This window comes from Phyllostomus hastatus, unplaced genomic scaffold (assembly GCF_019186645.2).
Source record: "Phyllostomus hastatus isolate PE091 unplaced genomic scaffold, TTU_PhHast_1.1 phas_contig_210, whole genome shotgun sequence".
Taxonomy (NCBI): domain Eukaryota; kingdom Metazoa; phylum Chordata; class Mammalia; order Chiroptera; family Phyllostomidae; genus Phyllostomus; species Phyllostomus hastatus.
In genome coordinates this window covers 5,646,955-5,791,133 of record NW_025333737.1, presented here as the reverse complement: position 1 = coordinate 5,791,133, position 144,179 = coordinate 5,646,955, and the positions used below count along the sequence as shown (strand labels likewise).

At 40.9% G+C, this 144,179-nt stretch overlaps 4 protein-coding genes and 1 pseudogene across 5 annotated transcripts in view; 2 read left to right on the top strand and 3 right to left on the bottom strand.

Moving 5' to 3' along the window:
- ADAP2 (ArfGAP with dual PH domains 2) overlaps positions 1-22,012 on the bottom strand; it is a 25,139-nt gene extending 3,127 nt beyond the window's left edge. The window contains exons 1-8 of the mRNA XM_045837316.1: positions 21,806-22,012; positions 20,868-20,998; positions 18,864-18,955; positions 14,658-14,737; positions 13,655-13,767; positions 5,485-5,631; positions 3,688-3,771; positions 822-884 (exon numbers count right to left, since the gene is read on the bottom strand). Of these exons, the coding sequence (XP_045693272.1) occupies positions 822-884; positions 3,688-3,771; positions 5,485-5,631; positions 13,655-13,767; positions 14,658-14,737; positions 18,864-18,955; positions 20,868-20,998; positions 21,806-21,899 (804 nt within the window). The 5' untranslated portion in view covers positions 21,900-22,012. The remainder of the gene's footprint in view (positions 1-821; positions 885-3,687; positions 3,772-5,484; positions 5,632-13,654; positions 13,768-14,657; positions 14,738-18,863; positions 18,956-20,867; positions 20,999-21,805) is intronic.
- Positions 22,013-36,083: 14,071 nt separating this feature from the next.
- TEFM (transcription elongation factor, mitochondrial) lies at positions 36,084-42,721 on the top strand. 2 transcript variants are annotated; one of them, XM_045837071.1, is made up of 4 exons: positions 36,084-36,212; positions 38,470-38,930; positions 41,181-41,330; positions 42,169-42,721. In XM_045837071.1, exons 1-4 carry the CDS (start codon positions 36,146-36,148, stop codon positions 42,604-42,606), a joined length of 1,116 nt encoding a protein of 371 aa, XP_045693027.1. In that variant the 5' UTR covers positions 36,084-36,145; the 3' UTR covers positions 42,607-42,721. The 2 variants fall into 2 exon arrangements, with proteins under 2 accessions (XP_045693027.1, XP_045693028.1); XM_045837072.1 differs by lacking the exon at positions 36,084-36,212 and adding an exon at positions 36,746-36,818.
- A 1,880-nt stretch (positions 42,722-44,601) lies between these two features.
- On the bottom strand, positions 44,602-94,538 carry ATAD5 (ATPase family AAA domain containing 5). The gene is made up of 23 exons (XM_045837605.1): positions 94,106-94,538; positions 88,286-90,186; positions 85,526-85,634; positions 78,189-78,353; positions 77,596-77,719; positions 76,938-77,019; positions 70,752-70,936; positions 68,916-69,076; positions 68,262-68,421; positions 67,504-67,833; positions 65,236-65,332; positions 64,171-64,247; positions 63,828-63,967; positions 63,576-63,726; positions 59,305-59,481; positions 58,899-59,032; positions 58,336-58,429; positions 56,575-56,639; positions 49,976-50,156; positions 47,669-47,850; positions 46,318-47,174; positions 45,479-45,637; positions 44,602-45,379 (listed from the first exon to the last, which is right to left on the bottom strand). Exons 1-23 carry the CDS (start codon positions 94,169-94,171, stop codon positions 45,301-45,303), a joined length of 5,676 nt encoding a protein of 1,891 aa, XP_045693561.1. The 5' UTR covers positions 94,172-94,538; the 3' UTR covers positions 44,602-45,300.
- Positions 94,539-97,176: 2,638 nt separating this feature from the next.
- LOC123816835 lies at positions 97,177-99,099 on the bottom strand (annotated as a pseudogene).
- Positions 99,100-104,156: 5,057 nt separating this feature from the next.
- CRLF3 (cytokine receptor like factor 3) lies at positions 104,157-135,737 on the top strand. The gene is made up of 8 exons (XM_045837586.1): positions 104,157-104,389; positions 115,475-115,682; positions 119,150-119,237; positions 119,738-119,915; positions 121,353-121,575; positions 122,236-122,368; positions 133,179-133,291; positions 134,310-135,737. The coding sequence occupies exons 1-8, from the start codon at positions 104,273-104,275 to the stop codon at positions 134,564-134,566; spliced, it is 1,317 nt and encodes a 438-aa protein (XP_045693542.1). The 5' UTR covers positions 104,157-104,272; the 3' UTR covers positions 134,567-135,737.
- Positions 135,738-144,179: the final 8,442 nt, after the last annotated feature.

Below are 144,179 nucleotides of genomic sequence, written 5' to 3'. Positions count from 1 at the left end.
CTGATTGCTGATACTGATTGTTCCCTTTCCCAGCAGTCTTAACCACCATCCTGGCAACATGTTACACCTTCAACAAAAACGCACTGGGATGCTGCCGCTTTGTGTGTGTTTTTAGGGAGCTCCCTCTGCTTTTCCCTTCCTTTTCTCTTCTCCTCCTCCTTCCTCCCCTTCCTCTCCTCACAACTATGGTACCCTCTCCAGCCAGACTTCTGACTTGGAGCCTCGCCCCCCAACCCCCAATACCCGGCTGGGTGTGAGATGCCCTCTGGCAGCAGGAGCCTCCACCCCCCCGCCCCACATCCTCCATGGGAGACACAGAAGCATCTAGGCTCCCTTTCCTTCACAGACAAGTGGGAATAGCAGCCCCTGAGGGCCGAGGATGGGTTTAGCAAATGAGAGCAGAGACTGAGTTTGTGCTGGGGAGGGGCATGCCCACGTGGACACCCAAGATGGGGGTACAGGTGTGTTTTTGCAGACTAATCTCTAGTCCCTGACTCGTGTGGATGGTCCCAGTGGAACCCCAGACCAGTGCACACAGTTCTGGAAAAGGCAAAAGCCAATCTCCAAGGAGTCCCTTTCTGCTAGGCTTTCCCGGGAGGTAGGAGGAAAGAAGCAGGCGGTGGCATGGATAAGGAGGGAGGACGCCAGCGAGAGGGAGGAGCACCTGCAGCCACAGCAACCAGCTAACCACAGGGTCCTGGACCCCAGGACCTCACACATTGGTTTACTTCCCGTTCCTCATTGTCCCACCTCCCAAGCCCTGCCCTATTGCCCATTGGGACAGGGGTCATGGAAGTGCCCCGGAGACCAGTAGAATGTACCTTTGGACCAGTCTTTTCCATGAAGCCTTGTTTGAGGTAGTTCCTGGTGATGAGGGGCACGAGCTGGGGGAAGAGAGACATACACTGAGCCCCTGACTCACACCCCAGGGGTTCAGGGTTCCCCACTGAACCTGGCTTCCCCCAGAAGGGGAAGTGTGGAATAGGGAAGGATGTGTACTCATGGTTCACAAGGTTATATTTGGAATGTGGTATGGATGCAATTTAATATTTCAACAGAGGCAGACAACAGCACCCAGATGTTTGCAGGGTTTCCTAGCACAGCTGAGTCTTGCTTTAAGGACTTAGTTTAAGGAATGCTTCGATGAGCCCAGGAGGTGGACACAGACAAGGCACTGAGGAGACCCTCCGGCTTCCAGGTCTCCCGTAGGTCTAGTGTGTATCAGGCTCTGGGAGTAACTCTCAGCCACCCCGTGAGGTGGTGGCTATTACCATCCTCACTGAATGGTATAGTGTCGAGGATATTCCCAAGGTCACACTGCTGGTGGGACGGAGCTCTGGGATTCACACCTAGGGCTGGTGGACACTGGACAGACACTGGTGGTCCTCCTATCACTACACGCTAACGTATAAACACGCCTCTCATTAGGCCCCAGGCAAGACCTGGTCATTGGTGGGGATGCTGACACAGGGCCCCAAGGAGGAGACAGCAGAGGAAAGTAGAGAAAGCTCTGGACCAGGAGTTCTAGCACCAGTTCTGACCTGAACTAACTATATTCCCTTGATCACACCTTATGCCTCTCTGAGCCTGTTTCCATGGATGGCTTGACCTCCAGGGTCCCTCCCAGCTCGCCATCCTATTCCCAGAGAAACTTCCAGGGACTGGTGCCAGCCTTCTGTGCTCCAGGGGGTCAACCGTCCAAGCCTAGAGCTGCCAACGACAGCCCAGCCGTGTGAGCGCAGAGGGCGAGCTCCAGGGCCCTGGGGCCCAGGGCAGAGGCAAAGGGGAAGTGAGGTCTGGGAAATAGCAGTGGGAAGTCTGAAAGGGGGACAGTGGTGAGCCAAAGCCGAAAATGCAAACTGTGCTGCTCCCCTTGCCCTAAAGCATGTTCTGTAAGCTTGAATGCCGTCATCTGGAGGGAAAAGAGTCCCCTACTGCTCAACAGTCAGAACTGAGCCAAGGCAGGGCTGGTCCAGGCCTAGGGAAACAACTGGGAGAAGGAAAAACACGAGGGTGGAGCCCTGCTTACTGTGCCTTAGCTGCCTCGGCTCACTCGATTCCCACAGTAGCCCTGGAAGGTACGCATTGTCACCTTGGTGGCAGATGAGCAAACTGAGGCTCAGAGAGGTAAGGTGACTTGCCCTAGGTAACACATCAGCTTCGCTGGCTACAGAGTCCCTACGTTCCTTAGCTCAGGAACACTGCACCTCCCTCTCCCGCCGCCACCAGGGCTCCCTGGGTTTCTGGCATCTGGACCCCTAAGCTTGAACCAGACCTGGGTAATTGCCCAGGACCTCACATGGACATAAAGGAGGAAAGACGGGGGAGAGGGGCCGGCAGGGAGGAGACTGGGGGTAGAGGAGGGGTAACGATGGCAGATGAGGGAGGCAGGAGGACAGTGAGGATGTTGGCCAAAGACCAGCTTCCTCTGCAGGGGTCAGCAAGTTGGAGAGCCAGCCCAGATAACGTGGCTGAGCATCTGCACTTTGCCCTCCTGTCCTCTCCAGTCAGCAGTCAGCACTCCCCACCCCCTGCCCCCTGGAACGCGCCTTCACCAGCTCTGGGTGCTGACTCTGCAGCACCCTGCTCCAGGCCGGCTGGGACCACGTTCGCAGAGGTGCCATCTCGGGGCACCACTGGCCTGTGGGGGCCTCATTCAGGCATTTGGCTGCCTGCAAACTTCGGAATGAAGGAGCATGCAGGCTTCTGAGGGGGACCTAACAGTCTGGAATAAGACAGTCCCAGGATTAACTGGTCTCTCCACCCCCATCACTTACAAAATCCTCTTAGAGTAGGGCCTAAAACAGTCACCAGATCATAGCACCTCAAAGCTGTAAGGGACCCTGAGGATGACCCAGATCAACCACCACCTTACAGATCTGGAAACATGTGCAGAGACATGATGTGACCTGAACAGGTCACACGGCAAGTTAACAACAGAGCATCCACAAGGGCCCAGGCCTCCTGGCTCGGGGCAGCATCCTCTGCCCAACTCTGTTGGCTTCCCCAGCCAAGCCAGAGAGATGTATGTAGATGCCCCCACCATCTGACAATGAACATGACAATGAACATGACGTTCCCAGGCTCAGCACTACCGGGGCCATGAAAGGCAGGCTGTTCCTGCTAGAATTGCAAGGCGGGAGGGCCCACTGCCTTCACGAGACCAGAATCCTAAAGGGCAAAGGGGGGTGGGGTGTGGGAGCAGGAAAACTGATGGTTATCCACTTGATCATCCTGGGACTCAGTTTCTCATCAGCAAAATGGGAATAATCACTCCACCTAACTGCCTGCTACAGGATTGTGAGCTAAAAGGAATCACGAGATAAAATGGGCTCTAAAGCACTTTGTAAGCAGCGTGGTGAGAATCATTTGTACCTTTTAGAGGGGGCATGGGTCAGGAAGAAATGCCCAAATCCTGAGCCCTTTGATATGGTGGGTGATGCCAGGCACCCCGAAGGAGAGAGCCTCACCCGCCTTTTGGGGGTCACCTTGCCGTGTGTGAGGCCACAATCCCCCAGCCTCCCCAGTAGGAAACCTTTGGTTTCCCTCTGAAGTACCCAACCCCCAGTTTCAAGGTCTTGCCTACAAACCAACCTAGCCTGGCCTCTGAGTGTCTTCGAGGTCAGCAGACAAGGAGAGGAGGTGGCAGAGAGGAGACTCGGAAGCTGGAGTCCACTTTTAGCTCACCTCAGGCTCTGGGAGCTCAGGAAAGGCCATCTTTAGGTATTGCAGACGGGCTGCGCGGAGGGCGTTGAACCAGTCCACTATCTCCTGCAGAGACAAACATGAAGGACACACAGACAGCCAGTCAGATGGAGCGGGGTGGGGGAACTGAGAGCGAGACAGGAAGCCGACTGTGTCTTTATGTCTGGGCACACACACTCAGCACACGCACACGTCCCAGAGCCACTCGGGGGCCTGTGGGCTGACCACAGGCATCTGGGGGGCCAAGGCAAGAGCCTGGGAGTAGGGGGAGGCCCACCTGAGCAGGTGGGAAGCCACTGGCAGGGAGACCCCGAGAGTCATGGGGAAAGACCAAGGCAAACTGCATGAGACTTACGCAGTGGCCTAGGACAGCCCTTGACCTTTTCTCCCAGGTGCATGAACCGCCCGAGGATCTCGTTACAATGCGGATATGGATTCAGTGGGTGTGGGGTGGAGCCTGAGATTCTGCATTCCTAGCAATCTCTCAGAAGATGATGCTGGTCAGCAGGACACACTTGATGTCAAAGACTGGTTTTCAAGTGGGGGCACAGGCACCTCAGGATGCTTCTCCAGTGGGGCTGCTCCTTGCCTGGGGTGCAACCCAGGCCACAGCCGACTGGCACCTTCTGCTGTGGGGAGAATGCACCCCTGACAGTGTGGGCACCACCACCTCTTGGCAGGTGAACAGCTGCTCTAGCTGGCTGTGCCTCCATTTGTCTGTCCAGGCGGTCCCCACGTCCCCGCCCCTCCTAGGGCCTGAGTGATCTTTTACTTGCAAATGAGAGAATCTAAGCTCTTCAGTAGGACTTACCCTGTCCTCTGAGCTCCTTCCATACAAGACTATTTGCTGTCCCAGCGCAAGCTCCCTCCTCCTGGAGCTGTGCCTCACCCACCTTGCTCCCCTCGCACCCCACACACCTGTTACCTAGAACATCCTCCTCCTCCTGAAGGTAGTTAGATGTTGTCATAGATTTTTGTAGCCCAAGCTCTGCTTCTGTGAGAACTGCCCCCATGTATTCTCACCCACCCACTCGCACCCACAGCTGCAGACACATGGGCTGCAATTATCCCGCCCCTTCTTGGCCACAGCAACTGGACCGGGGCTGAACCCATGCAGAGGCTGGACTGGGCTTATCCGATTCTTTCGCTCAGGAATTTGGAGGAAGAAAGACTTGTTCAAATAGCTACAGTGTTGCACTTTGATGCAACCTGGTGATTGAGAAGCTCATTTGGATGTGGTTTGGAAAGAATGGAATGTAATTACCCGTTGTCTCTAACAGGCTGGGCACGCAGGCCTGGTGTTCCGAGTGGCGAGCTCTCCCATCCTGGGAGGTAAGAACCTCGTGTCCCAGGTGCTAAGGGAATGGGGCCATCCCAGGGAGACCCGGGGAAGGCCCTCACTTTGGAGGTCTCTCCAGTCACAAGCCGGTGACCTTGGGACCAAGTCCAAACTGCATTCATGTCTGGCTCCTAAAGTTTTGTTTGTTTGTTTTATCCTCTATACAGGTTTTCCTTTTTGCCACAGCCTTACAGCTGTCTACTTTGAAATTACCTACCCTAGTGAATGCGCACTGTCTAGACACACCCATAAGTATGTGCCAGGTTCCTCTCTCTGATCTCACTCTGACTTCCTCACACCTTTGTCTCTGACCACAAAGTGACAGTAGATTTGGGCGAACCGTAGCTGCACATCTCAAGCAGCAGGGACTGGTGACCTGGGCCTGTGGAGCCCGGGGTGCTGAGCTGGGGCCGACGTGGCAAGCAAGGCCCCTGTCTCACCTTGCCGTTCTCATGATACACAAACAGGTTCCTAATGTGGCCCTCTCTCCGGTAGGTGATCTGCAGCCCATGGGGGTTCCCTATCTTCTCCGTCTGGAAGGTGGCATTCAAGTCCTTGATGTAGATGACAGCTTTGGGGCCTTTACCCTGGAAGAGAGGAAATGGATACTCAAGATGCCAGGGTGAGTTCTCATCACCGTCACCAAGGTCTTAGTGCAGACAGAAAACCAGTTTGTAACTTTTCGTGTGTTTTAAATGCTCTTGCTTTGATATGGAGACACACAGATGCCTGACCCGGTGTGGCCCAGTGGGCTGGGCATTGTCCTGCAAACTGAAAGGTCATCGGTTCGGTTCCCAGTCAGGGCAGGTACCTGGGTTACAGGGCAGGTCCCCGGTTGGGGGCATGAAAGAAGCAACTGATCAATATTTCTCTTGCACATAGATGTTTCTCTCTCTCTCTTTTTCCCTCCCTTCCCCTATCTCTAAAACTACATAAATAAAATCTACATTTTTAAAAAAGACACACAGATATTATACTGCTGCCCTGTATTCAGCCATCCCGCCATTCCTTGCTTAATCAGATTGGCCTCTCTGAGCTGGAATAGGGTTCAGGAAGCCTTAACTCAGGACTTTGCAAGTTTTTTTAGCCATAGCACTTTTTCTGAACCAAATCATCAGTGGAAGCCAAACAAAATAAAGCAGATAAAAGCAGATGCGGGGTGCTCTCTGTTCTCAGGGGTCTGAAACACAGTTCAATCACTGATTAATGCTGAGAAGAGAAAAATATGTTTCCCTTCATAATTGATGGGAGAGAAAAATTATACAAGCACTGTAGAGCTGTGTTAGCCATTAACCCATGGGGCTATTAAAATTAAAATTCAGTAAAGATAAAACTTCAGTTCCTTACTCAGCCCCATTTCAAATGCTGAAGGAGCACCTTGAGGCGGGTGGCTAGGGTGGAACGGGGCAGACAAAGGACATTTTCACCACTGAAGAAAGTTCTGTTGGGCTGTCTTTTCTAGAGGGGAATTTGGTCATATTTATGAAAACATTCCGTATTTTGCTGTGACTCACAACTTTGCATCTAAGAATCCAAGGAAGTAACTGTATTACTTCGCAAATGTGTATGTCAAAAGACGCTTATTGCCATGTTGCTTATAATAGTAAAAAAAAGAAATTATTTAAATTTCCATTGGTGATAATGAGTTAAATAAATAAATCATGTTACACCCATACAATGAAATACAACAAAATCTTTAAAAGAATTTTACATCAAATATTACTAATATGGAAAAATGTCCATGATATCCATGAAAAATACCAAGTCTCAAAAAGGATGTATAATAGGAACCTACTAAAACAAAAATATACACACGCACAGAGAAAAATATGTATTTGTACAGTGTATAATGTATATGTGATATACAGTCATACACAGTATATATTATATATAGTATATATATATTACACACATATATTTATATATACTACCTATATATATGAATATGCCTAAAAAGTTTAGACAGATTTATACTAATGCTTTTTCTTCAATTTTTATTTATTGATTTGAGAGAAAGAGAGAGAGAAACATCAGTTTGTTGTCCCACTGATCGATGCAGTCACTGGTTGACTGCTGTAAGTGCCCTGACTGGAGATCGAACCCCCAACCTCGGAGCATCAGGAGGACTCTCCAACCAACTGAGCAACTTGGCTAGGGCCCTACACTAGCACCCTTAACAATGGGCTTCTTGAGAGATTACTGCAAGACTTTTCTTTTAAAATATTTAATATGAAAAATACTAAAAAATGTAAAATTCATCTAATTTTGTCAGTATTGTTCCTTTTATTAAAAGGAATATGACACCACCCTGGCCAGCGTGGCTCAGCTGGCTGGGCTCCGTCCTGCAGACTGAAATGTCGCAGGTTTCATTCCTGGTCAGGACACCTGCCTAGGTTGCGGGTTTGGTCCCTGGTTGGAGCTCATAAAAAAGGCAACTGATCAGTGTTTCTCTCTCTCTTTCTTCCTCCCTCCCCCTTGCTCTAAAAGTAAAAATAAAAAAATCCATATTTAAAAAAGAAATATGGTATTGCTAATAAAACCAAATCTCTCTACTATTACTCATCCTGTCCCTTTCTTGTCCTCCACTCCCCACAGCCAATCGTTGTCCTGAGTTTGATGTTTGTTCTTCCAGTTCACTTTCTCTGCTTCTACACACACATCCCCACATCTGCAAACAACACGTAGTGCTGTTTTATGAGGCTCTAATTCACATAAATGGTATCGTACTAAAGGATCATTCTATGTCTTGCATTTATCACTCAACATAATATATTTTAGTTCTATTCATGTTTTGATATTTTCTCTTTTCTTTTTTTTATTGTTGTGCAAATACAGTTGTCTCCATTAATCAAGTTGAGATAGACCAACTTAGTTTTAGTTTACTCTTGTAAATGACTACACCAGAAGTCATGGACTTTTGCTGTTGACAGATATCGAGATTGCTTTTTATTTCTTGCTGCAGCCAGCATGTGTCCCTTGCACACATATGTGAGTGTTTTTCTAGGTCATAGTGTATACTTAGGAACAGAATTGCTAGGTCACAAGTGCATATACCTTTGACTTACTGGAAATTGCCAAGTGATTTTGCTGAATGGCTCTCCACAGTAGCTGTGCCAATATTTATATCCATAGCCTTGACCCCTGTGGCTCAGCTGGTTGGAGCATCATCCTGTGCACCCAAAGGTCACAAGTTTGATTCTTGGTCAGGACACATGCCTAGGCTTGGTGTTTGGTCTCTGGTCAGGGTGCATATGGGAGGCAGCCAATTGATGCTTCTCTCTCTCTCTTTCTCTTCCGCCTCCCTAAGATCAATGAATGTCTCCTCAAGCAAGGATTTTCAAATTTTTTTATCCATAAATGACACTGAAGCATTCCCCTTGTCCCCTCTCCTCACCAACAGTTGACATAGCAAATTTTTAACATTTTTACCAATATGGTGGGTTTGAAATTGGATCTCACTGTTTTCATTTAGTCAACTATGTTGAGGTATAATTGATAAACAGTAAGTGGTACTCATTTTAAGAGTAGAGTTTGATTTGTGACAAGCATATATGACCATGTAACCAACACCCCAATCAAGGTATGGAACATCACTCTCACCCCAAAAGAGTTCCCTCCTGGCCCTTTGCAGCCAAGCCCATCCACCCGCCCCACCCAGGCAGCCACCCACCTCCTTTCTGTTGGCACAGAGCAGTCGTTCAGTGCGGAATGTCACACACATGAAATTACATGGCACACAGTCTTGTGTAAGGCTTCTTTTGCTCAGAGTGATATTTTCAGATTAATCCACATCACTGCATTTTTAGTAGTTTCTCCCTTTTTATTGCTGAGTAATATTACATTTAATGGATGTGTTACATATGATTTGTTTATTCATTTAGCTGTGGATGGACATTGGATTCTTTCCGGGTTTTGACTATTACAAATAAAGCTTCTGTGAACATTTGTGTAAAGATCTGTTTTAAAAATTTTATTTACTGACTTTTAGAAAGAGAGAGAGAAGGAGGGAGGGAGAGATCTGTTGTTCCCCCTATCAGTGACTGACCCTTGAGTGGGCCCTGACGGGGGATGGGACCCACAGCCTCAGTGTGGCGGAGCGACGCACTGACCAGCTGAGCACCTGGCCGGGGCCACATCGCTTGTGGACGTGTTTCTGTTCCTCTCCAGTAAGTACTTAGGAGAGGAGTGGCTGGGTTATATGGTTGTGTGTATATTTAACTTTATTAAAACTTGCCAAATTGTGCCCTGGCTGGTGTGGCTCAGTGGACTGAGTACCGGCCCTCACCGAAAGGTCACCAGTTCCATTCCCTCTCAGGGCACATGCCTGGGTGGAGGGCCAGGTCCCTGGTTGGGGGCGTGTGACAGGCAACGGATCGAAGCTTCTCCCCTTTCTCACTCCCTTCCCCTCTCTCTAAAAATAAATAAATTAAATCTTTAAACAATATTCCAGATAGTTTTCCAAAGAAGTTGTATTATTTCTTGGTCCCACCAGCAGTGTGTGAGAGTTTCAGTTTCCCCACACCCTTGCCGATAGCTGGCGGTGTCAGCCTGCGTAATTGTAGCCATTACGCCGAGTGCCCAGCGCCCAGCGCCTCTCGGTGTGGTTTTAAGCTGCACCCCCGACTGCCAGAGACACTGAGCATCCCTTCTTTTACTCAGCAGGCCTTTCGGTTTTCTTTTCTCTGAACTGCCAGTCCATTTCCTTTGCCGTTTTTTTCTAATGGATGTTTTTTCTTTCTTGATTTGTAGGGGTTTTTGTGTGTTTTTTTTCTTCATTTTCTGGGTATTAACATTTTGTTATGCTGAGATATCTTCTGAGTTTCACTTTCTTTATACTTCACTTTTTTGTATTACCCCATATTTTTATATAAAAATGAGTTACTTTCATAATTTAAAAAATTTCCCTTTTAGGCCCCGGCAGGGTGGCTCAGTTGGCTGGAGCGCCGGCCGGTACACTAAAAGGTTGCAGGTTCGATCCTGGGTCGAACCACAGTTGGGGTGCGTATGGGAGGCAACCAATGGATGTTTCTCTCTCACATCGGTATTTCTCTCTTTCTCCCTCTCTTCCTCTCTTTTGCTCTAAAATCAATAAACGTGTCCTTGGGTGAGGATTTTTTTTTAATTTCCCTTTTGGGAAAGAAATAAAAAAGTACAAAGGCAACTCATGTTATTTTTAGATTGTTTTAGACTGAACTGGCTTAGGAATGAGAGACAAATCAACTTTTCCCAACCAAGGATGAGATGCTCTTAGGGACCCGCTCGCAGCGGCCGCTGGGGCTCGGTGGCCCCTCCTGACTCGCAGCACTACTTTCTCTTCCCGCCTCCAGTGCTCTGAACTGCGGAGGGAGAAGAAATCCCTACCCTCACTCGGAGGATTAATACTCTTCATCCTCCGTGGTCATTCACTCGGCCCCAGACGGCAGCCACGGGGGACAGACCGTCTGGCACTGCACTGGTCTATCCACGGAAGCAACAGGGGAAATGTACAACGACTTCCACACGCAGGAAGCGGCGTGACGTGAAGACTCAAGTGGTCAGGGCTTGTGCTGCTCTTACTCTGTTGGCCACTCCTTCACATTCTTCCTGCTGGAAATGTCTCCTCTCTCTGTCCTCTAAATTCTGGGTTGTCCCAGGGCTTGGGGTGGTAAATAACCTCCGAACATGACCCTCACCAACTCCTTCCTTCCCAGGGTGCCCATGCCACTCTCCCCATCAAGAGGGGGATCAATATCCCCTCCCCTTGAACTGGGGCTGGCTGCATGACTTGCTTTGACCAACAGAAGCCAGTTCCTGGACCAGTCTATAAGTGACCAGGAGCACCCCCATTTGCTACAGGGAAGACAGACACCAGGCTGTAAAGAAGCTCAAGCTGGACTCCTGAGTGAGAAACAACCACACAGAGACAGAGGCCCCATGGGGCAACCAAAGCACCAGGCGAGTGGGTGCCGGCTTCCTGGGCCTGGTAGCCCAGCCCAACCACCAGCTAAATGCAGCAGGGCAGGGCAGGGCAGGGCCCCAGCGGACGCCCCGGGGAGGGCACCCGGGCAGCCACTGCCTGCCCTAGTTCCTGACCCATAGATCTGTGGGAAATAATAAATGGATACTTTAAGCCTCTAAGCTGTACAGTGGCTTGTCACTCAGCAACAAATAACTAACATGCTCAGCCCTCAGACATCTTTCCCCATCTACCCGCACGCCCTGCCTGGGTGATCCTGGCCTGGAGCCTGGCTCCACCAGGCTCCAGGATGCTGACTCCAGTTTCACACTCTCCCCAAAGCTCGGACTCTTCTGTCCATCTCCTCTCTCAGCATCTCCACTGGGATGACGAGCAGGCAGCTCAAATGGAGAAGGGCTCTTAGTCATCCCCTCAGGGAGCTAAGTCTTTGCCATCGAGTCGAGCGGCAAATCTGTCCTTGTAAGGGTACGGGGTACAAATCTGGGAATCATCCTTGATGCCTCTTACTTCCACATCCCACATCCAGTCCAGTAATTCCTACTGGCTCTACTTCCAAAATATACGCAGAATGTGACCATTGCTAACCTCCTCCTTCCTCACCATCCGGGTCTAACCTGTCATTCCTCCCTTGGGTTACTGCAGTAGCTTCCTCATTGGTTTTCTGCATTTGCTCTTGCCTCCTTCCCGCCCCAACCTCACCCAGCAGCGGCTAAAGTGCCCCTTTCAAAAAGTTTAAGTCAGATTATATCACTTCTTTGCTCAAAACCCTCCTGTGGCTTCCCCCTCAGAGTAAAATACAAAAGCCTAAATTTCTGGTAAATCACACATCCAATAAAGGCCTTATATCTAGAATAAAGAACTATTACAACTCAATACTAAAAAGACAAATGACCTAATTAAAATAGGTGGAAAGGATCTGAATAGACATTTCTACAAAGAAGAAATGGCCAACAAGCAGATGAAAAAAAATGCTCAACATCATTAGTCATCAAGTAAATGTAAATCAAAATCGCAATGAGATCTTACGTTACACCCACTAAAAAGACACAGTAACAAGTGTTGGTGAAGACGTGGAGAAATTGGAACCTTCATACCTTGCTGGTGGGAACATATGAAGCAGTCACTTTGGAAAACTGTGTGGCAATTCCTCAAAAAATTAAACACAGTTCCCACAGGACCCAGCAAGTCTACTCCTAAGTATATACCTAAGAAAAATGAAAAGATGTGTCCACATGAACACTTATACGTGAGTGTTCATGACAGCATTATTTGTACTCGTCAAAAAGTGGAAGTAGCCCAAATGTCCACCAGCGGATGAACGCACAGAGGAAATGTGGGCACCCGCGCAGTGGGACTGGGACGGAAAGGAACGAGGCATGGACACGTGCTGCAGAGGAACGGACCTCAGAAATGTAACGCTGAAGGAAAGAAGTGTGTTACAAAAGACCACAAATTGTGTGATTCCATTTTTATGAAATGTCCAGAAGAGGCAAATCTACAGGGACAGAAAGTAGATTAGTGGTTGCCTAGCGCTGAGGGGTGGGGTGAAGTGAAGGACTGCAGTTAACTGGTGTGAGGTTTCTTTTTGTGGTTACAAGAATGTTCTAAAATAGATTGTAGTGATAGTTGCACAGTTCTGTAAATTACTAAAAGCCACTAACTGTACACTTTAAATGGGTCAATTGTATGGTATGTGAATTTATGTCTCAATAAACTGTTCCAGAAAAAAAAATCGAGTCTTCCCGTGGCCCACTTGGTCCTCCACTGGGTGAGCTCACCTCTCCCCACCCTTTCCTTGCCCAGCGACTCTGCACGACTTGGTGCCCCGAACACCCACCAAACCCTCGTAGCTCAGGCCGGGGCTGTGGCACAGGGTGAGCAGTGTGCACAGAACAAAAACACCGCCACTGAGCATGTGTGTGAGAACTAGAATCCATGCTTCTGCTTGTCTAGACAGGGGTCCTGAGGGCTGTGCCCCCTCCAAAAGGTCACCTTTTCTAATCAGCACATAGGTGGATGTGCCCGTCAGGACCTGCTCAGGGCTTCTGTACCTACTGCTCCCGCTACCTCCTTTCCCCACGAAGTTGCACAACTTGCTCATGCTTCCCAGTCATCTGCTCCGACGTCATCAGGGAGGCCTTCCCTGACCACTGTGTGTTCGTACCCAGCCACCACACTCCCAGCACCCTCCGACCCTGCACCCTTTCATTTTACTTCTCAGAACTCACTGATACCTGATATATTACCTATGGAGGCAGGTTTTGATGACCACTGGTCTCCTGCCACTAGCATGAAAGCTCCAAGAGAACAGGAGCTTGGTTTAGTACACTGCTGCATGCCCAGCGCCTACAATAATGTCTGGCATGTAGTAGGTGCTCAATAAATATGTCTTGAGGGTATGAAGAAATGAAGTAAAATCAAGTGATCACCAAAGGCTTCATCACAACCAGTCTAACCCCATTCTCAGTGAACAGAGGGTGTGTTTTTTAGTGGATTGGGCTGATTGTACAACCAAGGAAAAGTAAGATGTGGTGCCTGACCTTCAGGAGCTGAGATCATCCACAAGACAAGGCACTATTGATTGAAATGCAGACCTCAGCGGGGTGAGAGCCTGGCGCCCAGGGAGGAAACCCCTCACCGGTCAGGCCTCTTACCTCTTCTCTAGTGTAGTACTTCAGAAGGCCGTCTCTGGCCAGGAGGACGAATCTCCTTCTCAGGAACTGTGCGTTGTCCTTCCCCCGCTTCCACAGGAACCCTTCTCGGTTACCTTTGCCACCAAGGAACGAGAAAGAGTGAACACCCACAGCCTTGAGACAAACAAGCAGCTCACAGGCTTTGTAGGGTCTCAGAGTAAAAATAACCTCCCACCTGCTGCTCAAATGTCTCGAATCTAACTTAGCTATTTCAGGTGCAGGGCACGGGGGTCCTATCTGGGGCTAAATTTGCAACATATTATGATTTTAGTTGGACTCCTCCCAACTTTTTTTCCTTGGCTATTTCTTAAGAAAACACAGTAAATGCCTAAGTAGGCTAAGTACTAAGAAACTGTACTGGTGACTTCACACTGACCCCAGCCTAGTGACACTCTCCAGAGGGCCGGATTAATGAGTGGCTTTCAGACATGTGCTCCTGGTAGGTAGGGGAGTCGAGCACTGCCTGCCTTTGGTCCCCAAGGAGGGGTTTTGTGCACTTGGCTCTGTGGGTCAGTGTCAGCTTAGACTCAGAGAGCAGCAGGGCAGACAATGCCACAGGCCCAGAGCCCCCCATGAAGCCACGCCTCACACAAAGGCACACCGGAGGCTGAACTCCAGCCCAGGAGCCTTCCTGAGCCTGCAGCCACACCAGAGGCTACATGAGCTGGGAACAGGGGTGTGGTCCTGGTGGGTGAGTCTTCCTGCAACTTATACTAAGACTCTACACACGTGGGGCCCTGTGAAGGGTCTGAGACAAATATGCTTCTTGTCCACTCAGCCCATAAAACCCCACCAACTAAGGTGCTGTCACTTCAGAGGCAGAGAAACTCATGCCCGGGCGTCTGGGGCCGGAGTGAGAGCAGCATCTACCTCTCAGTGGGATCTTGGTCCTAGTAGTCAGGCGCTGCATTTCCTAGGATGCAGTGGAACACAGAGCTCAGAAGATGATGAAAATGAACTGTACCTGAGGGCGAGACGGTTTTCCCATCAGCCATAAACTCCTGTCTCTCATACTTAGCTCGAATCCATTGCTCCTTTAAGACCCTAAAAAGAGAGAGGCTCTGGTCAGCTGGGTCTGTTGCACTCTTGCTGCCAGGCATTCAGGGGCCCTGCAGTGGAGGGTGGGGGCAGCACAGCAGCAGTCCTGCTGCCTGCTCAGGCTCCCCAGCAGCTCTCAGCCTTGGCACTGTTAATATTTGGGGCTGGGAAACCCTGTTGTGGGGGCCATGCTGTGCTTTGTAGGATGTTTGGCAGCACCTCTGGCCTCTGTCTCCTGGATACCAGTAGCCTTCCCTTTCTAGTGATACCTAAAAATGCCTTCAGACTTTGCCAGTGTGTCCTGGGGAGAAGTACATCCCCCAGTGGTCTATGCAAAAACCACTGGGCGATCCTTACCCCGGCCTCGGCCCTCTAGGTCAGTGAGATAGACACCTGCTCCTCTGGGTCATCTACTGCTACCTCTGCCTGCGTCCTCCTAGCTTAAGCCAGGACAGCCCAGCAGCCTCTTCCTGTGACCTGCCCAGGAACTCTGGGCATGCTACACTGTACAGAGCGGTGGTCTTGGGGTCCAACCATCTGGGACCTAGTCCCACTCTACCCTTTATCTATTGTGTGACCAAGAACAAGTTACTTAACTCCTCTGAACTTGGGGAATAGGCCAAGTACTCCATAGGGTAGGTTTAAATGTATTTAAAGGTCCTAGTACCATGCTCGACACATAGTAGGTAGTTAATGTTAGTCCAAACAAGTATTGTCTTCCATGACCCTGCAGAAAAACCATGGACTTCAATTGTTTGCTACTCTCTCGAAATTTCAAGGTAAATGCTCCAAGGTTTATATGACCTCAGCCCCACAACCACAGGAAGTGACCTAGAGCTGGGCACTGGGCCAAACTGGTCAGTCAGAGCCCTGCCTGGGGCTGTGTGGACCAAAAGGAGCAAAACTTAAAGAGGCAGGAATTAGAAGCCCTCTTTGGAGGTAAGCTGGGAGCTGGAGCCAGGGCCTAGAGGTGGCCTTGCTCCCAGCTGCATGAAGGAAGCCCAGTGGAGGGAAAGAAGCGAGATGAAGAGCCAGGCGGGTCTGCGAGGCCTGACAGTGTCTGTCCTGGCTTGCCCTTCCAAGGGCAACTTCACCTCTGTCCTTCCTGCGGTCTGATCCCCAGAACCCATAACATCCTGTTCCGTAGCCAGTTTTAACTGGGTTTCTGTCACTTCCCATCAAGAGTCCTATCTAGCTCTTTGGCTTTTGGCTTCAAGGAGGCTTAGGTGCAACTTCCTTTGGTCATTTTGACCCCCGGTTCATCCGACACCAGTAGCCTCCCCTGTGCCGCCAAAGCTCGGCCCCAACAAGGTCAAAGTCATGCACCTGAGATGCACCGGTGGGGAAGTCAGTGCCACGTCTGCCCTGGCCCCCAAGCTCAGCCCCCTGGGTCTGTCTCCAAAACAGGTTGGTGATGACATCGCCCAAGGAACCAGCCATGGGAAGGGTCTGAGGATCACAGTGAAACTGACCATCAGGACAGATGGGCCCAGACTGAGGCAGTGCCTCCTGCCTCTGCCCTGATCATCGAAGCCCTCAGAGAACCACCCGAGACAGAAAAAAACACTAAGCACAGTGGAAATACTGCTTGTGAGAAGGTTGTTGACACTGCCCAACAGATGCAGCACCGATCTTTAGCTAGAGAACTCTCTGGAACCACTACAGAGGTCCTGGGGGCTGCCCAGTCCATGGGCTGAGCTGCGGATGGCCACCCCCTTGTGACATCAGAGGTGACGTCAGCAGTGGTGCCGTGGAATGCCTGGCCAGTTAAGAATCACAAAGGGAAATACTTCAACTACAGATCATTTGACAACCAAAACAAACAAACAAAAACAAAGAGTCCTACCTAATGCACAGTCCTCACCCATGACATCGAGGAAAGTCACCAAGCCCACCATGGAGCCCCGAGCCACAGGGTCAGAACTGTGAGAGAATGGAGGCTGAGGCCTCCTCAGAGGTCAGAAATGTGGAGGACTTTTATTTTTATTTTATTTAAAAAATTTTTTAAAGATTCTATTTATTTATTTTTCAGACAGAGGGGAAGGGAAGGAGAAAGAGAGGGAGAGAAACAACAATGTGTGGTTGCCTCTCATGTGCCCCCCACTGGGGAACTGGGGCTGCAACCCAGGCATGTGCCCTAGACTGGGATTTGAACTGGCAATCTTTTGATTTGCAGGCTGGCACTCAACCCACTGAGCCACACCAGCCAGGACTGGATCTGGAGGACTTTTAGATCTGGAGGGTGGAGGCCATTAATATTCAGCTAAAAGGGGTTGCAGTGCAAGGCTGTTGTTGGCATCATGACGCGTCGTCTGTGTAGCATGGGCAAAGCCCAGGCCACAGTAGGTGCTCACCAAGTGCTTGTTCCCTTCCCCTTGGAGCAAAGGGCTGAGTGGCAAAGGAGAGGCAAGATGATCAGGTCCTAGGTCCTGGCTGGGGAGCTCAGTTGGTTAGAGCATTGTCCTGATACACCAAGGTTGCATGTCCAATCTCTGGTCAGGGCACCACATATAAGAATCAACCAATGAATGCATAAATAAGTGGAACAACAAATTGATTTTTTTCTCTCTCTTCCTCTTGTTCTCTCTCTAAATCAATAAACACATTTTAAAATTTAAAAAAATAAAGACGACCAGGCCCTCTGGAGTTGAGCCTGGTACATCCCTCAGCTGGGCCAGGGAGGCAGAATTCTGAAGCCGGCACTGAGAAATGGATTAAAACTAGCATTTCCTGTGGCTTATGGGATTTTCACATAAATCATCTCCTCTAATCCACTGCCAAGCTCTGATGTCAGAGGCATCATTACCGTGATTTCAGAGGTGAGGATGCCACAAGTCACAGAGGTTTAGTACCTTGTCTGCCTCCTCACAGCTAGGTCACGGTCGACTGGGGGAACAAAATTGAGGTATTTTGAGTCAAAAGCTGTGCCTCCACTGCCACTCGGGGGCCACCAGGTATGGCTGTTAGTTTGTGCACTGTGCAAGAGCATCCTGCTGAGGCCAGAGGACATGGGAGCTGAGATGCGCCTGCTTCCTGCAAGCCACGCCCTGGTCTGCCCAGAGGGCGACAGGCGCTGTCTAGCAGCCTTGGCCGTGAGGCTGAGTCCCTGGGGCAGAGATTCAGGCTGAGGCAATCTGCGGAGGTCTGGAGTCACCAGGTACCAATGTCACACTGACCCTTCACCTCCAGGTGAACTGAACCCTCCTTCTGCTTCACAGATGTGCCCCCCAACTCCAACCTCTCCCTACCCCCAATATATTGGATTTTCCCAATGCCTTGATTCAGTCACGCAGGCCCCGGTGTCAGATGGGCTAGCTCCAGCTTTGCCTCTGTAAGCCTCAGGTTTTGGACCTATATCATGGGGGATAATGGCAGCATTTATCTCATAGGGTGGTTGAGAGAATTAAAAAAATTAATGTACATAATTATGTAGCACAGGGCCTGGTATATAGGAAAAGCTCAAGAAATATTAGCAGCCTATTTTCTCATGGTTATTATTTATGAATCTTGGGCCCAGGCAGCTGCTTTGGGACATCCCTAAGCATAACACTCTGCAGGGAGTAGCTGGAATCTATTTGTATTGCCAAAACACCAGCATTTCTCTTCTCTATCAAGTTAGCCACCACCTGTGAGAACAACAGAGGCAAATCGGGCAGATAATAGAAAAAATGCCCCATTTCATAGATACGAAAGCTGAGTCCCACCCTAGCTAGTTTGGCTCAATTGGCTGGAGTGTCATCCCATAACCAAAAGGTTACAGGTTTGATTCCCAGTCAGGACACAAGCCTAGGCTGCAGGTTTGTCCCCTGTCCAGCCACATGCAGTCCCCAGTCTGGGCGTACAGGAGACAACCAATCGATGCTTCTCCCTTGCATCAATGTTTCTCTCTCCCTTCCTGTCTCTGAAAAACAATGAAAAAAAAAAATGTCCTCAGGTGAGAAAAGAAAAGAAGAGGAAACTGAGTCCCAGAGGGTGGTAATGGTAGCCCATGCAATGAACACAGAGAAGGCCTTAAACTAGGTCTTGTGTTCTCCATGACAGTACCAAGCTCTTTCCCGGATCTAGCTGCTGACCAGGTCGATGGCCGAGAGCACCACAGACAAAGGTTGGGACCCGGAAATCAAGCACTCACAGGCAGTCGCTGGCCTGGGGGATGTAATAGAAAGCAGGGACTCTGGCTTCATACTTGGCCTTCACACGGAGGTTCCCGTTGTGGGACATAAACTGCAAAACAACAGCAACTTGATGGTAATATTAGAACTTAAAAAATGTGAAATGAAACCACGGTCTTCCCAGAAGGCCACTGTTTTCACTGGCTCCTATGCTGAGTCAGGAGACAGCCCTGGAGGAGCCTGATACTTCCCTTCAGGCTGTCAGCAGGCTGCCGGAAAGCCCCAGCCTGGGGCGATGAGGTGCTGTAACAACTGTGCCTCGCAGAGGCAAGCACATTACAGTTCCCTTGACCCCCTTAACTTGACCCCCTCAACCATTTCAATCTGACATTCCCCATTTTAGAGACAAGGACACTGAGGCTCAGAGAGGTTAAGTGACTTACCCAAGGTGACACAGCCAGTAAGTGGAGAGTTGGGATTTGAACCCAGGCCTGTCTAACTCCAAAGCTCATGCTCTTCCTCCCACCCCCTTCACAGATGGCCAGGACCCCCAGCAACAGCCCTGCAAGTGTGCAGGTGATACATGTAGGCGAAGGATGGAAGCCGACGTTGGCCCCATAGAGTACTAGTTTGGGATTACCACTGGAGCCTTTGACACCTGAGAGACCCAGAGGCACATGTGCCAAGAGTGGCCGTGCCCAACAGTCAGCACTCAGTGACGGCAGTGGCATATCTGGGGTGAGGGCAGTGTGGGGAAAATATACCAGGTTGATAGGGTAAACCCTGTTCTCCCCCTCCCCATGGACCACTGGGCTGTATCACAGCATCCGTACAGGTGTTGGACCCCAGCAGAGCGGGTTCACACCCCAGGTCTCCCACTCATTCACGGAATGGGAGTGACTCCTTGGCGATACTCAACCCCTGAGCTTCAGGGCTCTCACCTGCAAAACTGAAGAAAATGTAACAGGAGAGTTAAAAGGTACAAATAAGCCCTGGCTGGTGTGGCTCAGAGGATTGAGTGCCTGCCTGAGAACCAAAGGGTCACTGGTTCGATTCCCAGTCAGCGCACATGCCTGAGTTGAGGGCCAGGTCCCCAAAAGGGGGGGCGTGAGAGGCAACCACACATTGATGCTTTTCTCCCTCTCTTTCTCCCTCCCTTCCCCTCTGTCTAAAAATAAATAAATAAAATCTTTAAAAAAGGGATCAAAGTGATCAAGAAAAAATATAAATGAAAAAAAGATATAAATAAATAGCCTTCGGGTTTATGTGCTGGTTTGCTCATTTCCTGTCCTTCTGTACTAGAATGTGAGCTTCATGTGGGCAAAGACTTTATCTTGCTCACTGCTCTCTTCCCATACCCAGCACATAGTAGGCATCCAGTAACTAGGTGTTGAGTGAATGAGTAAAGCATCTAACCCAGTAGCCTAGCACAGAGTGGGCACTCAGAGATCATGGGCCTGCTTCCCCAGCAGCCCTTGACATCCTCAGCCAACCAGCATCGTGTAGAGCTGCCTGTGCTCTGAAGGTTTTCTGGCCAAACTGGTATTTTCATCTTGGCTGCAGGTGTCTGCCATCTCCATAGGTCCTGGCTAGGGGGACTGGAGGGAGAGAACAGACTCAGGACACTTGAATAGGGAGGCTCCTGCTCCAGTCCAGGACTCCAGCCAATGAGAACAGCAGCTGTTAACTGACTACTTACTTTGTACCTGACTAGAGCCTCCATTTAATTCTTACAGCAGCCCTGGGATTGGGGGGTAGTGGTATCCCCTTAATACAGATTTGGAAACTGAGGGTCCACAACTCAGTTTCAGTAAGAAGCTCGGTCTCACAGCTTGTAAATAAACAAGTGATAAAACTAGGATTTGAACTCAGGGCCTCTGTCTAAGACACGGCTCCAACGGGCTGTGTTCTCTTTCCCTAGTTAGTGTCCCTCCCTGGGCCTTAGTTTCCTTCCCTATAAAGTGGGAGCGCTCTGCCCACGGCTTCCACCCCTGCCCAGGCTCTCCACGCGTGCCCCTTGCTACCTCCACAGTACTGTCATCCCAGAAGTCAAGTCTCACGGATTTAACTTTGCTGATGTCTGGGAAGTTTCGGTGCACACCGGAGCAGTTCAGACAGATGAAGATGCCCAGCTTGTAAGACGCCCAGTCGGGATCTGCGGGGCGAGAGGGCAGGAGCCGGGCTGGTGGAGAGCGGGGCGAGGAAAGCAGACCTGGTCTGGGGGCACTGGGACAGGCAGTGTTTGCTCCCTGGGGCGGTGTCCAGCTCTGCCCACGCTGGGAACCCTTCCCTCCTGGTGTCCCCCACCAGGGGTGAACTAAGAATACCAGCATCCCACCGGCCACGGCACGTTGGCGACCAGGATAAAGATCTTGGAAGGAGTTCTGGGAATGCGGGCAAGAGGCCGAGGCGGGTGCAAGCGACCAGACTCCGGGGAACCGAGAGGGGAAGGAGGACGGAGGGACCGGCACCGAGGCGCCAGTCCGGGGAGCCGCAGGTGGGGAAGTCAGTCTCCCGGGCGGTCAGCAGGCACTCCCACGCGAATCTGATGTTTCCCACCAGGGGCGCCCGGGGGCCGGGGCGCTGCACCGTCAGGGGGCTCCGGAGAGAGGTCTGGGACCCCTCTGCGTGTGGATGTCAAGGACCGAGGGTGTGGGCAGTGGCGTCAGGGACCGAGGTCCCGGTGGGGCAGGGTGTCTGGCGGGGGAGGTGAGCAGGCTGGTGAGGCACCGGGTCCCGAAGGCGTGCGGCGGAGTTCAGAGCGAGGAGGAGCGGGTGGGGGTGGGGGGCGGCCAGCGACGTGGGTCGGAGATCCACGCTCTGGGCGGGCGGAGGCCTGGCTCCGAAGGTGTCCGAGGGTCACACCCGGGGCCCGCGGGTGCCCGGGGCGGGACCCGGTCTGGGGGGACGGGAGTGGTCTGGCGGGCCGGGGTCCGGCGTCCCAGGCTGCCCGCGCCCTTACCCGCGGCACCGCAGTCGGCGCAGTGCGCGTTGCCCGTGCCCGCCGCCCGCAGCAGCTCCAGCAGCCGCTTCTTGTTGCGCTCGCGGTCGCCCATGGCCCGCCCGGCGGGCTCAGCGGGGTTCAGCCGGGCCGCCCCCCGGCCCGCGGCCGCGCATGGCCCGTGCGCTCTCGCGGGCAGGTGGAGACGGACAGAGACGCGGCGTCTCGGCTCAGTCCGCGCCTCCGACGGCCCCGCCCCTCCACGACTTCCCGCTCCGCCCTCGGCCGTCTGCGGGCTCCGCAGACTCGGCTCCCGCCCGGCGAGCCCTGGCGGGGAGAGACCTGAGCACCGCTCTGGGAGTCACTCTGGCTCCGGATCCAGTCTTGGCCCGCCACTTGCTAGCTGCGTAAGGCGGACAACCTATTGAACTTCGCTGGGCCTCCGTTTACACCTCTGGAGACGGTTTACACCTCCGTTTACACTTTCCTGGAGAAGGAAAGAGAGACGTACGGCCTGCGTCTCAGGACTGCTTAGAAAATCAGAATCTAACTTCTGTTAAATTGTTCTACTGATGTAGATTTTACATATACTTAAAGATTTAGAGACATTCAAATGCCACCTCCTCAGGAAGCCCTCCTTGATACCCGGTCTCAAGGAATCACTACAGCTTGTGGTCCTCCTAGAACACCGTTATAGAATCTGTCCATGCCTTTTGTCCCGAGCACCTTCTATCTACTTTGCATCAGTTATTTATATACTTATGTAAATCCCTTTCCCTCCAACACACATCCACACTTTTTAAAAAGATTTTATTTATTTTTAGAGAGAGGGGAAAGGAAGGACAAAAAAAAAAAAAAAAAGGAAGAGAAACATAGATGTGGGAGAGACACAACAAAGTTTGCCTTTCACACGCCAGTAGCTGGGGACCAGGCCGCAACCCAGGCATGTGCTCTGACTTGGATGGAGCCAGCGACCCTTTGGTTTCCAGCCAGCATTCAATCCACAGAGCCACACCAGCCAGGGAATGATATTTTTATGTCAGTAGTTTTCTTTCTGTACCCCACATAGCTCCTGGAAGTGGTATCTGCATATTTTTAGAAGTCCAATCAATAAATGGTTGCATGACTGTATTTACCAGGAAGTGTGGTTTCATCAGTGTCAACACCCCTAAACAGTTTTTTTTTAATTCACTAATTTTTAGAGAGAGGGGAAGAGAGAGAGGGGAGAGAACAGGGGGCGGGGGGCGGGGAGGAGAGACGCACGCAGGAGCGTGAGCGCGCACACACGCACACAGAGACACAAGCACACACCACGATTTGTTGCTCCACCACCTTAACGCATTCATTGGTTGATTCTTGTGTGTACGCTGACTGGGGATCCAACCGCAGCCCTGGCTCTCCAACCAACTGAGCTACTCCATCAGGGCTCCGCTGACCAGTTTTATCGGTGAAGTGTGGGCAAGTGTGGGCAGGTGTGGGCAGGGCCTAGATGGCTTTGAATATGGGCATTTCATTAATCCATATTCCTGTCACTCTTTGACACCGTTTTCAGTGACCCATAGGTGTCTAGTCAGACACTCACTGCATGCACTTGCCATCCCCTCTGTAGGTAAACACCCATCTGTCATATGCCTGTGACTTACCACACATAGGTGTTCGGTTTCCACCCCAATGGTTGGCAGCTGATGGTGTAGCTGACTTGCCCGTATCCCCAATTCAATGTACATGCAAACACACAGGGCAGCTCGGTATATTGGAATGAATCCAGGAAGCCAGGCTTTGAATCTTGGCTCCATCACTTACTAGCTGTGTGACCTTGGGCAAGTGCCTTCACATCTCTGGGCCTCAGACTCCTCACCTGTAAAGTGAGGATTGCCAGATCCACCTAGTAGGGTTATCAAGATGTGCCAGTACATGGCACACAAAGTCCTCAAAACACCATGACGTCCCTGTTTCCACTGCCCCTCTGGTCAGCTGGTGGGATCATCATTTGGAATGCTGTATGTCATCTCCCATCTTCCCCAGGGTGCAGGGGGTCAAGCTCCAGGCCCTAGGAAAGGGGGACATTACCAAGAATAACCAGCCAGGAGGGTCTTAACACGGTGAGGGGTAGCCCAGGAGCAGCTCCAGAGGAACCAGGGAGAGAGCCCAGAGGGTCAGAGGGCATGGGGTTGTTTACCACACAGGCCGAAAGATGATTCATTTCCGCTGCTTTAGATGAAAAGAGGGACAGAAATAAATCTCCCAGGAGAAGGATGGGAAAAGCATCCTAAAGCATGAAGGCTGGTGGGGGGGAGGGGGTGGGGGGAGGGGGAAAGGGGGACAGGCCAAGGACACTGCTCTCAGCTGTTAAACCCCGGGGCAAACCCAAAGCCATGAACGGGCTCTGGGCACCCCAGCCCTCCAGCTTGGGGTTCCTTTGTTCCCCTGAGTTGTCCTCCTCTGGCACTTGAGTCTCACAGTCCTGGACATCAACCATAGGAAAATGTGGCGCCTCCTTCACCACGGAGAGCCAGAGATTGAGAGATTCCTTTAGTTTTCCTCCTTCCAATACTTAATCCCAAGCCTTAAAGTGGAAGGAATTTCAGGCATCCTTCAGGCAAAGGAAAAGAAATGGTACTTCTGAATTTTGCTTATGACAGGTTTCTTTCTTTCCTTCTTTCTTATCCAGAGTGTTACAGAGAGCTCCACGCCGCTTGATCACATCTGAGTTCCAGGACAGCCAGCTGCGTGAGGACGGCATGTTATCCTTGGGAGAGTTAAGTCGCCAGCATCACAGAGCAGAATAAGGGGCGGCACAGGGACCCAAACCCAGGTGTCCTAACGTGGTATCTCTCAGCCCCAGGTCATGTCGCAAAACCCCACAGGACCAGTCTGCTCCCCCTTTAGTCCTCCCATTTCTGGATTTTTTTGTTTTTCATTTCTAAAAATATCGTGGCACCCTGGTCAGGTGTCTCAGCTGGTTCGAGAGTCCTCTTGTACACCAAAAAAAGTTGCAGGTTCGAATCCCAGTCAGGTCATATGCCTGCTTGTGGGTTTAATTCCCGGTCAGGGTGCTTATGGAAGGCACCCATCAATAGTTTTCTCTGACATCGATGTCTCTCTCTCTCTCTCAAATCAGTAAACATACCCTTGGTGAGGAATATATATATATATGTAAAATGTCTGTAACATAAAATTGGCCATTTTAAAGTGTACAACCCAGTGGCATCAATTACATTCACAGCGTTGGGCAACCATCACCACTGTCTATTTCCACAACTGCTTCATCACTGCAGAGAGAAACTCTGTAGCCCCCTCACCCGGACTTGATCAAAGCAGAGCTCAGCCCTGTGTCCGGGAACCAGAAGCTGCTCTCCAGGGGGGAGCGCTGAGCACTGTACGGAAGGCTGTGACCGAGGTGGACACTGAGCACTGGGGTCGGGGGCAGGGTGGGCTGAGGCAGCTTCCCTTGTGGACTCAGTCCACACAGCAGCTGCTGGGGTGAGGGGCAGTCTGGGCCCTGGGACAGAGTGTCCTCCCTAAATAAAGTTCCCAGGATCACTCAGAGGACAAACATCCAGCCAGCTCTCAGGACTGCTGTCTCCGGGCAGCTGAGCCCAGCTGCGGCGCCGCTGGAAGAGAGCCTTCAATAACACTCCTTGCCCTGGACCGGGCTCAAGATTCCCGGGGATAGACCACAACCCCTTCAAAAACTCAAATAATTTTGTTTGTTAGTTTCAGAATTTTTAAAAAGCCTTAATTAAACACTGTCCACAATAATGGCTACCTTCATTCAGGGACTGCTGTAGTCGGGTCCCTTACATGCATTATTCCATTTCATCTTAAATACGATTCTGAGGTATAGACTACTTTTTATGCCCAGTTTACAGATGAGCCAACTGAGACCCTGAGAGGCGATTTTAGTAAATTTGTCCAAGGTTACCCAACTGAGATGATGGGCACTAAATGATTCATACTTTTGAGCTTGGATTCAAACCCAAGTTTGCCTTGCATTCTTTTCAATGTTGGTGAACTGCATGAAGTTGAACTGTATGAAGCTGACTTACAAAAATAGTGCAGTCAAACCTCAGCTCTTGAAAGTCGTCCACCTCGAACAATTCGGTTCTCGAACAGCCTTCGGAATGAGTTAAGTTTCAGAACCGAGGCTCCACTGTAATGGTGATGGCGTGCAGTTCAACCGAGTGCTCCGCTTTTAGCAGTCTCACCTCCAATTTTCGAAGAATTTCCATCTGCTTTTTTATACATCTTTTTACATGATTGGGACCATATTTTCCATATAATCTTATATCTCTTTACTTTCTTTACAGGGTCTCATGTTATTATAGATGCTTCATGATGTAATTTCTACGGCTATGCAATACTACATGGGTTATGGGCATTTCCTTGTTGGACCATTTGGTCACTTTCGGTGTTGGACGAATATAGCTTATGATGGATTTTTGCTGTCATACCTAATGCTGCAAAGAGGGTCTTTGTGTCCAAAGTGTCCCCTGGCACTGCTCCCTGGCTTACTGGTCTCCTTCTAAGCTTCTCGAGGACAGGGTCAGGTTAGATGCGCCCTCCACTGTATTCCCAGCACCGGCCTGCCGCGTGGCAGAGATTAGAGAAATATTGGCTCAATAATGAAGAAACGAGTATGGGTAAAAAATAATAATAAATGATGACATCAGAGGACTTGGGATGGCAAAAGTGTCTTCCTTGTTGAAGGACAGGCAGGCCTGCGGAACGGCACAAAGTCCAGCAGCCGAGCAGAAGGATCCGATCGAGGCTGCCCGCCTGTTTATATACTCAGTGTCACTTGGCGTTGGACGGGACCCAGCTCAGAACCCACCCAGACCCCGCTCCCTGGAATGCTGTCGAAGTGTCTGTTTGTTCACTCATTAAGTAGGTATGGGGCGCATGTTGTGTGCCGGAAACAAAAATAAACAAAACACACCGCCTCCCTCTGTGCAGCTCACCTTCCTGTGGAGGACACTGAACAGGAAGAGAGAAGCACACATACCTGCATGCCACGTGGTATCAGAGTGACTAATGCTCCAAAGGGAAACAGAACAAAGGGACAGAGAGGGATGGGAGATGCTGTGTTAATAGGGACAAGAAGGAAGCCCTCTCTGAAGAGGCGACATTGGGGGGGGTTGCCACCCCAAAATGTGCCTCTTTGGGATATTGATTGTTTTAAGCTGGTTATTTTTAAGAAAATGAGATGAACCTTTGACCTTTCCGCAGCTGCCTAAAAAACCCTAGAGGCCCTGCTCCAGGAAAAGAGCTATTATCACAGGTAACTGTGGTGTAATATGAACCAGGAGTGATCAACAGGGAGGAACCTGGCAAGTCCCATTAGACCAAAGTCCTCTCTGAGTCCTGTTGTTAAGGATAGCCCAGCACACATCTGTTTACTAAGCATTTGCTTTCTATTCCCATGTGAATTGCCTTCCTCCCCTTGAAGTCCCGTACCACCCCACCCCTTCTTCCTTAGCTCAAGATGGCATATAAACCTTAGCTGCCCAATTTGTCCCTGGGCCCCATACTCTTATGGAGCCCCTGCACATTCACATATAATTAAATTAGGTTATTTTCTCCTATTGATCTGTCCTATGTTGTTTTAATTATTTGACCAGCCAGAAGAACTAAGCGGAAAAACAGAAATTTCTACTCCCCACCCCCAGACACACACACTGAAGCAAAGATCTGAAGGAAGAGTTCCACTCAATCAGGTACTTAACTGAAAGAACAGACTCCTAGGAAAAGGGAACAGCAAGTGCAAAGGCCCTGGGGTGGTAACGTGCTTTGGGTGTGCTTTGTCCACCTCCTCCGAGCACAGAGCTATCCTACTCCAGCTCCCACCCCCTCCTGCCCAGCCCCCATTGGTCTATCAAACTCCTGTCTCTGTGTCCAGATTTAAATGGTACTTCTTACAGCTTGCCCTTATTGCCCTCATTTATGCTCTTGCAATGTTCCTATTTCTACTACAATAATCATTGCATTGTACTGTGATTGCTTCATATATATATATATATATATATATATATACATATATACATATACATATATATGTGTGTATATATATGTTTTGTCCCATTTGGCAGTGATCTCATTAAGAGCAGATTGTCATATTCATCTTTGTATCCTTGGTGCCTAGCAAGTACTGGGCCTGAAAAAATGTTGTTTCATCCATGTATGTGATGTGCCCAGGATAGTGCATTCTGTAGACAGAGACGGGAAGCAGATTAGTGGTTGCGGGCGGAGGGGGGCGGGTAGCGGGGGACAATGGGGGGAGGGAAGCCAGAGGGTGACCGCTAAATGGGCACTGTTTCCTTCCAGGGTGCTGAAAAGGCTCTGGAACTAGAGAGTACTGATCGCTGAACATTGTCAATTACTAAATGCTACTGAATTGTATGTTCAAAAATGGCTAAAATGGCGAATTTTGTGTTATATGAATTTTGCCACAATATGAAAAGATGTCAGTTGTACTGAGGAGCTAGGAGCCTCACGACACAGGCAGCCCGGCTTCTGGGAGTGTGCATTCTGAAGAAAACTGCACAACCCGACAGAGACCTAGAGAGCTGAAAGGTCCAGTCCTGAAATCTGCAGAACCATAAAACAAGTGAGTAAACACCACGTTGTGAAAGAACACAACGTGACGACGTATTTACGTTCCACATCACTAGCTGGCGTCCTGAGAAAGTCAGGCACAGCGGTTCAGCCACAGCTGCATGGGAAGGACGAGGGTGACAGCTTTTGGGAAATCTGATTGGGACACTGGGGTGCTCCCCTGCTGAGCTGGTTTTAAAATTGGGTTCAGAAAAAACCCAAAACTTCTATTTCCTTTAGTTGTACATAAATTAATCACATCAAGGATTATTTTATAAAGCACCTAGGTCTTTTCTTCTTAAGGCTGTTTTTTAGAAAATCACACGTCATCTCAATCTATATAATCAAGTGACCAATTAATATCTCAGTGTATAAAATTTTTGCTTTACTTATTATTTATATAATTTCATTTTCACAACAACCTTATGAGAATAATACTCCGAGCTTTATTTTGCCAAAGAGAAAACTGTTCTTGTAGAAAGAAACTGAGACACAAACATAATATGTAACAGTGTTGAAGTATGAGCCCAAGTATTCTGATTCTGGGTCTCAGATTATGAATGCTCTTTTTTATTGTGATCATTTACCTAACAATTTAAATTGTGCAATACTGAAAAAAAACCTGGACCTCCATTTCTCCATCTGTACAATGGAATTAATGGAGAGGTTTTGTTAGAATTAAACGAGTTAACACAAAGATGATTAGAACAGTAACCAGGCACCAAGATACATAAGACCTTGTTGTTATTAATTTAAAAGCACACATAATACTTTGAGGGCCTGCCCTGACTGGTGCAGCTCAGTGGGTTTGGCATCATTCCACCAATGGAAAGGTCGCTGGTTCAATCCCCAATCAGGGTACATGCCAGGTTGAGGGCATGCGAGAGGCAACTGATTGCTCTCACATGGATGTTTTTCTCCCTTTCTTTCTCCCTCCCTTCCCCTCTATCTAAAATAAGTAAAATCTTAAAAAAATAATAGTCCAAGGGCCTTTCTATGTCTCACCTTATCAACATCCCTGGAAAACAGGGACTATCAACGCTCTCATTTGACAGATGAGAAGAAGCTGAGGCCCGCAGTGCAGAGCACAGCTGGGGGACAGTAATGGGTCACAGATCCTAAGCCCACTGACACCCAACAAGCAGAGGTCAGGATTCCTTTTTTTTTAAGGTTTTATTTATTTATTTTTTTAGAGAGAGGAAGGGAGGGAGAAAGAGAGGGAAGAATCGTTGAGCATAGATGCCCCGACAACCAGGCATGTGCCCTGGCTGGGAATCCAACCAGTGACCAATCGCTTTGCAGGCGATGTCCAACCAGATGAACCACTCGGTTCCAGGCAGAAGTCAGGATTCTTGAGGACAGTTCGGTCACTGTGAAGGAGGAGGGCTGGGGTGGGGAAGGAAAAAATAATAATGAAATTTAACATAAAAGCAAAAGTCCAAAACTTCTCCCAGACTGATTAGTAGGACCAGTTTTCTTTCCCCCACAAAGAATCCCTGGTTCCAAGGAGCAATGAAGAGCAATGTGCTCCCCGCCCTGAGGGCGGGCAGCAGCCCTTCTGCGGGGCCGTTGAACAGACAATGACTTGAGGACTAAACAGCATAGATGACCTCGGTAAATATTCCAACTTTATATGGTAGATGCATAGCTAATTCAAGTGACTTGGACAATTCATTGTTTAAGTACACTTATAGTGAAATATGACAAATATAAAGAAAAATGCACAAAGTGTTAGCATACAATTTGATGAAATTTTACAAAGTGCATACACATGTTTAACCAGCATCCAGGGCTCATAAAAAAAGGGCATCAATCAGCATCCAAAAGGCTCCCAGTCCCTGTTCAGTCACGAGACCCCAAAGGGAAAACAATTTATGGAGATAAAAATTAGGTTGTCTCTTTTTTGTACTTTATATAAGTATATGGCTTCTCTTACCATTACGTGTGTGAAATTCATCCACGTTGCTGGGTATAGTTGAAGTTTACTCAATATATGTATAATCTTTTGACATTTCTTTTTTGTGTTTTGTTTTTTTTTAAGATTTTGTTTATTTATTTTTAGAGAGTGAGGGGAAGGGAGGGAGAAAGAGAGGGAGAGAAACATGATGTGTGGGTGCCTCTCATGAACCCCCTACTGGGGACCTGGCAGGTGCCCTGACTGGGAATGGAACCAGCGACCCCTTGGTTTGTTTGCAGGCTGTTGCTCAATCCACAGAGTCACACCGGCCAGGGCAAAACAAATCTTTTGACATTTGAGATATTCAAGGTATTGACTCATACAAATAGTGTTGCTGTGAACATTCTAGTACTGGGTTTACCACGTGAAATTGCAATCTTTGTAAATGAGTAATTGTCAAATATGGGCAAGCTTACATACACAGTTCAACCTATCACAAGTTTCTTGGTGCACACGTTTGTATTCTGTTGAATGTATACCTAGGGGTGGGGTTTCTGGGTCCTAAGCCACACATACCATCAGTGTTAGTAGATTCTGCCAAAATGGTTTTCCAAAGTGATTCTACCAATCCACACTTCTGTTACCAAACAGCAATTGGGGTCCCACTGCCCATCGCCACCCTCTAGGCAAAACTCCAGAGGTAAAGGTTTGGTAATAAAAGAAAGGAGTCTTTATTCAAAAGCTTCACAATTTTGGAATAACAGCTTTCCACATGAATTAGTCACTTAGGCCTAGCAATTAAGGCCAACCTCTTCAACACCTGAGTTCTCCTATCATTTCCCCCTGTTAATTATCTTATTTCTATAGGGCTAGTTCACAGACTAACACAATCTAAGATACAAAAGCTACACAATTTTGGAAGATTGGCAGTCTTCTACAACACCCAAAGAGTAAACCTGCCACCCTCTGCCAGGCCAGCCGGATCCTAGGCTGTGCCTGGAGCTCCTTCCCATCCAAAATTCTGTCCACTGGGAAACACAGGCAGCTGCAGCACCATCGTCCAGGCATCCTTGAGGAAGAAGAGCCAGAGAGCCAGGACCAGGCAGAGAGCCCGAGAATGCTTCTTTTATTTCCAGTCTTCTCGTCCATAATTCCACGTGCTCTGGAGGCATTTAGCTTCTCAGCCAATCCCGTCCTAGATTGTTTACCATTGCCTTGGGCAACCTCCTCCTACAGCCCCTTCCTACTCCTCCCCAGTGATCCGATCCAATTTCTCTGTATCACTTCCATCAGCATGTGTGAGAGTTTCACGTCCTTGCTGATACTTGGATGTATTCATCTATGGGTATTACCTTTTGCACTTCACTGTATTTATTTTTGTAGAATGACACAAGGCTTCAGTTCTCAGAGGCTGAGACGCTGACCAGCAGGGGGTTGTTCTGCTACTGGGCAGGGGGCCTGGCTCTGAGTGGGTCTGCCTAGGGTCAGACGGTAGTGTGTGGATTCTTGACTTTGTGTAGGGAAGTTATCACAACATGATTCCAGGTGACTTTAAGGGTAAGTTTATTAAAACTAGGGACAGTGAAATAAGGAAGAGCTTAGAAATGAGCCTGGGCTGGACTGCTTTGGCTAAGAAGTCAGAAAAAAGGGTTCCTTGGGGACAGACAGACTCGGGGGTAGCCCAGGGCAAGCTGCTGGCCGCCCACTGACCCCCACCCCCCTGCTGCAAGCCTCTGGGATCCCCTAGGGTTTAGGAGATGTGTGTCTGTGGGGAAGGAGAGGGCACCGGTGTACTCCCGGGCAGGAGAGAGCGCCCCAGGACCTTCCTTTTCAGGGGTTTTAAAGGCTGAGAGTTTAGGGGAGGATCTCTATAGTTTATTCATCAGCTTTGTGCTGATGAGCCAAAATGAGATTTATTCCCTTAACTTCTTTTGTCCTTGGGTGTGGTTGGCAAGCGGCACTAACTGGATTTCTGCTCTCTAGCTCCCTGGGTAGGGTGATTGAAGCTATTTACTCTTGGGTTGGGGTAAGTGCAAACCACTTACTCTTCAGTGTCTTGGGTTTAGGGAGGATAGGAATTACTAGATGGCTGCAAACTCTTGTTTAACGATCTGTCTCTGTTTCCCCCCACTGCTTGTCCTGGCTCCCTAGCCTGTCTTGGTCCCCAGAAAGCTGCTCACAGTAACTCATGAGTTCCGACAAGGCTTTGGAGACCTTCATTTGCTGTATGCTGGACCCCAGCTTTGATGTGGAGTTGCTGCACGAGTTTATAGGCCTGTGCAATTGTTGTCGGCAGTTGACACTGTCTGCTCTCAGCTCTGGGCCCCACGGTTCAGGGAGCTTTGATAGTTTTTCCAAGAAGCACCTCTATGGCCTAGCTGTCCTCAGGCCTCGGAGGTGGCCTAGCTGTCCTCAGGCCTTGGAGGTTCCTGCGGTTCCCGCCTCACCTCAGCCCCAAGGCACAGCCCACAGCCTCAGAGTTATCTTAGCACTTGAGCTGTTCTCATGTGTGTGCTGTGGTGTCACAGTATGGGTTTTAATTTGCAATTCCCTGGTGACTAATACAGGTGAACACCCTTTCATCTGCTAATTGGTCATTTGAATACCCTCTTTTGGGTGAAGTACCTATTCAAATCTTCTGCCCATTTTTTCAGCAGTTTGCCTGCCTTTTTCCTATTCATTTGTAGGCATTTTTTATACACGTGTTCTGGATACAAGTTCTTTGTTAGTTATACATACTGCAAATATCTCCTTTCACTCTGTAGCTTGCCCTTTCACTGGCACCTTTAAATTGTTAACCTGAAAATAAAAGGCCAAAGTGAGAGGCAACCAGCATTTATTTGAGACCCCAAAAGAATAGCTATTCTGAAGCCCACGTAGTGTTCCGATTAGGAGACAGAGACAAGGGTTATTTATGAGAAAGGGAAGGGGCAAGATTACATCAGTGGAAGGAAGTCATTTCTAGAGGGGAAGATAAGCTTAGGCACACTAATTCTAAACAATGCCTTAAATTTTCAGTCATCGGTCTTGTCACAATATCTGCTTTCTTGTTATCTTTGCAAACAGTGCTTTGGGATATGATATTGCTATAGGCCCGGTCCAAAGTTATTTTGCCCTGTTTTAACATTCCAGAGCTTCAAGGACTAGGATGTGCAAACCAGGGACTTGTAGTTCCTCTGCAATGGCTGCTCTGACTCCATTTTAAAGTGGCTCCATTCATATTATTATTATTTTTTTACATAGTGAACAGATGTTCTTAACTTGAATGAGGTCCAATGTATCTGTTTTTTCCTTTATAACTTGTGCTTTTATGTCAAGTCTTAGAAATGTTTGCCTATGTCAAGGCCATAAAGTTATAGAGAATGAATTTTTAATATTTACCCTGAAATTAACCTTTTAGATATTATACATGGGATCATTCATTAATTTTTTCAACAAACACTTAATGAATCCCCTATGTGCCAGTCAATGTGCTGGGAATTGTAGGGGACATAACTTTGGCCTGTGTCCCGCATGCACTTGTGGAGAGGCTCAGAGACGTGACATCACTTGCCCCAGTTCACACTGTTAGTGTGCCAAGGCTGGGCATGGGATTAAAACACAGGATAGACCGGTTCCAGAGTTGGGGCACAACCACTGAGCTCCTCTGTCTGCAGGAGGGATGTGGAGACACCAGGAATGGATTTTTTGTATATTTTAGTCTGTAACTACCAAAGCACCTTGGGAAAAATGTGCAGAGTCAAGTAAGGAAACAAAGACATGTAAACAAAGCAAAACAAAACAAAAAACCCTATAGTTCCAAACAATATTATTATGAGGGAGATGGGAGTGAAGTGTTTTCGAGAAAGGGGGGAAGCTTCTGGCTTTGGAGTCAGGGAGGCTTCTTAGGGCCGGACAGGGGGTACCTTGCTGGCACTTAAAAGGTGATCAGAATTCATACCATTTTGGGGAGAGAGCATCTGAGAGTAAAGGACCAGCAGGTACCAAGCACAAGAGGTGGACAGTGTGAAATCAGAATCCTCTACTCACCCCCAATCCCACTGCTCTGAGTTCTCTCCTTCACTCACTGTGCTCTTTTCATACTAGCCCTCTCCGTGGGTCACTCCATGCATTTCCATGGGACAAAAATGCCATCTCTGTGTGCTGATGGCGTCCAAATTATACCCCAGCACAGTGGTCTCCCTTAGCTTTGGACATACACCTCTGTCTACTGGACACCTCCACCTGGCGTCTTGCAGGTTCAAAAACGGATCTGTGGGGTTTTTTTTAAATCAGAAAACATAAAATAGCAAGGTGCATCACATGTAAAGACGTGTTTTTCAATGAAGCCACTGTTTCACATGTACATCTATGTGTCCTATGTCATGCCAAAAAACTTTGAAAAACACAACTGGACTTAATGACAAAAGGAGTGGGAGGACCCAAGGACATCTGCATCTGGGCAAGAAAACCAGGGAAGTGAGAAGGAGCTGATATCTGGGGAAGATGACGACTTTCGTTTTCCATGCACTGATTCTGACTTACACTGAGTCATGCACAGTGGGTGCTTCTTTCCCTACACCTTCCAGCCGCTGGTCAAAGTCTGAATGAATGAGTGCTCTGAGGAATGAGGGGGTTTCCCCTCAAACTCATGAATCATTGGCTCCCAAAAAACGTAATGCTTTCAGGAGGAAGCAACATTTATTGAACCCTTACTACAGGCTGGGTTCTCTGCATCCAGTTCCTAACAAGAAATACTCTTAACAGAAATGTGAGGCAAGTACCATTATCTCCATTTCACAAATGAGGAAGCTGAGGCTCCATGAGGATGAGGAACTGTCTAAGGCTGTGCAGGCAGCAGGTGATTGGCTGGGCCCTACCATCTCTGAAAGCATCAATCACCAGGGCTCCTTATGGCCTCCTGTATTTGTTTCCTGGGGCTGCTATAACAAATTGCAACAACCTTGGTGGATTGAAATAATAGAAATTTATTTTCTCACGGTTCTGGTGGTTGGAAATATGAAGTCAAGGTGTCAGTAGGGCTGGTCCCTTCTGAGACTGAGTCTGTTCCAGGCCTCCCACCTAGCTTGAGACCCTTGGCCTTCCTTGGTCTGTAGGTGCATCACTTCACTCTCTGCCTCCATCTCCACAGGGCATTCTTAGAGGGACACCAGTCATAATGAGTTAGCCAGCCCCACACCCCCACTCTGGTGTGACCTCATTTTTCATTTTAACTAATTATACCTGCAATGACCTTATTTTCAAAGGAGGTCATATTCTTAGGTACAGAGGACTAGGACTTCCGCATATCTTTTTTGAGGAATACAGTTTAACTCATAACACCTCATTGAGTGGTATAAACCCTGAAGTTAAAAGGAAGAAAATTGTTTTCTATTGATTTGGAGGATTTGCACCAAAAGTTGGCTTTATTTCTTGTTAGATTCAGCAGTTCTCCAAAATTGGCTGGATTCATAGATTTCCCACAAGTAATTCTTATGAATATTTACAATCCCTTAAATCTCCACTGCCTCCTGGACAATATAATACCAGGCATTGCCATCTCATAAAAACACAAACTCACCATCTTTCCGTCCAAAAGCCACCTTCCTCCTGACTTCCCTGTTTTTCACAAAACTAGCTAAAATGTCTCCATTTTCTAGAAAGATTTTTTCTATTACCCGTACACCTCCCAAGTTCAGTTCCCTAGGGTCGCTTGGTAAGGTACACGGGCTTCCCAGCTCCTCTCCTTGCTCCCAGCCTCTTCATCTCTGATCCAGGCCCACACTTCTCTGTAGGGCCAGTTTTCTAGAAACATACCTCCAGCCAGTCTCCACAAAAACCTCAGAAGCTTCCGGCCACCTGGTGGCGGTCCATCCTGCATTCAAGGCCAAATGAAATTTGGCGCAGGCCTCACCTCTGCCGTCCCCTTCCTAACGGAACAATGCTCCGACTGTCAAGGTCCAGTACCATCGCCACCTTCTCCTATTTTCGCCTTTCTCTAACCCTCTGGCTGCACGCCGTTTCACTGCTGAGCTCCTGACGCACCTGGCATCTCTCCCGGTTATTTCATTCTAACTGGTATTACGATTATTCGTTACATGTCTAAGCTTCCCCACCAAACTCAGCTCTGTGCGCCCCAGACAGGACCCAAATAGGAGCTCATCAATCTTTGTGTCTTGAATAGATCCAGGGAGTCTCCTCGAAGGAGGAACCTTGCTAACTACAGGGTAAAATCCCTGAGATTCGGCTCAGCCTCTGTCTGGGCGAGAACGTTTCCCCGGGGCAGTGGAACGAGTCTCCGGACCCAGACGCGGGATTCCCGCACAGAGGCTCAGCTGGCGCGGGTCCTGATGCCCGCACGCAGCCGCGGCCCGCCGGGCGCTCAGGGGTACGCACCACGAGAACCCTCGGAACGCCGCTTGGGCAGGAGTCTTTCCGCCGAAAGGCCGGGTACTTGTGGGCGAAGCACGCAGGAACCGGAAGTCAGTGGGGGAAGCTGCGACTGGGGGGACCTAGCTAATTTGACTTGGAAAATGAACGTCTCTAGGGTTCTCGTGGCTGGAGGTAGGGTGCCTGGAATACTGGGTTAATTTCCCGTCTGCCTTGGTCCTGGAGTGTTTCCTCTCTCAGGCCCCATGTCCAGGTCTCCCTCTAGGGGTCCCAGCTGAGCTGACGGTCCGGCCCCCCAGCCTGGAGAGAGGGTGCTCCTCTGCACTAAGGGTCTGCTAGCGGCTGCGTCCGGGGCTGGGCGGCGGGCGGAGGGTTCAGCTTCCAACGGCCGCTTGCTTACCCCTGGCCGCGTTGTCAGAGGGGCTTCCCACTGCTTTTACAAAGTTGTTTCTTTTATAGGTTTCCCTCTGCTTGCAGAAATAGTCGTGTTAGAAATCTTGAAAAGTGTACAGGAGAAAGAAAAACTGCTCTTAAATTTACCACTCAGCTAAAACATTTATAATAAACTTATAAAATTTAGTTGTGTTTGATTCCACCGGGTAAGAAACAGGCGAAAATAAATTTTCTCAAGAGATATTAATTACAAAGCTCCCTATAAAGTTAAAAATGCCAAGAATGTTATGTAGTTGAAAGTATTTTTTTTTATTTACTGATTTTCTTAGAGAAAGGATACAGAGAAACATCGATTTGTTGTTCCACGTATTTTTGCATTTATTGGTTGATTCTTCCACATGCCCTGACCCTGCATCAAACTGCAACCTTGGAGTATGGGCGACTTCTCTGGCAACTGAACTACCAGGCTGGGGCAAAATTGTTTTTTGTTTGTTTCTTTTCATTTTATTACTGTGGCTACTAGAAAAATTTATATTACACGAGAAATTGTTATTTTAAATCCATGCTTCTTGGTGGGCACATGAGGGGGTACCTCCCAAAAAACACATAATTTATTTATAAAAACTTGTGCATTTATTCTTACATGTTTAAACTTCAGTTACCTTCAAGGGACTCTCCATTTGATGCAATACACCTATTGAGACTTTTTTCCCCCCACTGTTCAAAAACAGTTTTTGAACTTGTAGATTTGATGCCTTTTAAGTGTTTCTGCTGTTTCTTGTTTCACCTCTTTAACTTGAGCAAAAATGTTTCCCTCAGGATTATTTTTCATCTGGGGCAGCAAAAAAAAAGTTGCTTGGGGTGAGATAGGGTAAATAGCGAGGGCAGGGTAATGAGGTCAAGCCATTTTTGGTCAAAAACTGCTGAACACTCAGTGCAGTGTGAGGGTGCAGGCAGGTGCGCTTGTAAATCACCCATCATGAAATGGGCAAACTCGTTAGTTTTCAAAAAAAATTCACTGCAGCTGAACACAGCCCTTCACACCACCAGGTTGTACAGATACAGATAGGTTCCTAGAACATTCACCTAGCTGGGGAAGCCTGCATCACAAGGGGCCCGCCCACCAGAAGATAATTCTGTTTTTTGGGGGGTGTCCCCCCTCATAAAGTATCATTTCTATATAGTAAAACTTAGGACATACCCACAGAAATTAGAAGACATCTCTTGTGAATAAAAAACAAAACCCCCTATTATCTAGTTATATAGAGATATGCTTTTAAAACAACTTTAATGATTCTTCAGTAGAACTTAACATGGTCTACTAGTTCATGAATTGTGGGAGAGTCTATGTCACTCTGCAAAGGTTCTGGTCTAGCTGCAACTAGCACTAAGGAAGCATCCCAGCTTACATTTTGCTATATTTTCCTTTTAGGAAAGTGGAGATTTTTTCCGGTATCATTAAGGTCATCCTTGTTCCAGGCCCTACATAATTCCTGTCGGGAAAAATCCACTGTGCCCAAGAAAATTATTCCCAACATTGCCTTGTGTGACAAAAATACAAAGGAGTCTGCAAATGCACTTGACAAGCTCTTCTCTTCGGAACAGCAGGCTTCCATCTTGCATGTGTTGAATACAGCATCTAATAAAGAACTTGAAGCTTTCAAATTGCTTCGTGGAAGAAAGTCCATCAATATTGTAGAGCACAGAGAAAAGTACGGGCCATTTCAGAATTTGGAGAGTTTAACGAATGTGCCCTTGTTCCAGTATAAAACTGCCGTCCAAGTTTGTAACTCCATCCTTTGTCCCGAGACTGGAGCGAAAAAAAGAAAATCACAGGAAAACCGGCTATTGAAAAAGCTTATCAAACCAGAGATAGAAAGAGAGAGACTTAAGGTATATACCCTTTTTCTAACATGTTATACTGCCTAAATATTTGAGAACATACTTGGCAAAGTGCTATTCTGGGCACCAAGACAGGATTCTTCAGGCAGCTTTAGTTGAGTTGGTGGGACCAGACATACACATGTTAATAGATAACTTATTATGTACAAAGTAGTAGTTGATCAATAACAAAGAATGAAATGTACAGATAGTAAATTGGCAACTCAGAGAACTGTGGAATGTGACTGTTGGGGAAAGTTTACTGAAAAAACTCACCCTGGATCTCTGAGGGAGAAAATGGGCTAGCTGGGAGAGGAGGGCATTCTAGGAAGAGAAAACTGATGCAGAGAAGCAGGTCTGTGCAAGATTTATTGAAAAGGAATGTTGAGGGGTGATCAGGCTGCGGCGGACAGTCATGTTGGGAGCAATGAGAAATTAAGACGCAGAGGTAGGCTGTGGCCAATGAGTGGTTTTAGGACATTATACCAGTCTTTCCAGAAGGATTTAAAGTTTTCTTTCCCCCTTACCGTGTTACAAAGCATTCGAAAAGCAAATCTTTTTCAGTGTTGTCTTAAAAATAAGTATTAGAATTACTTGGTACATCAAATGTTAAACCTTGGAGGAACTTAGGTTCTGTGTTGCGATACTTGATAAAATATTTCCCCCCAGCTTTATTGAGATATAATTACATATTATGTAACATATGTAAACTTAATTGATAAAATATTCTTATCCTATAACAATAAGCACAATTTTTGTGGACCAGTATTCTCAGTTTTGGGGAGGATTACAGATAGTTTTTGAAACACGATGAAAGCATTGGATCTTTTCAGGAAAAAAAAAACAAAAACAAAAACAGAGCTATAACTAGAATGCTGCAGACACTTTCAGAAGACTTGCAGGGTTCGCCCTCGCTATCCACGGACTCCTGACAGAACCACTGCAGTTCGTCTGGAACATAATTGAACCAACTTCTTCAGGGCTTAGATTTTCATTCAAATTTATCGCAAAAACTATTGCTTATACCCAGATTATCATGGAATTGCATAAGCGTCAAGCAGCATTTAGAGGGCTAGGTTCTAAAGTCGGTTTGTACAGAGAAAACCATGCAGTAAAGAAAGCCCTTGGAATAATTCTGTTGCCCATGAAGTACTGTGGGCAACTTGGTTCAGTAATTCTTATGCACACAAAAGCTTGAGAACCAAAGGCGGCCTGTATTTTGTAGATGGGCAGCCAAACTATTCTACCTTTAGTGGATGCTTATCCATTCCTGAGCAGTAAAAGGGAGGAGTACACAGTCATGAAATGTTCCTGCTTCTCTGCCTCTGTATCTATAGAGCATGTTAATTTACTTGTTCATTAGTTCAAAACTAATGAGCCACAGTGGAGTGAGGTGATGCCACAGTACTCTGTCTGCAGCCATGGCCCAGAGCTAAATCCATATGTCCAGTTATCTATTACAAGTCTGCCCTTAGAAGGCAACCTGAACTCCATACACTAAAAACCTTGTCTCCCCAACCTTCTCAAGCTGACCTGCCTCCTGTGATCTTGATTAATGATGCCAGACAGTCACTGAAGTGAAACTGGAGTTATCCTAGGCATTTTGATCGTCTCACACAGGAACTCTACTCCCATTATTGCTGACCTGTTTCTTGTCCTCACTGTCTTAGATTCTTAATATTTTGTCATAAAACAGGGAAGCCAACACAAATCCCTACCTCTAGCCTAGGCTACTCTGGTCCGTCTTCCACATAGCTGTACATGATGTTTCTGAAATGTAGATTGCAAGTCACTGTTTGCAGAAATGTGGGGACCCCTTTGCCCTTTTCCCATGTGCACTCTTTAGTTCACTGCCTGAGTGCAAGGCGTCAGACTATGCAGACATCTGGGTGAAGGGACTTTCTGTTCACTGTTTTACTCAGTCTCCTAGTCCTCCAGTAAGTCTTCCCTGACCACTTTTTTTTTCCTCTACGGCACGAGTGTTGGGTTGTGGCATTTCTTACAATGTATGGCTATGTTCCTGGGTTGCCCAGTGTGTGGCACAGTCCTCAGCAACATTTGAATGCCCACTTTGAGCTAGGTGCTGAGAACTGACGGCTATTGCCTACCTTTTATACGTACTCCTACATTTCTTTAACAATTCTCAATTCATAAGCTGTGAATCCATTTGTTACATAAACTAATTTGGCTTTCTTATTTTGAAGTTTAAATTTTGTATGTTAAATGTTTACACTTGTAATTAAGCCAGCCTTTTTGTTTCAGGCAATAAATAGTATCGTATCCATTGTTTTTGGTACTCGAAGAATTGCCTGGGCTCACCTTGATCGTAAACTGGCAGTGCTGGACTGGCAGCAAAGTGAATCCTTCCAGTTGATGAAAGGAACATACATATCATCTGTCTATTTAGAAGAGGTAAGGCAGTTACGCATTCAAATCCCTACCTGCTAAAGATCCTTGTATAGTTGAATCTACTGCTCCTAAAAGGAATGTAATAAAACAGGAAGAAGGGATTTTGTTTTGGTCTTTATCACTCACCCATTCCAATTATGTTTCCCATCACCAATGAGTTTTTAAAAATGGAATCATTTATTTCAAGAAATACCTATATAGCAAAAAGCAGATACTAAAAAACACAATGGTAAAGTATACTATTCCAAATATTATAGAATTTCATCACTATATTCATTAAGTTTATTTTATAAATGCTATTATTTGTTGTCTGGAGTCTTTGAAACTTGGGAGGTGGGCAGTGATTATCATGTTGATACCTGCGAAAACCGGTCTGATCAAGCTCGTAGTGTGATCAGTCCATTGTAGAAGTGATTGATTTTGGGCGAATAATTCTAACCCTATGCTCTACTGTAGAAGTTCTTGAAAGGCTAATAAAGTTTTGACTTGTCTAATTTTAAAGTCAACATAGATTTTAGAAGTTAAGGTTTGCCTTAGCTCATCTTGTGTCTGATAGAACCACAGCCAGAATGTGGCTGTCCTGACTCCCCCATAAATGTTTTCAGTTACTTCAAAATTGTCAATAGTAGTATAAGTTCTGTAAGTTATATAAGTTATGTAAGTTCTAAAATTTTATTTTTAAAATAGAGTGGTGGAGGGATATAAGGGGACTAAGGTAATATAGGAAAATACAATAAAGATTAAATTTAAATAAATAAATAAATAAAATAGAAGTGGGACAGAGAGGGGACCTAAATAATAAAACTTAATGAGTTATTTCTACTCACTTTGTTTTTTAAAGATTTCTTCGGTCATTTCAAAGATTCCTAAAGCTGACTTCTATGTTCTGGAAAAAACAGGACTTTCAATTCAAAACTCAACCCTGTTTCCTGTACTGTTACATTTGCATATCATGGAAGCCATGCTGTATGCCCTATTGAACACAACTTTTGCCCAGGGCGGCCAGCATCAGGTCCTGAGCATGAACCGCAGTGCAGTGGGGAAGCACTTTGAACTGATGATCGGTGACACGCGGACTAGTGGAAAAGAGCTAGTGAAGCAGTTCCTCTTGGACTCTGTGCTGAAGGAAGAGCCCCGGGTGTTCTTCCCGTCAGACAAGATAGTCCACTACCGGCAGATGTTCTCGTCTACGGAGCACTACAGGATAGAAGAGCTGTATGACTCATTACTGCAAGCTGTTGCCTTCTATGAATTAGTAGTATTTGCCCCTGAACCTTAAAATTCTGATGATTAATATATAATCTGTTCTAATGTTATATTTATTAGCTTTAAAGCTGTAAAAACCAACTGTTTTGACATCCATGTTAATGGAGAATAAAACATGTTTGAGCGTATTTAAAGTCAGACTTGTGGTTGTTAAATGGTTTACACAATAAGGCAAGGCCAAATACGTAAATATCTTATGAGATTCAATACCTTTTAGGTTTAAGTCTTGAACAGTAAGATACCTCCTAACCAGTCAAAACAAAAAAGTTATCTTCCCGTAAAAGCAAATACCATCTGTACTGACTTCGCTGAAGTAGGGAATAATGAGTTTTTCTGGATGGTGCTCATCCTGGGAACAAGCTAAACTGATAACACAACTTGTGGAATCCTCTTCTTATTCTGTAAGTAGAATGTGGTTTGATGCACTGCCTCCAAAAGGTGATTTTCATAAACTCAGTCCGTCACGCCTAGAATAAACCAGGCTTGTCTAACAGGCTCATTATATTCCTTTGAACTCGTACTTGACAGACCATCTTTTGAGGAAAGTAGCACTTATTTTTTGTTGCCATGCACATGTAAACCTCTACAGTTCCACACACGGATGTGGTTTTATGCATATCTCCACCTTGGAAATGTAGATATGCAGATGTTCATACTTTACATGTCTGAAATCATTCTCCTTCTTCCAAATCACCTCATTAACTACTGTTTTGTACTTTGGTAAATAGCCTCACCAACCATCCAGTTGTTCAGGCCAGTCACATGGTATTCTACCTCCTACCTACTTCTGGAAATAGCTATAAGTAACAGTGACTGTATTAGACATTTATAAGCTAGGAGGCTAATTATTGAAAAGTCATCAAAATTTGCTTATCTTACCACAAAAAAAGAACTAAAACTACCAGGAATTTATCACCTTTAAGAATTGAGAAAAAAATCTTCCCCAAATTATGTTAAACCTAAAAAAACAAAAAGTTAAAAGTTCTATGGAGTTATTTTACTTTGGTTCCTCAACTATTGAGAATTATCAGAATTTCCTAATAATAGAAGACCAAATTAATAAGTAAGTGCTCTATGGGTAGTGAACTCTTGTATTCAGTAGAAAAAAATAAATCCATATACTTTAAAAAAATGCCTTAGGAAAAACCTGTGTAAGTTTTAGCCTATATCAAAACTCATACAATATTTACCCAGATGATTACATCTGGAATTCCTATATCCATATTGGATAAAGCCTTTTAGCTTTAGCTTTCAATTATAGTATATTGATTGATATTGATAGTATATTGATTTATAATCAATCAATATACTATCAATACAAGAAAAAGTGAGTTAAATAAGAAAAAACGTATCTTCATACACATTTTAAGCACGTATGTGTAGATATTTTTCAACTATACAAAATTAAGATCCTTACCCTTTGAGGTAAAAATGTAATTCACCAGATAATATGACTGAATATTAAGCAAATATAAATAGATTTTTTTCAGGTACACTTGATTATGTAATTGTAAAAATGCTTTTAAGTGAAATGTGGTATTTTAAAATCTTGCAATTAAAAATACACATTTTCTCCAAAATGTAACCTTAAGACAAAATGGCTATTATAACGAAATCCTGTAGTAGACTCCTTCTTTGTTACAGTTTTAATGAATAACATTAAGTACTTGTCCGAAGTAGATATATTAACATCATTATCTTTATGAAATAAAACATCAATGGTATAAAAATACAAGAAAAATGTACAAGGTAAGTGATTTCAATTGACAAAATATACAAAATACATGCATGTATGATTGCTAAAAAATTTATGAAAACTATAATTCATAATCTTGATTTCACTTTGTCAATATTCAGTTTTAATGGTAAAATATGATGGAGGAGTACCAAATTATTTTATTTTACCAAAATAAAATTATCAGGAAGATTTTTTAAAGGTAAAATCTTCAAACAGATTTCCTTTTTTAAAAGATTTTATTTGTTTATTTTTAGAAACTAAAGAGGGAAAGGGAGAGAGAAGGGGAAGGAGAGAAACATCAAATGGTTGCCTCTTGCACACTCCCAATTGGGGACCTTGCCCACAACCCAGGCATGTGCCCTGACCTGGAACCGAACCTGGGATCTTTCGGGTCACACCTGTGCTCAATCCACTGAGCCACACTTGCCAGGGAAGATATATCTTTTTTGAAAAATGAAGCATAATTTCTTTCTTAGGAATTTTTTGTATGCATTATATATGCAATTTTGTATTCTGGATTATACCGATTTGTTTAAAAGATTCTTATTTTAGAATAAAAAAATCACCTAGGAGATTCATATTTACAACTCAAGAGAGCACTAACACTTGGCTAGAAAGTGGGGGATTAAAGATACCAGGAAAGGGAAAAATTATGGATTAGTTTAGCAGTAAAACATCTTCAGAAGTATCTTAGTGAACTCTACCTCCTAGGAACCACTCACTCACATACAAAAATACTCCCAACAAAGCTAAATCAGATAGTACAAAAAAAAATTTAAAAAGAATACACCACATCATAAATACAATTTGTAACTCAAATGTTTTCATTTTAAATATCTGCACACTAATATATACAAATAGTCTGTTTTAAATGTACATTAAGAGATATAAACTTCCAGGAAAACCAGTATAAAAATGTATATTAACGACCACATAGTAATCTGTACAAGGCACTGTTAATGTAGAATATTAAGGGAAGCCCGCTGCCAAAGTATTCACAGTCTCTTTTGAAATGTTAAGGTGAATTCCTTCAAGATAGTGCAGGAACCTGTCAAAATTACAAGGCAAAACAATTTAATATTGATATTTCCATCAGATGAGAATATTCATCTTGAAATAGCTAACTAAAAATTTATAGAGACTTTACCTTCTTTTACTTTTTCCTTGTTCTTTTAGCTTCTCAGACCTACAAATGTTTCGAAGAGTTGGCAAGTATTCAATTATACTAGCTTGTCTAATCCCCAGGTTCAGAAGAGATCGGCCAGCAAATACACTTTTAATGACTGCTATCCTCTTCCGAGCACAGCTGTAAATTAAAAGTAATGCGTTACTTTTTATTTTTAATGCCTGATAAAAAAAAAAAGTAACAATCCCAAATCCAATCAGCTTCTGGTCTCCTTTTCCCTGCTTCTTATCTAGACTGGATCAAATGGATTCCAGATTAATTTCCCTGCATCGTTTTCAACCCATCAACAACTTCCATACTGAAGCATCTCTAATGGCTACTTGCTATCTGCCTCAGCAAATCCAAATCCCTTTCCCTGTCATTCAAGAGCCTCCCAGCCCTGGCCAGTACAGCTCAGGTGAGAGAAGCCCTGTCCTGCAAACCGAAAGGCGGCAGGTTCAATTCCTCGTCAGGCACACGCCTCGGTTGCAGGTTCAGCCCCTGACAGGGGCATGCATGAGGCAGCAGACCAACGTTTCTCTCTCTCCCGCCCTCCTCCCCCAAAATCAAAAAGCATGTCCTTGGGCGAAGGTAAAGAAATAATAAAAATAAATATGAGAGTCTCAAATCTAACCCATCCTAATCCCTCATTATTTTTTCTTCCTAGCATTCAGGATGGTCTCCTTAACTGTCTCATTAGAAGCTACATTATTAATATCAATAAAAGCCCAGCATTTAAAAATTAGTAAGAAGAACCTAATAATTTTCCCATTACCATTTATTATTAAAATATTAAAAAGTAAATAAAAAGTAAGACTTACTCTAAATTAGCAGCTGAATGACTAAAGTACACATCGTTGCGTTTTTGTGAAACATAAAAAGTAAGGTCTTTCGTTGGATCTTTGCCTAATTTCTTGCAAGAACTCAAGGAGGTTTCCAACGCTTTTGAGATAGTAGAAGAACACTTAGTGAAACTGAGAGCTTCCACAGCTGCCTTTAATTCTCCAGAGCTTTGAGAAGTCCACACATCACTGCTTTCAAGACTAAACTCATCACAAAGTCCACTTTTAACCTTTCCATTTGTCCAACTAAAGTCATTTTTACCAAGTTCCTTCCGTTCCCCTCCATCAGTTAAAAGGGCATCTAAGAAGGACATGTTATCCATGAACTCAGTAAGAGAATTTAAACAGTCAGAAACAAGGGCAGAGCATTTTTTTTCTGCTGGTGTTTTAGGAGGACAAGGAATAGATTCAATATTAGACTCTAAACATTTGTTTAGTTCCTTTGTCTCTGAATTGCTTTCTTTGGTTTTGCTTTCTTCTGAATTTGAGGAAGAAGATGCAGGGTGTAGGCAAAGAAATTCAGAAAAGTCCGATTTGGTGTCAAATAAGTCACTATCATCAAGAATTACCATCTTTTTCTTACGTTTCTTTTTTTGTGACTTTTTCAATGGCTTTTCTCCAGCCTGTTTCCTGGTAAGGCAGTTCATATGTTTTGTTGTTACACTGGTGTCCACGCTTACTGATGAACCACAAAGCTTTTCTGTTTCTGGAATGATGTCAACAGGTAGTGGAAGAATGAACTCAAGATTACTATATAAAAAATCTACACTCTGCATTTGGAATTCTGTAAGAAGCTGGATGAGCTTATGCCATTCTTCTTTTGTTTTGATTTTGTGCTGAAAAACAATTTTGAGTGAAGAAATGTTATGATGCATAGTTTAAGCATTTTTCTATCCACAGGAATAGTGTCATCCATATTCTAAGTAAGAAGTCACTACCACTCATAATTTATCAATCTAGTCAATCCCTTAAGCAATCAAAACAGTATTATAAATGTAAAATATTACTTTAGACTGTTAATTTGAAGAATTAAATTCTCTACATTCAGTATATACCCCAATTTAATAATTAGAAGCTCATTTATTTTAAAAATACTTCTCTGAAATTTTTAATCTGAAATATTTCTAAATTCTAGTCTCAATACTATTACAGGCACTTAGAGCAATGCCTGTGCATCATCTGTCACAGGACAAATGCGTTGAAATCAGTAACCAGAAGCCTGTAACAATTATGAGCACATTTAAGTTAACCTCAAGACTCAAAAGACAGGAGTGTTGAGAAGATGAGAATGAATATAAATTTAGCATTCCAAACTAGACATTGTAAATACCTTTAAAAATGAAAATAAGTCTTCAGATGGAGAAAAAATATTCTTAAGGCCAAACAAGGTATCAACACAGCCAGTGTCACATTTGGGAAGGTCTCTAGGATTCCTTTTTGTATTTTTAGGGTTATTTTTGGAATCAGGGCCATCTTCAGAGCAATTCAATTGTACATTTTTGCTGTTTCCTCCTTCAAAGTTAATAAAAGAAAATCTTAGCTAATCATATTTTTAAGAAACTGTAACAAACACTTATTTAAACACTAAGATCCTTGGGCATCTTTTGATCCTGTACCCCCATTTTGTTTTTCCCCACTTACGTACTTAATTCATAAGCACACAATACAAACATCATCTCTAGCATACAGAGGTTAAGTGAGGTGGTGGTGATAGGTTTACAAAATAATCCAACAGAAAAAAGTGCAAGAATTCAAGGCTTCCAATGGTTTAGAACACTTAGTAAAGCAGGGAGCCTCTATGTTTATAAATGTATAAGTAACAATTTGTTCAAGCACTACAAGCAGACAAATCACAGAGGAAATACAAATATCTAAAAAAACCCCATGCAACTTGCCTAGTGATCATGGAAATGTAAATTAAGATGTTCATTTTTTCACCTTTTAAATTGTCAAATTAAAGTGACTGATAATCTAGTTTGTCCAACGCACACATAAAAGAGCCATCATATACTCTTTGTGGGAACACAGACTTGCACGAATGTAAAATGTAGAGTCGTTGGCCCCACTCCTAGAATTCCCTCCAGCAGAAGTCCTCACAGACGTGCTCAAGGGTATATGTATAAAGATATTCACTGCATGCTTTAATGACAAACTGAAGATAACTTAAGTGTCTCCAAATAGATGGTTAATTAAATTCTTATATCCAATCAATTATGGAATAGCATGCAGCTGTGAAAGAGTGTGGTAGAACTGTAAGTAGTGACAATAAATTTTTGAGTGAATCAATTGTGTAGTCTAACAATATATATAGTATTGGTTAATTTTGCTAAATAGGCAGCAAAATTTGTATATGTAAAAAGGTCTAACAGTGGCTACATTTAAGAAGTGAGAAAGATCCTTTATTTTTCACTTTACATATTTTTGTACTGTTTGAATTCCCAATGAGTGTTTCTTTTTTTTATAGAAAGAAACGAAACATAAAAGGTCATCAAGAAAAAATAATGCCATACATATTTGTGTCTTCTAAAGTCTTAGTATATAGTGTTTTATATCCAATAGCATGGTGATAGTTATTAACTATAACAGGTTATTTTTCATGTTATTTTTTCAGGTCATTTTTTAAATTTTTTTTAGTTAATGTATTTTTAAATATTTTATTTACTTTTAGAGAGAGTAGGAGGGAAGGAGGGAGGGAGGAAGAAAGGGAGAGAAATATCAATCAGTTGCCTCTTGCACACCCCCAACTAGGGACCTGGCCCGCAACCCAGGCATGTGCACTGACTGGGAATCAAACAAGTGACTTTCTGGTTTATAGGACAACACCCAAACCACTGAGCCACACCAGCCAGGGCTCCTGTCTTATTTTTAACATTTTCTTCCAAGAAATAGTGAAAGCTACAGCTTATATTGAATTACATGTTAGTCTACATTGAAAAAGAATATATTAAAATTTTGAACTAATCAAAGAAAAAACTGATATGGGATTAATACTACAGAACTTCACCTTGATTGTGTTTAAATATTTGTGTATTTCCCCGAGCAGGATCTGTACCTATAGAACTGTGACAATGGAGCATGGAAACCACAAACTAGAACTTCTTCAGGGAAGGAACCATGTCTTATTTATGTAAACACAGGACCTGGCATAGAGAAAGTCCTCAATAAATGTCCGTGACTTGAATTAGGTAATGATGACTGAAGATCAATCATACGACAAAGCATTTCTGAAATGATAAGGTTCTTAGGAAAAACAGAATTATAAACTACTGAGGAACCTAAAAGGGACCTTACAATGCAATCATATAAAAATCATTTATATATGGAAAAATCACCAATGTTTTTAAAGAGTGATAAAAGGAAGTTGCTAAATAATAGAATTCTATTTGTTTATAAGAAACTATATATTTATAAATGTATAAGTAACAATTTGTTCTAGGTTCACTTTAATTCTATTAACCTACACTTAATGTTTATAAAACTTTTCAACAACAAAATCAACATATGTGTGTTTATTTTTAAGATTAATGTGACACCTGGATGCTCAAAAATTTTTATAATCTTTTAAGTACTTTGAGATAGTATATATTTTAATATAGGGTCCCCTTACAGAAAAATCTGTTGTAACAGATCAACTTACGACAAAGGGATAATGGCCTTTCTTCTAAGAATCCACCTCCACTTTTAATCCAAAATTGTAAGTAAAGAATGCTTTTCCTAATATCACATGTGTTTGCAGTTAACAATGTTACAAAGTCTTTCACATCAGTTCTAAAATTCTCAGTTAAGCAGATCATCTGTAGATAGCTGGCAACATTTAGCTGAGAAAAAAAGAGGGAGAGGAAAGAAACATGGTCAATTGTAGCGTTAATAGAAATACAGCAATAATACATGCATACAAAAATTTGCTAAAATTCACATCTTAAGCATTTACTGAGAATGAAACTGAGCTGCAAAAATATAAAGAAAAATATTAAAAAGCAATATACTTATTTTATTAATTGTATGTATCTAAAACAGCAAGGCAACTTTTATGGAGATTCTCTAATCTGAACCCTAGAGACAGTTTTATTAAACCTTGGGAATATCCCTTAGGATTAAATAATGGTACACCTTGACGGAATATTTTATAACCATTAAAATTATCACTATAAATACTGTAATAATACTGAAAATGGTGTTATATAATTTTTAAAACCAGAATTGGAGAACTATATCAATACAGTAATAAAAGCATGTGAGTAGATAAACAAGAAATAGAAACAAAAAATTGAAAAACAAGTGATTTGTTGGGGGTAAATGGACTAAGTAAAATTTTTCATTTAGTGTTACATTAATATTGTTTTAATATTTTTTTACAAAACATATACAATTATTTTCCCATCATTGTTTCTGGAAAGCTTTTTGCCTTGAAAAGCTAAAACAAATAAAACTGTATTTACATTTCACAGATTTTATAAGACTACTAGCATTTACTTTATAGTAAATAAGACAATTAAAAAATGTTCTGCTGTGAAACCTTTGGCACACATTATATATATATATATATATACACACACACACACACACACACACACACACACATACACAGTATATACACACACATTATGCCTGGAAACTTCTGGGACTTTTGCTTCCCACAAACATGGAATTCTGCTTTCAATATCAAGGGAGTAGCTACTATCAGACAAACCCTATTATTGATAATAACCATAAACTCTATAATCAACTCAAAAAACCTAACGACCTGAAGACACAAGAGAGTAATCAAAGGCAAAAGAAAACCAAAGGGAAATCAACACTTGGAGAAAAGAAATGGTCCTAGTGAATCCTTCACTCCCTTTTACGACAGCTAGTAGTAGCCCTGGCCAGGTAGTTCAGTTGGTTAGAGCATCCTTCCACATACACCAGGTCTGAGGGTTCAATCCCCAGTCAGAGCACATACAAGGACTACCAATGAACGCATAAATAAGTCGAACAACAAATCGATCTCTCTCTTCTCCCTGACCTTTCTCTTTTTATCTGAAATCAATGAATACAAAATATTTTTAAACAAAACAGCTAGTAAAACTATGTGAAGGAAAACATGGTCATAAAGAACAAATAGGAAATCTCAGAGAAAAACACAACTATAAAGAAGAAGCAAATAGAAATTATACAACCAAAAACCACAACATCAGAATAAAAATTTTACTGGATGGGCCTCATGGAAGAATGGAAGTGGCAGGGAAAGAAGTATGTATAAACTTGAAGACAGATCAACACAAATGATCACATCAGAAGTGCAATCAGAAAAACTGGGGAGGAGATAAGAGCACGCCTCAGTGACCTGTGAGAAGATGTAAAACGTCTAATACCCGTAATCAAATTCTCAGGATGAAAAAAGGGTCAAAATGGGCATAAAATAAATTTGAAAAAATAAATCTAAATATCCCTAGTAAGAGTAACAACATATATTTAAGGATTATTGATATCTAAGAACCACAAGCAGAAAAAACATGAAAAATATAAAATGTAGGTACATAAAAGGTAATATGAAAAGTAAAGTTAAAGGCATCCAGAAAAAAATGACATATGAGCCACCACATCCCCCGAAAAAAAAAGAAAGAACACATTACTGGCTTATAACCAGAAACAATGATGACAGAAGATAATGGAATGACACCTTTCAAGGACCCATGGGAAAACGAAGAACCCAGATTTCTACAGCTAGGGAAAATATCCTTTAAGAATGAGTTAAAAATAAAGACATTTTCAGCTAAATGAAACCTAATATAATCTAATGCCAACAGACCTGCTCTATAAGAGTTGCTAATAAAGTGCTTATATCGGAAGAGAAAACTACAGAAAACTTGGGTCTTCGGGAAGACATGAAGAACACCAGAAATTATAGTGTATGGGTAAACATAAAAGTTGACTTTTTACCCCTGTAGTTTCTTTAAATTACACATATGACTTGCTAAAACAATAAAACTAAGAATTGTATTTGGGAATTTATAATATATATAAATGTAAAGCACTTGAAAATCAAATTGTAAAAGAAGGATGGTAAATGTACTTATGCTTTTGCAAGGTGTTTAGATTCTCTGTAAATTAGTACAATATTAATGCTAAATACACTATGAAATGCTGAACATGCATATTTTTTCTCTAAGGAAACTACAAAAAATATGTCCCAATCCATCTCATGTGGCCTGAAAACTACACACAAAAATCCTTCCTGTATGTGGACACAAAAATCCATAACAAAATATGAGCAAATGAAATCCAGAAATATATAAAGTCAGTAACACATCATGGCCATACTATCCCAGGAATACAAGACTGGTCTGACATTCAAAAATCAACCAGCGTCATTCACCATGATAGTAGAATTTAAAAAGATAAACCACATGACTGAATCAAAAGACAGAGAAAAGTATTTGACAAAATTCAATACTACTCATGATAGAAACTCCCAGCTAACTGATAAAGAGCATCTATGAAAATACACAACCAATATCAGGAACAAGGCAGAGATGTCCACTCTAACTTCTATTACAAACTGTATTGAAGGTACCCTGGCACTAACCACTGCAATATGGCAAAAAGAAATTAAGATACAGCCCTAGCTGGTGTGGCTCAGTGGATTGAGTGCCAGCCTGCAAACCAAAGGGTTGCGGGTTCGTTTCCCAGTAAGGGCACATGCCTGGGTTGCAGGCCAGGTCCCCAGTGGGGGCCGTGTGAGAGGCAACCACACACTGATGTTTCTCTCCCTCTCTTTCTCTTCCCTTCCCCTCTCTCGAGAAATAAATAAATAAAATCTTTTTTTTTAAGAAATTAAGGTACAGATTTGAAAGAAATAAAAAAGTAGTGTTGTCATGACAATCAATATTAAAATTCTAAGAAATTTACTACTAGAACTAATATATGTTTTTAGCAAGATAGTAGGCTATAAAATCAATTTATTTCTTTTTTATTAAAATTTTAAAAGATATTTTATTTATTTATAGAGAGAGAGAAACGGAGGAAGAGAGGGAGAGAAACATTGATGTGCAATAGATATATCCATTGGTCGCCTCTCACATGCCCCAAACTGGGGATCTGGGCTGTGGGATTGAACTGGTAACCTTTCAGTTTTCAGGCCAGTTATCAATCCACTGAGCCAGACCAGCCTGATCTCAATTTATTTCTATATACCAGCAAAACACAACTGAAATTGAAATCTTAAATGTAATTTACAATAACATCAAAAAAACATTAAGTACTTAGAACTAAATTTAACAAAATATGTACAAGTTGTGTACAATGAAAATTATAAAACATTGCTGAAATAATTAAACTGGTCTCCTAAAAAATACACTGTTCTTGAAGCAGAAAATTCAATAGTGTAAAATTGTAAGTTCTCCTAAAATTAATCTATGAATTGAATGCCAATCCCCATCAAAACACCAAAATAAACTACAAAAATTGGCAAACTATTTCTAAAATTAACAGAGAAATTAATGACATGATAGCCAAAACAATTTTTGCAAAAGGATAAAGCTGGAGGACTTATACCTCTTGATTTCAAGATTTGCGGAAGAGCTACTGTAATCGAGACAACGCCACCTTTCCAGACGGATACAGAGAGCGGAATGGACTCACACACAGTCTACTGATTATGACACACTGGAAGAAAGGTCGTCTTTTCAACAGACAGTGCCGAAACAATCAGATCTACTGGGAAAACAAATGGCTCTTCGATCTCACATTGAACACAATTTTCCTCTAAACAGATCAAAGAGCTACACGTCAAAACGATAAAACTTCTAAAACTCAATCTTTGTAAGCTTGGGTGTGGTGAAGATTTCTCAAATAGGATAGAAAGCCCATGAATCATTAAAAAAAATATAGCTTGGTAAACTGGACTTGATTAAAATTAAAGATTTTTCACTCTTTAAAATTAAAAAAAAAAAAGAAAAAGTAAGCCACAAACTAGGAGAAATGTTTATAAAACAAATATCCGATGCAAACTTATGTCCAGAATATAAAGTCCATGAGACAAACAACTGACTTAAAAAATGGGAAAGAGTTGAACAGATACTCTATCAAAGAAACCCGAATGACAAATGGACACATGAAAAGATGCTCAACATCACGTCATTAAGGAAATGCAAATTAAAGGCATGAGAAACCAACATATAATTATTAATATGGATAATATAAAAAACATAGATAATTCCAACTTTTGTTGAGTATATGAAGAACAACTGTATTCCCCTTACATTGCTGGTAGGAATGCAAATCATTAGAAAACAGTCTGTTAGGCTCTTATGTTAATTGGATCAACAATTCCACCTTTTAAGAATTTAAGGAAAAGAAATGGAAATAAATGCCCAAGGACTTTAATGCAATTATTCAGCTCTTACATGAATATGTATTTAGCAGCTTTACTTAGTAGTAGTTTACCTGAAAACAACTCAAATATCTATCAACAGGTGACTATGACAACACATATTCATGTATGTGAAGTATTTCTATACAATAGAATACTGCACATTAATCAGAAGGAAAGAACTATTGGCACAGGTAATGTGAATGAATCTGAAAAAGCATTATGTTCTGTGAAAGAAACTAGAAGCCCTGGCAGGGTAGTTCAGTTGGTTAGAGCATCATCACAATACACCAAGATTGTGAGTTCTATCCCAGGTCAGGGCACATAAGAATACACTAATGACACTATAATTAGATGGAACAACAAATTGATGTTTCTCTCACTTTCTCTTCCCTTCCTCCTCCCTCCTTCTCTCCCTAAAATCAATAAATTAAAAAAAAACTAAACAAAAAATACCTAAGATTCTATTTACATGAAATTCTATAGGCAAAATGAGTGAACACAGAAAAACACAATGGGTCATGAGGAAACTTTCTGAGATAATGAAAATACCTCAGTGGTACCTCGGTACTCATTGTTTATTCTTTCCAGAATTCATGACAAATGCTGAAACCGATGAATACCAAAGGATGAAGCATTTTCTTTTTCTTTCAAGATTTTTTTGTTATTCTGTTACAGTTGTCCCAATTTTTCCCCTTTTGCCCATCCCATACCTGACTCCCAGTCAACTCCCACACTGTTGTCCATGTCCATGGGTCATTCACACATGTTCTTTAACTAGTCCCTTCCCCTTCTTTCCACGTCGTGACTCAAGCAAGTGTGATGAGTCCTGAGCAGGTGCCAAGTGCTGAAACATCATTTATTTCTCATCAAAATGCAATGAGTATAGAGTTTGACAAGTTCTGAGACCAATGAGTACTGAGGTATGATAGTATTCTGTTCTTTTTTTTTTTTTAAGATTTTATTTATTTATTTTAGAGAGGGGAAGGGAGGGAGAGAAACATCAATGTGTGGCTACCTCTTCCATGCCCTCACTGGGGACCTGGCCTGCAACCCAGGCATGTGCCCTGGACTGGCAATTGAACTGGTGACCCTTTGATTCGCAGGCGGGCACTCAATCCACTGAGCCACACCAGCCAGGGTGACAGTATTCTGTCCTTGATAGATATGTTCTATATCTACATTTGGCAAAATTCATTGAGCCATACACTGAAAGTGGGTGAATTTTACTGTATATAAATTAGTTGAATTCTCATACACTGGAGATCTATTTGGCAGATTCTTTAAAAGTTAAAACAAATAACATAATGCAGATGACTCAACATTCCACTTATAGAATAGCCTGGATAAATGTGAAAATCATAATGTTAAGTAAAAGAAACCAGATACAAAAGGATAATGTTTCTCATTATTTGAAATTTCATAATAAAAAAACCTACTATTAAAGTTAATAAACATTAGAATAGCAACTACTTCTGGTGAGGAGGGAAATGCTGACTTTTTTTAAAACAGGCTCATGGGAACTTTTGGATGCAATGGAAATGTTCTATATTTTGATCTGCGTGATAGTTACATGAAGGTTTACATATGCTAATACTTACCAAATTGTGTACTTAAGGGCATTTTAACTATGTAAATTTAACCTCAATAAAGCACTCTTATTATAAAAAACTTAATGAACATTAGAATCTAATAAAGATTTGGATAGTTGAATGTTGGTAATTATTTAAAAAAAATAAATATAATAACCAGAAGTTTCCCAAAACTCAAAAAAGTTTAACATATCCTTAGTGCCCACATTTTAAAATTATAACTATCATAGTAAACCAGGTTTTTATATAAGTGTGATACATAATTTATGATTATCAAAATTCAAAACTTACCACTGGAGGAGTATTAAAATTAATTTCTTCAAAGCAGCCATCAAACATTAAACTAAATGCTGGATCTATAGAAAAAAAATGTTTTTAACACATGATGACGAATAAATCACTTTTTCTATAAAAACATTCTGTATTTCATCAGTAATAAAACAAAATATCATGCAAACTATTCAATAAAAATGGAATTTCTATCTTGACCTAAAGCAGCTATGATCTTTTAAGTAAATGACCATTTAACTTGTGATTACTACATTTTTTGTCAATATTTTTATTTTTTAAATTAAATTTTAAAAACAAATTCTTTTTTAAGATTGATTTTTAAAGAGAGGGAGGGAGAGAGAGAAAAAGAAGTATTAATTTGTTGTTCTACTTATTTATGCATTCTTTGGTTGCTTCTCATACATGCCCTGATGAGGATTGAACCCACAACCTTGGAATTTTGGGACAACACTCCAACCAACTGAGCCACTCAGTCAGTGCTCTATCAATCAATATTTTGATATTACAATCACTAATTGTCAAATGAGCCATGAATTTGTAAGTGGAGCCTAACATAGACATATTTACCTAGAGAAATTCATACCAGAAATATTATACTAAATATTTGCAATGAAAAATATTAGAGAACAATTAAAATTTTTTTAAATCCTCACCAGAGGATATGTTTTATTGATTTCAAAGAGAGAGGAAGGGAGAGGGGAGTGGGGGAGAGAGAAAGGGAGAGAGACAGACAGACAGACAAAGAGGGAAAGAAAAACATTGATATGAGGAAAAAACACTGATAGGTTGCCTAACCATACACATCCCAACATGGATGGAACAGGCAACCAAGGTATGTGCCCTGACTGGGAACTGAACCTGCAACCAAGCCACCCAACCAGGGCTAGGAAAAAATATTACAATACATTGTATTACATATAATATATTGTAAGTTTTTAAATTCAATTTTGAGTGCTAATTATTAGGAAGGTGGACTGATTTTGTCCATCTGATGATAGCTTACTTTAGCTAAAATCTGTGAAAATCCCTATTATCAGGGAGGTGTAATCAGGGATTAAGGAATGACTAAATTCAGTATTAAGGAACTGCAGACAGGTTGGGTTCCATAAAATATTTTGACCAATAAATAGGCATGGTGATCTAATTATAGTAGGAGGAAGAGTCAAGAGAAGAATCTTTTATATTCTTGTCTAAAACCTCACTTGCCAGTTCATATATCTTTATATCTATATTCTAGGCTATTGTCAGATACCTCAATATCTAACACTCAACAAAGTGATTCAAGGTAGTACCCATTTTTTAAGTAATTACTATATTCAAGGTATTTTTTACATATAGACATTTAAAGATTTTCTTTATCTATTTTTAGAGCGAGAGGAAGGGAAAGAAAAAGAGGGAGAGAAACACTGATTGGTTGCCTCTCATATGTGCCCCCACCAAAGACTGAACCCACAACCCAGGGATGTGCCCTGAGCAAAATCAAACTAGTGACCTTTTGCTTTGGAGAACAATGCCCAACCAACTGATACACACTGGTCAGGGTGCAAGGTATTATATTAATTTTATAATTGCTCAAGGCTGCCAATCAACTGCAAATTTGAATAATTCTTAGTTTAAAAAATGATCTAGGACCCTTCTCATTTTAGAAAAAAGGATTTAATTTACTAGCAGACTATCAAAGGAACATTTCTAACTAAAATCAGAAGCTTTTCTGAAATATTTTCACCAAAAGTAATTAGCCGTAAAACCCTTGTTACCTACCACTTGTAGTAAGGATTACAGGTCTTTTAGTTGTCGCCATGAATGTTTTGATTGCATTCAAAAACCCAGCATCTTCTTCAAAAATGACATCAACCTAAGAATATTTATGAAAATATAAATGTACTCAGTAACAATACACTTACTGGATGGCTGTTACGTATACTTAGTAGATATATTATATGTCTTTTAGAGACAAAAATGTATGAATTTATGAATGGTGTGAATTCAACCCATGCTAAAATCTTACAATGTCTTACAACATTAAAAGAGTAAAAAAAAATTATCAAACATTAAAACCAAAGAAATGCAGTCACCTACCACTATGTAAGTATGACTCAAAATAAAAATGCTGACTAAAATTAATAACCCTGAGTATCATTAATCATCTTTATGAAAAATTCTTCTATAGCTGACAGTTCCACTTGGTTTAATTTCAAATAGATCCAAGTAAGTATTCCTGCCTTTCTTGGTTATCTTACAATAATTTATAGTAACACATACGGTAATCTTTAGGGTAAGTTTTTATTTTGAGATCTCAGGAATGTATACCTCTATAAGCCTACCTCCTCAAAAAGAATGAGAGATGTTGCATTCTTCCTGTTGGGTTCCTCGGCTCCATAGTCTTTCACATTTGAATTAGTTGTGTTTGTAGATTTAGTCTGAATAATTTGTTTCTGTTCAAAAAAATTTTTGATTCCTGCATAAAAAAATTAGTATTTTATATAAAATTAACTTCTAACAGAACACTGGATATTTCCACAGAATAAGCTCAAACTGAAATCCTCTAGCAAAACTGAAACAAAATAGCAAAGCTCCTATATGAAACACACTCAGCATAGCTGAAGTTTAATAAATAGCAACAGGAATTCATGAAATAAGATCATATTTTTATGTATCAGGGTCATTAGTATTAAAAGTGTTAGAATTAAAAAAAAGTGTTAGAATTACTTTGTCAATTTAATGTCTTACCTTTATTATTTTCCAGAAGTTCTCCTATTTCTTCATTATTTTTTGTCTTGGAAGACACTTTAAAATAATTGGCCAAAGTTTTGGGTGGAAGAGCTCGCTTTGGTCCACTACTTTGTGGTGATGGTGGAGGAAGCTTCCTTGGTGATGTCATAACTTTCTTAGGGGAACTGAATTTTTCTGCCAAAAACAAATTACATTTAAAAAATATTATAAAAATTAAATAGTAAAAAATTGAATTATCTACAGTTTATATTTCTATTCTTACCAGTTATAAGTCAAAGATGTAGGAATTTTCTTTCATTTTACATTCAAATAGTCAAATATTACTGTATTGTTAGTCTATAGTAGAGAAGGTAAAACCAGTCATTTGGAAAAGACACGCTTTTTCAAAGAAATATACATTCTTGAAGCAAATAATATTCATAATCCCTCCATTCTCCTTCTCTATACCTATGTGAGTTCAGAAAAGCCTGGAGAAAAAGTGTTAACAGCACACACTGAGCACATCGCAGAACTTTGTTAGCTGACTTCTGCTTAACACTGTAATAAAATGATATTGCAAACACAGAATATGTTTTTCTAGAGATGCTATGGAGAATGGACACAAAGTTTAAAAATAAATGGGTAATCCCTCCCCCTCCAGAAGCTGAAGGCTCCAGGACTTTATTACAGAACATACACTTTCTTCCATGAAGGCCCCGATTCAGTCCTTACATGTCCCATTTACTATCACACGGCCTCGCAGCAGACTCTGCTTCACATTCTGTCACACGGGCACACTTCCACGACTGTGTCCTATTCTTTTTTGAACCCCCATCTCCACAGATTTTATCATATCTCTTGCATACTACAGGGTTTCAAAATCTTTGAGTTTGAAAAAATTATCAGCCATCATCATTTCATAAAAATAGGACATTTTAACACCACAAGGTAAGAAATGCATAATTTTTACTTTTATTATTTTTAAAGATTTTATTTATTTACTTTTAGAGAGAGGGGAAGGAAAAGAAAGAGAGGGAGAGAAACATAAATGTGTGGTTGCCTCTTATGCACTCTCTACTGGGGACCTGGCCTGCAACCCAGGCATGTGCCCTGACTGGGAATTGAACCAGTGACCCTTTGGTTTGCAGGCTGGGGCTCAGTCCACTCAGCCACACCAGCCAGGGCTGAAATGCATAATCTTAAAAGAAAAAATATTTCTTTTATTGAACAGATTTCAATTTATATTAAAAAAACCTCATTAGTTTGTCTTTGTTTTTCTACTTTTGTCATAGACCAAGGATTGCTTGATCATGAGCTGGCATCAATCCAGATTGTTTTTAGAAAATACATTCCAATTTTTACTTTAAGACACTCATAATCACAGGACTTGAATAGACACTTCTCCAAAAAGAAAATCTTACCAAAAAAATTAAAGCACTATAAGATCCAGCGATCCCACTTCTGGGTATATGTCCAAAGAAAACAAAAATAGGGTATCAAAAAGATATACACTCTCATATTTACTGCAGTGCTATTCACAACAGCCAAGATATGGGCAGTAACCTAACTGCCCATAAAAGGATGAATGGATAAAGGTCTGACATACACACGTGGCAGAACATTACTCAACCATGAGAAAGCAAATCCTGTCATTAATGACAATATGCATAGACCTTGAGTGCATTATACTAAGAGAAATCACAGAAAATCAAGTACTATATGATGTCACTTATATATGGAATCTAAAAAAGCCAAATTCATAAAAAAGAGTAAAATGGTGCTTTACTGGGGGACAGAGGAAAGGAAATAGGACAGATGTTTGTTTCAAGGCATAAACTTGCAATGAGTAGTAAATAAATCCTGGAGATCTAATGCATAGTATATTGAATATATACAGTGATAATGTATTACAATCATCAAACTTCCTAAGAGGCTATAATTAATCATTCCAACCACAAAAAAGAAACAATAATTATTTAATATGATAGAGGTATGAATTATTGATACAATGGCAAACATTATTATAATATATATATGTATCAAGAAGCCCAGCAAACCCCCAAGCACATGAAACAGGAAGAAAACTAGGCCAATGCATATCATAATTGCTTAAAACTAGTAATAAAGAGAAAATCTTAAAAGCAGCAAAGAATAATGAACACAAAGAACTGATACACAGTAAATGCATACAGATCTCTGAGTTCATAATAATACCCCCAAAACCTATACAAAAACTCACTGGTCAACTTCAGAAATTACCAGAGCACCAATACTCTAACCTGGTAAGTGAAAGGAAAGAATGAAGCACTTCTCATACCCTTCCTACACACACTGTATTTCAAAGTATCCAAATAGTGGATGAAAAATAGTGGTTCTTAGAATTATAACTAAACAAACTAAGATACACTGAGTGAATTACAAAACCACCATTATTTAATCCCTAACGAAATGAGTTTAGAAGACAAAGATCATTAACGGCTACAAAATACCATCAGATAAGAGAGTGATGTGGGAATTTTATAATGGATGGATTAGACTGCAAACAAATCATCAATCAATTTTCTTAAATCCTTGCCTGCAGACATGCTTATTGATTTGAGAGAGAGAGAAGGCGAGGGTGGGGGTGGGGGGGGGGAAGAGACACACAAAGCAAGGGGGGGGGGTGGGGGGGGGGTGGGGGTGAGAGGGAAGGGAGGGAAGGGAAGGGAGGGGAGGGGAGGGGAGGGGAGGGAGGGAGGGAGGGAGGGGAGGGAGGGGAGGGGGAGGGGAGGGGGAGGGAGGGAGGGGAGGGGAGGGAAACATCAATCAGCCACCCTACATACACACACCCCTGACCAGGAATGGAAGCACCCCTGACCAGGAATGGAACGTGCAACCATTTTGGTGCACGGAACAACACTCCAACCAACTGAGTCACGCGGTCAGGGCTTGTCAGTCAATTTAAATATCACTAAAAGTGGGATAGCCAGACATTATGTATCTCTTGCTGTGATGTTATAGGACGTACACAAGACCACCATATGTATGCTACCACCAAATGAAACCTGAATCCAATCAGGAACAGATCAAACTGCCAGTTTACAAGAAATTTAAAAAGAGAAATACATTAATACCATGGAGATAAAATCAGCTAAATCCAGAATATGAGAAATTTTATGACAAATGATCCATTCTCTTGAACTAAAAGATATGAAAAGGGTGAAAGAATTATTACAGAGATTTAAAAAACTTAAGAGACACTAATTAAATGTAAGATGTAGGGCCACATTTGGATTCTGATTTGAACAAACTATTTGAGAAAACAGAAAACTTAACTGTATATTAGATCAAATTAAGGTATATACAGTTAATCTTATTAGGTCTACTTATGATATTCCGATTATGCTTTTTAAAAAGTCCTTATCAGTTAGAGATACCTATTAAATTTTAGGATTAAAATTATACAATGGTCTTGAGACTAGTTTTAGAACAGCCCAGTTAAAAATTAAAAAGGGACCTGACTGGATAGCTCAGTGGGTTAGAGCATTTTCTAGGTTGCCGGTTCAATCCCTGGGCAGGGCACATGTAAGAATCAACCAAGGAATGCATGGATGAGTGGAACAACAAATTGATGTTTCTCTCTTCCTCCCTCTCTGTCTCCCTCCATCCCTCCCACTCCCCTCTCTCTAAAATCAATTACAAAAAAAAAAAAAATTTATGCCCGGGCTGGTGTGGCCCAGTGGATTGTTTGCCAGCCTGCAAACCAAAAGGTCACCAGGTCGATTCCCAGTCATGGGAACATGCCTGGGTTGCAGGCCAGGTCCCCAGTAGGGGGAGTGTGAGAAGAAACCACACATTGATGTTTCTCTCCCTCTCTCACTCCCTTCCCCTCTCTCTAAAAATAAATAAATAAATAAATCACTTTTAAAATTATAAACAGACAGACAGACAGACAGACAGACAGATAAATAGTTTGGGCATGCCCTGGCCAGGTTGTTCATTTGGAATGTCATCCCATGCAACAACAGGTTGCAGGTTTGATTCCAAGTCAGGGCATAAACCTAGGTTGTGGTTCAATCCCTGGTTGGGGCATGTATGGGGGGCAACCAATTGATGTTTCTCTCTCTCTCTCTGAAATCAATAAAAACATACCTTTTTATGTTTTTATATAAGATTAAAAAAAGTCATGGGTGTGAGTGGCGGGGGAGGAGGGTTCTAAAAAAATAAAAATAAATTTTAAAATGCTAATTATTATTTTTTCCCCTTAGATTTTATTTTTTCAAAAGGGTATGATAAAATAATTTACTTACTTGGTGACCTGCCTATGTTGTAGCTATTAAAAAAACAAGGTTTTTGTGCGTTTACACCTTGCTTGTCTACTTGATGGGATTGAGTAGCTTCCTTTAGTTGAGATAGAATTTGTCTTCCACTGCGCTGAGAAGAAGCGTTTACTTCAAATATCTACAGAAAGAATATATTTAAAAAGGCAGAATGGTTCATGTTCTCTTTTAATTCAAGGGTAGTTACTACATTGACACTGTTCCACTGTAGCTGTGACTAACCTTGAACCCGAGCTCCTGAGCACAAGCATACACTGCAGCAGTTTTCCCCACGCCCGTTGGCCCTGTTATAAGGACAGTATTGCAAAGACGATTCTCTTCTTCATCCGAACTGCCTTTAAAGTCAATTCTATCCGACAAATCTGAAAAATTATTCAAATGCATATAAAATGATACATGCTTAAGTAGCAATTCTACTTCACCAAACCCACATAAATGCTAAAAATTTAATGTGCAAAAACTAGAACATTGAACATAAAAATATGAGTAAGACATGTTATAGATGTTTTTAGCAAATATAATTCTAAAACTTTTCATTGAAATGGTAAAAAATGACTCAAAATACCTTGCTTCTCATCTCTTTTTCCCTTTAAATTTTGTCTTTCTTCCAATTCAGCTCTTCTTTTCCAGTCTTTCAACCAACTGCCATAAGAAAATGTATGTTAATAAAATAATTCACAGAATACAGATAGATTATATGTACAAAGATATTTGCTGCAACATGATTTACATTAGCCTCCAAAAGGAAAAACCTGAAAGTACAATGGTCTAGGAAAAGATACATTATGTTACACCCATATAAGAAACCAATACCCAGCAACTAAAAAGAATTTAGGTAGACTGTGTGATAACATAGAAGATGTCTAACATACAATGCTAAGTATACTCTAGATGAACTTCTAGTCTGGAGCTAGACCACCTGAGTTTAAATTCTAGCTCCACCCCTTTCGAGCTGTGTGAGCTTAAACACTCAGCCTCTCTAGGCCTCATTCCTTATCTATGAGATAAGGACAACAGTACTTATACTACTGTTCTAAAAACTAAATGAGCTAAGAACAATGCAAGTACTTAGAGCAGTGCCAAGCTCAAGGTGTTAACTCTTATTATGGGTTGCAATTCCTTATATGAAATCCTTTGGGCCAGATGGGTTTTAGAATTCAGTTTTTCAGATATTAGGATGGTAATTTGGTACATATGCTTACATAATAGCCCTGAAGAGGTCTGTGACAGTATATTCATTATCACTATCTTTTAAAAAATGTATGAATGCCTATAAGCAGATCAATAAAGACCACAATAAACTTTATCTAATCAAGTTAACATGCTTTCAGTTTTCAGAACTTTTTAGATGTGAAAATTGTAGAAAAGGGATTATGGACTTGAATTAGTAATAATATGACCCCATTTGCTAGGAAAGAAGAAGCTAATATATGCATAAAATATTTTCTGAAAGATTTTACAAGAAACTTTTAACAGTGTTTACCTCTAGGAAGAAGAGAAGGATATTTACTTAAAATTCTTCTGTACTTTTTTAAGATTTTACCATATAATGTATTACTTTACAACTTTTAGATTTTAGAAAAAAATTTTTAAAAACTAGGTTCATAAACTATTTCTCAATTTTACCAACCTGTGCAACTTTTTTATAGCGAGCTCATTGCCTATGAGTTCACTGGAGTTCTGAGGTTGATACTTTTCTGTCCAAAGCATGTCTTCAGTTCCAGAATCTAAAGCAAAAAACATGTTATCAAATATTTGTTCCCTGATATAAACATATATTCTTAGACATTTACATTAGTTTCATGTAACAATAAATATTTGTACAAATACTGTATTTATATTTACAAAATGCCAAAAAGAAAATTTCAAAACTTATTATACTGAAAATTCTTCACATCAAATTCCTCCCTCAAAAACAACCATAGAGTCTCATGACAGTAAGATTTAAAAGTATACACTTAAATTTTTAATAATAATTCAAGAAATATGACACGTGAAAAATAGTTTTTACCATACTGCCCTGGCCAGTGTGGCTCTGTTGATTGCCGAATTGCCCCATAACCCAAAGCCTGGAGTTTAGATTCCCAGGAAGGGCACATACTTGTGGGCACCATCCACAGGCTCAGCACCTGTGCTTCCCGGTTCACACGCAGAAAGAGAACCAATCGAAGCTTCTCTATCACATTGATGTTTCTCTCTCTCATTGATACATCTCTCTTTCTCCCTTCCTGTCTCTCCCAAAGCAATGAAAAAACAAAACAAAATAAAATGTGCAGCTACAGACTATGTTGTAATACCACCACCCTGCCCCTGCACAGCTGACTCTCCACAGAGGGTGGAGGTTGGTAGTAAGTGGTCACAGCCAATCCTTGCAGCTGCCTGGCCTGGGTAAATCCCTCCCACTGACCTGCCAACAGCAACCAAGGCTCAACTACAAGAGGAGGGTGTACTCAGTTCACACAAAGGGCGCACCTCAAGTACCCTGCTTGGGTGATAGGGGAGGCTGTGCCACTGGACCCTACAGGACACCTACTACATTAGGCCACACTACCAAGACACGGAGTCAAAGCAGCTCCACCTAATACATAGAGACAAACACAGAGAGACTGACAAAACAAGGAGACAAGGAAATGTGGACCAAATGAAAGGATGGATCAAAACTCCAGAAAAAGAATTAAACAAAATGGAGATAAGCAATCTATCAGATGCAGAGTTCAAAACACTGATTTATAAGGATGCTCAAGGAACTTAGTGAGGACCTCAACAACAAAGAAAAGATCCAATCAGAAGCGAAGGATACACTAACTGAAATAAAGAACAATTTACAGGGAAACAACAGTAGAGTAGATAAGGTCAAGAATCAAATCAATGATCTGGAACATAAGGACAAAAAGAACAACCAATCAGAACATCAAGATGACAAAAAATGAGGACAGTATAAGGAGCCTCTGGGACAACTTCAAGAAATGCAACATTTGCATCACAGGGGTGCTAGAAGAATAGAAAGAGCAAGAAATTTGAAATCTATTTAAAAAATTCTGAAAGAAACTCTCCCTAATTTGGTGAAGGAAATAGACATGCAAGTCCAGGAAGCACAGAGTCCCAAATAAGGTGGCTGCAAAGAACCCACTCCAAGACACATCATAATTAAAAGGCCAAAGGTTAAAGATAAAGAGAGAATCTTTTTAAAAAGATTTTATTTATTTATTATTTTTAGAGAGGGGAAGGGAGGGAGAAAGTGAGAAAGAGTAACATCAGTGTGTGGTTGCCTCTCACATGGCCCCCACTGGGGACCTGGCCTGCAACCCAGGCATGTGCCCTGACTGGGAATTGAACCTGCGATGCTTTGGTTCGCAGCCCATGCTCAATCCACTGAGCTACACCAGCCAGAGCTTAAGAGAGAATCTTAAAAGCAGCAAGAGAAAAGGAGACAGTTACCTACAGGGGAGTTCCTATAAGACTGCTGGCTGATTTCTCAAAAGGAACTTTGCAGGCAAGAAGACACATCGACGTGAGAAACATCAACTGGCTGCCTTCCATATGCACCCCAACCAGGGATCAAACCCACAACGTAAGTACGTGCCCTGACTGCAGATTGAACCCTTAACCTTTTGGTTTACAGGATGACACTCCAACCAACTGAGCCACACTGGCCAGGGTGATCCCAGGTTTTTAAAAAAGCTTATATATTTACAGAAACACAGAAAAATCAAAGACCAAACACCAACCTGTTAATATGGTTATATATAAGACTCTAATCAGTGAGACTTCCACTTCCTATTTTATGTATATACAGTTTAAACTTGCAATAAGCACAGATTAAAAGAGAGGGGAAGTGACAGATTAAAAACAAAACAACAAAAGAGTTCTAGGACCAGAGGGAGAAAAATTAATTTACCAGGAATAGAAGATATTTCTGACGTAGATGCTTTGTCATCATCTATTATCAGAACATCACAATCTCCTACTGCTTCTGTTTCTACTTTACATGTGGTACTCAAAGCAGTTTGATTCTTCCTGCATGTTTTAGAACATCGACCTTTGGAAGAATTTAGCTTTATCCCAGTGGAATTGTTTCTTTTGTCAAGTTCTTTTGGTTTTCCATTTATCGTTTTTGGATTTCCTGAGTACTCGTTTGGTTTCTTTCTTTTTGACTTATGGTTTTCAGTTTCCACTCGTTTCCTTTTGGTCTCTTTTTGATTGACACTGGGTTCTAGCTGTAGGATTTCTATTTGGGGAATAACAGAAATGCATGTGCTTACTAATAAAAAAAATTTAAAACCCAATAATCTTAGTAATATTACTTCAAAATATCCCATTGTCTTACTATAAAATGAAAGGCAAGAATCAAATGTGGCATACTGAAAGCAAGATGAATATCTTGTTATTTAGAATGCCTTTGTACAAGCTATATCAGTTCAAATTACCTCATTTAAGGCTTTCCTTAAGTGAATAATTAACAGCTGTCTTAGGGCTGGCATCCCTAGAAGCTGGCAGGGGCTAATGATGCACTACACAAGATGCTTTATGAACAAATTCTCCCTGCCAACCATAAGCAATGTTCTCTTCATTATGACCACTACCAAGAGTCAATGGCTAATTCTTAGTGCTTTCAAAAGGAAAATGTTAACATAAAAAATAATAATTATCACTAACCTTGTTTACAAGGACATTCAGAAAGTACTTGGTGCTCAGCTCGTTTTTTTAGAAGCAAAGGAAAATATTTCCTCGAAGAAAATTCAGGATTTGACCACCTAATTTCCTCTAGTAAAAGATTTCTTACTTCTTCAGTAAAGTCTTTCCTTTTCTCCATAAACTGAAATAAAGAATATACTACTCAATAACTGACCCACATCACCTATCAACATTAAGCACAATGCTACCAACTACTTGGTCTATAATAAGTCAATATTAGCTTTTGTCACAAAATGTAACCTTGATGGCTATGTTACTAAATGTAACCTTGAGGGCAAAAACTGCATTTGCATAGCTTTTGAAGGACTTAGTTCATATTTCTACTGTTCTGTTTCAACAAATTGTATTCACACATTTACTAGGCTATAATGCTGTCTTTAAAGTACCTAAATGTGTTATATAATGTAATCTTTTAAAACTGGCCATCATTAATTCTTAAAATGTTTTTATAGCTCTAGGAATATTTAAAACAGATATGTATTTCAGCTGTGATTTATTTTTTTAAATTGAACTCTAGGAAAAAATGAACTTTAGGCTACAATAGATATCCAATTTTTTTTCCTTTAAAAGATATGAAGGAAACACCACACAGTGGATGAGCTTTCTAATACTTACCACAACAGCAGAATTATTCCTTTTCAAATTTGAATTCAATGTTGAAAATTCACCAAGGGCAATAACACATTTTGAGAGATCTACCTCTAGTTTAGTATTCAATTGTTTAAGTTTAGTTAAAAGAGGACAAGTGGGTGGTTTCAAATGCCACAAATGGCACCCTAAAAAAAGATAGAAAAATGGTTTTAATTACCTTCACTCACATATTATCGATTTATCAAATACCAAGTATATAAACGTGAGAAGACTTCATGTAACTACATAGTTAACACACAAATATCAAAACTCAGTTGAGAACATAAGAAACAAAAATCCTCACCTCCAGGAACATGCCATTAATAAAATTACCCAGTCTTCCCTCCCAACTGTTAAAAATAAGCAAATATCTGCAAATTTTCTTTTTCTTCTCTTTTGAATCAACCTTGCTATTCACAGTAAAAATTTCAGAGTCAGTTAACATCCTGGTTTAAAGTTTAAACTTTGAAGTCAGACCTGTATTCAAATGCAGACTCTGGCACTTACTAGCTAGGTGAGTGTGGGCAAGATCCTAAACCTTAGCTTCTTCAGGTGTGAAGTAGGGGTGACAACTGTCATACTCAACCTCCTAGAGTTGTTAAGGGGATTAAACCACTTACGCTTACAAGTGCTCGGCAGAATGCCAGGTAACAGTTAAGTGTTCGCTAACTCTTGAGGTTCTAAGGGAGAGGTGCTCTCGGTGCCAGCCTCATCTGTTCATCTACAAATGGATACACTAAGTTTTACAGTAACAAGCTTCTGAGAATGGCTTTGTCAAAATCAGGGGAAAACAAGCGTAACTAATTTCTATAGCTGAACTAGGAAAAAATAATAAGGAAAGGCTTCATCAACTGAATGGCCAGCAGCAGCATTGGGGGAAAAAGGAAAAGTAGAATATTATGACAGAGACAGACTGGAAAGTTTTCCATATACATGAGACAGTGAACTAAACTCAAAAAGTACCAAGGTCACAAACCCAAAAGGAAATGAAAGAGAAAAGAACATAGTGTACATTTTTCATGATAGGAGTGCACTAAACCAAATCACAAAGGCAGTTGAGGAAAAAGTAAATTGTTTTTATGCTGACAAAAATAACTTTAGGTAAAAACAATGAAAAAATAAAGATATAAGGCTTTGTATATTACCAGCAATTAAAAACCATGTAAGTAAGGTAAGACTGTGGTTGCTACAGCATGAGAATTCCTATAGAATTAGGTTATAGTCAAACTAACATCACTGTATAAGAGGCTTGTGCAAACAGCTCACTCTTGTGCATGGTGCACATGAGAAGAGGGCGAAATACAGCAATGAAGCACTGCTTCTTGTTACCTATTCCAGAAAATATTCCCCCAAAATAGATATGGTACTAAACTGCAAATGCTGTTCTCGAAAGTAGGCGAACAGACTTCCCGGAACATTCCACGGTAGCTTGGAAAGGGCAGAACTGGAACTCCTGTGAGAAATTCTTAAAAACGACCTCTTCACACATAGGCTCTAATTTCAGAAGGGAATTGCCTTCCTTTTAGATCATTGTGCCTCTCTGGCAAACAATATGCACTTACAGTTCCACACACATGTGCCTGCTTTCCCTGGCATAAGGGATAAAGGCTGAGAATGACTTTGGGTTTCTTGCCCGCCCCCCTTGAGTCACCAGCCTCGGTAAAGTGAGTCCAAGGAATAGGAAGAGACTTTAAATTCCCACTAAAATCACTACATAAGAATTATACTTAAACCTTAGCCTCATCTTAAACCAACTTATATAGTTCCATATCACTTCTAACATTTTCAAAATAAATATTCAATAACAATTAACAAGCTCACCATCATCTTTTTGCTGTACGTGAACAACTCTCTGGAAACTGGTACTCACTGCATTGTACACATCTAATGCAGCAGATTTCTTCGCAATCTGTCGTTTCAACAAATCTGGCAGACCACTCATTAGAAAGTCACGCTTGGCTTTAAGCTGCACGTCACAATCCTGAGATCTTTCAGATGTATCTTGACTTTTAAGAAAATTATGTGAAAAAGGAAGCTAAGGTTTATCAAAACTTTTAAAAAATAAAGTATCTGTAAAATACCTTTTAATTTGAAAAGATTTAATCAGTTAAGATGTTAGCTAGTCGAATATTTTTTTGCTTATCATAAAAACAAGTCTACTAGTATTTACAAGTTAATGAAGTATATATAGAAAACAAAAGATGGACATCCACCAAAATGTTAACAGGCTATTTTATTTTACTTTATATTTTTTAAAAGAGCCAACACTCTTTTAGCATTTTTCTTTATCTTTTTAATATTTTATTTATTTTTATTTTTAGAGGGGGAAGGAAAGGAGAGAGAAACATCAATGTGTGGTTCCCTCTCACGTACCCCCCACTAGGGACCTGGCCTGCAACCCAGGTATGTACCCTGACAGGGAATCAAACCAGCGACTGTTTGATTCACAGGCCTGTGCTCAATCCACTGAGCTACACCAGTCAGGGCAACAGGCTATTTTTAGAGTGGTAGATTTATTCCTTCTTGTTTTTGTTTTTCTTTTTTAAAAAAATTTGCATTTATACATACAACAATCAGAAAACAAAATCAGTGCCTTATTTCCAAAAAGTCAATACCAGGACTTCTAATGTAATATTGTTTCCAATATAATAGCAAGAATACTAGTGCCCTTATTATTGCTTATCTTCATATTGCTAATCATAGGAATCTTTTTAATTTTTATTTTTAAAATATATTTTATTGATTATGCTATTACAGTTGACCCATTACCCCCCTTCATTCCCCTCCACCCTGCACACCCACAACCGCCCACATTCCCACCCTTTAGTTCATGTCCATGTGTCACAAGTTCTTTAGCTTCTACATTTCCCATACTATTCTTGTCCTCCCCCTATTTTCTACCTATTGTCTATGCTACTTATTCTCCATACCTTTTCCCCCTCTCTCCTCCTCCCACTCCCCTGTTACTAACCCTTCATGTGATCTCCATTTCTGTGGTTCTGTTCCTGTTCTAGTTGTTTGCTTAGCTTGTTTTTTTTTTTTTGTTTTAGGTGTGGTGGTTAATAATTGTGAGTTTGCTGTCATTTTATTTTACATGTTTTTTCTTTATCTTCTTTTCTTAGATAAGTCCCTTTAGCATTTCATAAAATAAGGGCTTGGTGATGATGAACTCCTTTAACTTGACCTTATCTGAGAAGCGCTTTATCTGCCCTTCTGTTCCAAATGAAAGCTTTGCTGGATAGAGTAATCTGGGATATAGGTCCTTGTCTTTCATGACTTGGAATATTTCTTTCCAGCCCCTTCTTGCCTGTAAGGTCTCTTTTGAGAAATCAGCTGACAGTCTGATGGGAACTCCTTTGTAGGTGACTGTCCCCTTATCTCTTGCTGCTTCTAGGATTCTCTCCTTCATTTTTACCTTGGGTAATGTAATTATGATGTGCCTTGGTGTGTTTCTTCTTGGGTCCAACTTCTTTGGGGCTCTCTGAGCTTCCTGGATTTCCTGGAAGTCTATTTCCTTTGCCAGAATGGGGAAGTTCTCCTTTATTATTTGTTCAAATACGTGTTCAATCTGTTGCTTTTCCTCTTCCCCTTCTGGTACCCCCTATAATTCGGATGTTGGAACGTTTAAAGATGTCCTGGAGGTTCCTAAGCTTCTCCTCGTTTTTTTGAATTCTTATTTCTTCATTATTTCCTGTTTGTTTGTTTTTTTCTTCCTTCTGGTCTACTCCATTGTTTTGAATCCCAGTTTCTTTCCTATCACTGTTGGTTCTCCATGCATCTTCCTTCATCTCTTTTATGGTAATCTCAATTTTTTCATTTAATTTGTGACCAAAATCAACCAATTCTGTGAGCTTTCTGATTACCAGTGTTTTGAACTGTGTATCTGATAGTTTGGCTATCTCTCAGTCGCTGAAAAGTGTTGGTTCTGGAACTTTCACTTGTTCTTCTGTTTGAGCATTCTTTTTTTTTGTTTTGTTTTGTCGCGCCTGTTACATTTTAGGGGCAGAGCCTTAGGTGTTCACCAGGACGGGGCAACCCTGTGGCTGGGTTGTGACGTTGTATGTGGGGGCGGGTCCAAGAGGGAACAATGGCATTTGCTCCACTTTCCATCGGACCTCAGTCCCTTCCACCGCTTCCCCCGAGCAAACTGGGCTCCTCTGGTGCCAGTTCCCGTGTGGGTGGGCTTGTGTACCCTGTGGGACTTTCCAATGACCACTCCTGTGAGGCTAGGAGTCTCCCCCTGTGCCTCAACCCCCACAGGTGTTTTCAGTGACCCAAGGCTCTATTTCCCAGCGCTAGGACCCTGGGACTGCCCCAGTCAGCCAGCCACCTTGGGAGCAGTGCCTCACTTCACACTCCCCGCCTCACTGGGTCTGCCAGTTGCCACCCATTGGCTGGGATCTGCCAGCAGCCACTGGCGCGCCCAGAGTCCACCTGCTGTGGTCTTACGCACCCAGTCCCAACACTCTTTGTGCCCCAAAACCCCTCCCTGCCCAGCTGCCTGAATCCGCCCCTCCTACCAGTCTGAATGAACGTGTCTACTTCAACTCCTTGGTTGTCCAACTTCTATACAGTTCAATTTTCTGTCAGTTCTGGTTGTTATTCTATTTCTAAATTGTTGTTGTCCCTATTTTGGTTGTGTGAGGAGGCACAGTGTGTCTACCTACACCTCCATCTTGGCCACAAGTCCCTAATCACAGGAATCTTAACTTCAGCGGAGGCAGGTAAGGAGGGAGAAGAGGATGGGACGCTGGAGTGGCTGAGGGGGAAAGAGTGTAGTGGGAGTATGTCACAGCTTATACACCCTTCCAAGCCTGCCATAGGAAGAGAATTGTAATATTATCTACAAACAGAAATTTGGGTTGATAATTAAAGAGAGGGTACAAAAACTTCCACTTCTATTTTTCTTTCCTATTTGAGAGAATGAGGGAAAGGTGAGATCTAAAGCCAGATTGGAGGGATTAATCTTAGAAAACAGGAGGTGAACCTTTTTTTACTGTTAATAGGAGGGAAGGAGGAAAAGGTGGATGAACAAGTTGTAGTTAAATTACAATACTATGTAATTTCTACCTACAGCAGAAAGTAAACTGTAAGGGGAAGGGTACTAATATAAAATATACAGCCCTTGCTGGTGTGGCTCAGCAGAGTGAGTGCTGGCCTGTGAAGCAAAGGGTTGCCGGTTCCATTCCCAGTCAGGGCACATGGCTGGGTTGTCAGCCAGGTCCCCAGATGGGGGGCACATGAGTGGCAACCATACATTGATGTTTCTCTCCTTCTCCCTCCCTTCCCCTCTGTCTAAAAATAAAATAAGTAAAATTTTTAAAAAATCAATATTGTTTCTATGTACTAGAAACCAACAATTGGAAGATAAAGTACCACTGATGATAACATTAAAAACACTAAATACTTACAGGTTGTATTTAATATTAATAAAACTTAAATGGAGAGATATACCATATTCTTGGATCACAAGAGTCAGTACTGTTAAAATATCAATTCTCCCCAAATCAACTTATAAATTTAACACAATCATTACAAAATTCTTGCAGACTTGTATAGAAATGTTCACAGCAACTTTATTCATAATAGCTTAAAACTGGAAACATCCCAAAAGCCCAGCAATAGGTGACAGAGACAATAGAATACTCATACGATGGAGTACTACTCAGGAAATAAAAACAATGTACTACTGACAACATGAATAAATCTCAAAATTAACATGCTGAATGAAAGAAGCCAGATACAAAAGAGTATACACTACATAATTTCATATAAACACACAATTCTAGAAAATACAAATTAATACACAGAAAAGAGATTGGTGTTTGCCTGAAGTTGAGACCAGAGGAGGAATGGACTGCAAAAAAGAGTAAGGGATCTTTTAGAGGTAATGGAAATAAATGAGTATCTTTATTATAGTGGTGGTGGTTTCTCCGTGTGTATAACTGACAAAGCTCACCATATTATAGTCTTCAAACACATACAGTTGACTGTATATATTATACCTCAGTAAGTTCTGAAGTTAATTAATTGAAAAACAAAACTCTACAATGATGTATAGTGGTAGCCTATTAGAATGGCTAAAATTAAAAACTATGATAATGTCAAGTATTGACAAGAATGTGCAGCAGCTGGCACTCTCAACTTTGTTTCTTTGTGAAGTGGAAAAACCACGTGGGAAAATGGTTTGGCATATTCTTATGTTAAACATGCACCTACCTAATGAGTGGGAGTTGGAGGGCAGGGATTGTGTGCAAGAGGCATAGGGAGCATTATTAGGAGCAATGAAAATGTTCTATATCTTTATTGTAGTGGTGATTGCACACATATGTACAGTTGTTAAATTTCAAATTGTTTATTTAAAACAAGTGCCTATTATTGTATGTACATTATACTTGAATAAAGTTGATACAAATATATATGCATGTGTGTGCATACTAAGCAAAAGTAGACACAAAAAATATATATAAATATATAAAATTAAAGTTTATGTAAAGTTATAAAACAGACAAAACTAATCTATGGTAACAGAAATCAGAACAGTGGAAAACTTTTGTTGTGGTGGTGGTAGGAAAAACAGAAAAAGAGTAACTGTTCTGGAGTAAAATAAACATGCTATATCTCCATATAGTGCACTTATCAAAACTGTGTACTTAAGATTTGTACATTGAACAACATGTAACTATACGTCAATAAAAGTGAAACAGGAAAAAAAAATAACCTAAAACTGTCCCTAAATTTGGTCTTCTTCCACTATGCCGTCCACTTACATAGACCAGGACTTAAGGGTCATCCTTATACCTTCCTCTCTCCCATCCCGACTCTAATTAATTAATCATCAAAGATTCTAAATTTTATCTCCTAAATTTTTCCATACATCATTCCCAATACCCGAGTCCATATTTCCATCGTCTCACACCTGGACTCCTGCATCCACTCTAAACCATCCTCTATTCCATTCTTCATACACTAGCCAAATTAACCCAGCAGTCAGATTAAACTTTCAAGATCCAAATGTCCATATGCATGTTTAAAATACTTTGATTGGACTGACTGACACTCACCCCTCCAGCTTAAGCTCACTCCTCTCACCCCGGCTCTCTATGCCCAAGCCACACTGGCGTTCCTCCAGGCTTCTGTATTCCCCGGGCTCCATCCAGCTGTAGGGACTGTGCGCAGACTGTTCCCTCTCACTGGGACACTGCTCCTCCCTCTGGTGAGTTCCTGCTTATCCTTCAGTTCAGGGGCCCCTTCCTCAGCAAAGCCTTTCTTGCTAGACCAAATTTACTTAATACAAACTTTAATAGAACTTTCTATCTCTCTTTCTAGCGCAACTGCAATATTTCATTTGTTGGCCCAATTAATGTTTAGTCACAGATTATCCTTCCTCTCGAGTACAAGCCTCATAAGGCAGGGAATGTGTCTTACTTTGTTCCTCATAATATTCCTAAACAGTATCAAAAACAGTGCTTGGCATTGAAATATTTACTGAGTAAGTTCACCATCAGCTATTTGGTATTTTTTCGTTTGCCTGTTTATTTTTCAACTGTTTTATCTGGAGATGGCCATAAAATGTTTTAAAAAACCAAGATCTTTTCACATTTATTTGTAGCATTGTCAATACTGTCGTCTTTTAAAATGAATCTATAGCCCTGGCTGGTGTGACTCAGTGGACTGAGTGCCTGCCTGTGAACCAAAAGGTCGCCGGTTTGATTCCCAGTCAGGGCACAAGCCTGGGTTGCAGGCCAGCTCCCCAACTGGGGACGTGTGAAAGGCAACAGATCAGTGTATCCCTTGCCCATCAGTGTTTCTCTCCCTCTTTCTCCCTCCCTTCTAGACATAAAATAAAATAAATAAAATCTTCTCAAAAAATTAATAAAAATAAATAAAACAAACCTATTAGAACTTCAAATGATAATTTACATGCTTTCTTATCAAAGTAAACAAATAAATATAAAATACAACCCATAAAACATTTTGGTATTTAAAAATTTGTACTGGACTGACCTGCTTTCATCAAAACCAAGGATTGGATCAGCAGTTTTCTGAGCCTTTCGGGTAAGAAATAAAGGTGCGACTTTCATTTTTCCTTAGAAAAATAAATACTTAGGTTAGTATTAATGTTCATCATCTCCACTTACCTCCAGCTACTTTCAAAATTACATCTCTGTCTTCTTAAACTTTAAAAAGATCAACTCCTTAAAATTTTTTTATTAAAAAAAAACCAAAACTCTATATAATGATTTAGTCCCTCAACCTATCAATTTTATTGCCAGAATCTCTTGGAGAACAACTTTTTTTTTTTTAAACTACGGATTCCCACAACCCACCTCTGGAAATTCTTAATTAGTGTATCTAGAAGAAAAGAAAGATTTAATTTTAAAAAATTTTGCCCAGATGATTTTGATGATTAGCCAGATTTGGGAACCACTAACTTAACTGAGGATAAATAGATACACAAATGCAATAACTTAAAATATACTCAGTTACCCTTTGCAAAACTCTTCACTACATTATAACTTTACTTACTAAAATAGATAAAAGATTTAGTACAATCAAGTTACATTTTATAAGACGTGATTAAATTAATGTGAGAACATTCAGAAAAATACAATCCCTCCAAAACATTCTAATGTTCATCATAAATGTTATCAAATCTGATTACCAGGTATATTTTTAGGAGTCTTGTTAGGTTTTTTCCCTAGCACATCATTTAGACACTGAAGTTTCTTCTGATTTGTCTCAGGATGCTTTAAAGAAGTAGAACTTGAATTTATTATTACAGAGTCCTAAGACAAAATAAGAAAAAAATGTTCAAAATATGTCATACAATTAATGTCATTAAAATTTCAAAAGCATCAAGGAGCTAGAAGCCATAGATAAGATAATTTTACGTTAGTAACTCCATACATCTCCCCATTATGAGACTATAAACTAAAAAAAGTAAAAATTGCACCATTTAGGGACAAATGAATAATTTAGTGTGAATACAGCCCAAAGTTTATATATGAGGAAGGGCGGTGTTCTGCAGAAAGGGAAGAGCTAACTCAGCCATGAAGGATCTTGATGACTCCATAAGGATTCAGACTACATTCTGCAGGCAAAAGAAACCCAAAGACTTAAATGAAAATAGCACTCTTCCTGCCACCTCAAGGCTACCTTACAATTCTACCTTTAACTTTATCATGGTTTCCTTCTCCCACCCACAAACAACAGGCTAGCACAGAATTCATACCAAGAAATATTTGTAATACTTACTTCTGTGCCTGACATTTTGTTCCTTTCAGGAAGAATCTGATGTCTAGATGAACGCCTTAAGGGTGTCATTATTTCTTCAGCAGTTTTTGACTTACTAATGTGTAAAGCTTTTGCTTTTTCAACCAATTGTTTTGCTTTTGATACGTTTTTTGAAGTATTGCTTGCCTAAACAAAAATTTGAAATATTAAATTAGATCACTGGCAAACATTTTATACTGAATAATAGAAAAAATAGAAAAGGCCAAACTATGGCGACAGTAAAAAGATCAGTGGTTGCAAGGGTTAGGCAGGAGAGGGAGAGATGAAATAGGCAGAGCACAGAAGAGTTTCAAGGCAATGGAGCTACTCTGTATAATACTATAATGGTGAACACATGTAATTATACATTTGTCCAAACCCACAGAACATGTCAGAACACACCGAGAGTGAGTAAATCCTAACGTAAACTATGGACTCCAGGTAATAATACGCCAACAGAGATTCATCAGCCGTAACAAATGTACAATTCTGGTATTGATAATCAGGGTGGCTGCGCATGTGTGGGTGCAAGGGCTATATGAGGAATCTCTGTACCTTTAGCTCAATTTTGTTGTGAGTCTAAAACTGCTCTTTAAATCAAGTCTATTAAAATATATATAGTAGAAAAATATAATCATAAGTTATATTAAATAAAAGGCAAAGAAATAATTATTCAGATTTTACCAAGGCAATTAAATTAAAATGTTTCTGGTTATGCTCGGTTTGCTATTATTTTAACTGAAAATTTATCCAGATAAATATAGTTATATTTGTGAAAAACATCCAGAAAGACATCTTTGATATAGATTAGAATTGTTGGTTATTTCCCCACTATCTTCATGGCATCTGTTCTTTTTTTAGTCACCTTTAGGTTGACTCCTTCGGAGAAAGACAGAAAGGTACGAGGTATGGAAGAGACTATTACAGAAGAATCAAGTCTGGTCTTCAGACCTGATTCTGCCATTGATGTGCTCTGTGATCTTATGCATTTCATATACTTCTGCTATTTGTTTTTTAAATAAATATTTGCTGTTTTAAAACCTTTAAAAAATGTTTTAAAAACATTAAAAAGAATAGACATGAGCCCTGACTGGTGTGGCTCAGTGGATTGAGTACCGGCCTGTGAGCCAAAGGGTTGCCAGTTTGATTCCCAGTTGGGGCACATGCCTGGGTTGCAGACCAGGTTCCCAGTGTGGGGGCACATGAGGGGTAACCACTCATTGATGCTTCTCTCCCTCTTTCCCCCTCCCTTCCCCCTCTCTCAAAAAATAAATACTTTAAAAAAAAAAAGAATAGACATGAATATTTAGAACATATGTAAGAAGGTTATGAATGCTAAGGATTTGCTTCTATAGTAGTAGACAAATTTTTGTTGTTCTGCTAGCAAAATTTTTAGCAGGCCAATGAACTTTATGGTCAGTTAGTATTCAAAATTATCCACCTAAATTCAAATTAACAACTCAATCACTGAAACAAACTGTTATACAAAAAAGAGATATGTTTGCGGGGGAGTCATGGGGAGTAAATGCAGACAACTGTACTTGAACAACTTAAAATAATTTAAAAAAAAGAAATTGCAAGATAACAGATTTAAAAAAAAGATGTTTTAGTGAATGTTGAAAAATATGTTGGCAAGTGATTCAGTTATTACTTTAAACTTGTGTTTTTTGATAGTTATTTTTCTGATAATTTTTCAAAGTTATGTTTATAGAAAAAAAAGAAAATAAAAAGACAATTAAAATCAACCATAATTTTATCACCTCAAATATAATCATGTCTGACACCCTACTTGACCGAGCCACCTCTCCTCTCAGCTGTTACTCGGTTGTTCCTGACTGACTACATTAGGAATCTCAGCCCTCTGCTACCTCCTTATTCATCCACCTCTGCTTCCCCACCCAGTTTAGGTTCCACTGCACGTCACTTCAACCACTCTTAAAAATGTGTTTGCCTCCTTTGGCCTCATTGGCTTCTGCCATGACTACCTGGGAAAAAACCCAACTCAGCATCAATCTAATTCTCCCCTCCCTCTTGCCTAAACTTACACAATCTTACCTGTGCATCCACTACTCAACACTTACCAAGACTGCTAAAAATCAAAAGACACTGCAATCCACATCTCACTAAACTTCTCTGCCAAATTTGACACTGACCACTCCCTCTATGAAATGCTTGCATAACATCAAATTCTGCAACTTGTTCTACCAGTTCAGGCACTCCGCTCATGTTTTCTTCTGTTCAATCCTTAAAGATGGCGGAGTTTCCCCAGGGTTATCTTTGGACAGCTCCTCTTTTCACCAAATACACTTTACCTGCATCATCTCATCCATTTTCAGAGTTTCAGTTACATCAATATGCTAATGATTCCTTCAGTTTTCCCTCTGGTTCAAATCTCTGCTAAGACTAGGACTACAGATCCAACTACTAATTACATCAGGGGTGTCAAACTCATTTTCACCAGGACCACATCAGCCTCCCAACCTCCTGGTTGCCTTCAAAGGGCCAAATGTGATTTTAGGACTGTATAAATGTAACTACTACTTAACAGTGCAGCGAGCCCTCAGCGCTGCTGCCAGGTAGAACAAGGAGCTGGGCCGGATAAAACAAGGTGGAGGGCCGATTTGGCCCCCAGGCCTTGTGTTTGCCACCTGTGTTATAGATGGTTCTACTTGGACATCCCACAGGTACCTAGAATCCAGTTTTTCCAAAACCAAATTCCTCATCTTCCTCCCACACCTAGCTGTCTCCCTATCTCAGTGAAATGCAACACTCAAAAGCCCAAGCCAGAACCCTGGGTATCAGGCTTCACTTCTTCCTCTCTTTCACATTAGGCCCTGTAAGTCTCCTAAATCCTTCTTCCTAAATAACCACCGTCCGCTTTTCACTACTGTCTTTCAAAACACAATCACATCTCAAGTGGATAACTCCAAATGCTTCTTAAATCATCGCCCAGCCTTAAGTCTTGCCTGCTTTAGTTATTTTCCACACTGCGGTGACAGTGATTTTTCTAAAACTCAAATCTGATCATGTTAGTCCCCCTACCTAAAAAGACAACCAAATTCCTTAATAACTCAGACCCTACTTCTCACTCCCTAAAATAAAAATGCTCTCTTGCTTCCCAGGCCTTTACACACACTATTCCCTAGGTTAGAGAACAATTTCTACCCTTTAGGTACCTGTTTATCACCTCTGGGAAATCAGGCATCCCATCTACATGCTTTCAGAGCACTCTGTACTCACTTTATTATAAATCTTATCATATACATTCAACTGCCTGTTTATCTGCCTGAATTCGCTTTAAGACTTTAAGCTCCATAAGAGTCCAGTCGTGGGCATCTTGTTCTGAGCTGACTCCCCAAGACAGAGCATATAGGATTGCATTAAATATTTACTGCATGAAAAAATGAAGCCAGAGCCATTCTGAAAGCTATTCTGTAAATATTTGCTGCAAGAGCTGTTATGAACATGGAGCTGTTAGGAAAACCAGTCTACTCTCATTCTCATAAAATATGAAAAATCTCCCCCTGAAAATGACTAAAATCTTCTCCTAGAGGTAGTCAACAAGCCTGACTAAAGCTTCAAAAAGCAAGGCCATGTGATGAGAGGTTCACTGATAGATAAATAGTGTGAGATAAAATAACTGATCTGAGTAAATTCAGATAAGGGCTCCAATTTGGATACAATAAATTTTGAGATTTGTCTTGCTGGAAACTTTATTAGTGAATCACAATCTTAAGCAGTACATGGCACAAACAAGGTAGGTATTTTTACAATAAAAGTTGAAGTTATCCTTTAGGACTAAAATAGGTAGAATAAAATATATAGGATAAAGTTCACCTCAGAGATATTCAACCTTTAGCTGTGGTATAATCAGCCAGACTCTAGGGTGCTTTCCAATAGGCTAAGAATCATCTTTCGAACTACTTACAGTTGTATGACTCTGGGAAAGTCACTCTCAGAGGCACATATAAATTACATATTTCCTTACCCAATTAACTGCAAGTTCGTTAATATATAAAACAGGCTTAGCCCTGGCTGGTGTGGCTCAGTGGATTGAGCAGCAGCCTGCGAACCAAAGGATCCCTGGTTTGGTTCACAGTCGGGGCACATGCCTGGGTTGCAGGCAATGTTCCCAAGTAGGGGGCACGCAAAAGGCAACCACACATTGATGTTTCTCTTTCTTTCTCCCTCTCTTCCCCTTTCTCTAAAAATAAATAAAATAAAATAAAATAAAATAAAATAAAATAAAATAAAATAAAATAAACCAGGGTTAAATAGTTACTTTATGAGATTAATGATATGAGTACTAAGCATAGTACCTGGAATGTGATAAGCAGTCCAAAAAATAACTGTCAAAAAAAAAAAAAAGAGAAATACGACTTCCGGCCAAGAGGGAGGATAGGTAGACACACCATGCTTCCTCGCACAACCAAGATAGGGACAACAGCAATTTAGAAACAGAATAACAAACAACTGACAGAAAATTGAACTGTATGGAAGTTGAACCACCAAGAAGTTAAAATAGACACGTTCATCCAGACCGGTAGGAGGGGCAGAATTGGGCAGCCGGGTGCAGGTTGTGGCACAGAGAGCAGAGAGCGCTGGGACCGGGAGTGTAAGGCATCCAGGGTTGCAAGACCACAGCGGGTAGACCCTGAGCACGCAAGTGGCAACTGGCAGACCCCAGCAGAGGTGTGGCAACTGGCAGACCCAGCCAGGCGGTGATTGTGAGGCAAGGCACTGAGCACAACCCAGAATCGCAGTACTGGGAAATAGAGCCTTGGGGCACTGATTGAAAATACCTGTGGGGGTTGAGGCGCAGGGAGAGACTTCCAGCCTCACAGGAAAGATTGTTGGAAAGTCCCACAGGGTACACAAGCCCACCCACACGGGAACTGGCACCAGAGGAGCCCAGTTTGCTCAGGGGAAGCGGTGGAAGGGACTGAGGTCTGACAGAGAGCAGAGCAAGCGCCACTGTTCCCTCTCAGACCCCACCTCCACATACAGCGTCACAACCCAGCAGACTGGGTTGCCCGGCCCTGGTGAACACCTAAGGCTCCGCCTCTAAAATGTAACAGGCACGACCAGACCACAGGGGAAAAAAAAGATGGCTCAAGTAGAATTAAAAACCCCAAAACCAGTACTTTTAAGCGACTGAGAGATAGCCAACCTATCATATGCACAGTTCAAAACACTGGTGATCAGGATGCTCACAGAATTGATTGACTTTGGTCATAAATTAGATGAAAAAATGAAGGCTACAATAAGTGAAATGAAGAAAAATGCACAAGGAACCAATAGTGATGGAATGAAAGCTGGGTCTCACATCAATGGAGTGGACCAGAAGGAAGAAAAAAACATACAGTCAGGAAAGAATGAAGAAATAAGAATTCAAAAAAAATGAGGAGAAGCTTAGGAACCTCCAGGACATCTTTAAATGTTCCAACATCCAAATTATAGGGGTACCAGAAGGGGGAGAGGAAAAACAACAAGTGGGAAAGTTATTTGAACAAAAAATAAAGGAGAACTTCCTCAATCTGGCAAGGGAGATAGACTTCCAGGAAGTCCAAGAAGCTCAGAGAGTCCCAAAGAGGTTGGACCCAAGGAGGAACACACCAAGGCACATCATAATTACATTACCCAAGGTAAAAATGAAGGAGAGAATCCTAGAAGCAGCAAGAGATAAGGGGACAGTTACCTACAAAGGAGTTCCCATCAGACTGTCAGCTGATTTCTCAAAAGAGACCTTACAGGCAAGAAGGGGCTGGAAAGAAGTATTCCAAGTCATGAAAGACAAGGACCTACATCCCAGATTGCTCTATCCAGCAAAGCTTTCATTTGGAACAGAAGGGCAGATAAAGCGCTTCTCAGATAAGGTCAAGTTAAAGGAGTTCATCATCACCAAGCCCTTATTTTATGAAATGCTAAAGGGACTTATCTAAGAAAAGAAGATAAAGAAAAAACATGTAAAATAAAATGACAGCAAACTCACAATTATTAACCACCACACCTAAAACAAAAACAAAAACAAGCTAAGCAAACAACTAGAACAGGAACAGAACCACAGAAATGGAGATCACATGGAGGGTTAGTAACAGTGGGAGTGGGAGGAGGAGAGAGGGGGAAAAAGTACAGAGAATAAGTAGCATAGATGGTAGGTAGAAAATAGGGGATAGGCAAGAATAGTAAGGGAAATGTAGAAGCTAAAGAACTTATAACACATGGACATGAACTAAAGGGGAGGAATGTGTGTGGGAAAGGGTGTGCAGGGTGGAGGGGAATGAAGGGGGTAACGAGACAACTGTAATAGCATAATCAATAAAATATAGTAAAAAAAAGAGAAATACCAATTTTCTGTAGCAGTAGTATTCACCCAAGGATTATACCAGAATCACCTTGGTAGCTTCTTTAAAAATACGCATACCTATACCTACTCACCCTGGAGAGAATCCAATTCTCTATTCAGACAAGCAGCTTATTTTGCAAAAGCAGCTAAACTATTCTTATATATTATCCCACCACTCCCTTTAGAGCAGTGGTTTTTGCCTGAGGGTGATTCTTCTTCCCTTCCAGGGAATATTTGGCAACATCTGGAGACATTCTTAAGTCATAAATAGGAAAGCTGGGATGCTACTGGCATCTTATGGGTAAAGACCAGGGTTACTGCTAAACATCCTATAATGCACAGGATTATCCTCCTCAACAAAGAATTAGCCAGCCCAAAATGTCAATATTACCGTGCTTGAGAGACCCTGCTTTTTAGCCTCTAATTTACAGAAATAAACCAAACATTCAATCATGACCTAAAAGTAGCCTTAGGGAAAGTAATTGGAATGTAACTCTTACCAACAAAATTCAGAAAAAGTAAATTAGACTCTATCCTTATCAATTGCTTTCAGTTCACAATAAGATATCTCTTTTTTAAAGATTTTATTTATTTTGGAGGGGGAGGGAGGGAGATAGAAAAGGAGAGAAACATCAATTGCTTGCCTCTCCCACGCCCCCAGCTCAGGACCTGGTCCGCAACCCAGGCATGTGCCCTGACAGGGAATCGAACCAGAGACCTTTAGGTTTGAGGGAGGATGCCCAACCCACTGAGCCACACCAGTTAGGGCTCACAATGATATCCTGATGTCTTAATAAATTAACTAGAGGAACAGAATAATAACAAAAAATAATATAGAGTTGTAGTTAACATATAACCAATCTATAACATATGTGAATCTTCTTATAGTATATTACTTCCAATAGAAGTAGTTGTTGTTATTGTTAAGAAAATAGAATATCACTTACAGGACTCCTTAATATTTAAAAAGTACCTTTTTAGTTTGAGAGGTAAAATCTCCATCAGTTGCTTCAGATTTCTTGGTTCTTTTCTTAGATTTCTTCTTAGATTTTTGGGGACTACTAATTCTGGTAAATTTCATTCTGGAAAAAAAATAGATATTCAGAAACAGTTTCATGATTATAATGTGTAACAATTTCAATCAAATACAGAAAGGAACCAACTACAGCTCCAATGTCTGGACAGCTCTAAAACAGAAAAAACAAAACAAAACACCCCATTAGTTTCAAATTACTAATTCAAAAGTAAGCGAAATTCAAAATTAAACTTGTGACTTCCGGCCAAGATGGAGGTATAAGTAGTCGCACTGTGCCTCCTCACACAACCAAAACTAAGGACAACAAGAATTTAGAAACAAAAAAACAACCAGAACTGAGAGAAATGGACTGAATGAAAGTCTGACTACCATACATCCAGACCGGTAAGGAGGAGCGGAGTCAGAGGCCTACTGAGAGGGGTCGAGGGGTCCCGGCAGGAAAAAGCGGTGGCTGGTAGACGCAGGCGCGCAGGGTGCAGACAGCAGTTGGCGGACCCCAGAAACTCGGGGCAGCTGACCAGCCGGTGGCAGACCCTGGGCGTGGGAGGCAACAAACAGATCCAGTGAGGCGCGCAAGGCAGCTGGCTGTCCGCAGCCACACATTCTTGAGCAGACAAACTAAGCGAAAACCGGCAGCAACATAGACCACGCAACCCAGGGACCCAGGCCAGGAAACAAAGCCTGAAGGCACCGATTGGAAACACCTGTGGGAGTTGAGGCTGGGCGATTCTCTCAGCCTCACAGGAGGCTCTTGGGGAGACCCTCAGAGTCCGAGAAAGTACACAAGCCCACCCACCCGGAAGCCAGCACCAGAAGGGCCCAATTTGCTTGTGGGAAGCGGCAAAGGGGACTGAAATCCTAGAGAAAGCGGAGCAGGCATCATTGTTCCCTCTCAGACCCTGCCCCCACATACAACATCACACCGCAGCGACTGAAATGCCCCGTATTGGTGAACGCCTAAGGCTCCGCCCCTCATACGTAACAGGTACCAACCAAAGAAAAAAAATAAAAATTAAATTAAAAAGATGGCTCAAACAGAATTAAAAGCTCCAGAGTCAGTTTTTTTAAGTGACCCAGAGATAGCCAACCTATCATATGCACAGTTCAAAACACTGGTGATAAGGATGCTCACAGAATTGGTTGACTTTGGTCATAAATTAGATGAACAAATGAAGGCTACAATAAGAGAAATGAAGGAGAATGCACAGGGAACCAGTAGTGATGGAAAGAAAACTGGGTTTCAAATCAATGGAAGGGACCAGAAGAAAGAAAGGAACAACCAAACAGAAAAGAATGAAGAAACAAGAGTTCAAAAAAATGAGAAGCTTAGGAACCTCCAGGACATCTTTAAACGTTCCAACATCCGAATTATAGGGGTACCAGAAGGGGGAGAGGAAAAACAACAAGTGGGAAAGTTATTTGAACAAAAAATAAAGGAGAACTTCCTCAATCTGGCAAGGGAAATAGACTTCCAGGAAGTCCAAGAAGCTCAGAGAGTCCCAAAGAGGTTGGACCCAAGGAGGAACACACCAAGGCACATCATAATTACATTACCCAAGGTAAAAATGAAGGAGAGAATCCTAGAAGCAGCAAGAGATAAGGGGACAGTTACCTACAAAGGAGTTCCCATCAGACTGTCAGCTGATTTCTCAAAAGAGACCTTACAGGCAAGAAGGGGCTGGAAAGAAGTATTCCAAGTCATGAAAGACAAGGACCTACATCCCAGATTGCTCTATCCAGCAAAGCTTTCATTTGGAACAGAAGGGCAGATAAAATGCCTCTCAGATAAGGTCAAGTTAAAGGAGTTCATCATCATCAAGCCCTTATTATGTGAAATGTTAAAGGGATTTACCTAAGAAAAAGAAGATAAAAAATATGAACAGTAAAAAAAGACATCAAACTCACAGTTAGTAACAACCATACCTAAAACAAAAGCAAACTAAGCAAACAACTAGAACAGGAACAAAATCACAGAAATGGAGATCACATGGAGGGTTAGTAACAGGGAAGTGGGAGGAGGAGAGAGGGGGAAAAGATATAGAGAATAAGTAGCATAGACAATAGATAGAAAATAGACAGGAAGAGGACAAGAATAGTATGGGAAATGTAGAAGCTAAAGAACTTATGACACATGGACATGAACTAAAGGGGGGGAATGTGGGTGGGAGGGGGTGGGCAGGATAGAGGGGAGTAAAGGGGGAAAATGGGACAACTGTCATAGCATAACCAATAAAATATATTTAAAAAACAAAATTAAACTTGTAATATAAATTACTTATTTTAGAAATCATAAGCTTTACAGAAAATTAGCCCCTAAGATCACTTATATTAGCCAGAATCAATATGCAAATAAAGACCTCACAGTACATGGCCCAGTTTACCCAAGAAATAAAAATCTATGATAATTTTTAATGTCATTTGTTAAATGCACAGAATTCATATTTCATGAATATTTCATCTAGCAAATGTTATGAGTTTAGAACTCATCTAAAATATATCTAGAATTCTTCTGAAATCATGACTAACTTTATTAAATGTGGAAAATTAACATCTCTGAATCCCTGTTTTTTTTTCTTATAAAGCAGTTATGTTATAGAAAAAAATAATACTCTCTAATGCGTAAAGTATTTTCCTCCCCAGCTAACAGTATATGTAGAATACTTAAAACTTTAGAACAAAAACTAAACTTTACCTTACCTAATAGGACTCTCTGAATCAGAGGCTACTGTTATTAATTCTGCTGTATACAAGCTATGCTTTTCTGTGAAGTTGGCTGCTTTTGGAGTGGAAGCTTTTACTGGACTGTCTTGTGCATCTCCAGAATCTGTATCTCTGATGATTATTGTAGTAGGTGTCCTACTACCACTTGCAGATCTTCTGGTTGACCTGGGTGTAGAAACATTTAGCAAGCAGTCTTCAGTTTCAGCTGTAGAATGTATAACCTTATCCTTAACTGGTGTGCTAGTTTTTCTTGAAGACTTACTGTTACGAAGAGAAAAAATCTTTAGAGGGTCATCATTTGTTGTATCTTCACAGACAAGACTTTCACTATTAAATAAAGGGCTGTTTTTGAAAACTTCTCTTTTCTTTTGTCTTAAACTCATTCTAAGCCTATTTTTATTTTGTTTATCTTTAAAGGAAAAAGTTGTTTCTTTCTTTTGAGTATTTCCCTCTCTATTTTCACCCAAAGTAACACCGGTATCCAACACTTTCTTATTCTTTTTCTTCATCTTTTTACATCTCTCCTTAGGAAAACTTCCTTTATTAGTGTGTGACTGTGAATTGCCATTATTTGAAACCACTTGGATACTGGGATTTTCCATGATTTTTTTTGAATTATTGTCTCTTCCTTCCTCATTTGAAGATTTTTCAGTGAGCTCTTTCTGCTTATCAGACTTTCTGGCTCCATTTTTAAGTGCATCTGATGCTGGCTGCCTAAATGCTTTCATAAATTGTTGTCTTTCTTCTAGAGTACATTTTGATTTCACAGCTTCAGAACTTCCAGCTTCCAGTACTGCCAATTCTAGTTCTTCTTCCTGTATTACGACATTAGATTTTCTTTTCTGAATTGTCTGTTCATTCTCAGGATCAGACAGACTATTTTCCATTTCCAACTGCTTTTGTTTCAAGAAAATTGAGGGTATTTTCCCTATCTTTTTGGGGGGAATGGGGTGAACTTGTGCAAGAACAGTAACTGTTTTAAAGCGTACTTGTTGGGAGACTTCACAGATTTCTGTATCACTTATATAGCCACTCCTGACTCTATCATCAACAGTTTTGCAAGGAATACAAATTGACATTGTAGAATCTGGTATCTGTTCCACTTTATTTTCCTTGTGACTTTTTAAAAATTCCTCATACGAGACAGTTATTGTACTCCCGGTTAACTGGGTTGTTTCAGTTATATTATTTGCAGTACTCTCAATTTCATTAATTAGGGAAGGCATTATTTGTTTATTATCTTTACCATCTTTATCAAGGAGATTTAGTTCTTCTGCCAAGGATAAACTTTCAGATAAGTCTATTACCTCTCGGAGCTTCCTTTTCCTCAATTTTTTACAACCATTTTCTGTGGTCCCTTGTTTGGGATTTACTTTCTTAGAATTTTTTTTGGAGGTCATAGTGCTTGGCTGGTTTCTGATATCTTGAATACTTTCTGCATGTATTTCTACATGTTTCTTGTAGAGTGAAACAGAAGTACTACTTTCCACAAAATCATGATTTAAACTACAGTCTTCTTTGCTATCATCACTACTAATTTCAATTGGAGACTCATTTTCAGTTTTAATGTTATTTAGTTGATGAGATAAATTAACTCTCTTTCTTCTGTTCTTAAACTCTGCATTTGAGAACATTTCCAAAGGTATTTTACAGTCCTTGCCAACGTCAGCAGGCAATGGTGCAGATGGCTTTATTTTGTACTCTTTTGCTGATTGAGCCTTCTCATTTGCAGGTAAAGTCTTTCTAAAATAATCCAGAATATTACTGGATTTTGGTTGAGAGAAAACCCTGTCTTCAGTCTTCCCTATTGGTGATAAATATCTTGTAATTGTTTCACAGGAAGATCTGTCATCATCTTTCCTTCGCTTTTTGCATGCCTATCAATTAAAAAAAAGGTTTATTTCAAGCAAAATAATACAAAACATACATTTTAAACGTGGATCTAGTATTTTACATAATTAGATAAAAGAGGAAGGCTCCCTAAGGTGACAAATATGATCTATCAGAAAGAAAAAGAGCTTCAAAGTTAAACCTAATTCAAATCAGAACATCGCATCAAGTAATGCCTTTACTATATATATGTATATATAATATTTCGATAAAGTTTTGCCCTGACTGGTGTGGCTCAGTTGGTTGAGAATTAGTCTGCAAAGCAGAAGGTCACAGGTTCAATTCCCAGCCAGGGCATATGCCTAGGTTGTAGATTTGGTCCCAGAGGGGGCATATGCTAGAGGCAGCCAGTTGATGTTTCTCTCACACACAGATGTTCCTCTCCCTCTTCTCCTCCCTCACCTCCCCTCTCTCTAAAAATAAACAAACAATTATCTTTTTTAGAAAGTTTCAAGGCCACTATATTTAGGTATAAATGTGTTAATTTCTGTTAACCTCTGTTCATTCTATAACCTTTGAACAGTACCATCCATCTCACAGAATTTGCAGTGAACATGCTACATAAAAATATGTGAAGTCAGATACATGGTAGGAACTCTACAAATATTAATTGTTCTGTTTTTACTTTTTTAGTTAAAAATAAACAAAATGTCTATTTCTAAGAAACAGGTATACAGTGAATAAACCTAGGATCCCAAAATTTACTTATCAAGTAAAAATTATGATGAAGGACATTAACCATGAACAAAACTTTCCAGTGCTTTAATTTGATATTAAAACAGTTACTGCCTGCTTCATAACATCAAGATGACTATAATGCTAAAAAGTTATATTTTTGTTGGTCATAAATTAGTAACTTACATAATAGAAAAAGCTTATTGGTTACAAAAAGCTCTATCAGTCTTTTCCTTGATTTTAACTTCCCTCAGTTCATTTGTTAGAATAAATTTGCCAGAATAACTAGGAAATTATTTAAAAGATAAATAATGAATGGGGACATTCAATGCCTATTAAATTAAAAAACATTGCAAAGCTATCATGATTAAAAGTATAGTACTAATGCACAAAGGCAAACCACTTAATGAAATGGATTAGAAAACCAGAAAAAGACTTAAGTGTATATTTAAGAACTTCGTATATGATAACAGTAGCATTCAGGTTAGTGGGCAAAGTAGTAAATGGTATTGGGACAAATTCTCACCATTTGGATAAATCAAATCATGAGATGAAATAAATTATAGACAAATTAAAATTTTATGTGAAGATTAAATGGTAAATGTATTAGAAGAAAATGCTAACAGATTGTATTATTATTACCCTGAGATGGTATCAGTGGCACAATATCCGACTCCAGAATCAGGCAGATCTAAGTTCAAGTGCTGGCTCTGGCATCTACTAGTGCGGGACCTTAAGCAAATTATTTTTAACTTTTTAAATTAACTTAAATTACTTTTAATTAATTTTAACCTTCTCTCATCTATAGAATATAGTTTATTAGTACCTCATCACAGGGTTGATATTAAGTAAAATAATGTATATAAGGCCCTTATCCTTAAAATACTAAACAGTATCATTATTATGAAATAGAAGCAGGGTGCCAAAAGCAGAAGCTGTAATAAAAAGATTGATTAGCCCTGGCTTGTGTAGCCCAGTAGATTGAGTGCAGGCCTGTGAACCAAAGGGATGCTGGTTTAATTCCCAGTCAGGGCACTTGCCTGGGTTGCAGGCCAGGTTCCCAGTAGGCGATGCATGAGAGGCAACCATGCATTGATGTTTCCCTCTCTTTCTCCCTCCCTTCCCTTCTTTCTAAAAATAAATAAATAAATCTTTTAAAAAGATTGGTTAAACTGACCACACAAAAATCAAAAATCAGTGGTACTTTTGGTAATTCAAGTACCAAAAGTCCTTCTTCACACCTGAAACAAGCTGAGCAACTACCTAGGTTTAACAATTATGAGCATAACAACAGTTACTGACTAGACAAGTTACTTGATTCTAAAAAATAAGAAAGTACAGCATAGGGAATATAGTCAATAACAGTGTAATAACTATGTACAGTATCAGGTAGGTATGGAAATATCAAGGGTATCACTTCGTAAAGTATACTATTGTCTAACTACTATGCTGTATACTTGAAACTAATATGAAATAATTAAATGTAAACTATAACTGAAAAATAAAACTTACAAAATAAAAATAAAATATAGAAAAGAGCCCCAGTTATGCCCTGGCCAGGTGGATCAACTGGTTGAAGCTTTTGCCCAGACACCAAAAAGCTGTGGGTTGGATTCTAGGTCAGGGCACCTACCTAGGTTGCAGGTTGGATACCTGGTTTGGGGCGTGTATGGGAGGCAACCGATTGATGTTTCTCATCTCTCACATCGATGTCTTTCTCTCTCTCTTTCTCCCTTCCTCTCTCTCTAAAATCAATAAAACATATATCCTCAGCTGAGGGGTTTATTTTTTTAATTTTTCTTAAAAGAAAGAGCCCCAGTTAAATAAAGAACATACATCTTGGCCCACTTCAAGGACACTGGTATGCATATTTCATTTACAATGCTCACTTGAGATGAAAAGGTTTAAAAATGCTCTGGCAGGGTGGCTTAGCATCCATCGGAAAAACCAAGGCTGTAAGTTGGATCTCCAGTCAGGGCACATACAAGAAGCAACCAATGAATACATGAATGGGTGAAATAACAAACTGCTGTCTCTGTCTCTCTCTCCCTCTCTCTCCCTCTCTCTACCCGCCACCTCTCTCTTTAAAATCAATCAATATTTTTTAAAAAAGGAAGAAATGAATATCAGTATTAGTTTCTTTCCCATTATACTGTCCTCCACTGTACTGTTACTAAACAATATTTCATAAAAATTTTGTCCTGTTTGAAATATATATCTCATATGTATTTATGTAGTAATTTACTAATTTTTTTAATGAGTCACCCATGCAATTAATACTTATTAATCATCTACAATGTTTCAGGTCTTTGACCTAGCACAGTCAAGCTGGTCTGATGGTTGTGGGTTATTGTTACGCTGATCTAGCAAAGTCATGGGCTCATACCACTTCATAACTCCCCTATGCTCTAGAAAAAGAATACTTATTGTACATTAAAAAATGTGAAAATCTAAGACCTTGTGTGCTAATATTAAAACATAATTACTTTTAATTATTGAAAAACATTACCACTGTAGTTAGAAGAAACCAATGCTGAATATTTTTGTAAATGGATTAAACCTCTTGGATTGTGAATCATTGTGTTTTAAATGAAAAAAGAAAGAAGCTCAAAAATATAGCGACAGTCTACTCTAAGGTGCTACTTCACTACTTCAAGACATTAGAATCTCTTTTCAAGGACAGCTTAGTGTATTTCACTGAAATTTAGTGCATTTCACTGATGATACACAAGAGAATAACAGTATGTCATGAGAGGACTCCTGCCTGCTCTATATTAGGCCCTAAAGCCACGAATTTTTTAAGTACCTTGTTTAATTCCTGCAGTGACATTCTTAGTGGCATTCCTAGCAGATAGATGGATGAACTAATTGAACTTAAAGATCCTTTTCGACGCTGAAGTTCTATAATACCTTATTACAAACTGAGACTTAACCCTGGGATGCTCCATGACATTTCACAAGTGCAAAACATCAAATTCCGCCAACATTTCAGGTTCTAGGAACTGGTCGAGTTATTCTTAAGTCCTAATTTACCTGGTCCTGCAGACATCTCACAACACCAGTGTTCGTCAAGAACTACCATGACTTGAAGAAATGACACACTCCAGCTATTGTTCCACACAATGTCACAACTGTGGGGCCTCACCATGTCCCTCCTTTCCCCCCAAGGACCCAAAGTCGTGATCACCTTTAACCCACCCCGAACAGAGGGAGGGAGATGCTCAAGCTCACCTCAATCTCGTAGTCCTTCACCGCAGTGGGAGCAGCTGCCGCCGCCATGGCCAGGACCCCCACCATGCTCCCTGCTTCCCGGAATCCCGGCTCCTAGGACCTTGTACGGCCCAGGTTGGCATGCCTGGAGGCCATGGAGGCGGCTGGCCCCCGTAAGAACTAGGAGCTGGAATGCCGGGTCCGTCTTGGACTCCCCGCCACCCACCCGCCCAGAACGGTCGCAGTGGCTGGGCCCGGCTCAGCCGAGTCGAACGCGGGAAGAGACGGTGAAAAAAGGCGGGCAACCAGGACCCTAGGTCGCGGTCAGTAAGCCGAGAGGTTCCCCAGGGCCAGGCACTTTAGGCTTGACGTTCGGGACTGGGACCCCAGCGGGGACAGCAAGCCGAACGCAAATCGGACCGGCTGGCTTCGGAGGGACTTCTTGTCAATTGGGTTTTCGCGCCCTCCGGAGCGGAGGGGGCGGAGCTTAGGATTGTTTCAGGAGGTTGCTCGGACGGTGAGACAAGAGGGCCAAACTAAGTCTTTGGCGAACCAGCGGGAGGTGAAATTCTCCTACCGTAGAATTTAAAACTGGCGGGGACTTTGATTCCCCGATTCGAAATTCTCAAGCCTAAATCACGGATGAGGACCTAATTTGACTAACGCCTGTTAGTGTCAGAATTAAAACCCTAGACTATTGACGCCCCAGGCTGGCCTCTATTTAAAAGTAGAAGTTTGAACAATACAAAACGAAATAACAGTTGATTATAATTTCTCCCATACGGAATAAAATATTATTTTGGCAGGGCTCCTAGTTGAAAATACGCCCATTCGGCGCCCGACAGTTATACTTTTTAAGTATTTCTTCCTGTGGATTTCGTCCTCGCAAGCAGCATCGACTCAGCTGTTTTTGCCCGTTTTCTTGTCGCAGAGTACCAGTAGCGTACTGGTTTGTAGTGATGGTAATCCCATACTTCACTTCATTGTTTTCACGGATTTTCAAAACTTTTATCTTTTTTTTTTACATCAAAGTTTCGGTTACATAAATATGAAGTATGTTTATTTTTTCTGCATAGTTTTAACTGCAGTTTGTAAGGAATGAAACAAGACAGGTAAAAGGACATATCAAATAATAACAAGAAGCCACCTTGGTAGTTCGGGTAGTGCAAACTGATATTGACAATTTTGTTCATCTTGACGATATTTGATATTGTCTTAACAACATAAAGGGTACACATTTCTACGTTGAAATTCGGGTAATTACTTTTTCTTTGAAAAGAATTAGCCCTGAATATATTTTTTCAGGAAGGGAGATTGCATTAAGTATTCACTGTTGTTGTTTTTGCATGGTGTTGGGTTTTTTTTTAAATAACTCACCTAGTGTAAAAACACTGCCCAAGGAGAAGGATGAAGAAGAGAAGTAAGAGAGGGAAGTGTAAGGAGAAGGAGGTAGAAGGTGTAAGGAGGAATAGAAGGAGGAGAAATAAATGAAAAAATTACAAAGAAAGCTGACAGTGTCCTTGTTGCTCACACCCAAACTTAGTCTTTTCCTCTTCGCCCCAGTGGTAACCACCAATATTACCTCTTAGGTGGATAGCATTGCAGCCCTTTTTATACTTTTACATACATATTTGCATGCATAAAAAACTTTGCTTTTGTTTTTATTGACAAAAAGCAATATTGTAAATGTCACTTAGCAATTTGCTTTTTTCACTCATCATTTATTTCAAGAGTTATATGTAGATCTGATTAGTTCCCTTTCATTTCTGAACATTCCATCCAGTTATGCACAACACCTTATTTATTCATTTCCTCAGTGATGAACGTTTAGATTGTCTCTAATTTTCTGTTGTTCAGTGAGTTAATGAGCATTCTTATCTCCTTGAACACATGGAAGTTTTCTCTAGGTTCCACACCTAGAAGTGGGGTTACTGGATTATGGGGTATGTCTCCAGCATTTTTATTCTTCTAAATCACTAAGTATTTAAACTACATTGCATTATTAGTCATTTGTACTGAGTTGATTCTTAGACATGCTAATATTTCATGCCTCCCTTACTTAGGAGCTCATGGCATTTATAAATTTTAAATTAAATGAGCTCTCACATTTGTATAGCAATTTAGCATTTACAGTGTGCCTATGCTCTTTATTATCTTTCTCATCTGGCTAACCCTTACTTTTTAAAATTATTAACTTTTATATTTATCAAAGCAATGCCTGTATTTGGTAAAAAATGTCAGAAGATTATGAAACAATATCAAAACACAGATGATTTCAATTTCATATCCCAGTTCTATTTCCCAGAGCAGCTACTTTGAAAACTCTTCTAGCACTGTAAACACCCCCTGATTTTTATTTTTTAATCCTTAGTGGAAGATATGTTTATTGATTTTAGAGAGAGAAAGAGAGAAACTTCTATGTGAGAGAGAAACATCCATCGGTTGCCTCCCCTACTCACCCCAACTGGGGTTAAACCTGCTACCTAGGTATGTGCCCTGACCAGGAATCCAACCCAACCCACAACCTTTTGGTGTATGCAATTTTGGGGGATGACACTCCAACCAACTGAACCACCCAGCCAGGGCCTGATTTATTTTTTAAGGATTTTATTTACTTATTTATTTTTAGAGAGAGGGGAAGGCAGGGAAAAAGAGAGGGAAAGAATGTGAGAGCACACCAATGTGTGCTTGCTTCTCACATGCCCCCTACTGGGGACCTAATCTGACCTGCCACCCAGGCATGTGCCCTGCCTGGGAATCGAACCAGTGACCCTATGGTTCGCAGGATGGCACTCAATCCACTGAACTACACCAGCCAGAACCTGGTTTAAATATTACCATAATCTGCTTCTAGAACTATTTATTTGTGGGGAGGAAAACCTTTTAATTTTATTAGATTTAAAAAACACAAATAAACCCAGTAGGAACTAAGGGGAAGGCTGGTGAAACAAACAAACAAACAAACAAACAAACAAAGTCTGGGCAAAGATTAGAGATAACAAAGGGAGAAACAGGGAGTGGGGGGAGGGTGGAGTTTGCGGGAAGGGGAGACATTGACAGCCCAAGTCAGGCAAGAAAGAGATTTCTCAGGATTAGACATCTCTTCCCTTGATGATGATTTTCTGGTGCAAGGCCTGAGACCCTGAGCCAGGGAGGGGCTCAGGAAGGAGTGGTGGGTTGGGGCCCAGGGCCAAGGCAGTGGGTGGCAGGCTGTGGACAGTAATGTGCTTCTTTTGGGCCTCAGAAATGATCTTAAAGGCTGACATAGTGCTATAGTAGGTATGTCTGTAACAGGATCCAGGTATAGGGCTGGGCAATGGGTCACTGGGCAGATCCCCCAAACGGGGGCCTTTGGGGGCTGCTCTTGGGGAAACCGTTGCTCAAATGTGTCATCATCAGTAAAAGTGAAGATATGTGAGCAGTGAGCACGAGGAGACAGGTCATGTCCCAACACAGGAGTCAATGCAGAAGCCGTGGGAGCAGGATCAAATCCTTCCATATCAATATTCTCTTCTTCAGGGTCTGGTTCCCAACCAGCAGCACTGTCAATGAGTGCAGGTAATTAAGGGCCCAGGACACTTTTGCTTCTTGTGAATCTGCTTCTATTTGTCAGCCCAAAGTTGCTTATATGTCTCCAGTGAAAGTAAGTTGAGTTCCTCTGTGATCTTGGCCTCCCTGAGCAGCAACCCCTGGATGGGTGGCCTGTCACAGTAGGGCCTTTTTTGCTACTTGACTAGCCCTGACTCTCCTGTACCTGCAGGAATGTTTGTTGTGTGTGTTCACCTGTAGACTGATGCATGAAATTCTGACTGTTGGAGCCATCATCCTGTGTTCTAATGGTAGCAGTGTCTTCTCTTCTCAGGCCTCCTGAGAGCTACCAGCTGGGTGCTGACCTTTCCCGGCCTCAAGCTCTCGAGAGCCTCCTTGTGGGCTTTGATGACTACTTGGTGCTTCTTTCTTGGCTCTTCTGCTTCTCCATCCCCGGATGGTTCATCCTCTTGGTTGATGTCAAGGTCAGAGTCCACTTCATCCTCTGTGTCTGAATGGTCCCTCTGATACTCATCATCTCCCAATTCCTCTGTGGAACTCTTGCAAGTTGTCTGGTTGAAATTTTCTTCCTTCCCTGCCTCCAGAAACCCAGAAAGCCTGTTCCCTGCAGCCTAGGGTAGGAGGGTGCAAATTCATACCTTCTACCTTCTACTGAGACTGTCACTACCAGCAGCCCCTCTCATACACAATCAATTCCTCTATTTCTTGATTTAACAACTAAAGAAAGTAATGATGATCTATTATAGTGGTTAAGGATTTAAGTCTCTCATAACACCACCCTGTATACTTTCTCTCTTCCCTCCTTCCCAATATAGTTATAAAGATTTGAACACTTACATGCAAATGTTCATAACAGCTTTTACTTGTAATAGTAAAAAACTGGGAATGACCCATCAACAAGTAAATGAATAAACACATTGTGATACATCCATACCATGGACTACAACTCAACACTAAAAAGAAAAGAACTATTAATATATAAAACAACATGGATGAATCTCCAAACCATTATGCTGAGTAAATGAAGCCAGATGAAAAGAGAGTACATTCTGTATGACTCCATTTACTTAAAATTTGAGAAAATGCAAATTAATCCCTAATGACACAAGGCAGATTAGCCATTGCCTAGGTTTAGAGGTTGAAGGAGGGATGAACTCCAAAGGAATAGATCACATGGAAACTTTGGGGAGTGATGGAAATCTTTGTTATCTTGGTTGTGATGATGGTTCCATAGGTATCTGCTCATGAAAATGTTCGTCAAATTGTATACAATATATATGTGCATTTTATTACAAGTCAGTTATATCCACAAAGCTGTTTTAAAAATTGTTAAAGCTGACTGAGAGTTTTTAGCATGGCTGGGACTCATCAGTAGGCCCCACTGTAGTCTGATCAATAGATGAGCTGGCATTTTCAGTGGGGAACTTCTCCATGTTAATAGGTGGAGGTCTTTTCTCTGGGACCATTCGGTTTCTCCTCCAATCTCTTTGGAGCAGGGGTGCTTATATTTCATGCAGTTCAGTGGAAGCAATGGGGAGGGGCCACCTAAATGCATGGAATAAGGCAATGGATATGGAATATCTAACTCAGATTTTAATCTTTTTTTCAGTCCCATACCTCACTGTTTTGTGTTGTGCCATCTCCATCCATCCAGTCATCTATTCCATAAATACTATTGAGTGGCTGCTATGTGTCAGCTCTGAATAAAGCAGCTGTAAACAAAACAGACAAAAGTTCCTCCTATCCTCTTAGAGTTTACAGTGGTAGTCCCCCCACCCCAATCCATGGTTTCATTCTCTGGGGTTTCAGTTACCCGCAATCAACCACAGGTGGAAAATCCCAAAAGTAAATAATTCATACACTTTAAATTGCATACAGTTCTGAGTAGTGTGAAGAAAACTTCTGCCTTTCTGAATTCACCTGCTCCCTCCCACCAGGGATGTGTATCATCTCTTTGTGCAGGGTATTTATGCTGCATAGGATGCCCACCAGTTAGTCACTTAGTAACCATGTCGGCTATCGGATTGACTGTTGCAGTGTTTATATTCCAGTAATCCTTATTTTACTTAACAATGGCCCCAAAGCACAAGGGTAAAGATGCTGGCAATTTGGATATGCCAAAGAGAACTGTTTCCTTTAAGCTAAAAGGTATGTACATATAGGAAAACAAGCATAGTATATACAGGGTGGGGCAAAAGTAGGTTTACAGTTGTGAGTAAGCAAAACACAGTTTATTTATTCTTGTAATATTATTTATTAATTGTATTATTTTTCATATGAACAACTGTAAACCCACTTTTCCCCCACCCTGACAGAGTTCAGGATTACCCATGGTTTGAGGCATGTGCTGGGCGTCTTGGGACGTACTCCCTTCAGATAAGGAGGGACTGGTGCAGTCACCAAGTATCTGTTGAATGAATCAAGGTATCATTAACTAAACAAAAGTAGTGAGGAAAGGCATCCTAGGTAGGACAAAACTAAGTGGGAAAGGGTATAAAGTCTTGGAGATAGGAATATCAGTGGGCTGTTTAAGAAAGAAAGGAGCATGAGGATGTAAGTATAGCATAGGGAATATAGTCCATATTATGGTAATAACAATGTATGATGTCAGATGGGTAATAGATTTATCTGGGTGAATTCTATAAATGTCAAATCACTATATTGTACACTTAAAACTAATGTAATATTGTATGCCAGCTGTAATTAAAAAATAAAAGTAAATAAATAAAGTTATTTTTAGGCTTTGTCCAGGTAGCTCAGCTAGTTAGAATGTCGTCCCGATACACCAAGGTCGTTTGGTACAAGGTCAGGGCACAGACAAGAAGCAACCAATGAATGCATAAATAAGTGGAACAACAAATTAGCCTTTCTTTCTCTCTCCTACCCTCTCTCTCTCTAAAATCAATAAATAAAATCTTAAAAATAATGAAGTTATTTTTAAGAATAAAAAAAAAGGAGATAAAGAGAAAGATAAGGGCCAAGGAGTTCAGGTTAAGGAGCTTTGACTTTAATTAATAGGCATCAAAGGTTTTTGCAAGGATAGTGACAGTTGCAAAACAATGGTTTTGGAAGAAAAATGTTAGAGATGTAGGACTTGGGTCTGTCTGAAGATAAAGTACACGTTGGCATACAGTACATTCTCAAACATTCATTCAGTGAAATGAATGTACATAGGATAGATGGAGGGGGTAAAGAAGGAAAAACCATATTGCATTAATCCAGGTATAATATGATGCAGGGGTGTCCAGGCCATGGCCCACGGTCCACATGCCATTGGTGTTTGTGTATTTAATGTGTGGTCCAAGACAACTCTTCTTCCAGTGCGGCCCAGAGACACCAACAGGTTGGCCGCCCCTGTTAGAAGCTTGAACTAGGGTGTTGGCCTTTACAGAGGTTTGCTGGTGAAAGCAGGGGAAACAATAAGCAAATAGTTCAAGGGAATGGGAGAATTTAGGTACAGATTGCATCAGTAAAAAACAGAATTTATTAAATATTCTTGAACACAGTATGTTCTGTGTGCTCTCTAACACTAATTAAATAGGATTGATCCTACCCTAGAGGGCTTTACTACATGAGGTTAACAAAAAAAATTGAAAAGAAAACTTCCATAACCAAGACACTAATCTTACTCTCATTACACTTTATTTCCTTGAGCTACTAACTGAGGGGAGGCAAAAAAAAGGTATATATATATACTTTTTTATATATATTAGATATGCATCTAATATATCCACCCTATACGAAAAAAAAAATAATACAAAGGAAAGTGAAGGAAGTATTGTGAAATCACTCCTCCAGGCTTGACATTTTGAAAACATTCTTTTTAACTTTAGACCGCAAATTCCTAAAGAGTAAATACTCTGGCTGATATCACAGAGGAAGACTGAACACAATGGAAGATTGGTCTGGAGGTGGCAGTGATAGAAGCCAGCAGGCCATTAGACAGGGCCTTACAGAGTTGGTTTTTTTTCTTTTGTTTTGTTGTTTAATCTCTGTGGCATCACATAGGTTTCAAATTGACTTTTCAAGTGTAACCAGAGGTGAGCTGATTCAGGGACACAGATTTATAATAAGATAAGAAACAAACAAAGCAACTTGCTAATTTATTTATTCATGGTCAGGTATAATTACTAAGAAAATTGCAGTAGCTGGAATATCAAGTTGTAATCAGAGACTTATTTGGTAAACATGAATTTAGTTCAGAATACTTTGGTCATCTGCTCAGCAATGGGTTTCTCTCTCTTCTCTCTGATTTCTTCTCAGAGAGCTCCTGGGTGTATTGGGCATATACCGACAGCGTTTTTACTCTCTGACTCCCCTTTTTGCACACTTTTACCACATTCTTGAGTATCAACTGACTACAATTAAATAAGCCATAGGATCTAGTTTTTGAATAGCAATTCATACAAAGAAATACTGTCCAGAAATCAAAAATAATTAAGAGATTGTCCTAGTCTTGATAAGTCTCTTAAAAATGTTATATTAATGCTTTATATTTTTAAATTTTCAAACTCAAAGTTATGGAAATCTCAAACTTATAGATATATTGCAAATACACTGCAATTTTCCTCCTGAATAAATCATTCAAGAGTAAATTGCCCACATTGTACATGTACATTCTATGAATCTACAGTGTAACAATCAAAAACAGGATTTAACATTGATACTATATTATCAGCGAATCCTCAGAAACCATTCAAGTTTAAACAATTGTTCAATGATGCCCTTTATAGAAAACGGATCCATTCCATAATTGCACTGTATTGTCATATCTCCTGATAGTCTCCAATTAAAAAATTATAGAAACTGTAATATTCTCATCTCCGCTCCCCTTTTCTTATTCCCTGTTAGTGCTCTGAAGTTTCTCCCTCAATTTCTCACTCAATACAAATCTCCAGATACCCAGCTTCCACTTTCCCATCTGCTGCTTTAGTAATTTCTCTCAATTCCGTACCACAGAAGTTTGGGAGCCAGGTGGAAGACAACCTGCAGGTGAACAGTATAAAGGCCAAGGCTGAAAATATATAAAAAGTTAATAAATTTTGTTTTTGCCAGTCTTTCCTGATTCTACTTCAATGGCCTTTTTATTCATTCAGGATGTTCGTAAGCATCGTTAGTATACGTGTATATCTTTTACATAGGTCACTTACGCCATGAGTTTCTGTCTGTGCCCCTCTTTTATTTTATATCTCTTAGGATACCATCAAGTTGTGAGTTGCAGAAAGTTCAACTCAAGCCTCCTTAAACAATAAAGGGGATTCACTGGCTAATACAGTAAGTATTTACAAAGTGCCTGACTACCACATCTTCAGGATAAAACTAATTTTCCATTTTCTCTAGTAGGGCTTCTCTTTTCTAAATTTTCCTAGTTCTAAGTGTCACTTACTTAGCACAAAGCAATGTGGTAGAAAGAACTTTAGTTTGGTTCAGGAAAACTGGGATTTAGCCTCCAGTACAGATTCTTTGCGTAATCTTGATTAAATCATGTTCTGTCTCTGTTCCATGGTTGAGGCAACTTTCAGCTCTAACATCCTTGGCCAGAGGTCAGCAAACTATGGCCCAGAGCCAAATCTGACATACCTCCTGCTTTTAAAAAAATAATAATAATTATTTATTTATTTTTAGAGAGCAAGGAAGGGAGGGAGAAAGAGAGAGAGAGAAACATGATATGAGAGAGAAACATCAATCGGTTCCCACTACTATGCTCCTGGACACACCGAGGACTGGACCCACAGGCCAGATATGTGCCCTGACCAGGAATCAAACCGGCGACCTTAGGCTTTGCAGGAGGATGCCCAACGTACTGAGCGACATCGGTCAGGAGTCCTGTTTTTGTGTGGCCCCTGAGTTTAGAATGGTTTTTACTTTTTCTAAACAGTTGACAAAATTTGCAAGAATATTTTGTGACACATGAAAATTATGTGAAATTCAAATTTGTGTCCATAGTTTTATTTGCACGTCATCACGCCCATTTATTTAGGATGTTGCAACAGAGAACTCACGTCTTTACCCGGCCCTTGCAGGAAAAGTCTGCTAACATCTGTCTGGGACTTGTGCCTGGACTGCTGTACCTACCCCTGGTCAACAGTTAAGGCCAGTCTTGTCTCCCTAATTAGACTATGAGCTTCTGGGTGATATGGGCGTGGTACCTGGTTCAGAGGAACTTCAATAATACCATCCGCTGCTGGGATTCGCGTTGAGTAGGGAGGTCGGACAATGACGATTTAAGAGCCACCAGGGTTGAAATCCCCACGGCTCGACGCTGATTAACCACTCTGTCCTTTAGCGTCCTCCTCTGAGATACCGACAAACCAGAAGGCCAGAATGAGATAAGATGTGGGAAGCACTTCGTAAGGTAGTGTTAGTTGTTACTAACCTTTCCCTGCCCTACGCTTGTCCAGAGGAGACGCCGCCGACCCGGCGCTGCTCGCGAACCCAGAGGAGCAGCTACCGGCCGGAGCGCCGGGCGGTGCTGTGATCCAGACGCCGGCAGAGCTGAGAGCCCGCGCGTGGCTGTCAATCAAGGCCGCCCTGGGGCGGGGCGGGGCGGTGCTTCCGCATGCGCTTGGCCACGCCGGGCCGCTCTGCGGCGCCCGGGACTGTAGGGAACCGCGCCCGGACCCGGCGGCCGAGGTGGCGATGGAGCTGAATCCAGAGCTGCTGCTGCAGGAGGCCCGCGAGAACGTGGAGGCAGCGCAGAGCTACCGGCAGGAGCTGGGCCAGAGGCTACAGGGGCTGCGGGAGGCGCAGAGGCAGGTCGGACGGCCGCGCCCGGAGGGGCGCTGTGGGCCCCGGGGAGCCTGCCCCGCGGGTGGGCGAGGGCCAGGAGGGCTCCGAGAGGTGGTGGGGTCCGGAAACTGTGAGGGGAGAAGGGAAGAGGCTCTGAAGGTGCAGGGATACCAAGCAGGCTCTGGGAATAGTGCGGGAGGGGGGCGCTCTAAAGAGGAAGAGACTGTTGGGGGGATCCTGGGAGAGTGTGAGGGGGCGTTCCCTAAATTGTGTGCGGTGGTGGTGGGGATGGGAGGGTCCGAGGTTGGGGAGAATGACGGACCAGAGCAAACCCCGAGGACGTCACAGACGGTAGTGAAGAAGATTAAAGAGAGCTGGGGAAGGTGGAGGTTCTTGGGAAATCCTGCTGTGGGGATGGAGGCTGATTTTAGAGAGCCTGACGAAAACGAGGGGTGGACACTTTGGACAGCTAAAGGTGGGGGTAAAATGGATATTGAAAAGGGAGGATTAGAGGGAGCCTGAGAAAGATTGAGAAGCAGCAGTACAGTCAACACTAAAATGAATGGGATTAATGCTTGAGAACAGTACTTAATATCTCATGTGATCTTGAATGCATTTAAAAAAAAACATTTATCCTAACCCGGTTCTAGGTAGTTTAGAATTGAAGGTGAAGTTGTGTTGGCAGGTCAGAAGGAGGAGAATGGAATACTTGAGGGGTGGAATACAAAGGTGTAGGGAAATGGAAAAACAGATTTAAAAAGAGGATTACTGAAAGGAGAAGCTAAATATACTTTCAAGGGATAGCAGTTATCTCTTCCCCGTGGACGTAGTTATCAACGATGTAGGAAAGCCACATGGTTGCCCTACACCCTGGAACTTACACACAAAAAGATATAACCCACTCCCAGTGTGTGATAGGACAGATAATTCTCCAACTACTGTGAACATAGGCGCTTAATAAATGCTTTTTGAGTGAGTGGGATTTCATCACATTAATATTAATCTGTGTTGTCATCCTAGTACCTTCTGTGCTGCTCAGAATTTGAAAATGTACAGCTGGCAGAATAGTGCGCTGATAACAGTGCCTTCGGCCGGTCTCTTCATTAAGGGTGCTCAACATGCTTTAGGTTTTATATATTTTAAAATCCTTTAGGTAGGCTACTCATCATTTATCTTTTAGGAGCAAAACCTAGATATGGTTTTCTTGATTTAGTGAGTGCTTTTCAAGGCCTTCCAATATCCTTATCTTGATTTCCATTTGAAAACATCTGCATTATTCCTTTTGCTATTTTGAAACAGAGGTTCTAAATCTAGGACATAGTTTAAAAAGAGATTAAAGCATCTCATTATATGACTAATGTTTCAGCCAGTTCATACACCAACCTTATGTATGAACAGGACTATTGTTTAGCTGCATCAGCATCGAAGTAGGAGCGTTGACACTAAATGAGTGAGCTTGGCACCTGGGAGTAGTACTTAGTAATTTCTGGTGTGATAGTGAATGCATTAAAAAATTTTTGTATGACCCCATCCTGAATGGTTTAGTATTCAATTTCCAAACTTATCTTCCTTTAGATTTTTATATCCAATAATTTAAATACAGGACATACTTTCTGATAATTTAGTATAGTTTAGTATGGGTCTTTGTTTTGTTTTGTTTTTGAGGCCCATCCTCTCAGAATGGAGACAGAAAACACTAAGAACATCCATCACAGTGTGCCTTCTGATGACATTGCCTTCTGACTAGACTGTAATTCTTTTGTAAACTGGAATCTGTTTTGTGCCAGTGCCAGTTACCACTGCGTTTCTCCTCAAAGCTAATTCTGGAGGATTGTATGTTTGGGTTTGTAGAATAAGCCCTCTGTCAACTTGCATTTTAAGGAAGGTCTGTGTTACAAAAATGTTATCAAAATAAGCAGCTGCTTTTGTTTGGTGGCTAGGATATTTTTAGGGTCCCAGTCATTTTCAGAATAACTACATGAAATATATGGCTTTTTAGTCAAAGATTTTTCATGGGGGGAGGATTTGTATATTTCTTTTCTTGCTGATTTTTGGAAGGATGCTTTAAAAAAAATTTGAGATAATTTGCATACTGTACAATTTGTCCCTTAGCCCTGGCCGGGTGGCACACTTGGTTGGAGCATTATCCTGTGCACCAAAAGTTTGTGATTCGGTTCCCAGTCAGGTCACATGGGTCGCACATTCAATCCCTGGTCAGATAGGGTGCATACTGGAGGCATACTGGATTGATGTCTCTCTCTCACATTGATGTTTTTTTTTTCCTCTTCCCTTCCTTGCTCTCTAAAATCAATGAACATATCCTCTGGTGAGAGCTGGAAAAAAAATTTTTTGTGCCTTAAAATGTACAAGTCAGCAGTTTTTAGAATATTCACAAAGATATGCAACCATTATCACCATCTAATTACAGAACATTTTTATCACCCCCAAAAGAAACCCCTTACCTACTAGCTGTCACTCCTGTAGCCCCTGGCAACCACTAAACTACTTTTATTCTCTCCTTGGATTTGCTTATTCTGGGAATTTCATGTAAATGGCATCTACATTATGTGGCCCCTTGGGGCTGACTGACTTTCCTTAGCATAATGTTTTCAAGGTTCATATATGTGGTAGTGTGTATCAGTACTTCTTTCCTTTTTATGGCCGAATGATATTCATTGGGTGGCTAACCACATTTTATTTATCCATTCATTAGTTGATAGAACTGACTGGGTTCTTTTCACTTTTGGCTCTTGTGAATAATGTTGCTAAGATTATTTGTGTACAAATTTTTATGTGGCTATGTGTTCAGTTCTTTTAGTACGTATATACTTAGGAATGCTGGGTGGTGTGGTAACTGTTTAACTTTTTCAAGACCTCTTGGCATACTTTTTACCTTTGCTTTTGTTTCTTACCCTTTAAAACTCTCATGAAATTTGTGTCATGTTAAGAAATCATGTCTATGAAAGTCTAAAAGGAAGAGTAAAAATCTTTTAAGTATTCTGTCAAAAACAACTGCTAGCATGTAGCAGTTTCTCCTCTTGTGGTTAAGTTTGTGTTGTACCATCTGTCTTAGAAAAGGAAGTGCTGTATAGGAATGCAGGGGTAGTCTGTAACTCTTACTGTTTGAATAAAAGACTAGTGAGATGTTCGTTGTCTTCAGGAAATCAGATAATGTTTACAGCTAGTCTGGCCTAACTGATGTTGAAATTATTAAGAATAGTTCTCTATAGCTCCCTGGAGTCCTTGGTGCTAAGGTGTAAATACCAGAGAAATTAACTCCCACTCTCTGTAAGTACTCATTTGTTCATTCACTCAGTAAATATTTATCGGGTGCCTGCTGCAGGCCAGAGATTCTCCTAGGTCCTAGAAATACTGTGGTCAGGGAAACACACCACTGCCTTCATGGATTTGCTCTTTCCTTTGATGCTGATCAGTAGACTATTACCACTAATATCAAAACAGATGAGAAAAACCCCTAAATTCTTGTGTAGTCATTTTTAGATGTTATTCCCACTGTGTTTTTCATCACTTGTTTATTTCTACAGGTTGGCTTTCTGCTTCTTGTAAGTAGAGATAGCTGATCCAGATGTCACAAGGTGACGTCACCTGGCCAGTCAGAGGTGCCCTACAGAGTGGCCCTTCCTTGATGACACTGCTGCTCTCCAGGGTCTCGTCCTCAGCTTTGCAGGTCTAGAAACTCCATCCTTGCACGTTATTGAAGGGGGATTACTTTGAGGAATTGGAGGGGCCTACAGTGGGAAATATATTCTAGACTGCGTATAGTTATATTTCACTTTATAAAATGAATGTGTTGTCCTTCGTGGGCCTTTTAGTTAGTGTTATTCAGTGTCTCTCAGGGCATTGACAAAAACAAGTGTCTGCTCTTTCAGAGTTAAAGGCCAGACCCTGGTACCTAATCAAGATACTGTTTGGTGAGGACCCTGCCCAACTCTAACCAGGGGTGTCCCTTCGATCCTTGCTACTACATGGGTGGTTCATGACCATGACAGTGGCATCCTCACCTGAAAGCTGGTGAAGAATGCAGGAGCTGGGCCCCGCCCAGACCTGCTGAATTATAACCTACCCTTTAACAACATTGCGGGGATAATGTGTATGCACATTAAAACTTGAGGCGCACTGTCTTACCGTGTATCATTACCACTTGGTCAGCTCTCTGCCTATTTCTGTAGTTTAATCTGAGCCCCAGGTGTGTTGTTATAAATCACTGTGGTTTATCCGCAAGATTAAAACGTTGTTTGGCATATCATAGGCTTGTTACATAATTATATAGTGATATTCAAGTGAATAATTGACAGTCTCAGGCCTGTGCTTTCCTAGAGTGTCTTAACATCTATAATGTGATCATTTATCTTTCACAGTATTTTGTTTTCTGTTTTTAATAGTTGATTTCAGATAATTTCTGTAAGACTTCACTTCTAATCTTGGTATTCCTAATGTACAGACCAGGTTTTCCATAGATTATTCTTCCCACAGGATTTGAAAACACATAGCATACTAGTTAAAGGCTGGGACAGATATAGAACTCAGCAGGAAAAAAAGTTATTTCGGAGAACCGGGGCAGGAAGTCTTAGTAGCTAAGCAAAGAAAAGAAAGCTATTATTGCTCCTTTTATCTCCTACTTCCCCTTCTGTTACCTATTTTCAAAACAGTGCAGAAATATTTTTGAAATAATTTGTGCTGCAGTAGTACTTAAAATGTCCCTATCAGAGTGTCCTAAGAAAAGGTTAAATATAGAGCTGGGGAAAACCAAGAATGGAAGAAATAACTTAAAAATAACCCATAATTCTACTACTTAGAAAAAAACATTATTAATATTTTGGTTATTCTTTTAGACATTATTTTGCAAAATTGAGAGACTACTGTATATACAACTTTGTGGCAATTTTTTTCTTTTGGTTAATACTATATCACAAGCATTTATTATGAAAAATTTCCCATGTACCATCTAATTTTTAACATAGAGGTACATTAGAGTACATTACATAGGAACCTGTGGAGCACTGGTTGGTGGTAGGCTGAAAGGTACTGACTCAGGTACACCAAAATACAGGAAGCAAAGCTCTAGAAGCAGTGCTAAATAACAGCCAAGAAAAAGTCTGCACATATATTTGTATACAAAAGAAACATATTTACATTGGCTTTTCAGTCATCTTTTCTTGAATAAGTCTTTTCACAAATTGTCTTTAAACGTGACACTCTGAAAGCAGCATGTTGAATCCAAAACTCACTTGAAATATAGAATGAGATATATATATGAATGAAAACATTCTGAATCAATAGTGTTTTTTTTAAAACTACTTTTTTTTAATGTTGTTCAACTACAGTTATCTCCATTTTTCCCCCACCACTCCCCCCACCCGATGAATCCATAATGTTAAGATCAGTGGTGTTAATTAAAAAGTGTGTAAATGTCAGTTTTTCTGTATAGCTTTGTTTTCAATAGAAATTGTACTTGTCACTATAAACCTGGTAAATAACGTGGCTAATTTATGACCTAAAAAGCCAAACAGATATAGGGCAGGCTTTCATTATTGAGAGGAATCGATGAATCACTTATATTTGCAGTTATTTCACTTTGTTAGTATTTGCCTCTATGAGCCATAAGACTTGGAGAAACTTAACTCTCCTGATCCTCACTTTCCTTATCTATATAATGAGGATATGGATTGTACCTACTTTACTTGGCTGATGTGGGAATTAAAATGAGAAATGTATTTAAAATGCTTAGCACAATGTCTGGGACATATGAAGTGCTTAATACTCATATTAACTGTAATAATAATATCACTAAATATTACTGTTATTCAAAGTGATGTCCCCGAATTCTCTCCTACTCCCTTTTCCAACAGAACGCTCTTTTCGAGCTCTGATGGTAGTGTGTTGGCTATCCCACTCACACGAGAACTTAATACTGCACTTTATTATAGTTACGTGTGCATGCAACTATCTCCTTTAGCAGGATGACAGTTTTTTTTAGGTCAGGCCCATGCCTTATTTATCTTTATAAGTCCAGTTCCTGGAACATACTAGATCTCATTAAAAACTGAATGAGTGCCTTTATGAATGTTGTGGGTGTAATTTTGCAGACATTTAAAAAATATTATTTGTGGCCTTGATTATATGCATCTTATTCATTAATGCAGATAATCAAGAATTAAACATTTGTTTTATCATATGATTTGGTTATTTGTTGCTCCATAAACTGTGTCAAAGTATAAAGGCTTAAAAGCAATCATTTTATTTGCTTGCTGTTTGGGGGATTGATTGAGGCTCAATCGACCATTTCTCCTAAGTTTGCTGGTAACACTCAGGTAATTGCAATTAGATGGCAGCTAAGTCTGGAATGTTCAAGACAGAATGTTCAGTTAACCTGTGCGAAGCCTTGGTGGTCACTGGAGTCAGTTGGAATTCTGGTGTGGTTGGACCTCAGTGCCATTTCTCTCTTTTCCTCCCTCTCTTCCTCCCTCCCATCCTTCCTACTCTCCTCTTCCTTCCACTTGCTCTCTGCTGAAAGGTAGACATACTTCTTATATGGTGACTCAGGCCCCCCAAAGTGCAAAGGCGTAGGTTGCTAGGTTTCCTTAAGGCAGAGGCCTGGAACTGGCAGAGGATCACTTCCCCTCTGTAGCTGTGCATATTGACTGCATTGCCAGTGACTGGCCCAGCGTCTGTTCTAGGGGAGAGGACTGTATAGGGATGTGAGTACCAAGTTGTGGTTCACTGGGGGGTCACTAAAATTAACACTACCCATCATGTAATAAAGATTTTCTTTCTGAAAGTTGTTAAGTAAGCATTAAAAAAATAGCTTAATCATCAGAGAGGTAAGAAGAAAATGCAGCAGCTCTTATGAGTCCATACATGAGTCAGACCATTAAAATTCTCTGCCACTTTATTAGCTTTATGATGTGGGCAAGTTCATCTCCCTGACTCGTATGTTACTCATCTACAGATGCTTTCTTTGTAGGGTTGTGGTAGAATTTAAGTAAGACCGTGGATGTAAGTACCTAGCACACAGTAGGTATTCAGTAACAATACAGTAGATCTGTATTGTTATTGCTATCATTATTTTTACTGACTAATGACTTGATGTCAGTACAAAGACAAATAGCTAATGCAGTACATTTCATGTGAACTGAGAAGAAACATTTTGGTTAGCTTCTTCAATTTCAGTTGACTGTTTTTATCTTTGTCTTTTATTTTTTTGATCATTATGTTCTAATGTTAGCTAATGGTGTTCAAAGCCAGTCTCTAATTTCAAAATAATTTTAGTTTCCTATTTGCAAAACAGTTGGGAAAATAAATTCTTAGATTAAACTTGGAAGATGAAAGTTTCTTTTCTTCTGTAAAGTCATGAAGATACATGTTTTAGAGGAGGTAGAGGAGATTCCAATTACTTAATTTCCTGAAATACACATTCTAGTCTCTTCTGTCCTATCCTTTCTCTTGATATAGCAACTGTATAAAAATAAAGTTTCTTTGGGATTAAGCAACTACAGTGGAAACTGTGTAAGTATTTTTTAAATTGAAATTTTTTTGTAAGTTTTGATGGTCTGTTATAGTAGAGGCTCTAGTGGAAAATTGGTTCAGAACATTATCAATCAAGAAAAACAACATATATTCATTTCCTTTTTGAGACCTTGAGTTGTGTATCATCTGTATTCGTAGGTCTACTACAAACCATCCTGAGTTTTTGCCCCAGAATGGCGAGATAGCATTTGGGGCTGAGTGTGGACTACCACAGGATTCTTCCTGCAAGGACAATAAATACATGTTACATCAGGAAGTGACTCAGTCAATACCTAATTTACAGGTCTACCTGGGAACTCTTTCAGATGGGATCTGTAAGAACTAAATAGCCTGGCTCATGGAAAGACTACTGTCCTTGGAGTCTGATTGTTTCTGGCACTGGGAAACCTTCGGGAAGTATCTGATGTCTTTTAGCTTCACTTTCTTCAACATAAACAGTACAGACCCACCTCTCAGAGCTGTCGTGACGATTTAATGAGCTAACTCTGAGTACATTGGACCATGATACCACATCAAATAGGAACAAATTCACTCAGCAGTGAAGCCTGCACTTTTTAAAAGCTTCATAAAGCTAAGCAAACACACTTGGTTACATGATTGGCTTGAAGGTGACTGAGGCTTTAGATTATGAACTGCATTTCAGGGAGAAGCAAACGATACCAAGGTTGTATCAAGTTTGAAACAGCAGTGGTTGGGGTTCTATGAACAAAAGGGAACATATTTACAATGAAAGTACAGGGGGTGAATTTGGAAATGGATTCTCCCCGCCCTGGCCTTCTCGCAGCTTTGTGTTCACATACTTCCTTTTTTTCTGAGGTTCTGAAACAAAAACAAAACATAGGCCCTGCACCAGCTGAAGGAGCTTTTGAATTCTTTCTAAAGAGGAAATTGACTTTACCTAACCAATGCACTTCCTGTGTGTGCTGTATCCGTTAAAGAGCGAGATAGGCCCTGGTTGGTATAGTGTTCGCTGCAGAATTTCCTCTTGGTGATGGGGGTGTGAACTATATCACAGTGTTCCCGAATGTTGTACTCACTAATTTCTGTATGTGTAAGGTCTGAGTCACCTGGAGATCTTGTTATAAAATTCAGGTTCTGAGTCAGTAGCTTTGGGTGGAGACAGATTTTCTGTGTTTCTGACAATATTCCAAGTGATGTATCAAAATCATAAGACACTCTCTCCCTGGTTCTTTTAATAAGGTCTTAAAAGTATACACAATTAACTTCATTTTTATTCAACAACATTTATTTGCTTAGTGCTAGAATGTTAGGGCCTTATTCTCAAGGATCTCACAGCTGAGTTGATAAACCAAATCAAGCACATTTTGAGTATGGCTTTATTTATTTATTTATTTTGAGAGAGAGAGATCGATTTGTTGTGTCACTTATTTATGCATTCATTGCATAAATGAATTGTATGTGACCTGACTGGAAATAGAACCTGCAACCTTGGTGTATCAGGGCAATGCTCTAAAAAACTGAGCTACCTGACCAGGGCAAGTATGGGCCCTTAAAAAATAACAACAAAAAAAACCCCAGCCCTGGGTGGTGTGGCTCAATGGATTGAGTGCCGACCTGAACCAGAGGGTTGCTGGTTCAATTCCCAGTCAGGGCACGTGCCTGGGTTGCAGACCAGGTCCCAAGTGTGGGACGTGTGAGAGGCAACCACACATTGATGTTTCTCTCCCCACCTTTCTCCCTCCCTTACCCTCTCAAAAATAAATAAATAAAAACCTTCAAAAGATAAAAAATAATTAAAAAAAAACTTTAACTTGGGTTTATTTATAGAAGTTCTTTAGTAACTTTATAGAGATAGTTAATAATTATACTTAAATTAGGATTTCTCCCTTTATGATTTAAGAAATTTTATTTTCTTTTTTAAAGATTTTATTTATTTATTTTTAGAGGGAAAGGGAGGGAGAAACATCATTGTGTAGTTGCCCCTCATGCACCCTCTACTGGGGACCTTGCCCACAACCCAGGCATGGGCCCTGACTGGGAACTGAACCAGCAACCCCTTGTTGTTTTGCAGGCCCGCACGCAATCTACTGAGCCACATCAGCCATGCTGTGATTTAAGAAATTTTATCACTGCACAGATACCTTTCATTGTAACTTCCATTAACATTAAAAGGAGAAAAAATTGTTTCTATAATCTGCCCACCAAACCAATCAAACTGTTCCTCTTTTGGTATTGATTTGTTGTCCTTGGGCAGGAGTGTCTTTTGTTTTTATGTGGTTGTGAACATTTCTGTAAGATAATTTTGTATTCTGCCATTTAAATTTAGTATTAGAGAATAAATAGAAAGTTCTCTAAATTTCTCTATTAACTGTTGAGATGTTGTGTTTTATCCATATTTTGATATAGTCTTTCTTGGTGGGTTTTTCTTGGACTTCATATGCTCTTGTTAAAATAAAGTTAGTAAAAGGGTTAGGGCAGTAAACATAATGTCATATGAAACTAATATGATAATGTTTGCAAAGTAAATGCATTTACTTTAATTCAACTGAGCATTTGGCTTATAGTTAGAGTTTCATTTTTAAGTGAGAGAAAATGAATTGTTTGTTATCTGTATTCTTTAAAAAAATCTGGTGTCTGTATAGGTAACTGGTTTTTCAAAACATGTGTAAGATGTAAAGACTTTCCTGCCCTATCTCTGAGAACAGTTCTTAATCTCATTGTTTCTCGAAGTATGAGCTGCAGAATCACAGATGCACTTGTGAGGTGGGTAGGTCTGGGATGGAGCCCTGCAGTCCGAATTATAACAGGCAGCCATGGTTAGGATATAAGGGAGTTTGTAACCTCTGAAATTGAATAAATTTATTCAGGGTATGGATTATTCATTTTTCTTGGAAGTGGGTCTATAAACCTCTCATTGAGATTCGTAAAGAGGACCATGACTCAAAAAAGATTAAGTCATTGTCCCAGAAGTGTGTTTTTCCTGAACATTTTTTGTCTCTTATGAGACCCTTGGGATTTTAAATAAATTCTTAGGGTTTTTTTTTGGCATAATAAGGGCATTTTATCCATGAGTGGGGTTTTTTGTTTTTTGTATTGTGGCTTTCTAATCTACCATTTCTTTACTTCTTTTCAGTAAAATGAATTTTAATCCCCTAATTTAAAATTATTTCTTACTGAAATATAAGAAATGCCAAGAACTACTTTGTGCAGATAATACTTTCTAACACTTATTTATTGAGAACAACAGTGTGCTGATTGTTCTACTAAGTACAACATACGTTATTTTTATTGAGTCCTAACAGCAAACCCCAGGAGGTAAGCATTAATTAGTACACTCATTTGAGAAATAAGGAAATTGAGGCATAGAGTGCTTAATCACCTGGACCATACTGACACAGTTTGGGAATGATGGGACCAGGGTTTGAGCCCATTCTGTCTCACCCAAAGGCCAGTTCTATGCAAGTCTGCAAGTTCATGTCGGTGCATCACATTTGGTTTTACAGATGATGGCTGTGTAGTACCTTGAAATTATTATAGGTGTTGTTTGTGGATTAGCCTTTTGTAGTGATTCTGATTCTGAGTTTTTATATTATTTCTTTTCAGATCAAAGAGAGTGCATCACAGACAAGAGATGTCCTCAAACAGCATTTTAATGATTTAAAGGGAACCCTTGGGAAGCTCCTGGATGAGCGATTGGTGACCCTTTTGCAAGAGGTGGATACCATTGAACAAGAGACCATTAAACCACTAGATGACTGCCAGAAGCTCATAGAGCATGGAGTTAGCACTGCAGAGGACTTGGTCCAAGAAGGTGGGAGTCCAGGGAGCCTATTAAATGTGGCAAATTCAGATTGACACTATGCTGATTTCTCAGGATACCAGCAGGCTTATTGCCATCTGTGGGGTGCTTAGAATGTCCCTACCTTGGGACAGTTTGAAATATAGGATGATATATATATACAGTGAGGTATCCCAGGGTAAGTGCAATTAAAGTGTTCATTATAATCATTTACAAAATAAGGAGTAAATGATATTTTTCACATGGTTCCATGATAGTATCACATACTCTGTTAAAGAGCAATTTAAAGGTCATTTTGAGCCTCAAATATTTTTCGGAGCCCTGGCTGGGTAGCTCACTTGGTTAAAGGATTGTCCCCATTCACTCGGGTTGCGAGTTCAATCCCAGGGCAGGGCACATATAAGAACCAACCAACGAATGCATAAATAAGTAGAACAACATATCTTTCTCTCTCTTTCTCATCCACCCTGCTCCCCTCCCTCCCTCTCTCCTTCCTTCCCTCCCCCTCCCTCAAGAAAAAAATTTTTCAGAGTGCTCATGGTTTATAGAATTTAATTCCACTATTGTTTTTAGTAGGTTAAGAAATATGATTAGTGTTTACTTCTGAAATTGTGGTTGTTTTGTCTTTAGCCAATTACCTTGGTTGAAACATGCCCATATCTTGCCTTGCTACCTGCCTTCCTTTTTCCCTCCCTTCCTTCCTTCCTTCCTTCCTTGCTTCCATCCTTCCTTCCATTCTTCCTATGAGCCTTTGTCAGGTACGTTAAATAAAAATTCTGTGCTTTGTGGTTCACATGTGGGAGAGGCATATGTGCTGAGAGACCTTATGGGAGCACAGAAGGGAAGTGCCTAACTCTGGAAGGGTGTACGATAGCTTTCTGTAGGAGGAATTCTACAGAGGAGACAAGAGAAGGAGGTAACAGCATGATTGGAAGCAGAAGTAACATCACGAGTGAAGTGAGTGGCATATTAGGGATCTTTTTGAAGTATTTTAGGCAGCAGAGTTACACAGTCAGATTTGCATTTCAAAACATGACACTGCCTAGTTTGGAGACCAGATTCCAGGTTGTGAGACTGTAGGTAAAAGAGGCTAATTAGAAAGTTGCAGCAGTAATCCAGATAGTAAATAATGAGGACAGTGACAGGTGAAGATAAGATAGAGCTGGTTTTAAGATTTTACAGAGACAGTCCTGGCTGGTGTGGCTCAGTGGATTGAATGCTAGCCTGCGAACTAGAGGGACACTGGTTTGAATCCCAGTCAGGGCACAAGCCTGGGTTGCAGGCCAGCTCCCCAGTTGGGGGTTTGTGAGAGGCAACCACACATTGATGTTTCTCTCTCTCTCTTTCCCTTCCTCTCTCTCTAAAAATAAATATATAAAGTTTTTTTAAAAAAACTATTTTTCAGAAATAGAATTATTCTTGATTTTACTGATCAATAAGTGTTGATGATTGATGAGTATCTGGATATATTAAATAGGTTGGAGGAGAAAGGAAAGGATTTAGGGTGACCCAAACCAGCCTGATTTGGTGTGTCAGTAAATTGTGCTATTTACTGACATAAGAAATGAAGCAGGAAGGATAGGTTTTGGTGGGTAGTTAGGCATTTGGTTTGGGCCATGGTGACTTTGAAGTGCTTAAGATGCCAAGAGGTAGTTGGGAATTGTGCGTATGTTGCTTAGGAGAGAGAGAATACCTGGAGATGTTGGTGTGGAAGTTAATAGCATAGACATCAAGTTTGAATCTAGGGAAATAGGTAAAACCATTAAGAGATAGTGTGCAGTCTGAGAAGAGGAGGCAGCAGGGGGTAGAACTCTAAGGGGTGCCAACATTTAAAGGGCAGTTGGGGGAAAAGAGATCCAGGGAAGGCAAGCGAATACCATCCATTCTGCAGACTGAATGCTGTCAGTGGTACAGGAGAAAAGTGTGCATGGCTCACAAGTCTGTCACTCTGAGTGGAAATCAATCCCCTTTTTGGTCCCACTTAGAATATGGTTCTAGTATTATCTTGACATGCTAATTATATTTTAGTCTCTTCAATGAGAAGTGCTTATATGCTTTTGACCATCACAGTGCCTCTGAGAAAGAATTTTATATTATTTATTTATTTTTAGAGAGAGGAGAAGGGAGGAAGAAAGAGAGGGAGAGAAGCATCATTGTGTGGTTGGCTTTCGCATGCCCCTTACTGAGGACCTGGCCTGCAACCCAGGCATGCGCCCTGACTGGGAATCAAACCAGTGACCCTTTGATGCATAGGCCGGTGCTCAGTCCACTGAGCTACACCAGCCAGGGCTGAGGAAATGTTTTTAGCAGGACCACAGAATGTCTTTCCCTGGAGGCTTTGCTTTTGGAAACAAACCCAGAAGCAGCTCAGCACAGGTCAGGAGTGCACACCCATCACCCCGAGGACTGAGAAATGTTTTTAGTGTAGAAAATCCTTTGAGGCACATACATGTTTGTACAGCTTCTGATACTTCAGTTTTTTTATACTTCAGAAGTATTTTAAATTTCAAACTCTTTCCTCTCTTCCCTTCCCAAGGGATAAACTTATTTATAGAATTTTGAGGATTTTAAGGCGATGTTCAGTGTGTCTCTGTTTTCCTTGTGGTGAGGGAGAAGCTCCTGTTATGTGGCCTCAACAAGCTTGAGTCAGTCCAAGGTGCATTCAGATGGGGAAGAGTCCTGGTGGTGTTATTCGGGGCTGTGGAAGGACACAGAAGTTGGTCATATGTATGTTTTCTTTTACCACCTTTATATAGCATTTTCTTTTTATTATACTGTTGAGTAATTTCTAATCTAATATATGGTACCCTTTTAGGAAAACATTACCATATCTTTTAGTTTTATAAGATCCCATGCCCTGTTACTCCTGGCCTCTGTTGGAGTTGATAAAAGTTTCTGTGGGAGAGATGGAAAAAGTCCCTGGGTCTTCTGCTTTGCATAAAATTCATTGACAAGCCACATTTCCTTGCACAGAACCAAGAAGACATTTCTGGTGAGATGTCACCATTATGGACCCCTTTCCCTCTTGAGCTTAACCTTAGTGTCACTTCTAAAATAGTGTCTACTTTTAGTTTGGGGGCAATTTTTTTTAAAGAACTTTAAATTTTATTTTTCAATTAAAGTTTACATTCAGTGTTATTTTGTATTCATTTCAAAGTGTACAGCATAGTGGTTAGGCAGTTAGATGCTTTACAAAGTATTTCCCCTGATAAATCTAATACCTACCTGGCACTGTACATAGTGATTACAATATTTCTGACTGTATTCCCTATGCTGTACTTAACATCACCAGGACTATTTTGTTAACTGTCAATGTGTATTTGTTCATCTCTTCTTCACCTCTTTACTTTTTGGGGATTTGTGGCATCACTTAAGAATTATTTGCAAGAAAACCAGAGAGCTACCCAGATACGGGTTGTGTTGGTCACTTAGAGTGTGGCTGTTTTTCAGTGTGCTGGATCTGTCATTTCTGATTGTAGGTGAAATTGCCATTCTTGGTGGCATAGGAGAACAGAATGAAAAACTGTGGAGCTTTACCAAAAAGGCCTCACACATTCAGCTGGACAGGTAAGAGAGTGAGTGCCTTTGGGGCTTACTTTTAAGCATTTAGACTATCTGCCTTTTTTCCACCCCTTGTTAAAGATTCTGATTGAGGGACATAGACAATGTATTTTTCAAAGTTTCACTGCTCCTCACCAGTTTTAATCTGAAATAGTTGTGATTATAATCTTTGGTATAGCATTACTACAGATTTTCTTCAATTCTAATGTGTAAGGTAATTGTTAAGTTTTTAAAAATTTGAACATAACGTTGAAATGGGGTCATATCTCAGTAAAACAGATCTTGTGGTATCAACCTGACAACTGTGACCCTGCCAGCTTTTTATCTTCTTGCTTCGATTCATTTGGGAAGAGAATCTTCATGTAACATCTTGTGAAGCCCCCACTGCCTTGACCATTATTCAGTGGGAGCTTCCACATTCTTCTAGTGTGTGACTGATCTAAAATATTCCTTGTGTTTTTAACTCAGTGAAAAGCCTCATAAGTACATGAGCTTTGTTTCCTCAGCTTACCGGAAGTGCCTCTACTGGTCGATGTGCCTTGTTTATCTGCTCAGTTGGATGACTCAGTTCTTAACATAGTGAAAGACCACATTTTTAAGCATGGAACGGTAGCGTCTCGCCCACCAGTGCAGATAGAAGAACTAACAGAGAAACCGGGAGGCATCCTCGTGCGGTGGTGTAAGGTGGGTAATTCAGAACTGTAGAGTGGCTTCAACATTATGGATTTGAGATGAAAGGGCCTTAATTTTTTTTTTATTAACTACCTTTGAATATTTTCTAATCTTCATGAACAAAAATCCCTTTTGCTTTATAATTAAAATAAAGTCACGGGGAACTTGAACTGAGGTAGCTCCTCCAGTTTGAGATAAACAGTTTTGAAGGTACTTTTTAAAGTCCCTGTATCACAACATCGCTCCCCAAACTAAACTCTTGGTGAGTTGAGGATTGCTCCCATTTCTGCTTATTGGAAAAGTCAAATGATGATAGTGAATATTGGGTGTCTGATATTTTTTCCTGTTCAACACTCAACAAACATCTCTGAAATAAAAGGTCTGAAGAATGGTTTCTCCACATTTTCAATGTTGCTAAGATTTTTTTGTGTGTTAAATCAGTTATGTAGGTGAGCTTCCATATTTTAGATAAAAACTATGTCCACATGAGTCATAGCATTTTGGCTATTTGACAGATACCTCATGCAAAGTTTGGTGCTCAGCTTCTAGAAACTTCTTCAATGGAATTTTTTTAAAAATGAAGGCTTAATACAGAGAAGTAGAGATGCTTTTGTTGGTTCAAATCAAGGACCCTTATTCCAATTTTATTCCTTTGCCTGTCAGTGGACCTACAGTTTCTAGCTTTATTTTTGTTTCTGTTTTTTTTTTGCTGTAAGCATTATTGTTTCCGTGTGTACACATGTAAGATTTTTTTTTTGAAGTGTAGACTTACCTGTTAGTTATGAGGTCTCGGAGTATAAGGTGTGTGCTAGGTAATGCTAAACTGTTTTCAAAGTGATTGTACCAGTAGCAGTTCTGAGTTCCTCCAACTCTGCATACTGACCAATATTTGGCATTGTCATACTTCATATTTTTGCCAATATGGTACCTCATTGTGGTTTTGGGGCATATTTTCCATATTATAAATTTGGTTGGCTATTTTGATGTAGTTTTGGCATTTTATATTTTTTCCATAGAATGCTTACTCATGTCATTTGCCCATTTTTCTGTTAGGTGGTTGGTGATCTATTAATTTTTAGCGGTCCTTTATATATTCTGGATATTAATTCTTTCTTGGTTATATGAATGGTATAGTTTGGGATTCTTATCCTTGAACTTTAAATGTTTTATCTTTGGCATTCTTGTGTAGAAAACCTGCCATTTCATCAAAGAAAGCAGATTTTTTTCCTATCAGACTGGGAAGTTTGAAACACATGGTTCAATAAAGAAAATAAGAGAAATAATGGTGCAATATTCCCTATGACTTTCCTGAGAATAGCCTATATTGAGCATATGCAGCACATGGGCTTGTATGCCGGGCCCAAAATGCCCCCTTTCAAAGTTCTTAAACAGTAATGCCGAGAGAAGTTATTCTCTGATTTTTACCTAACATGAAGCCTTTCTCCTTAGGTGGATGACGACTTTACAGCCCAAGATTACAGACTCCAGTTCCGTAAATGTTCTTCAAATCATTTTGAAGATGTATATGTAGGCTCTGAAACTGAATTCATAGTGTTGCATATAGACCCCAATGTCAATTATCAGTTCAGAGTCTGCGCCCGAGGAGACGGCCGGCAGGAGTGGAGTCCTTGGAGCGTCCCGCAGACAGGCCACTCCACGCTGGTGCCTCATGGTATGCTGTTGCTTCTCACTCCTGAAGCCTGACTGTGTGTAAGAACCCTTGTATTCTGTGCTGTAGGCAGCACGCTGGCAACCCTTTTTTCTAAGGGTAAACCCTGAATTGATGAGACCAACATGGGACATGTCTTCTACCTCCTGCTCAAATTATGTCATGTGAATTTTGCAAAATTTTCAACAGCTCTTATCTCCAGAGTCTAAAATAGTGCCACACAGGATTAGTAGCATCCCCTAAAACCACAGATTTTAAATACTGCAACTGCAGTATTTGATTCAAACCTTCAATATATATCTAGATAGAAGCTTTTTCTCAAAAGTTGTATGCTGTGAAACTGATCTCTTCCGTTTAACAGATTTTGACTCATTTGTTAATTAGTTCTTAATCAGGTTATAATAAGCTCAAGCATGCTTTTATTAGGTAGGCGATACACTCATTTGATCTTCCATGCCAAAATTGTATAAGAATAGACTAAAAGTTTTTTTTTATTTGTAGGATTAACCATGATGCCTTGCCATAGAAGAATCTTTTCTTCTATTGAGATTGCTTATGACCCTTAAGAGTAGTCTCTTCTACTTCCACGTCTTATTTAATGTGTCTGTACTGATGATAGTCCTGAAAAGATTCTAATAATTTTCATGTCTGTGCTTTTTAAAGAGTGGACAGCTGGCTTTGAGGGCTACAGTCTGAGCAGTCGAAGAAACATAGCACTGCGGAACGATTCCGAGTCCTCAGGCGTTCTCTACTCCAGCGCTCCCACCTACTTCTGCGGGCAGACGCTAACGTTCAGGCAAGTAGATATTGGACTGTCTGCCATGGGTGGGCAGTATAATGACGTGTAGAGCGTGTATGAGCTTTGGATTCAAACTCATCCTGACGTTATTCCATCATTCACAGGCAGTGGTACTCTGGGGAGATGTCTTTATTTCTCTTGGCTCCAGTTTTCCTACGTATTCATAGGCTAACTGTGAAGATCAACTGAGATAATGTGTATAAAATGCCTTGCTTATGTTTGATACACAGTGCGTACTCACATTTAGATCTTCTTGGCACAGAGAGGTCAATAGAATACCTCTCCAAAGTCAACCTTAAGAATTCAGATGCCCAGAATTTTTTTTTCCTTTGTGAATCAATAAGAGCAGTCTCTGTGAGAGATAACTTATCAGTGTAAACATACTAAATATGTACGGTAATTCTCTATAAAATAAAACTGAAAATGAATCTTTGTAACTACCAACTAATTTCTGTTTCTTTGTCCATTTCTTTCTGTATGAGAGAAATTTTATTTTTGTGGTTTCAGGTTGTCTGAGATATACTCTCTATGGTTATATTTCGAAGTAGCTCTTCCTAGAAACCACAGCCCAGTTTTGATTTAGAAAAGCAAAGCTTGCCTGATGTTCCCCGTGCTCACAGTACAGCAAGCTCACTTCTGAGTTTTGACTCTTGAGATTGTGAGATTTTATTGTGAATGCTTGTCCCAAGTTCCTCTTGTTTTCAGTCCCTGGTCATGTAAGGCATGGATAATATCCGAATGTGTTATCTAAGCAAATGTTGCCGTGTTCTTCGACAGCCAAAGCGTTTGAACTGTCAGCAGTTATCAGATATACTCTCTCTCATTTTTGATACTTCTTCTCACCCCTTACATTATAAGTAATGACTTAATAACCAGAAAAGTGCCAACTGAGAAAGAGAAATAAGGAGTCTAGTGCCTGAAGTCTATTAAATCATTCCCCAAATAACCATGAGTTTTCTATACTAACATACTCCTCCTTTGTTTATGTCCCTTCTTTACAAAAATACTTCCATTAGCAAATCTCTTGAGAACCAGGTACTTCCATGTAATGGTAGGGCTTGCTGAGTTGATAGATTTAGGCCAGATATCACAGACCATAACAAGATTAATAATCACAGTAATAACAATTGAAATTAATATTTAAAGAGTATTTACTATGTGCCACGTACTGTTCTAAACATTTTACTTGTATTAACTCATTTGATTCTCACAATAACCCAAGGAAATAGGTGTAGTTACTCATTTTAGGGTGAGGATGCCGAGGCACAGAGAAGTCACTTACTCACTGTCACATAACTCATAAAGGCAAAATTAGGGTTTAAATCCTGGCAGTCTGGCTTCAGAATCTGTGATCTTAACAGCTAGTTTTTATTGCTTCTTGTTTGTCTTCCTGGAACAGTAAACATGGTTCTTAGTGCTGAAATCTATAGTTTTTCTGCTACTATAACCTTAGTTTTTTTACCTTTTTGTCTTCTATGACCTTTATCTCTGGTTGATGGTGACCTGATGCTCTCCTGCTTTTAAATTCTCCCTCTGTGGCTCTGACCAGTGTGGCTGAGTTAGTTGGGCATTGTCCTGTAGAGAAAAACGTCACTGGTTCAATTACCAGTCAGGGCACATGCCTGGAGTGTGGGTTCAGTTTCCTCCCTGGTCTGGGTGTGAAGTAGAGACAACTGATCATTGTTTCTCTCTCACGTTAATGTTTCTCTCTCTCTCTCTTTCTCCTTCCCTTTCCCTCTCTCTAAAAATAAATAAATAAAATCCTTAAATTCTTCCTCTGTGAACACCAGGAAGGTCTGATAAGATGGCATACTTAGGTTTGTTTCTTAAATCATTCAGTAAATATTTATTGATTAAATTTAAATCCACTTGCTCTCTGTGGACAGTAGGCTTCAATAAATCATCAGTTAGTTCCTCCAGAGACCTGGACTAAGCCCTCCTTGGCAGGGCAATGAACCGAAACTTAGTTAAGCTCAGTATTATCTTAGCCATACTTTTGCATTTTTGTTCTTTTTTCCTCTGAATGTGGAATGAAAATATTTCCTTTCCTTATTTAAAAGAATTTCAGGCATCAGCAATTAGGTCAGAAGATGTGAGTTGGGTGGGCTCCTCCACGAATGAGGGAGGGAGCGATGGGCCTACTTGAAAAAAGGTAAACTTTGTTCAGTTTTTTGAGGGTGTTTGAGGGCCTCGTAGTTAGGAGGAAGGTTGTACTCCTGTAGGCACTGCCCTGTTGCTTAGCCCGATCTGTTTCCTGCTGAAGTTTCTGGAATGTTTGGAGCTGCTGAAGTCAGAGAAGCCAGTTTCTGGCTGGCTCTTCACTGTCTGTAGAGCCCAGTTTCGTTTGGTGCCCAGGTCTGCTAGCAGCCCCTCCTTCCAGGCCTCGCCCTGATTTCCTGTCTCAACGTTCCTGCTTTCCCTTTCCTTGCTTCTGAGATTCCCTGCTCTTACTATTTTTAAACCATAGTTTTACTTTTTCTTCTCTACTACCTCTTTTCTTTAAAATAGCTTCTTTTCAAACATCCTTCCTTAATCCTAATAGCAGAGGAAGTTATTGCCTTCCTTTCACAGATAAACAAAAGCACAGGGAGACTAGTGAGTGTCAGTGTTCAAATCCTGGCCATTGTGCTACCTTGCTCTCCCAAATAACATGAGGTGGTAAATCAAGGGGCATTTGGCTGGCTATTTTTATTAACTTTTTCCTTCAAGGAACATAAAAAATTAATGTTCCACTTATCTGTTGTGTAACAAACCATCCCCAAACTTAGAGGCTTAAAACAATAGTCATTTATTTTGCTTAGGAAACTACAGTTCGCAGAGCTTGGCCAGTTCAGTCGTCCCTGCTTATGTGCTGTTAGCTGGGGTAGTTTGACTAGGGCTGGTGCGTCTGTTTCCAAGATAGCTCAATCACACGTCTGGCAGGTTGGTGCTGGTTCTTGGTGTCTCTACCTGTAGTTCTCCAGGAGCTTCTTGGGCTTCCCCGCAGCATGCTGGCTGGGTTCCAACAATGAGCATCCCAAAAGATAGGAAATGGGGACTGTCAGTTCTTAAGATGAGTCTAGAAATTGCCAGTGTCACTTCTACTACATTCTGTTGCTCAGCCAGTCACAGAATCATGATCCCAGGGAAGGGATCCCCACTTCTGATGGGAGGAGCATCCAGGAATTTGGAGGCTTTATCTTAGGAATGCCATGGTTGCATTTCTTAGAAATGCCAAGATTAAGCAAACTGCCTGAGGTTGTACAGATTGTTCATCGTGATGCTGTGATTCAAATCCTGGTAGACTAGCCCGTCAGGACTCTGCTTTGACTTAGAGTAAGGCAGGAGGCCATTGAAGGATATTGAGCAAATGAATGACATGATCTGACAAATGTTTTACAGGTCATTTTGGCTGCGATATGGAAAAAAGTGTATGAAGTGATATGGGTAGGGAGGGAGACCAGTTAGAAGGATGTAAAAGTAATCTTGGTGGGAGCTAGTGGTGGCTCGGACCAGGGAGAAGCAGTGGAGGTAACAGTAAGTGATCAGAATCCAGGTACATTTGGAAGGAAAAACTAGACGATTGACTGAAGGGTTGGTTGCGGGATGTCAGAAAGAAAGGAGTCAGGTATGGCTGCCAGGGGTTTTGGACTCAGTCACTGTTAGGACAGAATTGCCATTTACTGGGGGAGGAGGAGCATATTTCTGGGTGAATGTTATTTATTCTTTCACAGATTAAATGTGAGTTTTTTATTAGACATACAAGGGACGATATAGAGTAGACAGTTGGATGCGTAATTCTGGAGTTTAGTGAAACGGGCCAGGCTGGAGATATTAACTTGAGAATATTTAGCATATAGATAAGGATTTAGAGCTGTGGAATTGGATGAGATCAGCCAGGAAATAAATGTAGATAAAAGACATTGTCGGGGAGAAAAGGAAGAACCAGCAAAGGATTCTCAAGAGGAGTAGCAGGTGAGGAGGGAGACAGGAAAAGTGGGAGCATAGCTGGCCTGGAGGCAAGGCAGAAGGAGTGTTTCAAAGAGTGATCAGTTGTGTCGGCTGCTGCAGATCCCTCAGTGAAGGAAGGTCTGAGAAGTGACCTCGGGGTTTTCAAGGCGGTGACCAACACGAGCCGTTTCAGTGGAGTTGTAGAGGTGAAGCCTTTTCCCAGCGGGTTCAAAAGAAAGAAAGGGAACTTCTGGGACCAGTAGACTCACGGTAGCACCTTAGTTCTGAATTTTTTCACTTTTTGAATCTTTGGAGTAATAACAAGAATAGAGGTGAGAGGACCCATAAGTGGTTTTTCAACAGATCTGCGAGATACAGAAAATTTATATTCCAAATTAGTTGTCAGTACTTCCTCAGCCACAGCTAGGCAGGAAATCCACTGAGGAAATCACGACAGTTTGCTGAGGGAAAAAATGCTGAATGTGAAGGGGCCAGTGTCAAAAGTCTCCAAATACGCAGTCCCAGAGCGAGACGGCCCCGCCCGAAGACTGCAAACAGGGCTGTGACCAACCAGCGCTTGAGGGCTCTGCATGAGGAAACACAGAAAAGTGGGAAATGCCCAGGGGAGTCCAGAGTGCATCATCTTCGAAAACAAGAATCAGGTCTCTTGGTGCCAGTGGTCTGTGAAGCAGCCTTTTGAGAAACCAGAGCAGCTCAGATCTGGCCATAGAAACTCTTGAACCAGATGAGGTTTCGAGTGTCAGAGGAGACATTGCTTCACAGGGGAGCCACGCCACAAGGCAGCACATTCCTACAGCGATGGGGAGGACGGGCATCGAGCTGTAAATCTGAAAGTTCCTCTGGTTTTCCACCCACTTCCTTACATCCCTCTCACTATGACAAGAAAACCCAATTAATTAACACAAAATGAATGCTCGTAGTTCTATACAATGATAGGATAAGAGGAAAACATTAAAAAGAGAAGTGAATCTTTTCTACAGTTGATGAAAACAGCAAAAATAATAGCAGAAATGAGGAATAAATTATATTCCGTGTTCTAATATTAATTAAAAAAAGAAAAGCTTAATGAGTTGGCCAAACCAAAGGTTAAGAGCACAGTCTTTCAAAAGATGGCCCTCACTTCAGATGCCACCTGCAAGGTCAGGGGTGCCCAGGGCCCACCCTCACTTCTAACTTTACACAGATGGCTTCAAATCTCTGGGAGTCCCACACCACCGTCAGGTTCTGTAATTCCCTAAAATGACTCACAGAACTTAGGAAAGCAGCTACATTTCTGATTACAGTTTTACTGTAGCAAGGGGACACAAATTAGAACCCACCAAAGGGAGAGATGCAGAGGGAGAGATGCAGTTTGGGAAGGTTCCAAATGCGACACTTCCCTTGTTCTCGGGGATGCATGGCCCTCTAGCATGACAGTACATGAAGAGCATTGAAACCAAGGCTGCTCACTCAAACTCCAGTGTCCAGGACTTTTATTGGGGATTTTTTAAAAGGTTTTATTTATTTATTTATTTTTAGAGATAGGGAAGGGAAGGAGAGAGAGGAAGAGAAACATCAGTGTGTGTGGTTGCCACATGCGCATCCCCTACTGGGGGCCTGGCCGGCAACCCAGGCATGTGCCCTGATTGGGAATGAACCGTCCACCCTTTGGTTCACAGGCTGGTACTCAATCCACTGAGCCACACCAGCCAGGGCTTTTGGGGATTTTTTTATGGAGGCATGGTTGATTAGATCATTCCCTGTTTGACTCAGTGTTCATCTCCCCTGCCCTCCCAGGAGATTGGGCTGATACTATGTAGCTCAAAGCCTCACACCTCTAATCACATAATGGATCTTTCTGGGGTGACCCGCTCCCATTCTGAATCAGATTGTTAGCACCAACTATCTAGGGGCCCACCTGAGCACCTCATTAGCATAAAGTATCAGTCTGGTCTGGGGGCCCACCACGAATAACAAAGATACTCCTATCACTTGGGAAATTCTAGTGGTTTAGAGGTTACTTCCCAGGGTCAAGACAAGCCAAATTCTTCACTGCGTAATAATGTAACAAATGTCTGATACCTGCTTTTCAGAATTAATAATATTAGCCTGTTTTTATTTTTTCAGAGAAATAAAATATTAGAAATATTAGGGATAAAATTCATGTATCTTGTGTTCTTCATATCTCCCCTACATATATATTTATCCATATAGTATTTTGTGTGTTTTTAAAATCTTATAAAACATAATTTCGGGCTTAGAAAAATTGTAATAATAATACAAAGAATTCCAAAACCCTTCACTCAGATTCCTCAGTACTATATTTGCTTCGTCATTTTCTCTACTTTTTTCCCCCCAAATAATTTTCAGTATTTTATAAAAACAGATTATCACTGATATAATACTAGTATCTAACCTACAGACCTTATCAGATTTAATTATTCTAATGAATGTTTTTTATAGAAAAAAATAATCTTGGATCATGTGGTATAATCAGTTGTCATGTCTCTTTAGTCTCTTTTTTTAAATACAGATTTTATTTATTTAGTTTTAGAAATAGGGGAAGGGAGGGAGAAAGAGAGAGAGAGAAGCACTGATGATATGTGAAAGATACATCGGGTGCCTCTCATTGTCCCCAACCTGGGACCCAGCCCACAACCCAAGCATGGGTCCTGACTGGGAATCATACTAGTGACCTTTTGGCTTACAGGCCGGTACTCAATCCACAGAGCCACACTAGCCAGGGTTCTTTAGTCTCTTTTAACCTGGAACAGTTTCTCCATTTATTTTAATTTTTATGATATTGGCAACTTTGAAGAGTACAGGCCAATTATTTTATAGAATATCCCTCAGTTTGAGTTTGTTTAATGTTTTTTAATGATTGGATTCAGGTTATGCATATTTTACAGGAATATCATATAAGTAATATTGTGTTCATTACAGTGCACTGAATTCTCTAGGATATATATACCCAGAAGTGAAATTGCCAACTCATGTGGTAGTTCTATTTTTAATTTTATGAGGAACCCTCATATGTTTTACATAGCAGCTGCACCATTTTAGATTCCCATCAAGAGTGTAGTGCTTTGTGTAGGATTTTTGCATCTGTAGTCATCAGAGTTGTTGGCCTGTAGTTAGTTTTCTTTTCTTGTGTCTTTTTGTGATTTTGATTTCAGGATACTATGAAGCCAGTTGGACCTGGCCCTTGTGTATGCGTGTGTTGTTGGGGAGGTTTCTGATTATTGATTTATTGTACTTTCTAGTTATAAGTCTATTCAGGTTTTCTCTTTTTTAAAAAAATATTTTTATGTATTGATTAATATTGGAGAGACAGAAAGGGAAAGAGAAACATCGATTTGTTGATCCATTTACTTATGCATCCATTGTCTGTTTCTTATATGTGCTCTGACCAGGGATCGAACCCACAACCTTGATGCAGCAGGTCGATGCTCTAACCCCCTGAGCTCCTTGGCCAGGCAGGTTACTCTTTCTTCACTGTTAGTCTTGGTAGGTTATATTTGTAGGAATTTATCCATGTTGTTTAGGTTATTCAATTTTGGTGTATACTGTTCATAGGAGTCTCTTATAAGCCTTTTAAGTTCTGTGCAATCAGTTGTACTATCTCCTCTTTCATTTCCGACTTTATTTGCGTCTTCTTTATCTTAGTTAATCCACTAAAAGTTTATTCATTTTCTTGATAATTTCAAAAAACCAACTGTTTGTTTTGTTGATTATTTTCTATTCTCTATTCCTTTTTTCTGCTAACTTTGGGCTTATCTTGTTCTTTTTCATTCCTTAAGGTGTAAAATCAAGGGGTTTTTTTTTTGCTTGTTTGTTTTGTTTTGGGTTTTTTTCTTTAGATCACATTTTTTCATGGATAAACACTATTTTTTCAGTAATTTTTTATTTTTCAATTACAATTGGCATACAATTATATTAGTTTCAAGTGTATACCCCAGTGATGACATTCTAAAGCTTACCAAGTAACCATCCTTTTAAATTTCATTCTGTTGACACCATACATGGTTATTCTCTGTGCTTACATCCCTAGGACTGACTAATGTGTAAATACCAGTTTGTACTTCTTAATCCCTTCCCCTTCCTCCCCCTCCCCCCAACTCCTCTCCCATCTGGCAACCCTTGGCATGTTCTCTGTATCTAAGAGTCTGTTTCTGTTCTGCTTGTTTGTTTATTTTGATTTTTAGATTCAATTATTTATGATAGGTATGTATTTATTGCCATTTTATTGTTCACATTTGATCTTCTCCTCCTCCTCCCTCTTCTCCTCCCCTCCTTCCTTTCCCTTCCTCCTTCTTGACCCTTTAGGATATCATGTAATACTGGTTTAGTGGTAATGAATTCCTTTAGCTTTTTCTTATCTGGGAAGCTCTTTATCTGTCCTTCGATTCTAAATGATAGCTTTGCTGGGTAGAGTAATCTTGGTTGTAGGTCCTGGCTTTTCATCACTTTGAATACTTCTTGCCACTCCCTTCTGGCCTGCAAAGTTTCTGTTGAGAAATCCCCTGACAGTCTTATGGGAACTCCCTTACAGGTAACTAACTGCGTTTGAGATTCTTTCTTTGTCTTTAACCTTTTACATTTTAATTATGGTGTATCTTGGTGTGGATTTATCTTGTCTGGGACTCTCCATGCTTCCTGGACTTGTATGTCTATTTCCTTCACCAGGTAAGGGAAGTTTTCTGTCATTATTTTTTCAAATAGGTTTTCAATCTCTTGCTCTCTCTTCTCCTTCTGGCACCCTCATAATGTGAATGTTGATATGCTTGAAGGTATCCTAGAGGTTCTTACACTATCTTCATATTTTTTAATTGTTTTTGCTGTTCTGATTGGGTGTTTTTTGCTTTATTATATTACAAATCACTGAATTGATTTTCAATGCCATCTACTGTTGATTTGCTGTAAATAATTCTTTATTTCAGTTAGTGTAGTCTTCATTTCTGACTGGTCTTTTTTTTACACTGTTGAAGTTCTCACCAAGTTCCTTGAGCATCCTTATAACCATTGTTTTGAATTCTGTGTCTGGTAGTTGGCTTCCCTCCATTTCATTTAGTTCTTTTTTTTTATTTTTAAAAGAGATTTATTTATGTATTTATTTTTAGAGAGAAGGGAAGGGAGAGAGAAAGAGAGAGAGAGAGAAACATCGATGTGTGGTTGCATCTCGTGTCCCCCACTGGGGACCTGGCATGCAACCCAGGCATGTGCTCTGACAGGGAATTAAACCAGTGACCCTTTGGTTTGCAGCCTGTGCTCAATCCACTGAGCCACACCAGCCAGGGCTCATTATGTTTTTCTGGAGATTTCTCCTGTTCTTTCATTTGGGTCCTGTTTATTTGTCTCCACATTTTTGGCTGCTCCCCTATTTGTTTCTATGTATTAGGTAGAGCTGGTATATCTCCTGGCCTTGGTAGAGTGACCTTGTGTAATAGGTGTCCTGTTGGTCTTAGTGGTGCAGCCTACCAAGTCACCTGAGCCAGGTGCTCCAGATGTGCACCTGTGTCAGCTGTGTGCACTGTTCTGTTGTAGTTGAGCCTTGACTTCTGTTGGCATCACTGGGAGGGATAGACCCCCACGCCAATTGGCTGTGAGGACCAGCTGTGACTACAGTGGAGGAGCTGCTATGCAGGAGACAACCCTGTGGACCAGGACTTGCTTCACTGGGGCTTTGACGCTCACCAAGTCCACCCCTTGAGTGTGTCACTTGTAGGGGTGGTAGGGGTGTAATCAGGCATGGTCTGTAGCTGTCTACCAGGTATACCTCCTGCTAGGAGCAAAGTCAGCCACCACCTTTGCCCTGCCTGGGGCCACCTGGCACAAGCTGCAAAGTGTTCTGCAGATGGCTGCTACTTGTGTTGGTTTTGGAGGTGCCCAGGAGAGGCCAAGCTGTGAACCAAGGCTGGCTGTCACTAGTACCGGGCCTGGGGACACTTAGCGAGAAGTAAGGCATACACAGAGGCCAGATGTTGCTTGTTTGAGAAATTTTAGAAAAGTTCAAAGCATGAGGCAAGACAGACCCAGACATGCTGAAAATGTTGCATATCTTCTTACACCTTCAGTATTAAAATGGCTGCACAGCCCTGTCTGGTGTGGCTCAGTGGATTGAGCGCTAGCCTGCAAACTGAAAAGTAGCCGGTTTGATTCCCTGACAGGGCACATTCCTGGGGTGCAGGCCAGGTCCCCAGTTGGTGGTGTGCAAGAGGCAACCGATCAGTGTTTCTCTCACACATCAGTGTTGTCTCTCCTTCTCTTTCTCCTTTCCCTTCTCTCTAAAAAATAAATTAAATCTTTAAAAATTTTATAAGTGAAAAATAAAATAGCTGCATAAAAGTTCACCAATTTTGGTAAGTTTTTAAAAAGTGCCCACTGCTATGACAGTTGTCACACTATAATCTAACAAAATTGTTTTGAATGAAGGTAAAGACAACTAAGCACTACCAGAGCCATTGTATGGAAAAACCAAATGAACTTTTTGGCCAATCCAGTAGATAAATACAAAATTTTTAGAATGGTGCCTGAAATACTAGGTAGTTGTTAGCTATTATTTTTTTTAAAGATTTTATTTATTTATTTTTAGAGAGAGGGGAAGGGAGGGAGAAAGAGGGGAGGTGAAACATCAATGTGTGGTTGCCTCTTGCGCACCCTCTGCTGGGGACCTGGCCAGCAACCCAGGCGTGTGCTCTGACTGGGAATCAAACTGGCAATGTTTTAGTTTATAGGCCAGTGCTCTGTCCGCTGAGCCACACCAGCCAGGGCTGTTAGCTATTATTAACAGGATTTGTGATGAGATTATTGTCTTTATGCTTAATAACTGTTACATATCATGTTAAGAAAAGGTCGAATGATCTTTCTACATTTGCAGAGTTGAAACTGTGGGACAACCAGACAGGAGAGACAGCATAGGTGTGTGTGCAGAAAAACAGAATGGATACGACTCTCTACAGCGGGACCAAGCCGTGTGCATTAGTACAAACGGTGAGAAGGAACTGCCATTCTCTCTGAAATGTATGAATGACTAGAGCAAGATATAAGTCTGTCCCAGTATCACACATTTATAGCAGGAGATGAGAAGATACGGGTCTTAATGACATAATACATGGCAGCTGTGTACCAGGCATTGTTTTATACCCTTTATAAATCATAAATTGTTTAACCCCTTTAACAAATTTTTGTAGTGGAGAGTAGTAGTATTTCCATTTTAGAGGTGATGAAAACTGAGCCAACGAAGGTTAAATGACTGGAGGCGGTGGGCTGGGATTTGCTCCAGGGAGTCACCTCTGCGTTCTGTGTGCACAGGTGGCCTACATTCACCGTAGGTTTGGGCACTAGGGAGAGAGTTCACTTAATTTCTTACATTTCCCTAGGAAGTTTGGTTCCTTACATCACAATAATTACACTTTCAAAAGTCATGTTAAGACATGTTAGTATTTTGTGTGGGCGAGGCAGTGTAGGTAGAACAGGGTTCTTCTTTATTCCATGTGAAACAGTCTTGCTATTCCACAGGGTGTAATTTTACAATGGAATCAAGTTTCTTTTGATGCCATCCATATGGGAAATTCATAGTTTCTTTTTTTGTTTTTTGTTTTTTGAGCAACCAATGAAAGCATCAATAAATGGAACAACAAATCAATGTTTCTCTCTCTCTCCCCACTCTTCCTCTCTCTCAAATCAATAAACAAGAATTTTTAAAAAGCAAAGTCTAATTTTCAAGTGCTGGTGAAAGCATGGCCCAGCCAGTGTTCACTGTGCCCCTGGCCGCAGCCTGCAGTCTCTGTGCTAAAAGAGCAGAATGCTAACATGTTATTAAAGCTTTAGCTTTTTCTTTCTGTCATGAGGATGAGGGTTAATTAAATGCATTATCTTTGACCAGTTGGCATTCCAAAATGTTTTCTTTATTTGAATTAGGAAATTAGCTGTGTTATCAATAATCTAGAGTCTATTTCAGTTCTTAGTTATCGCTCACATGTAAAGACTTTTTACCTTAACATTCTAGGTGCAGTTTTTGTAAATGGAAAAGAAATGACTAATCAGTTGCCTGCCGTTACCACTGGATCTACTGTCACATTTGACATTGAAACCGTGACTCTAGGAGCCACCAACAATAACGAAGGTGGAAACTTCAAGCTTCGAGTAACTATTAGCTCAAATAACAGAGAAGTGGTTTTTGATTGGTTACTCGATCAATCTTGTGTCTCTCTTTACTTTGGATGTTCATTTTTTTATCCTGGATGGAAAGTATTGGTGTTCTAGATTTTTGGGTGATCGGCTTTGGTTTACAAGATTTTAATGTAGCTGCTCTCATCGTAATGTGTAATTGAAGAAAACAAAAACAGCATCTCTCAGTTAAGCTACTGGAAGTGGGAATAGTTTATTGGATTTATTTTGGAATATTTTAGCAGTATGGGACTTGCACATTGTGGACAAAACCATAATGCAGTCATTTTTATTCTTAGCATAGTGTTAACTGAAATATCACATCACAGTAAAAATCAAATTGGCTTTTAAAATACAAGGAGATAAAGCCCTCCACCCTCCAGTTACTTTGTCCAGTTGGTTTCGGAACAGAAAAATGAATGTCACATTATTGTATTAAATTTCCGTCTTCCAAAGACCCGAGGCCGTGGGAGAGTTCGGTGTCGAACGGCAGGGACAGGCCAGGTGGAAGCCCAGGCCCCATAGCGCCTGTTCCCTGGTGTGCTCTCCACACAAGTGTCATGTGTGCTCTCATGTGTTCAGGTGTGTGTACGCGGTATTGAATTTTATCTCGTGTTCAGTATTCTTAAAGCCCCTAAAGCATGATAATTTCTGCATCTTTTTTGTAATTACTGAGGAAATGTCTACAATAGGCAAAAATGTTTTCCTTTGTTCTTTTCTTACTATTTGATTCACGATAGGCTAAAGGATTTTTACAGGGTAAAACTACGTGTGGGAGCAGCGTGCACAGTGGTGTTAGCCATTTCCCCTGTGTGTAACATGTACATGCCCAGACCCGGCTGCAATGCTGTACAAACGACTGTTTTTAGGGGATGAGCTGCAGTCAGTTTGTTGTCAGTTTCGTGCATGGTCTTAGTGGGCTGAGCAAATGTATGGGCTGAATACTTGACCTATTTTTGGCAACTTAAATTTGTGTAAAATATTTATTTGAAGGACTTACTTAGTATGTAAAAATGAGTATCTTATCTTGCTATATACCAATCTATAGATTTTTTAATGTGAATTTTTTTTTAAATTTTTAACAGTAGAAAAGCAAGTTTGATATTTTTGTAAAATAATTTATTTGGGGATTCAAATTCCCTGTGAGACAATCGACCTTTTTCACTTGCCTTTTTATGTATAAGTGAGTCATCTTTCACTGAAGACGTGCTAGAATGTAGCTGCCTGGGAAAACTGTCTGAAACGAAATTAAAAACTGTAAGGTAAACGTGTGTATTTTTTTTCTTCTACAATACTTGATAAATCTCATTTTAATCTTTACTTTTAAGTAGAGGGAGAAAAGAGTTGCCCGTGGCTCCAGTCATTTTAATTCAGATATTGTAACTTGTGGAAAGGTACTAATATTCCGTGTATAAGCTTACTCACACTGATATTCTCTGGTACTTAGTACAGTGCCTGGCACGTAACGTGGGTACAATAAATGTCTGACTGAGTGAATGTAGATGAGTTACCTCCAGAATGTCATCTCATGGCCTTCGTTCAGCAAATATTTGTTAAACACCTTCATTTCTTCTCCTCCATTTGGAGAATGACGTCTTAAATTTACACCTATAGAATCTGCCTATTCACAGAAGTGACGTAAACCTAATTTAATTTTAGACAGGTATGGATTTTAATTTTGAACTCTGAAACTAATTTAAATATTGATAGTTTTTCTTGAACTGTGAACAGAAGATTTTGCTAAAAGCCATTCTGTTGAAATAGATAAAGGAACCTAGTATTCCAAGTCTGTGTGCTTGGAGGGACAAGAAAGTTTGGGTGATGAAAACGATGATAAGAATTGATGTTTATTGGGTAGAAGTGACTTCCAGCCAAGATGGAGGTGTAGGTAGACACATTGTGCCTCCTCGCACAACCAAAAGAAGGACCACAACAAATTTAAAAACAAAAAACCCACCAGAACTGACAGAAAATTGAACTGTATGGAAGTCCAACAACCAAGGAATTAAAGAAGAAACATTCATCCAGACCGGTAGGAGGGGTGGAGACGGGCAGCCTCATGGAGAGGACTTGTGGCGAAGCAGTGGCTGGAGGACCAGGCAGTCTCACATTCACATGCAGATAGGAACAACAAAGGTGAGACAGACCGTGCAAACTTTTATTTCCAATGCTGGGAAATAAAGCCTCAAACCACTGACTGAAAACATCTGTGGGGGTTGTGGTGGCAGGAGAAACTACCAGCCTCACAGGAGAGTTCCTTAGAGAAACCCGGAGGGTCCTAGAATGTACACAAACCTACCCACCTGGGTAATCAGCACCAGAAGGGCCCAATTTGCTTGTGGGTAGCAGGGAAAGTGACTGAAATCCCGCAGAGAGCAGAGCAAGCAGCATTGTTCCCTCTTGGACCCCCACATACAGCATCAGCATCATACAAAGCAGCAGTGTGAGTTGCCCCACCCTGATGAACACCTAAGGCTCCGCCCCTTACTACATAACAGGCGTGCTGAGACAAAAAAAATGGCCCAAATGAGAGAACAGATCAAAGCTCCAGAAAAAAAACACAACTAAGTGACAATGAGATAGCCAGCCTATCAGATGCACAGTTCAAAACACTGGTAATCAGGATGCTCACAAAAATGGTTGAATATGGTTGCAAATGAGAGGACAAAATGAAGGCTATGAAAAGTGAAATAAAGGAAAATATACCGGAAACCAATAGTGACAGGAAGGAAACCAGGACTCAAATCAACAGTTTGGATCATAAGGAAGAAATAAACATTCAACTAGAACAGAATGAAGAAGCAATAATTTAAAAAAAGTGAGGACAGGCTTAGGAACCTTCAGGATATCTTTACATGTTCCAACATCTGAATCATAGGGGTACCAGGAGAAGAGGAAGAGGAAGACATTGAAAACTTATTTGAAAACGTAATGAAGGAGAATGTCCCAATCTGGCAAAGGATTTAGATTTTCAGAAAATCCAGAAGCACAGAGAGTCCCAAAGAAGTTGGACCCAAGGAGGAACACACCAAGGCACATCATAATTACATTACCCAAGATTAAAGGAGAGAATCTTAAGAGCAGCAAGAGGAAACGAGAGAGTTACCTACAAGGAGTTCCTATCAGACTGTCAGCTGATTTCTCAAAAGAAACCTTGCAAACAAGAAGGGGCTAGAAAGAAGTATTCAAAGTCATGAAAGGCAAGGACCTACATCCAAGATTACTCTATCCAGCAAAGCTATCATTTAGAATAGAAGGGCAGATAAAGTGCTTCCCAGGTAAGTTCAAGTTAAAGGAGTTCATCATCACCAAGCCCTTATTATATGAAATGTTAAAGGGGCTTATCTAAGAAAAAGAAGATTAAAAATATGAACAGTAAAATGACAACAAACTCACAGCTATTAACAACCAAACCTAAAAAAAAAACAACCCACAAACAAACTAAGCAACAACTAGAACAGGGACAGAATCATAGAAATGGAGATCACATAGAGGGTTAGCAACAGGGGAGTGGCAGGGAGAGAGAGGGGGAAAAGGTACAGAGAATAAGTAGCATAAATGGTAGGCAGAAAATAGACAGGGGAGGTTAAGAATAGTACAGGAAATATAGAAACCAAAGAACTTGTATCTATGAGCCATGGACTTGAACTAAAGGGGGGGAATGCAGGTGGAAGGGGGTCTGCAGGGCAGAGGGGAACAAAGAGGAAAAATGGGACAACTGTAATAGCATAGTTAGTAAAATATATTTTAAAAAAATTGAAGCCCTGGCTGGTGTGGCTCAGTGGGTTGAGCACTGCCCTACGAACCAAAGGGTCGCTGGTTCGATTCCCAATCAAGGCACATGCCTGGGTTGCAGGCCAGATCCCCAGTAGTGGGTGTGTGAGAGGCAACCACACATTGATGTTTCCCTCTTTTTCTCCCTCCCTTCCCCTATCTAAAAATCAAATAAAATCTAAAAAAAAAATTGGTATTTATTGAACCTCTACTGTACACATCAGCACAATGCTAAATTTTCAAAATGTATTCATTATCCAATTTAATCTACATATCATACATATTATACTGTCATTACTATTATGTCTACCTTACAAATGAGAACATTTATGCTCAAAAGATTTAATTTGGCTACGGTCATGACCAATGACTAGTGTAGTTAGGGCTATAGCCCCAACCTATTCGCTCTGGAGCCACAGCTCATCACGGCTGTGCTCCTGGGAGGGGTGAAACTGAGGGGAAAGCCCCAGGTGTGGATAATAACCAACCACTAGATAAACGGTAGAAAACTGCAGGAGTAGCACTGAGAAAGGACAGATTGAATTTACCTGAAGATCTCGGGGAGTAAAGTAAATCTTAAAAAATGAGTAGAAATTTGATAAACTCAGAGCAGGCATTGGAAGCAGAAGGGAAAGCATTTGCAGCCATGATGGAGGTACGAACGGTGTACGTGAGGGCATCCCCACCCTAGAATCGCGGAGGAGGGGGTGAGTGAGCCTGCAGTGAGGGCCCGAGAGGGGCAGAGAAGTTGCATGTTTCTTACTTTTATGAAACTGCCACACTGATTTCCAGTAAGGGGCTCCACCATTTTTACATTCCTTCTAGCCATGTGTTCTTTGAATCCTTGGTATTGGTTGTCAATTTTTTATTTTAGCCTTTCTGATAAATGCGTCATGATATCTGTCTCATTGTGGTTTTAATTTGCATTTCTCTGACGGCTAATGACATGGAACATCTTCTCATGTTTATTTTGCCATCAGTAAATCTGCTCCAGTGAACAGTCTTTTACTCATTTTGTAATTGGATTGTTTATTTACTGTTAAGTTTTAATAGTCTTGATGTATTCTAGAGAGCAGTGCATTGTTGGGTATGTGATTTGCAAATATCTTGTCTGTGGCATGTCTTTTCATCCATTACCAGGGTCTCTCCTAGAGCAAGAGTTTCTAATTTTGATGAAGTTCAATTTATTAATTTTTTCTTTTAAAGATCAGGTTTTTGGTGTCAAGTCTAAGAAGAATTCTGACTGGCCCTAGATCCCAAAAATTTTCTCCTATGTTTTTTCCTGAAAGTTTTATAGTTTAACATACTACATTTAAGTCTGATACATTTTTTATTTAATTTTTATATAAGGTATAAGCCTTAGGTTAAGGTTCATTTGAGAACATATCTGTTCATGTAGACGTCCAATTACTCTAGTACTGTTTGTTACAAAGGCTGTCTTTCCTCCACTGAATGGCTTTTGCACCTTGGTCGAAATCAGTTGGGCATGTTCGTGTGAGTCTGTTTCTGGGTTCTCTGTTCTGTTCTATTGATCTGCAGGTCTGTCTCTCCACCACTACCAGCGGAGTCTGATTACTGAGCTATACAATATTTTAAAATCAGGTAGAGCTGATTCCTCTCTTATTCATCTTTTTCCAAATTGTTTTAGCTATTCCAGTTCCGTTGTCTTTTCATGCAGATTTTAGAGTAATCTTTATCTACAAAAATCTTTGCTGGAATTTTGATCGAAATTGCATTAAACCTGTATGACAGTGAAGAATTTATCTCTTTACTATGTTGAGTTTTCCAATTCATGAACTCAGTATGTTCCTCCTATTTAGATCTTTGATTTTTTTAAAAAAGATTTTATTTATTACTTTTAGAGAGGGGGGGAGGGAGACAGAAAGAGAGGGAGAGAAACATTGATCGGTTGCCTCTTGCACACCCCCAAATGGGGACCTGGCCTGCAGCCCAGGCACGCGCCTGTCTGGGAAGGGAGCCGGCGACCTTTTGGTTTGCTGTCCAGTTATCAATCCACTGAGTGCACCAGCCAGGGCTAGATCTTTGATTTCTTTTCATCAGCATTTTGTAGTTTCCAACAAACAAGTTTTGTACATATTTTGTTATGTTGACACCTAAGTTTCTTTCTGAGTGATTATAAATGGCATATTTTTAATTTGGGCTTCCACATGCTTGTTCCTAATATATTGAATTGATCTTTATATGTTTATCTTGTATCCTGTCAATTTGATAAACTCAGCCTCCCTTCGTCCCTTGAGATTCCCTCTTTGATCCAAGGATGTTTTTAGTTTCCATGTGTGTTTGGAGATTTTCCTGTTATCTTTCTGTTGATTTCCAGTTTGATTATGTTGTGGTTGGAGAACACATTCTGTATGAGTTCAGTTCTTTTAAATTTGTGAGGTTTATGTCATGCCCTAGAATATGGTCAGCCTTGATGTATGTTCTTTGAATACTTGAAAAATCTGTATTCTGCTGTTAATTTTCTTTTTTAAAAAAATTTTATTTATTGATTTTGAGAGAGGAAGGGAGAGAGAGAGAAACATCGATATGTTGTTCCACTTATTTATGCACTCATTGGTTGATTCCTGTATGTGCCCTGAGCAGGGATCGAACCCACAACCTTGGCATATTGGGATGATGCTCTAACCAACTGAGCTACCTAGCCAGGGCTCTAATTTTCTGTCTAGTTACTCTCAATTCTTGAAAGAGCGATGTCAAAGTCTCCAGTTATAATTGTGGATTTGTCTCTTTTGCCTTTCGTTTTGTCAGTTTTTTGTTTTTTTTTTTAAAGATTTTATTTATTTATTTTTAGGGAGGGAAGGGAGAGAGAGAGAGAGAGAGAGAGAGAGAGAGAGAGAGAGAGAGAGAAACATCAATGTGCGGTTGCTGGGGGTTATGGCCTGCAACCCAGGAATGTACCCTGGCTGGGAATTGAACCTGGGACACTTTGGTTCCCAGCCTGCGCTCAATCCACTGAGCTACGCCAGCCAGGGCTTCTTTTTGTCAGTTTTGACTCAGCTTTTGCACCTCTTTTGTTTGATGACCACACACTTGGGATTTCTGTGCATTCTTAGTGGATTGACCGTATCATAGTGTTCCTCTGTGTCTCTACTAATTTTCTTGGCTTCACAGTATACTTTATCTGATACTAATATAGTCCCCCCTGCTTTCTTCTGATTAATGTTGACATGATATAAATTTTTATATCATTTTACTTTTAACTTGTCTGTATCATATTTGGAGTGAGTTTTTTGGAGACATCATATAGTTTGGTGTCATGGTTTGTTTTTTGTTGTTTATTCTGTCAGTCTCTGTGTTTTGTTTGGTCTGTTTAGACTGTACGTATAACGTTACTGATGTGTTAGGACTTAACTGCCATTTTTATTTTTTTGCTTTCTCTTCTCTCTGGTTTTCATTTCTCTGCTTTCCTTTTTATGCATTCTTGTAGGTTACTTGAACATATTTTAGAATTTCATTTTGATGTATCTGTAGTGTTTTTAAGAATTTCTCTTTGTATAACTTCTTTAATAGTTTAGGTCATATATATTAATATCTATGTATATGTAATATATGTAATGTCCATATACATATATAAATTACTGTATTTATGCATTAATATACTGTATTATGTATTACATGTTTTATATATATAAAACTTATCCATTATACGATGGGCCTGTCTGGAAAAAGCCCAGCCATTGTTAATATGAGAATAGTTTGCATGACATCAGTGTAACCTGGCAGCCAAAGAGAGTTGACTGGAATATGCATGTGTGAACAATGACAACTTCACTGTCTTAGTCATTGGGGGTGGTAGACATTTTTGAGTGAGCATGTGTACTGTGTGGCCATCCCATTCAAAATGACTGAGTGAGTAGAGCAACTAATCTACATCAAATTTTGCATTAAGCTTGAACATTCCTCCATGGAAACTATTTGGATAACTCGGAAAGCCACAGCTATGGCCAGCTGGCGATTGGCAACTTCATCATGACAGTGTGTCTGCTTATGCGTCACGTTTTATGCAGAGGTTTTTTTAAATTCAGTCTTTATTGTATATATTTTTTCCATTAGCATTTAGTCCCCTGATACCCTCCTCTCCCCTGTGCAGAGTTGGGTTTGTTTGTTTTTTTTGTTTTTTTTTTGCAAAGCATCAAATCACCCAGGTGACTCAGCCCCCTACAGCCCAGATTTGGCAACTTGTGACTTCTGGCTTTTCCCAAAACTAAAACGACCTCTGAAGGGGAAGAGATGTCAAACCATTGATGGGGCAGCTGGTGGCGACTGGGAGAACTATGTGAGGGCCCAAGGTGCCTACTTTGAAGGGGCTTGAGATGTTGTTGTCCTATGTACAATGTTTCTTGTATCTTCTTCAATAAATGCCTGTAGTTTTCCTGTTACATGGCTGGATACCTTTTAGACAGAGCTTGTATATTTGTCTATATATGTCTTTTCAGTGTATTTCTATCATGATTTTACCAGTTCAAGTGAAACATAGAATCCTTACCTTGCTTTATTCTTCCCCAATTTACAACATAATTTTCTTTTTTTCCACATAGATTTAGAACCACATCAATGTTATAACTTTTGCTTTAACCATAACATATTTTAGAAAACTGAAGAGATGGAAAGCCTATTGTGTTTGCCTGTTTTCTGCTTACCATGTTATTTCTTTTTTCTTTAATATTTTTAAAAAGATTTTATTTATTTATTTTTAGAGAGGGAAGGGAGGGAGGGAGAGAAACATCAATGTGCGGTTGCTGGGGGCCACATGGCCTGCAACCGAGGCATGTGCCCTGACTGGGAATCGAACCTGCGACACTTTGGTTCTCAGCCTGTGCTCAATCCACTGAGCTATGCCAGCCAGGGCTACCATGTTATTTCTTTGTTCATAATGTTCCAATATTCCTTCTTGTATCATTGCCTTCTGTTTAGAGAACTTCTTTTAACTATTCTTTTAGGATAAGCTTGCTGGTGTGAAATTCTGTTTTCTTTCATCTGATAATGTCTTGATTTTCTCTTCTTTCCTGGAGAGTATTTTCACTGAGTGTAGGATTCAGTGTTGACAATTCTTTTCTTTCAGTACTTGAAAAATATTAGGCTACTTCTCGTGGTTTCGGATAAGAAAAAATCTGCTATCATTCTGATTTGCCTTACAGATATGTGTCATTTTTCTCTTTCACTCTGTTGTCTTCAGTTTTTAGATATTTAATATTGTTGTATTTTTACATGGGTTTCTTTGGGGTTATCTTGTTTTCCTCAGCTTCTTGAATCTCTAGTTTTATGTATCTGGCCAAATTTGGGGAGATTACAGCCATTATTTTAAGCCCTGTTTTTTTTTTTTCCTGCTCCGTCTGGGACTCTGGTAACATAAAATTTACATCTTTTGTTTAGTTCCACTGATTCCTTAGGTTCTATTTTTTTCGTCTGTTTTCTCTGTGTTGTTCAGATTAGGTTATTTCCGTTGCAGTTCACTGATTCATACCTGTCACCTCCATTGTACTATTGGGCCTATGAGCTTTTTATTTAAAAAAAAACTTTTTTTTTGTAATTTTAAATTCTAAAATGTCCATGTGGCTTTTCATTATATATCTATTTGTCTGCTAAGATTTTCTGTATTCTAATTTGCTTGAGGCTGTTCATTTTCCCATGTTTCAAGTGTGCCCATAATTCCTCATTGAAACATTTTTATTGTGTTAGGTGTCTTGACTGGTGTAAGGGATGTTCAGGTAGGTAGTTAAACATTTTAATGGGCATGTCTGTGGTATGTTTCTGGAAGAGATTAGCATTTGAACTGATAGACTGAGTAAAACAGATGGCCCTCCCCAACATGGGTGAGCATCATACAATCTGCTGAGGGCCTGAATAGGACAAAATGGCAGAGACAGGTTGAATTCAGTCTCTGCCTGATGAGCTGGGCCATGCATCTTCTGCA

Bases quoted from the DNA above. Each gene is read 5' to 3' on its own strand.
- TEFM (XM_045837071.1), top strand. From the start codon at position 36,146: ATGAAATTTGGCGCAGGCCTCACCTCTGCCGTCCCCTTCCTAACGGAA. The intron at 36,213-38,469 runs GTCCAGTACCAT...TTTTCCTTTTAG, and splicing joins ACAATGCTCCGACTGTCAAG to GAAAGTGGAGATTTTTTCCG. The intron at 41,331-42,168 runs GTAAGGCAGTTA...TGTTTTTTAAAG, and splicing joins CATCTGTCTATTTAGAAGAG to ATTTCTTCGGTCATTTCAAA.
- ATAD5 (XM_045837605.1), bottom strand. From the start codon at position 94,171: ATGGTGGGGGTCCTGGCCATGGCGGCGGCAGCTGCTCCCACTGCGGTG. The intron at 69,077-70,751 runs GTGAGCTTGTTA...ATCTTTTTTTAG, and splicing joins CGTACAGCAAAAAGATGATG to GGTGCCATTTGTGGCATTTG. The intron at 63,968-64,170 runs GTATTTTGAGTC...ATAATTTTTCAG, and splicing joins AAAAAGAGATGAGAAGCAAG to ATTTGTCGGATAGAATTGAC.
- CRLF3 (XM_045837586.1), top strand. From the start codon at position 104,273: ATGGAGCTGAATCCAGAGCTGCTGCTGCAGGAGGCCCGCGAGAACGTG. The intron at 119,916-121,352 runs GTGGGTAATTCA...CTTTCTCCTTAG, and splicing joins TCCTCGTGCGGTGGTGTAAG to GTGGATGACGACTTTACAGC. The intron at 133,292-134,309 runs GTGAGAAGGAAC...TTAACATTCTAG, and splicing joins CGTGTGCATTAGTACAAACG to GTGCAGTTTTTGTAAATGGA.